This window comes from Lonchura striata, chromosome 4A (assembly GCF_050655825.1).
Source record: "Lonchura striata isolate lonStrDom1 chromosome 4A, ASM5065582v1, whole genome shotgun sequence".
Classification (NCBI taxonomy): Eukaryota; Metazoa; Chordata; class Aves; order Passeriformes; family Estrildidae; genus Lonchura; species Lonchura striata.
In genome coordinates this window covers 6895232-7035631 of record NC_140742.1, presented here as the reverse complement: position 1 = coordinate 7035631, position 140400 = coordinate 6895232, and the positions used below count along the sequence as shown (strand labels likewise).

The window sequence follows — 140400 nt, the reverse complement described above, 5'->3', positions numbered from 1 at the left end:
AGAATACACTTGATAACACACTGATGGTTTAGTAGTTGCTAAGTAGTGTTTATGCTAAGTCAAGGACTTTTCAGCTTCTCGTGGCTAAAGGACACAAGCAGTTGGGACGGCACAGAGCCAGGACAGCTGACCCAAAGGGATATTCCTACCATATGGTGTCATGAAGTGGGGGGAAAGCTGGCTGGGGCTGCTGCTCGGAAACTGGCCAAGCATCTGTCAGCAAGTGGTGAGAGTTGGATTGTGCATCACCTGATTAATTTTTTCTATTAAAAAAATTAAATTTTTAATCATTATTATCATCATCATAATAATTATTATTTTCATCTTTTTCTGCACCATTAAACTGTCCTTATCTTAACCCATGTGTTTTCTCCCTTTACCTCTTGCAGTTCTCTCCCCCATCCCACTGGGAAGAGCAGTGAGTGAGCGGCTGCAGGGGCTGAGTCACCAGTCCATGACAGTGCAAGGTGCAAGTTAAGCACACTGCATGCATGCAGCTGCATCCAGGATGCATTTTGGAACCATAGAAATGTAGCAAAAGAGATTAACAAAGCAAAGGATCACTTGGAAATCACTGGATTTGTCCAAGTATGTAACTGCCTTGAAGAAGAGACAGTGATACCTGTCAGCGATTTTAAAGTATCAACAAATGTGCTGGGAAAACTCCATAGGAGAAAGGGCACTATTGCCCTGTTGATGAAGATTTTATTATTATGTCATCACTTTAAACAAGGAGTTGATTTAATGAGCATAGGGTAATTACTGGAACCTGAGAACAATCATATCATGTCTGCACAGACTTAGGTGTCAGGAAAAAATTGCTGAGCATCATGTTCAATTAAGAGTTGCCAAATGATCAGGTCTTGTTGATGAAGTCATAGATTCATAGAATATCCTGGGTTGGACAGGACCTACAAGGATCATTGAGTCCAGCTCCTGGCCCTGCACAGGACAGCCCCAGAGTGTAATAATTGATGCTGTGATCCACAGCCATCTTTGCAAAGGTTTCTTGAAAAGGCTATTCCAAGATTTCTGTTACCTAAGCTGATGTTAGGAGTAGTTTCATCACATGGCTTTTGATGCCATGGAAATTATTACTGGATGCATATTTACTTTATTTGCTGGATTTTTTTTTTTTGTTGTTGTTGTAGTTTAATCCAGTCATCTGAGATCTTTGAGGCAAGTGCAGGATATTGTGGAATAGCCTTCTCTGTTTCATGGATGTGATTTCTCACTGGCATGGCTGAACACTTCTAGCTGGGGAGGGGGACCCATAGGCACAGGAGGAAAAGACTTTAATTGTCCTTGTGTTGTGTGATGTCAGAGCAGAGCAGTGAGTGCTTTGAGGGCTGTCAGGTCCTCACTTAGACAAGCTTTGCTTGCTCTGCCCTGTGTAAGGGATTGCAGCACAAGCACAACTGAAGGTGTCCATGTGCCTAAGTCAGACACCCCATATGGTAAATTACTTCCCAGCATTAGAGACAAAGGGGTTGCTGTAACCTCTGAAGGCTCAGCTTGTCTCTCCTTCCTTCTGCCTGCTCAGAACTCAGGGTCAATAGTTTAAACTGGAAAATTAATGGAAAAGGGAAACTTACCAGTATCTAAAAGAAAGACCAAATTTTGTTAATCTGCACCAAGTTGACAGGCTCCTTGAGCAGAGGAGAAGCAGTGTCACAGCTGTATTTTAAGTGACTAATAACTTTTCATAAGATAGCAGTGAAATGTGGTCTGACACCAATTAAAAAGTGAGGTGATAAAAACTGTTTGGAAAACCCTATCAGAGTAATTATTAAAAATTCACACTGCAGGGATGTATTGAGAGGGATTCTCTGCAGTTCTTCTCTGATTTAAGATTACTTGGTGGTTTTTTTAACAACTTGGATGGCATATGCTGATTAAATTGTAGCAAGCACCAGACTTGAGCTAACCACTGACTGAGCAGAAGACAAATACAACTGAAAGTGAACTTGACAAATTCAAAAGAGTTAGCATGTGATGCAGTAAGTCCAGCAATGGATTTGACAAATGCATGTTTGTAGACTTCAGTAGAAGCCACAATCAGCTGCCACGGTAGCAGTTGTGCAGAAGAGTTCTCCTGGGGTTATAGCCAATCACCAGCTGAACATGATTCAACAGCATCCTCTTCCTAAAAAAAAAAAAAAAAAATCCAGTGTTGCTATTGGATGTATGAACAAGAATGTAATCTGTAAGATACATGGCGTGGTCCCTCTTCCTCATGTGGTAGCAGAAAGCCTTTCTCAGAATGTGGTATCAAGCTGTGGGCACTGCACTTCCTGGAAAATGGGGATCAGCTGCAGATGACTGGGGAAAAGCAATGAGAGGGGTGACAGGATGGGTGACTGGGCTGGTTTCAAGATGATGGGAGAGATGTTTTCAGACAGTCAGAGGTAGGTGCAAAGAAGGAAATAAATGCTTTTTCCCACTGTTGCAGGTAGGACAAGGAAAAGAGATCCTGTTACAGCAGGAGATACTGAGCTGAGACATCCAAATGGGCGGTTGGCCTTGACAGCAGGAACAGCAAAGCTCTGGAATATCTTTCCTGGGTAGGCTGTGGAATCTCTGGAATTTGAGATTAAAGGAGGGGTTTGTGGGTGTGCTACAGGGCTGGCACAGAGGAGGGTTGAAGGTGCAGGGGATAAAGGGCAGTGCAGAGTTCCCAGTTCATGCACTGCCCCGTGACTCTCTTCACATCCAGGCCTGCAAGGGAGTCAGAGCTGCTCTGGAGCAAACACTGTCCTGGCAAAGCTCTGGAGCACAGCCCTGGGGCTCACAGCCATGTGTTTCCTTTTTCATCCCTTCTTTTAAAAAAACACTTGTGTTGATAACATCTGTGGGCACAGTGGCAGTGTGGCCCACGTCTGCAGAGTTAGTACAAAGTTCCCGACACTGCCCAGTGCAAGGTGCTCTCCATGCTTCCATTTCAAATTTTTGGGAGTACTTCAGCTTTCACAGTGAATGCATCCCACACCTTAAATGTCTATTTTGTTGTGCAAGAATAAGCAGTGACAGCAGTAGTTCATACAAATGTAGGATTAATGCACACAAACCACTTCTTAATTGTGTGGGTATGTGCACTGGGATGATACAGAGTTTGGAGTGGCTGCTCTCTTACCCAAATACTGTGTCAGGAATTTTAAACCTTTATCTGAATTTTTGCCAGAGATGGTATCTTACTTTGTTTAAACTGGGTTCTCTGCTTTTATTTTTCCTAAAACAACATTCCAGCTGAGAAGAAAGCAACCAGTGCTGGTGCTGCCCAGCTTTTCATACCCTGGGTAGACGTGCAGGTTGCTTGGCACACATGCAAGACCCAATTTTACTCTGCTGGCCAGAAGAAATTCCATATTCCTATGCAAAGACTCCCATCAGGCTTTGCCTGCCAGTGAAGAGCATTTCAGAGGCTTGGGACAGGGGGAGGAAGAAACTCCCTCCCAAGCCATACACTAAAAATAGGTTGATGGTGTGCAAACAGCTTTGTTGTGAACTTCCTTCTGGCAGGCAGCCATGCAGCTGCCTGAGAGTTTTAAGGCCAAATACCTCTCCAAAACAGAAAGTCACTGAAGTTAAGCACAGTTAGCAATGCTTTTAATCTTACTATTCCCTGCTGTGTTGTCTCAATTTCAGCTTCTTCCACTGTGCAGGTAGCTTATTCAGGATCTAAGGTTAGGAGTTTTTTTTAACCTGAACCATGGTTGAGACTGGCACTGTCAATCCCTGGAGTCTGCAAAGTTCAAAGCAGTGAGGAGTCCTCTGATCTAAAACTGAAATGCTCAGGTGATGTATCCAAAAAGTGCTTTCCTGCAGGGTGAGAAGTGCAGCATCTGGGCTGTAGAAGGTTTTAAAATTCTCCATATTGCTGTTAACTAAACATCGTTAAATCCCACTGTGGTGATATGAAATTGGAAAGTTGGTTCCTTAAATAAGACTACTTTAAAAAGAATAAACACAAGACTCTGGGCAATTGGATTGAGTAACAGCAGTGATTCATTCAGGCATTGAAGTCTATGAGCTATTCGAGCTTGCCATATTTTCCAGAGTTTTTACTTCTTATTAGTGTCAATATTTTGCCCTAAAATAAATCACACCGCGTTCTTCTGTACATTTTGACTATGAAGACTGATGTTTCAGTTTCAGTATCAGTCTTCCTTCTTTTCAATAGCTGTTGATTGTTTAGACATAAGAAGATTCAGATTTTCCTTTATCATGATTTTATAGGAAGAACATTTTCCAAGACTAATTAAATCTCTGGGTCATTTTCAGCTATGAAAATGATCAAGAATCACTGATAACACAGTAATTTTGCATAGCTGTTTTTTTCTCTCTCAACTTTGTATTATCAACTACTCAGTTTTTATTTCAATCCTCTGTATCCAATTATCTGGTTTGTGTGGCAATTAAACAGAAGATCAGTGTCATTGTGTTTTACATTCCCTTTAAACTCTCATCAAGAGCAGGACCACACCAGTCCGAGTTTGTAATTTAAGATGCATTTGGCTGGAGTTGAAAGAGACAGGAGCTCCAGTCTGTCTCGCTTCCCCTTGGAAAGCTTTTCTGATGCTGCCAAACAATATTTACACCAGCAGGGAACTGAGTTTTGGAAAACTTTTCCAGGCTCTGAAGTAACCAAGCAACCTGAGACTTTGATAAGCCTTGGTAAATTTAAAAACTCTTGATGCTGTCACTGTGTAAAACTTGTATTAGCCCATCAGATATCACAGATTTGCAATTTGAGGAATGGATTTCAGTTAAGAGATAAGAACAGAGGTTAGGCAAAAAAAAAAGTGTTATTTGGAGCAAAACTCTCCCCCTGTCATCTCTGTTGAGCACTTTATGATATCTTACATTTCCACAGCTACACGTGCTCTGTTCTGCAACGTGTTCACTAGGTCGGGTCAGTGTCTGCAGCTAGCCAGCTTTAAAAAGTATCAAGCCTATTTGTTTTTCTGGGACCTTCAGCTTTCTAGCTGTCTGGAGGGAGGGTTCAGGTGAGGTCCTGTTTTCTCTGTCTCAGAAAAAAGGTTGTTTTCTCTCTGTGCTATGGGGTCTGGCAGTCCTTTGAGGACAGTTCTCCCCCTTCCCACCCCTGTTTCATGGGACTTTTTGAGGATAGATTTCTGAGGGTGCTTTCTACTGGTTCAAGAAGAATTCTGGATGGGTAACAGCAAGAATTGTAGCTCCTGCTGCCTGGTTTAGCTTGGTGCTCTAAAAATTAATTTCTTTTCCCTTTTAAATATAAACTGAGTTCTAAAAGCATTCTTCAACTGAGGTATTTGACTCTGTCCTTGCCAGGCATCTCACGCAGTCTTGCACCCTTAAGACAAATCCAGATTCAGATCAGGTTTTGCTCCTAGAACAGCACTTCATATTTGAGGATCTGAATTACAATCTTGCCAGCTCGTACCACACAACTCAAGACTTGCAAAGGCGAGGGGAGTCCTGAAGTGCAGCTCCCTCCTGGCCTGGTGTTTGTGATCATCTTCCCTTGTAATCTGCCCAGAGAGGATTTCTGAGATATTTGAATGGCTGCCAGGATCTGCATGGGAGGCAGGGGCCTTGGCATGTGAGCCCTGACACCTGATGCTTAGTGTGCATTGAGGCAGAGCCAGCTGGATCTGCCAGCCCTGGCGTGTGCAGCCCTTCTGTCTCGTCAGCGAGTTACCTGATCAGGCTGCTGGCTGTGCTCTGTGCTGCTCTTCCTCTTCCTTCTCCCCTGGTACTCAAACAGCCTTGCCACTGCCTCCTGCCTGCTCTCAGATTTCTGTCCTCATGCCTGTTGGACCCTTTGTCACTGCTGGTGTCAACAGGCTCCGGGTCTGGGTTTTTTTTAAGCAATTCTTGCACCTGGCTCAGCTGTGTGTGGCTGTGCAGACACCTCTTCTCAGACACAGGACACAGCAAGTGTTTTACAGCTTTTTAGAAATGCTCCTGCAGTTTGCAGGCAGCTCCTGCACTCAGGTGCCTGGTGGAAGCAGATTAACCTGTTCACTCCTCTGGAACAACTGAGCAATGAGGAGAACCCCACAGCTCTCCCTCAATTGCCCTGCCCTAGTGGGAGGACCTGCCAGCACCAACCTCCTGCATTTGGAGTAGTCCAGCCTTCCCTCAGGCTTCAGTGGAAGGTGTGTGCAAATGAGCTTCCAGTGCAGATTTCCCCAGCTGAAGTCCTGCTGCAGGGTTCCCTTGGTCTCTTGCTTCATGCCACAAAAACTGAGGCTGTGTTAACTAAGTTGTTGGCTAAAATAAGCTGCTGTACTAAGAGCAAGAGCACTTCCCATGCACCAGCTATCTCCCAGAAGTAATTTTACTCCTGGAAGTTTGCTGCATGTGCATGTTGCAATATGGACATCTGTCCTCTCCTGTGTTCCCAGAGACCATTTAATTTTGAGAAAACCAGCAGGGTAACATGGCTGCCATCAGTCACATTAATTTTGGTAGAGTTTACACTGAAATGTCCCACACAGAATCTTTTGGGTCACCCAGGTATCTTGTTGATATATGTGCTGCTGAATGAGGGGAGCAGAAAAGGTTCCCTTGGAGAAAATGTACCTCTCACTATTCCTTGCTGTAGAGCAGAGAAAGGAATCTGATTGTTGTAACTTCCATGGCCCTGCTCTTTGTTCTGCTTTGCTGCTCAAAGGAATTGCTGGGGACCTCAGGTGACTCCTTGAGGGTGGGAAGGGCTGTGCTGCAGGCAGTGGAGGTGTGGGAGGAGTGGAAGGAGGTCAGCCTGGGCTTTACGTGTCCACGGGCCTGCAGCACCATGTGACAGTGGCTGATAAACACTGGTGTACCCTTGCCTGACAGCAGGGATGGTGCTCCTGCAGCGAAGGGTTGGGGCTGCAGCTCACAAAGTGGCCCTGCAGCTGGTGCTGAGCTGTGGTTGTATTTAAGAACTTTCTTATTTTCTTACTCAGTCAGCAGCTCCATCAGAACACACCATCCAGTGAGTCAAGCTGAGCTCAGAAAACACCCATTTCCAACAAGAAAAAAGAAATATACTTAGTATTTTCATTGCTCAGGCTTCAACCCTTGCATTAGGACGGGTTCAAACAAACACAATGTCCTGTGGGCAGCTCTCTGGATTTCAGGTGTGCCCTCCTCTCCATCCAAGCCACTTCTCACAGCTCTCCTGTGCCAGGGAACAAGGTCTCTGGAGAACAGGGAGAGGAGCAAGCCCAGACCCCCGAGCTGCTGGGGGAAGGTTCACCACACGTGTGCTCAGTCACAGCCGTGGGGCTTGGGCTACCAAAGTCTCGGGTGCCTCAATGGGCACAAGCCCCACAGCACAGGGCTGTGCTTCAGGTCTGGCAGCACTGAGCCCATGCCCTACTTCAGTGAGCGGATCTGCCTTTGCTTGTTTGGTGCCACTTTAGTAATCCTTGCTGCCGTTTCTGCGAGGGCAGGGCTGCGGTGCCAAGGCCCCTCTGCTCTGCTGCCTGTCTGTCTGTCTGTCTGGTCCTGCTGAGCCAGGGCTGTGGGGACAATTCTTAACGGGTGTTTGCAAATGAAAGCTGATAAATGCCAGAAATACCAGTCCAAAGAGCGCCGCGGTCTGCAGCAATCCGGGCTGCGTTTCTCGGGACGGTTCGGTTTTTGAACAGCTGCTGCTGAGTGTTTCGTACTACTTGTGTAATTTTTGTGCCACTGACCGGTCCTTCCACTCCTGAATAAAGACCAAATGTCTGTAATTCCCCCAACCTCCATCCTGGACTGTGGCAACCTTTTTAGTGAGAAAGGGAAGTTATCTACAGCTCCAGAGAAGTACGTTAGTTCAGATGTTTTGCTTATCTTAGTTTTGGTAAGTAAATTGACACTTATTATCTGGGCAGGGAGAGAAAATTTGATAAACTCTCACCATCCAGGATATACCAGTCTTGAAACCAATACGTAGATAGGCACCACTTTCCAAAATCCATGGAGACTGTCAGCACTGACAACCACTGTGATGACGAATTTTTTGCAGGAATCAACAAGACAAAGAACAAGAACATGATTTTAAAAGGTATTTTGCAATGAACAACATCTATTCTGTATTTCTTAGGAAGGGTGTGTCTCTTTTTAAATAATGTTTTGGTACATCTGGCTTCCTCTCCCATTCAAAACATTTGGCTAGAAAAAGAATGATATGCTATTTAAATTACTAGTCAGAGTGGAAAGATGGCTTTGAAGCCATGAAGAAGATGGGATGTTTGTGCACTAAATTCATATTCTAGTGAATGCTCTCTATCTCTATATAATTTAATCAGATATTTAATTTTGGTTTTCCTCTTGATTAAAAATGGTAGTGCTCCTCTCAGGACTGGGTTGATATCCCTGGAATTCTTCATTTTCCCCCATTTTGTCTGCACAGACAAATTTCTGGTCATAACAGAGTCCTGCTGGTCTAGTTAATCTGCTGAAAATTGATTGTAGTCTTTGTTTTTTTTAGGAGACTTGTTTTGTGAAACAAAACCAGCAGAAAAATTCTTCTGACTCCCTGTGAGTCACCCAGCAGCAATGTCAAAGCTGGGAGGGAAAAATGGGGAGAAGAGCAGGGGATTGGTGAATGGGCACTGACCTGAAGATCTGACCCAGTGCACACCATTTCAGGTGCTTCCAAAAGATGAATACTCAGTTGCTACCTCCAGGTACCCTACCACTGGGGACACATGGTCAATAAGAAAGGTTTTTTAAAGTCTATTAATAAAATTATTTTCAACTGGTGCTTACACTGGCCATGGTTCACTGGGCCTGAGCAATGAGATATGCCTGGCTGGCAGCAGAGGACAAAATAGTTATGAAATTAAGAGTCCACTCAGAGACAAAACACTCTGCACATTTATTACATTATTTTGCCTTGTAAAAGCTGTGCATACCAGAGAAATCAAAACTTTGGCTTTCTGACCTTATGCATCATCTAGACAGAAAATGTGCTGCTCCCAGGTACCTCTGAATCCCCTCCCTCACCCTGCCCTGCAAGCCTTAGTGGCCTCATAAACAGCAAGAGCAAAACTGGTCATCTTCTAAATCTGGTGTTGATCTCAGCTCACCAACTTCCTGTAGTATCAGCAAATATCTTTGCTTTTGTAAATCTGTTTTTCCATCCATAATGGGGTGCCAGTGGGATCAGAAATGCTTTGGATCCAGGAATGTGCTGTTTGGCAGGAGGAACAAAGAAATTGCTCATCCAGAAGGGCAAAACAGGACTAGGGGTTTTGTTTGGTGTGGAGAAACCACATGGAAGTCAAGCCAACAACTTCTGCATGCCATCTGAAAGGTGCTGTTGGATGCCACATTTAATGGCAGACATTGATATTGGTCGTTAATGAGAAATGTCTTCAGAAACTAAAGTACAATCAGATCCTGCAATTCTTCTGAGGTTGCAGAATCTCTCCATGGATACTGCCCACTGATGTCAGGCTCTCCCTGAACTTGACAGGGCAGCTGTTCTTCCTGGCCTTCTGCACAGTCCAGCTATGACATGTTCCTGATGTCCCTTAGCTGCAGGGCACGTTTCCTTCTGCTGCTCCAGGCAACTCCATAAAGGCTTCTTCCACCCACTCCAGTTAACCCACCCAGACTGCAACAATACAGCACTCACGAGGAATCATCCCCATTTGCTTAGTTAAAATTTGCTTAAATTGGTTGTTTCATACAAAGGAACACCTAATTTGATTTCATTGTGTTTTCTGAGCCAACAGTAATAATGCTAGATGCATATCAGAGGGTGATTGCTACAGTTCTTGATGAGTAAAGTTATTTTTAAGAATCATTATCCTTTTCTTGACACCAAGATTTCATGCACCATGAAATAAAACCTCATTTCCACCCCTTAGAAAAAGAGGGGGAAAGTCTTTAGCTGCTGCATAATATAAGAAATCACAAATTTCCATTTGCACTGTTGTATTGTCCTTAATTGTCCCTATTGTCCACTAAGGACAATTTTTCCTGCAGGAGAAGTTGGCACTTATTTTTCTTTCTCTCATTTGAGAGCAGTGGAACTATCCATGCTTTTTTATAATTTTACTTCGGTCTGTGGAGCCCCTCCATGGACATGAACACCTGATGGATGTGCATCCCTGTGCCTGGCTCTGGAATGACAGCAGTTACCCACCCTGTTCCCCCAGACATCAGGAGTCACAGAAGCACAGAATCAAAGGTTGGAAAAAACCTCCGAGATCTTCAAGTCCATCTGATGGCCCAAAACCACTTTGCCAACCAGACAAGGGCACCGAGTGCCACGCTCAGGCTTTGCTTAAACACCTCCAGGAACGGTGACTCCACCGCCTCCACGGGCAGCCCGTTCCAAAGCCTAATCACCCTTTCTGTGAATAAATTCTTTCTGATGTCCAACCTAGGCCTCCCCTGGCACAGTGAAGATCTCATCCCCTTGTCCTGTGGCTGGTTCCCCGGGGAAGAGCCCGACCCCCACCTGGCTCCAGCCTCCTGTCAGGAGCTGCACCGAGCACCAAGGTTCTCCCTGAGCATCCTTTCCTCCAGGCCAAACACCCCCAGCTCCCTCGAGAGCTCTCATCACACCCGTGCTCCAGGTGCTTCACCCATTTCTACTGCCCTTCTCTGGACCCAGCCAGTGTCCTCCCCGAACGCAGAACTGGACACAGCACTGTCATCCTGAGGGCACGGGCAACGCAAAGCGGGCTGCGGGAGGCTCAACTCAAGGCACGGAATGAGGACTTGGGACAGCACGGGGGGCACACCTACACCCTTGCCGGCACGGGGCCGGTCACCGGGGGATCACCCCCGGCCATCCATCCCCTCTCCCCGTCCCTCCGCCCGCAAGCGGCCATGTTGAGGGCGGGGAGCGCGGAGGCGGCGCCGGGGCCGCAGCGGGCGCGGCGCCTCCCGCTCCCGCCGCCGCCGCTCGCAGCGCCGCTCTCCATGGCGACCCCCAGCCCCTGCATCGTGGTGAGTACCGGGGCTGCCGCCCGCGGGAACGGGGATTTCTTTGGCCGACCCCGCCCGCCCCCGGGAATACGGTGGTCTGTGAGGGAAGGAGAGGGGTGGCGTGGCGCTCCGCGGAGTCACCTTGAGGGCAGCCCCGGCCTTGCCGGGCCCGGCTGCCCGGCCCTGCCCGCCCTGCCCCGGGCGGGCGCGGACGCGCCCGGCCGGGGCAGGGCGGGCAGGGTCGGGCAGCCGGGCCCGGCGGTGGCTGCCGGTGGAAGAACTTCCCTCAGCACGGCACAACTTCCTATTCCTGTTGCTGTTCCCGGCTGTGGTCGGGAGAGCCGCACGTGCGTGAGCTGGCTCTGCTTCTGGAGCAATTGCCGCATCTGCTAAAGGCTCTTAATGCTCATTTTCGTTTATCGTTTTAAAGCAAGTGCTGATGAAGTGCGTGCGCTGTCTGATGGCCGAGGGCTGTGACGGCCGCGAGGTTGCGACGGTAAATCCCTGCAGCCCATAAAAAACCTATAAGGAAGGGTCCATTCCCTGCCAATGCAGAACGGAAGGTTTAGTAGACGCTCTGGATATAACGAAAAACACCAGGAGTTTTGGGAAGGACCTGCCTTATTTCTTGCAATTTCTTAAAAATAAGTCCCTGTGGACTGCAGGGACCATGAGCTTGAGCTGTGTGTGCGTAGCTCACACAGGGTCAGTTTTGGATGGGAGGGTGAAATAATAATTAAATTCCTCAGATTAAATACTCATTAAAGATTAATCAACAAAGCTCCCGTGTAAACAGTTGTCGGACCACTGGCCAGGTAAGTGTTTCCGCAGGCATTAAAATAAGATTTGAATCCTGCAAGGGTTCTAGTAGCCAAAATGGATACTTAAAATGCCTGCCCTGGTGAACTGTCAGCACTAACCTTCTGTTTTCCCCTCTGATTGAACATGATAATGTTCGTTTACATAATCAGAGAGGGAAGTAATTGCAAACCACATCATTTTCAAGCTGCAGCAGGGTTAGGGTTCAAGGAAGGCTCTGTTTGATGTAACAGTGTGCCCTGAACCTCAGCAGTGCTCATTGTCATTATGTATGTTTGCTAATCCCTTGTCCTAATTAATATACACTTGCCAGTGTTGCAGGCTGTTTCATACAGGGAGTTTGCCCGTGTGGAACAGGTTGCCGAAAGCTTTAATTTCAGATTCTGAGTAATCTTGAACCTCTCCATTTTGGAAACGGTGGTTGGAGCAGAGTTGCTTCCCAGCAGCATAAATTGACTCCTGCAAACTGGCTCGTGTGTTTTGTTGTGATTGAGTGTTGTGGAGATTTGGAAGGTGTCCATGTCAGAACCTCTGCTTGCTGAATTGCAGATGCAGGTTTTGCATTACACTAGGAAAATCAAAGGGGTTAAAAAGCTGGATTATTTTTGTAATGGAATATAGAGTTTCACTGAGGTGTAGTAACTTCAGTTTCCTGCTCTCCACTGGAGGAGAATGTTGTAGGACTTTTCTTTCACACACTGCATTGCATAACAACTCATGATATTTCAAGTAACTCTTGTGAACTGTTAGATTACACTTTACTCTGTGTTCGGTGTGACTGATGGTTTTAGAGAGGGGGAAAGTAAGGTGGTTCTGATGAGCTTTGTGGGTTTGATAGTTTTTATCAATAAAGCAAAGGACGTGAAGTTTCTCAGCACAGACTCACTATAAAGATTAGTAGAAATCTCACCTTATTTTCTTTTCAGATTGGCGATGATGAACAAGGTTACGACCTGGATTTGTTCTGCATACCTAAACATTATGCAGATGATTTGGAAAAAGTCTATATTCCTCATGGGCTCATCATGGACAGGTTTGTTTGACTTCAGACAGTACACTGATTGCATGAAACTGGAATAAACATCTTCCAGTGATAATTTTGCTGCTTGGAGACTGTCTAAATAGATTACATTTAAATCAGAGACTTAAATGAACAATTAATCTCTTTTTATTTTGACTTCTGAGAGTTTGTACATTTGCAGTCATGCTATTCTTTGAAAATTGGTCACAATTCTCAAACAAAATTTTGTAGTATATAGCAACTTAGGACTTTCTTTCCAGTGTTTCTTCGATGTTTTACCTTCTTAAAATCTTACTAGGAATTGTTTTGTTGTGTCAGTTCAGTCTGAAAATATAGATTCTTGAACTTCCATAAGATATTAATAAAAGTAAATTATTAATCACATCATTTTAGACTCTCTCATGTTGATGTGCTAGATAAATAAAGTCCAACTTTCTCCTGCCTTCCAAGAAAGACTTTATTCTCTACAAATGTCAATCTGTCACTTGTGTGCTGTGCAAGTTTTATCTTGTATGATCAGACGTGTTCATAAGCCTACAAGACATTTTTGTTTTACTTTGTGGTTGAAAGTTGCTAATTTTCCTTGTGAGAATGAACAACAAATTCAGTGAATTTAAGCCTTTTATGAGTGGTGCTTGATGGGTCTTCCAGGGGATCTTGTGACTAGAATTGTATTTAGATTTTGCATTGTTCTGTTTGACTAGATACAATGAAAATCCCTATTAAAATTTGTTATTTTTAAATATTAAAACTTTACACTGGAAGTCCATATAGAGGAAAAAATTGGACAAAGTAGATGTCATTAAGGAATTGGCGTAACATTTATAATGGCTTTCTGTGAGAAACCTGCTGTCAGCTAGCACACAGTAAATGCAGACCATGCTTTCTGAAATAAATGGCAAAATAAATTTAGAAACAATTATTGCAGAAGAACAGTGCAGCGTTCTCTTGCTCTGCCTTGCTGGTATTGTATTCTGCTTTCAGGACAAATTTCTGTCATTATGATTTGGCAAATTTTCATAAACTCTTCACTTTAGAATTTGAGAGTTTTCTTGCTCGTCAGCTGGTGCCTTTGGGGTTGTGTTAGCTTACATTGCTCTTTGCATGGAAGCTGAACGTGTCTTTGGAAGGAGAAAAGACACCTTCGTGTCTCTTACCTGACAGAGAAACAGTTTCAGGGTATTAAGGTTTGCTTTGGCTGCCTGTGATGCAGGAAAACAAGAGCATTTGGCAGTGCTACTGTTGGATTAACCTTGAAAAGCAAAACTTTGTTGACCAAGAAGGTGTAAAAGTGCCCAAAGTGGTGGGCAAATATATCCAAACAAAATGTGTTTCCAAGTTTGCTCTGTGTGTTTGCTGCTGCTAGGAGTATCAAATGCTGCTGCTGTGATGGACAAGTGAAATGTTGTGACAGCTCACTCTTCCTTGGTTTTGTTTAGGACGGAGAGACTGGCACGAGAAATTATGAAGGGCATGGGAGGACACCACATTGTGGCACTCTGTGTACTCAAGGGTGGCTATAAATTTTTTGCTGATTTATTAGACTACATCAAAGCCCTGAACAGAAACAGTGACAAATCAATCCCCATGACAGTCGACTTCATTAGGTTGAAGAGTTATTGTGTAAGTATCTATGCAGTACTGTGCAATTTTTAGCTAAGTTGACTGCAAATTATTAACAGAGGTGGTTTAATATTGTTACTGCCCTAATATGCTACTATTAAACAAATAATTAAGGGAATTAAGAGTCACAGGCCAATTTACTTTTTCTCTACCTTATTATATAATGTGTTTCCTTTTAGACCTTGATATCTCCTCACTCCAGTAAAATCATTAGCTGAGGAGAGACCCTTTACACGTCCTTTACTTGTTCAACAATTTCCTCTCTGCCCTCTACCCCATCTCTAAAGCTGTGGCTCTAGACTGGTATAGAGAATTCTCCTGCAACTGTTATTAAAAAAAATTAATTCTGAGAGTATTTATATGGCCTAGACATCATTTTTGGACAGGATGACTTGAAAGCTGCAGAAATGGTTCCCTATCTCAGTTTTGTTTTGATGAACCAAACAATGAGCAAAATTAGTTGTATTTGGCCATGAGGAAACACTAGATACATAAACCTAGATTTGTGATTAAGAGCCTCTGAATATGGCATTACATTTTCAAGACAAGGCATAGGCTGCCTTGGGTTTAGATTTTTAGGGAAAGAATTTCTTTTGATTCTGAGCACAAGTATCCAACTTTGTAAGGAAACAGAACATGCTGTAACACAAGGTAACTTTTAGGTTTTACAGAAGGAAGCGTAGGGTTATGTTGTACAGGTCGGGGGAAGAAGCAGGTGTTTGTCAGCACAGTATGATTTCCAGCTTACTGACAGCCAAGTCTCATGTTTTTGTGATTTCAGAAATTCATTATTTTGTCCCTAAGAACGTCTATAAGATGTAAATAATGACTTTTTTTGTTTCGGTTTAGAGTGTTTGAATACGTTGTTTTACAATGTTATGCTGTTTGATCTTTATCAGCAGCTTTGCATTGAAGTCAGGGTTACTTGTCACAGCTGTAGACCATTCCGTATTCCAGCAGAAAAATACAGATAACCGAATTGAAAAACATCACTATCATCTTTTGTTTCATTCAACTGTGAAACCCGAGACGTAATTATTTACAGACTTAGTCTGGGCTGTTGCAGAACTTGATAAATCCATGATTTCTATCAAGCTCTCCATTAAAGTGTCATGACAAAGCCAAGAAGTGCAAGGGACTTTGGTCCAGTCCTTCTGCAGGACAAGCAGCCCTGGCTGCCCGAGGCACACACACAGAGCTGCCTGCCCAGGGGTTACCTGGAGACCACACTCAGGTTTGCAGAGCACAAGGCACTAATTCAGTTATGTGCTTTAATGAGAATGCAGAGCTGAGCAGAAGGGCTCCTGCCAGCCTTTGGTTGTATCTCACAAGGCACTTTGTGCTTGTGCACTGTGTTAAAATCAGGGAGAGCAATCTGAGCCTCTTTTCTGCTGTGCCTCCCAAAAGGGGAGGCTCCTCCTCAAGTCCACTTCACCCCAAAGATCCCACATGCCCATATATTCTGCCTATAAAAGCTGCATAAAACTGAATGTCTCTATTACAGAATAGTAGGTTAAATAATAGGAAATTATGACTTCCACCTGTTTTTTCTTGGAGTGGAAATTGTGTCATTTCTGCTTTCTCCACTTAGGAACATTTCCAATAATTTACTTACCTTGTTTAAAGAATCAGTACCCTTCATGCTCTCTACTCTCCAACTCAGAAAAAATACTGGAGAAATAGTTAGAAACATCTGGAAAAAGTCTCTGCTAAAAAGCAAGGCTGACTTTTACCTGGTGTCCTAGGTGTGTTTTGGTTCATTTCTTTACTACAGTTGTTTTTGTTTATTCCCACTCAGAACTACAGTGCCTTGATATTAATAAGGGAGTGAACAGCAAAGTAAGTTTTATGGAGATTACAATTATGTTTTTACTATAGAAACAATAGATGAGGAGAAAAGCAGAGAAATGTTGTCAGAAAGCTGTTGAAGCCAGACATTTTCCTTGAGGTGTTGGCTTGAGGGTTTTTGATTTTGTCAGGCAGTTCTATAAAATAATGTTTTCTTGTTCTGGATGAGTGAGGAAGGAGCTGCTTTTATGTGATGCCTCCACTACAATATTTATGAGCATTTCTGTTCTGTAGACTCTCTTAGGTGGTTATTAATATCCAAATTTAGGTCCTTTAGATTGCATAATTTGATAGACTGGATAAGATTATCCTGTCCTGGATGTGTATGTAACAGCTTGACTGGGTCTTCCATCAGAAATAGCGTCAGAGTGCTAAATCTGCTCTGTAGTTTTGATCTGTGCTTTGCTACATGAAGGGATCTGTGTTCAGTGGTGTGAAAATCATCACAAACTGTAATGGGCAATTGAAAGTGGAGCTTTCAGCTCTCTTGTTGCTGTCTCTGGATGTGATTACTGGATCATGCTGCCTGCCTTTACAGGCTGGATAAAAGATGTTAAAAATATCCTGGTCACATAAATGAAGCAGATGAACTTTTTAATGGTTCTGTAATTTATGTAATTGAAGTTCTATTCTTGTCAAACTGATAATTTAATATTTACAAGCTTTTTTTTTTTTTTTTTTTGTGTTGCAATGCAAAATTCATGCTGTACTGCACCCAAAATAATTTTCTAAGAATACTGACATGATCAAGCTATGACTAAACTTTTAATTCCAGTTTTCCAAGTCCTTACAGATGAATTTTAGGGGTCTGGCAAGCTGTTAAAAATGTTAAGATAGGGTTTGTGATCAGATCTGGTTCTCAGTATTCTTGACAGTGTATTCGGTTTGTGTTACAAGAAGAATGGCTTTTCATCAGTCTCCTGCATTTAAGCATGGAAATGAGCAAATGTTGATAGTCATGAAGGGCAGCCAAAAGATAGTGGATGTGTTGCACTGTCACTGGTGAAAATAGGGATTTTCAGTGGAGTATGTGGTAAACTCTGGTCACAGCAGTATTCTGAAGGGTCTCTGCTAACCAAAATTTACAGCAGATTCTGTAAGGAACTTAAAATGCCACTTTAGTCACTTGAGTCTGGAGTTACAGTCTTGTAAAACATTATTGTTTTCCAGCAGTGACAACAGGGAGGCAGTGAAAACAGATCTAAACAGTAAACTCTTATGTGTTAAACCATGAAGCATTGAAGTCTTACCAGTACTGAAGTCAGAGATGAGGCTCCTGAAGATCATTAAAACATTGCTTAATGATTAAACAAAGTTCTTGCCAGTGGAAATGTGGTTATAACCAATGTGAGAAATCTTTAACTGTTTTTTCACCCTTTCATTGCTCAGGAACTTAACACCTGCATATGACATCTAATATGAACTGTTAGACACTGTTGAGGTTTAAAGTCAGCTCAGTGAGTTTAATAAACTGCAAAGATTTGAGGCACTCCTAGCAGCTGTTTTTAACTTTCCTGTATAACATTTAATTTACATTTTTATCACAGTTTGGATTTACTGAAGCAAAATGCAGTGTAGTGTACCTGTGTTAGTGTTCAATTGTATAAGAACTAATTTGATTTGTTACCAATATTGGCCATAAACTAAGCATAAGCTTTTCTGGCTATTTTTGTAGCTTATTGTTCTACATAGCAATCAGTGCCTTGTTTGCTGGCTGTTCTTCTTATGATTGCCTATTCTTATTCAGAGTAAGACTTTCTAAAGCATAAAGTTTAAAATGTAAATTACCAGCTATATAGCATCCTGTAACTTGGAAACCAGAAATAGTTTTTTCCTGTTTCTATATCTGTAGACAATGCATAGTAAATCCTTGCTTTTAGATACATATGTGTATATAATGGTCACAGAATATGTGTTGATGCAAATCTCTTGCCAAACAGTCTTTTATCTGAAATACTATCTTTGATGTTGAGCTCTTAAGTTCTTTGTTCATAGAGATGCTGTTGTTGCCATGCTTCTGAAAGCTTTAACATTTACTAGTTGTGTACTTCACAGTTTTGATATTTACTGCAAGAAGAAAGTCAGTCTAATTCTTATCATGTAAATGTTCACTCTCCTCTTTCTTAGAATGATCAGTCAACTGGAGATATCAAAGTCATTGGGGGAGATGACCTCTCAACCTTGACTGGAAAGGTACAGCTGTGTGTGTGTCTGTTTGTTCCACTGAAGGAGTGCTGGGAATTCATACTGTCGAGATGTGTAAGGTGCAGCCCACGTCAGGAACACAGGTCCTCATGATAGGCAGAGACAAGAGGAGGAAATAGGAATGTAAATTGGGAATCTGCTTTTCTCCAGTGACTCTATGGAGATCATTGAGCCAGATGTCAGGGGTTAAAGCACCACTGCTCCTGCTCTGTCAGAACACATCACTTTCCCCTTCTCCTCACACATAGGTGATTTTCAAGACGTGTGTCAATGTAAAGATGTAGGTATGACAGAATTGTACATGCCTCTGCAGTAGGACACCCTTCTCTAAAAGAATGGGAATTGTGTAGGTTCTGTTTTGATCTTTCACATATGTCTAGAATTTTCAAAGTCTGAATAATTCAAAGACTGTACTTAACTTGAGCTGTTCAGAAGAATCTCAGCTAATTTTTATTAGAGCATCAGAAACATTAAACTACAAAGCAGTTGCTGTTACACATGTAAACATACATAAATGGTGATGCAAATACTTAAGTGCACTGAAAATGAGTTATGAAGATTAATAAGAAATTATATGTTGTCTAGATACTAATGGATTTGTTTTTCCTTTTCTTTCTTTCCAGAATGTTTTGATCGTAGAAGTAAGTATTGTGTTTTACTTGGAAGTTCTAATGTGTGACAGGCAAAAGAGTTCTAATAGAAGTTGTTCCTAAGCCAGAAAACCTACAGTTTCTGGTTTCAAGGTTTCCAGCTTCTGATTTCAGGCCTGAATTTTGCAAGTGGTCTCTGAATTTGAGCTAAGCTGTGTTTTGAATTCTCAGATTTTGTTCAATTGCTATACCTAACCAGGAAAACATCCATCTAAAATGGTTTGTATTTTCTTTCAGTTTTCTGAGATTTGTCAAATTTTTTCCTTTTTTTTGTTTTGTTTTGTTTTGTTTGAAAAAAAAAGCCTGAAAAAAAAAGTGATACTAAGCATGTTATTGCTCTGAGTTCATCCCAGCAAGTTAGGAAACTAAACTGCAGAGGTAGAGTGTGGTGTGAATATCCTAAAATATGTGAAAAACAGATCTAAGTCCAGTGTCCCTGTGTGAAGTTTGTTTAGAGAATAGTGACACAGAGAATGCTAATTCTTAATTGGCATTTTGCAATTGCTGAATTCCCATTTCTCTGTCTTGTCATGGTTCTCTGGGTGATACCAGGTTCAGTACAGCTCAGTTTGATTGCCTGGTAGGTGCTGTTGCTTAGTTCTTGCTTTCATACCTGTCTTGATGAACACCATTGCTAATGTGCAGCCAGTGTCACTTTCCTTGAGTACAATTGGCAATTTCAGGATGGGGAGGCAGCAGCAGTAGACAGGAAAAGTGGATGGGCAATCTAATAATGTGTTAAGGCTCCAAATATGGAAATGGCATGTTTGTAAGCAAAGAAACAACTATGGCAACTGATGCATCAGCCAAAGGAAAGGATGTTTCCTCCCATAAAATGTGTGTCTATGTATTATTTTCCTAATTTGGGAAGGTTATATTATTCCACAGGAAGCACATGCGGTTCCAAAACTCCTACCAAAATAGTATATGTACAGCAGTCATTGTGTGATAAGTGTTGTCCTTTGAAGTGTATTTTGCTTCAGATAGACAGATGTGTTTAATTATGTATCTGCTCCATTTCAGATGAATGTAATCCCCAGATTAGTTTAGTTTCTTATTTATTTAGTGAATCATCTGTCCATTGACTCGTCTTACACAGTCAGATATGAGCACTTGCTGATCACCATTTTAACTGTCAAATGATAAAATGCATCTATTGTAAATTTAATGTATTGAGTGCTAGGCTTTACTGCATCCCTTTAATGTCCAAAAAGTTCAGTACAAAATGGAAATTAATCTCAAATAAACAGCTCATCACACAGCAGAAAATCAGTAATAGGTTCTGCTTTTTTCTTAGAGCATGTTTATTTACCAGCTTTGATTTTTATCCATATACCTGTACATCTTCAACTTCTCTGGAGTTTAATGATTAAAGGCATTGAGTGTTAATGGTAATGCTGACAGGTGCTCTGTTGATTTCATTGTTTGATTTTTATTAAAAAAAACGAAGTCATGGGAAAATCAGCTGAAACCAAGATATTGCTGCTTATTTGCTGTCTGCCTCCTTCACTTGAAATAGATTTGATTTTAGGCCAGGGCAAGGACTGTCCCTCTTAAAGATGGTGTGATTGTTTAGTCCAAATGAGGAGGCCATTTCTGATGCTTCAGTTTCAAGCCATATATTCTCTTTTTATTTTCTGTTTATATGTGCAGTGAATGGGATTAAAATGCTGTGTCAAAATTTATTTTGGTGTGTTTTGGACTTCAGAACTGCACCCAGACTTCCCTGTGTAATTTCTTCAGGTATTTCTTGGCTCTGTAAAGTAGGTTGTACTCCTTTTCCTTTAAGTGCAGTAATGGGTTGTTCTGCCTGTTTTCCCTTTTTGCTTTTTTTCCTGTAGAATACTCTGTAACTGAGCTCAACAGCAAGACTAACACTACTCTTATCATACTCAAATTAAACGTTATCTCATTGCTGCAAGGAGCACAAGCCATAAAATATCCAGAAGGAGCCAAGCAGGTCATTGCAGTAACTGCTTGTTCAGCAGCTGCTTCCAAAGCCATGGTTATCCAGAACAATTAAGCACTCTTGTTAATGTGTGTGATCACTTTACCCAGTGTGGTTGTGCAAGCCCAGTGCTGGGTTTCATGCCACCTGGATTTGGTTGTGAGTATTTTTACAGGCTGTAATTTGCCATATTTTCATGCTGCTGTGGATGAACAATTTTGGTGGTTGAAACTTGAAAGTGCTACTCTGACATGGTTAATATTCTGTCTTACATGAGTATTTTTATTTTCAGGATATAATTGATACTGGTAAAACAATGAAAACATTGCTGTCTCTCCTTAAACAGTACAATCCAAAGATGGTGAAAGTAGCCAGGTAAATGTTTGATGATTATTTGTGCTGGTTTTCACCTTAAGAAGGTTTTAAAAAACCCCAAACCAAAAAGTAAAAAACAAATATAGAACACATTTCTGTGGAACAGACACAGGAGGGAACATTTCTGCAGGAGCCATATGTGATGTGATCTGTTGAAGTCACTGCTTGTTTAAACTCCTAAAGCACTTTTGCATGCTGTGAGCACATATATATGCTAAGGAAATTGGAAACACTGTTCTCTCCAGTCTTATTGCTGGAAGAGTTCCTGTACTTCAGAAGGGCATAACCTGTGCATGCCTGGAGCACCTCTTGCCTGTCATATTTATGGTAAGGTTTGTGGGCTTTTACCACTGAAGCTCAAGTTTAGAAGTATCTAGAAGAATTAAAATCTTAAAAGAAATACCCACTCAAGTTAATAGAGGTATTTTCAGCACAAATTTAGTTCTTAAATGTAGACTTGAACTAGAAGGGGGAATAAGAATAATTAGTGGTTGTCACTTACTTGAGTGCAGTGTCTCTCCAGAGATGTTTGTTTCTGCTGCCACTATCTGCAACTTCACTGTACTGCAGTGGTGTACCTGTGCAATGGAGACATTTTTTTATTTTTCCTTCTTTAATTGTGGAATTTAATTAGTTTGCACACTAGAATGAGTGTGTAAGGTGCATAGTACAGCTGAGCTTTAGAGGTCATTCTGTGAGAGTCACCCAGCCATATGCTCTTCCAGGCTTTTCCACGTAGTTACACTTTTAATCAATTTGTTTCAAAACATTTCATAATTAAATAACTTGCAACCAACAAGAAATATTGAGGATAATATTGTATTATTAACCAATACCAACATTCCTCCTACTTCTTTTCAAGTTGCATCTGTTGCGTTGCTATGCTGTGGTTGTGTATTTTTTAATAAAAGCATAATGATTGCTGGGGATTAGAGATAAAGCAGAGCTGGGTGTAATATCTAATCACTTGTGTTGCCATAACAATGTCAAAGCACTTGTTAGACTTACCAGAGCAGCTCTTCTTCCTGGTAGTCTGGAGGTGACCTGCTGAAGGTGAGGCCATTGTGGATTTCTCCCTGGCCAGTTTTTAAATATGAAGTGTTGTAACACTACAGCGTAAAAATAATATAAATATAATATAAATATAAATATAATATAATACAATACAATACAATACAATATAATATAAACACCTATTTCCTGTATTTTAAACCTGCTGCAGTAATTTGGGTCTGCCCAGGGAAAGACCTGACTAGGGAAACATGATCATTCTAGATGGTTTTACGTTTGTAGTTGCTTGACTTCTCTCTCTTATATATCTTTTCTTCTTTGTTAATGTTTTGGTTGTTGATTAGGTTGGGGGTTTTGAGTTGGTTTTTTTTTTGTTGTTGTTGTTGGTTTTGGGGTTTTTTAGGTTTCTATTTCTTTTCCTTCAGACAATGAAGTAGTTGTAGTAGGGAGATGTGAACTAATGCCAGCACAATTTTGGGTTTTCTTTGATCAAATTCTACACCAATTCTCAAAAATTAAGTCTCCCAATCAGAAATTTCAGAAACTAAAATCAAAAGTGGCAAATGAAGCCACGTCTTCAGGAGTGATGCAGGAGGGAAGGGGGTCGGTGCTTGGTGTACAGAGTTATGCTGGTCCTGTTTGCATTCAGCCATCAACCACCTTTTCTTTTCCTCAGACAGACAACTCAGGCCTATGGGATTGTCTCATAAGAGGTAGAAGTGCTTTGCTGAATAGAGAGCAAATCAAACTAAGTTAGCAGGGCACTTCTCTCTGCCACTGTACCCCCAGCTCTGTATCTCCTTGCTTTTTACCCTTCTGACTATTAATTCTGATTATCAGAATCAATTAAATTTTCTTTATGGGGATAATTAGTACTTCCAGTGAAAAGCAGTTAAGGACAAGTTGTGCAAATACAATTGAGGTCACATTCAAGCAGCTCAACTTTTCCTTCATAAAATTTAGGCTTTTGTTGGGCTTTTTTTCTTGGGCCACATCCCAGATTGTTGCCTCTTTACTTACAAGGTAAATTGCACCTGAAGTTCCTAATATACATAAAGTCCCACTAAGTGACTTTTCACAGTGAAAATCCATCCAGATCAGTGTCTCCCAGCCCTTCCCTTGCAGACCTGTTAGTCAGCCTTTAGGCTGTGAACCATTCATGATTCTAGGAAGTTTTGATTTTGTTATTATGATCTTTTGTACCTGACAGTAAAGTAATGGTTTTCCATGTTTCAGTTGTACATTAATTTTATTTGACAGTTTGTTGGTGAAAAGAACTCCTCGAAGTGTGGGATACCGGCCAGACTGTAAGTGACTTTTGACAACCATTTTTCATTATCAAAAGTATGTTTGCTTATTGTGTACCTTTTGCTCAAAGTCCAAGGATGTTCCAAACAGGTTTTCACTAATTCTTCTTGATAAAGCTTGCTCTTATTTTGATAATTTGAATATTTGGAACATCTTTTGGAAAGTTAATCAGGATTTGTAACATTTGCAACTTTTTATTATATTGAAAATCAAACTTTGATATTTTGGTCTAGCTTACACCTCTGTCATGTGCAAATTCTCTCAACTTGCATGTAGTCAAATGCTGCAGTCAGTGGAATCTGCTGGATTCACCTTTGACACTTCTGGGAGTGATTTGTGTGCCTTAGCCTAGCTACCTCCTGCCATTTGGCTGTCCCCAAGAATGTGGGAGGACCACATGGGGTAGCAGGTCTGATAAAAGTTTACAGTGTTAAAATATCTAAATTGGCACTGGTTATGACTGAGCATCTGAATGACTCCCTTCTTGTCCTCTCATGTCTGTCCCAAGACTGTTAGTGAAGGAACAGCATCCACAGCAGACAGTGGTGGGAGTGACAGCTCCTCCTGCCTTGGGCAGGGCTGTGTGTTTTAACCCTGTTCCATTCATTATGGAAGTGAGGAGAATTGAGCAGCAGAATCACATCCTCTTCCTCCTCCTTTCCAAGGCTGTACAGTGCTCTGTAAGTGAAGCTTTTCCATACCTCGAGGCTTCATTGAGGTGTTCCCCTCATTCAAGGGCACCCCTCGTTCCTGGGATCCCATTATAGGCTTAGCTGGGCTAACAGTGCCTTTGGAGCATCTTGCAGCAGATGACTTGTTTTGCCATCTGTCCCCAGAAATAACCTGTCAGAGCAGGATGTGAGCTCTGAAGGAGACAACAAGGCAGCAATGGCTGGGCCTCCATTTTATCCCTGTTTTGTGAGGTCCAGTAAATGCTAATCATCACCTTAATTGTTCTAAAAGTGTCCACAGCCTTTTATTTTAACTGCACAGTTTCTCTCCCTGTTTTCCTCATTGTAGCCAGGGAGAGAAAAGACACAGCTTCCCTGCTCAGGAGTCTTTCATTTTAGCATGATGGGGAAAAGCCCTTTGGAAATTTTAGATAATTTAATTTTTTTTTGTCATTTTATAGTGTGTGTAGACAAGGTGGATTAGTCCTGCCTGACAAAGTGTCCTGCTAGAGCTGTTCAGACAATCTGGAATGGCTGATGTTCTGTTTTTATGCAGACGTTTTGGGAGATACAAATCACAACCGAACACAAAAAACCCAAAGCCCAAAGCAAACCCAAAGCAGCCAGCCTGTTCCTGAAACCTGCAAATGACCCTTCCTGCAGCCCTGTCTGGAGTGCAGCTCCAGTGGTGTGGGTGGGACTTGTGTTGTGCTCGTGAGTCCACTGCTGCTGCACTGGCAAGTCAGGTTATCTAGGAAGTGCCAGGAAGGATTGGCACTTCTGTACATATTTGCAAAATCAAAGGACATTTTCAAGGAATTTTAAATTCTCATAAAAATATCCTGTCAGGAAATTTAAGAGCTTCCATTCATTTCTTGCAGACTAGCACCAGGCAGCTGTGTGGGAACCAATAAATACATCTATTTAATTTCTTTTAGTTGATAAATCAGCAACATAAGTTAAAATTGTAAAATAGCTGAAATATTAATCTGTGGGTACTAGAGTGGAAGAAGTAAAATGAGTTGCAGTCTGTATCTATAAAATTCCATACTGTCTCTGTAAAAAGATCCAGTGAACTTTAGGAAGTTCTTTTTCTACCACTCTGGTGACTTATGGTCTTTTTCAGTTGTTGGCTTTGAAGTGCCAGACAAATTTGTTGTGGGATATGCCCTAGATTACAATGAATACTTCAGAGATTTGAACGTAAGTAATTTCTCCTGTATGTTTTTCTCCATTTAGAACTGGGGAGGAGGAAGGAAGGGAAATCTCCTTACATCATTCTCCTTGCTCTGTAAATCATGCCTCATATTCCAGTGATGAGAACAAGTCTGAGAATAGCAGGGCAGCAGCGAGGTCTGATAAAACGAAAAAAATTATTTTGCTGTGTGGAGAGTGGAGGCTGCACAACTGTCAGCTTTGAAATAATGTGAAGTTTGTGTGAAGTTTCTTGTCTCACCAGGTGCCTGTAACAAATAAGTGCATTTGCTTAGTTATGTCAGAGTTAAAGAGAGACCTGGGAAGAAGTTAAGAAAAGCTCACATTTTATTATTTTTATCATTAACTCTTCATCTGGGTCTCACCATACCCAGCAGACACTGGGTGGGACAATTAGGAGAGGATTAAAAAAAGCAATGTGGAGATTTTTGGACCAAAAAAAGGCCTAAGCCTAAGTTTTTCTGCATAAACAGCGTCAGAAGATTCTTCCTTCTGAAGTGTGTACAGCATGCTTGTGTTACTTTCAGAAGCTTGTTATTGATGTCAAACCTTGGTCTCTTAGGTCACTTTCCTAACAGGAACTTTTATTTTATTTTGTTTCAGCATATCTGTGTGATCAGTGAGACGGGGAAGCAGAAATACAAAGCATGAAAGCAGAGTTCAAGTGACAACAGAGCTTTGAAATGTTTTGTTTACTGAGTCCTATCTTTCACAGGCTTCAGCTCTGGTACACCAGCTACACTTGTAGAATGCCCCAGCCCCATTGCCATGTGCTTACTGTAATTTATTGCATGTACAATATAAGAGCTCATCTTGTTCATTTGTATTTTAGAAATGTAAACACTTAGTGCAGTTCTGCACTCCTTATTTTGATTTGCACTACGACTCTACCGACTGTCGCTGCTGCCCCTGGTTGGGTTGTGCTGTTTGTGAGCTCGAGTCTTAACTCTTGCAGTGGTAAATTGCTTAAACCTCATCAACCCAGAACTGAAATAGTTCAAGTACTGTAAATGTAAAGCATTTTATGATAGGGAAGTCTATTAGTAATATTTTTTAAATCTGTAATTTAAGTTTTATATTTTAATGCACAGGTGTGATTGTGATTAATGGATAGTTGCACCTTTGGGTGGTAATAAAGCATGAGGAGCAGCCAGTTACAGTATCTGTAATCTCCAAGGGGCTTATCCAAATCTCCTGGAGTTGCCTTATTGCTGTAAAGGAAGTCTGGGTGAAAAGTGTGTTTTTTCTGTTTTCTTTTTTTAAAGATGGAATGACAAAACAGAATGTTTAAAATCTAGTTTTAGTTGAGCTGCCTATTTCTGTTAGATTTTTTTTTTCTTTAAAAATATCCATCAGTTTGTGGAATTGCCTTTTAAATTTAAACAGTTTTAATATATTTGTGGGAAAAAAATAAGTATTGTAATGTTTACTTTATAAGATCTACAAAGCAAAGTACTTTAAATAAAGGCTGTCTCTTTAAAATAAGCCCCACACATCTATCCCACTCATTCTGTATATTAAAGTGTTCTTGAAATTTTGTTCTCAATAATATTTTTCATAAGTGCTTGTGACAGTGAAGGCAGACTCTGCATTTGTTACCTGTGTTGAGCTTCTGCTTCATGTAATCCTCTCTAAGAGAGAGATTATAAAAGTGCTGTGGGAAGATATTGAAACAACTGCATATTCTCCAACCAAACCAGATTCCAGAGAGAACAGTTGAAGTTCTTTGTTCTGTCTTGGCAAAAATGAAGAGTAGAGGTTCTGTGTTCATTAAACATACCCATGTGGGGAAAAAAGCACGAAAAACCACAACATTTTGTAAGTAATCATTTTGGTTTGTTTCATTAGCATTTCTGTTCCTGTGGAGTCCAGTTCCGAACACGGCAGCCCAGCTCACACCTGTGTCTGTTCTGTGCTTTTTGGTTCTTGTACTTCTCCATGTGGATTCTCCCACATCCTTGGATTTAATGCTGCTCAGTGCCTAATACACAGTGGAGTTATTGAAACTCTGTTCTGAAAGATTTTTCTCTGTTTTTGAAGTTTATGTCTGTACTTTTCCAAGAACTGCACACTACTGCCCTTCCACAGCCTGCTCAGTTACAGCTGACTTAATGATTAATAGCAGACCTAAAATATGAATTCACACAACGTAATTCACATCAAATGGCCACATTTCTGGGAGATCTATTTGTAAATCAGAATCTCTTTAACAAATATTAGAACACTGATCAAAATTATACTGTAGTTTATTTTTTCAAAGAACTTTTGTTCTAATGCACTATGAAGTCTGATTATATTTCTGGATTTGTCCTAAATCACCTTTGTATATCTGCCTGTTCAAGATCCTGTGACTTGTTGCAAAAATATGCAGTGCATCTCCAAGGAGAGGAAATACTCAGTCTCCTAAAAGGTTTTCCAGTCGTGGTTAAGACAATTACTCACATGATGTGATTTGGGAAAGAGAGGAGGGGTTGAGTTAGTCATAACAAGGGGTTTATCTTTCAAACTGTAGCTGGAGCAGGGAATTCCTGGTCTGTTGGGAGCAGGGGTTGGAATTGCATGGGCTGTGTGGTCAAAGGAGAGATTTGGGAAGATGCTGTTGAGCCACACTGGCCCCAGGAGTGATGCTGCAGCAGCACAGGTCTGCTTCTGCCACACCACCTGTGGAAAAGGTCTGTACTTAAAACCTCACTGAATATTCCCACATTTCAGGTGCTGTGGAACAGACACTTGAGGTTTTTTCACTTCACATAGGTGCTTGTCAGATCAAGTTCATCACCACAGAGAGATTCCTTATTCAAAAGCTTTTGTTGGTCTGAAAATTGTTTCGATGAAAGGTTACTCCTCCCTTGCCCTTCCTGGAATAGTTCTAGCTACTGCAGCCTTTCACAGCAGCTGTGTGTGCACAAAAGGAAGATAAATCCTCACTTGAAAAATGTTGAAATTGCAATTGTTACTTTTTGTTTGGTAATTTTGCTTAAAAGACTGGGGGTTTAGTCACATCTTTGCAAGTTAAACAAGAGCTTTATATGACCCAGACATACATTGTTAAAGCATTATGAAAGCACAGAGGAATATCTTGTATTTGAACATTTATATGCCATTTGAAATTCATTATAGTACCACATTTTATGAATCACAAATGTATGCTGGAAAAATAATTTCGAATATTTATAGACTTTGCTACACTGTCTCTCCCTGTGACATCTGGCATTTCTGTACATTTTGGTAGCTGAGACAGAAACGTGATGAAAAGTCTCTGTGAACTGAGCTGGCGCTTCACTTGGGGCTTTTTTTTTTTTTTTGCAATCATGGTTTTGAAAATTGAATTAAATAAGGATCTTTGAGCTGCCTTGTAATTGGATATCCCGACTGATTAAATGGTGGTGTTTCATTGTCTATTATGCTGCAACAGTCCTGTCAAACACACACTAATCCAGCAGTGAGGAGCTGACAGTGCTTTACAGAGAGCTGGTTACGAGTCATTAAAGGACTGTCTGCCCTGCCCGACTGCCTTTTATACCTGTGCAGGTTGCACCTTGCAAGATCAAATCTCCACTCTTGGCAAGCACCTTCATAAGCTGAGACATCACTGTGGTCTGGTTTTTCCGTGTTTTTTTTTTTTTTTTTAATTGTTACAGTATTTAATTACCCAAGCAGATGTAGTTTGTTGAATGTTCTGATGGGGAAAATACTTCCCAGTTCTGTAAAGGTGCCAGTACCCAGTAAGCTCATGGTACTGCAGGCAGCAGGGTGAAGAGGGTAGGGCTAGAAAAGCACAAAGATTCAGCACAGTCTTAAGAACTGGCTGTGAGGATTTTCATCCCTAGATAAGCTGACAGAGGGATTGTGCTGGTCACTGCCAGCTGATGAAAGGCTGGTGCAGGGTGTGTGTTTGGGACACATTTTGAATGGCTGCAAATACCCTTCTGTGTGTGGGCTCTGCTCCAGTAAATACCAAGTGATGATTTGAAACTTCATCTTGGAAGGTGGAAATCCTTGTGGAACCAGGTAGGAGAAACAGGCCAGTGATGGTGAATAAATCAAGGTGCAGGAAGAGGCTGGTGTTTATCTAACAATCATTATTAGTGACATCTTTATTTTGTCCCTAGTGTAAGCAGAAAGGGAACCAACCCTCGTGTGTTTTCTGCGTATCTGCAGATGAACTGCAGCAAATCACAGTTCCTGTAAGATCCAGCTTTGGGCATTAGGGGTGTGTGAGGGGATTCCCAGACACTCTGTGCCTCTCACCGCTTGTGATTCCCCACGCCAGCCCGTCACAACCAGGAAAACACCCCAGTAAGATTCTGTCTGTATAAATAATGAATTGACTATTTCCAGCTCCAGCCCCAGCTCTCGTAGGGTGGCTTCTTGGTGCCCGATTTACAACCCTGAAATCTCAGCAGCACCAGCGGGAATGCTACAGGATGGCTTTTTTGAAGAGACTTAGGTAAAACGTAGTTCTCCCACGATTTTGCTACCCGTGGCAGTGAAATAACCCAGTTTAGTTCTCTTGTTCCGGCCCAGCCACGGAAAGCCCGGTGTCTCCCCATGGATTCTGCCCATGGAGGGGAGGGGTGAGGATGGCGGTGGGGCTGCCCTGGAGCCCCGCATCCGCAGGGAATTCCTCTGGGCCAGCGGGGCTGTCCCGCAGCAAATCCTTCTCCCGGGGAGGGAACATGGCCTGGAACATGTCCTTCCTGCGCATCCGGCAAGTGCCAGAGCAGCGATGCTGCTGCTTCGCTCGCCTGTTTCCCATCTGAGGAACTGGGACGTGACTAAGCCAACCCTAAGGCAGGGAGGAGCAGGGAAATGGGGTGGGGGTGTGCGTGAGAGAGAGAGCTTCTAAATGTTTATTGATGTGCCTTTAGGAGAGCTTTCCTCCCATTTCTTTTCATGACAAATATTTCTCCTCCATTCACAAAATGCAAAATACCCTGTAGCAATCAGAGAATGCAAAACACGGGGTAGAATTATCTTCTCTGGCGTAAACGCCTTAACTTGAAACTAGAAAACCACCCTGTGCTTTCTAGTATAGCATAAGCACAACTCCCTTCTTGCCAAGCTGCGTCTTCCATACCTCCAGTCCCCTCCTGGCCAGCACTTTACCTGGCAGTCCTGCACACTAAAATAATCTCTTTTCAGTATGAGGGGGAAGCTATTTTCTCACACACACTATATGGTATGAGAACTCATCCTAGACACTTTATAAATGAATGTATGCTCTGCTTGAATCACAGTTTGAGTAACCATCAGTAGGCTGAACAGCCACAAGGATGGGTTTACAAGAGAAATTGTGCAGAGCAATGTCTTACACTTTGCTTCAGAAAATAAAATACTTCGTGTTTTTCTTCCATTTGGTGAATTTGTTGCCTGGAACCATTGTGTCATCAGGATGTCAGAGCCATCGTTTGCACTGGTCATCATTGTGACTTTAGCAAACCCTCACGGGAGAGGTGAGCTGGCTTCTGTTTTGCCATGTGGCTGATACCTGCCACATCTAATTTCAGCCAGGATTTTTCCTTTGTGCTTGGGGCAGCTGCACAGCTGGGTACCCAGCCAGGGTCTCCTACCCTGCAAAGAGAGAGTGAGACACATGAAAGGTTTCTGTGGTGCAAAGAGCAAGACCTGAAGTCATTAAGAGCAGGCACTGGGAGTTGCTGTTGTGCAAGGCACTGCAGGAACACCTGCCAAAGCCAGTCCCGGCTCTGAACATGCTGGATGTGAGCTGAGGAAAAGCAAATGAGGTGGGTGGGCAAGAAGTGCAAGAAAAGCAAGACAGCTCTGGATACCACAATGAGCCGCCAACCTTTGCCAAAAATTCCTTCTGCATCAAAGGAGGTGAACAGGAAAACGCTGAAGGTAGATAAGGTGGCTTTTTGGGTTGCTTTCCCAGTGTTTACAGGAATCTGCAACACCTCGTTTGACTCCCACACCACCTCTAATGGAGGTACCTGGTACTGTGAGCAGAGCAACATATCCTCAGTCTTAATATGTGGGACAGTTTAGGTCTGGGGGAAATTAAAAAAAAGAAGATTGGTGTAGAAACATGTGAATTAAGAGACTTGTTTAATAACTGTCTTCTAAGCCCAGCCATGCAGCAGTGTGATGATATGCTGCACGTTTTTACCCACCACAGGGAACTGCTGCCTTCCAGCTTGTTTATAAAATCACAGCAGAAACTACTGAGGGAAGTCAAAGACTTCTCCTTTACACATGCATTCCTGATGAAGCAAATTCCACATATAAACAAAAAAACCCACATCTTGCCTTATCCTACACGAACAAAGACGTTTACCCAGCCTGCTCTGCCTGTGCTGCTGCCCCTCTGCAGATGCCTTGATGAGTGGCACTGTGGGTCTGTGGGGGACTGGACAGCTCAGGGATGCTTTGCTAAGTGGTTTTTTTTTTTCACGTAGTTTGTGCACAAATGCAGCAGGAAAGCCAACTTGCACTTGTGTCAAAGGCAAATTTCTACACCTCAGGGGAAAAAAATGACAGGAGCTTCCCTAGCTTCTCAGAAAGAAAAGCACAGCTGGATGTCTGTCCCCCATCTGCCCCCTGGACTTTCTGTGTTAATAACTGGCAATATCCTGAACTATCTGGAGCTGTGAGGGGACACACAAAGTCCTGGGAGCCAGGCAGGCATGGAACCTGGTCCCACAGCCCCAGCCCTCACTGCCACAGCCCGTGCTGCTGACACCTGCACAGCCACCTCCCTGTCCACAGGGATCCTACTACCTTGATTTAGCCTCTATATTTTGTTTGTGCCCACTGCTCTGCAAACTCTGTGGTGCTTTTATCCTCCCATTACTCCCATTTTGATACTACAGGCGACTGATGCCTGAACACAGTTCTAGCAGGAGACTTCAGTTTGTGAACATGGTGAAAATGTCTTTTTCTAGCTGAGAAAAATCAAACTGGCCACAACAGAAATGGCAAAAAAACCCCTGAAATCTTACACTCTACCTATAAATATCAGTAGAAACCTTTCTTTTAAAAAGTGATTCAAAATTAACATAAATGTACAGACAATTACCAACTTTATTGACCAATTATTGACCAATTTCCCTGTTAACCAAGTCATTCATTATTTTTCTGAAGGAAAACAGCATGGTACGTGGCTTGACTTGAGTGGGAATGAACCATTTTACAACTGGAAGAATACCAGTGTCTGGTTTAGAATGCATTGTTGTGCGCCCAAATATTTTGAGTTTGTCCCCTTTGAGGGCAGAGGATTTTAAAAGCTGCTCCTCCCCATTCACACCCCCCTTGCAGCTCCTCATGCCAGAGAATTTGTGTTCCTCCTGTGAATGCTCTGACAACACTGATGCTCCCTGCACAGAGCAGGAGCAGGAATTGAAGCTGTAAATCAGCGAGAGGATTTTCCCCTGCCCTACAACTATTGGCTGTGATTTAGTAATTCCTGAAAGTAGCTGAAAAAACAAATGTTCTGGAATTCACAGCCACCAGGAGCTGCTGGATTTAGGCTGTTAATGATGCACCATCACTGGCAGGACCAAGAAGTTCATTCACCCCACAGCAGATTAATCTTGAGCAGGCAGGCACCACCCCAGCCCTTCTCAGGAGCATCCCTGACTCCCTGCTGGCCCTTGTGTCTATCCCAGCAGGGTTTGGAAGCTTCAAGTGGTGCAATGTTAAGGAAAAACCTTTCACCATGGGGCTGGGACAGCTCTGGAGAAATCACTGCTGCAGTGGTGGGTCTGCAGGCAAATCCTCAGGTGGTCCAAACTCTCTCCACCACAGCCCAAGTGGTGGCAGATGCTGCTAGCCACTTGTAGCCCCCTATGGCAGCTCTACCTGAGCTGGGGTATCCTGAGAGAGGCCGGGCCAGCAGCAGAAAACTGGGGAGAGATCTTGCCTCCTGCAGCAGGATTTCCCCAGGAGCACCCCAGGCACAATGAGTGTCCCTCCCTCTCACCCAGTTGAAGCTCTGGTCCCCACCAGCCCTTGCACCCCCCATGTCCCCCCCAGCCCTCCCCAGGTTCTGAGATAGGGTGCACCCAGGGGCCAGCACTGCCCCTGTGCAGCCCCAGGTCCTCCCTGTCCCCAGGGCCCAGGGAAGGGCCCATCTCCACCTCCTGGGAGCAGGCAGTGCTCCTCTCAGGCTGGGGCACGGGGTACCCACCAGCAGTGTTGGGGGGCAGCCCCTGCCCCTTCCCCATTCACGACACCAAGCCCTCGTTGGTTGCTGCCTCCGCAGTGGTTTATTGGGGTGGGAGCCAGGAGCCCCCTGCAGTGTGGGAAGCACCGTGGGGGTGCCATGGAGGGACCCCAAGAGCCAGAGCCCTGCAGCAGAGACCAATTTCCAGCCTCACTAAAGCAGCAATGCAATACTGGAGAGCAACAGGCAATCCCAAACTCCAGTATTTACGTGCTGCTAGAGCACTGCTGACAGCTCTCCACGGCCTCCAGACCCCCCTGTCTGCCCCAAACACAGGGCAAGGGTTCCTTGGCTGATCCTTTGCCAGGGAAAGGCCCAAAGAGCAATAGCTGAGGGGTAGATATAGTATAGGATGTGGTCATGCCCACGTTGGAGAACAAAAAGGAGCTATAAGCCCTTCATGCCTGCAGGGCCAGTCACACGAGCTCCCAGGGGATGTAAGGGATGTGCACAGTCCAAGCACCAAGAGAACGTGTCTACACATACCTGAACTAATGAGATACATGGGAATGTGTTAGCTTCCACATCTATGATAACCAGAAGCTCACTTTCTTGTCTTATCCTTGAGGTAATGAGGCAGCCCAGAATGGTCTGTATCTCCTTGTCCCTACAAACCATGATGTGCTGCTACATCTCCTCAAAGCCCACTGAATGTTGACATTCCAAATGGTATTTTGAATATATATGTATATATATAATTTTTTAAAAACTATGATATAAAGAACTGAAGAACACTCTACAATGAAGACATTTAGCATGCATGCATTACCACCACAGGACAGGTCTTTTTTTTCCACAGGTGATACCAGACAGTCTGTAACTATAAGAGAACAAGCAGTTATATAGTGCAAACAAACCAATTTCAGAAACAAGGTCAGAAATTAACTGTTCCCCCAAACCACACTTAGTATCGGGTCCCAGCAAATAATACACTTTCAGATCCAGAAGATCTGTTGCTTTTGCTACTGTGAAGAGCCTGCAGAACTTCCCAGCCCTTCCAACTGGTCTGTGGGGAAATATTACCTTGTACTTTCCTCTTAGGTGATGCTGAACATCAAGGATTTCCCAGAAGTCACAATGTTAACATTTCAGATAAATAAATTCATATTCCAATAGTTGAAACCTGTTAAATTTTCCTTAAAATACTTTAATTCACCTAAATTTCACTTTAGAGATATGTAAAAAAATCCTTATTTTTAAAAAGAGCAAATTATGCTTATTTATTATGTGAATGGACAAGCCTTATATGACCAGAAATTAATAATCTCTGGAACTTTATCACATTCCCTGCCTGTACCCAAGCAGAAAGCAGCAGGGCAGGGAGGGGCTGCAGCCCTGCAGAAGGCAGCTGCCAGTGGCACTTACACACCAGCCTGCACAGGAGCCATGCAGACAGACTGATATTTTTTGTATTTCCTTTAAACCTTCCCCCCCCCGCCCCACCAGTTATGGGACAACTTCCTTCAATTCATTTTCTTAAAAAGCAGCATCACAAAAAAAACCTCAACAATGTCAGAAATGACGCCTCGGGTTTGAATTCTTGTGCCATCCCCTCGTGCCCAATGGCCAGCGAGTCCCTGCCTCTTTAGCAAACTTAAAAATAGGAATTTCAAAAGCTCTTGTGACCCATGCCAAGAGATTTTAAATTTGAAATCAAATATTTGCCAACAAAAAAGTAGTATATTTTCACCACTTCAGTGTCCTCAACACTGACAGCACCAGGACCAACTCCCTAATGAGCAGCTGCTACTTGCTGCAAAGCAAACACATACCCAGTGTTAAGCCTGCACGAGCTAAATCAAAACAACCCCCCGCATAATATTACCATTAATTACTTCTGCAACAATGTTTTACTTGACTCTACCTGTGCAATCTTATTTATTTCATCTCTTCAAATGAATCCAAAAGAAAAAAGCAATAGCAAACACGTTCAGCTTTAGAATCCATTTTGATAGTGCTTGAGGTTCACGTTTTAATTAATGTTTTTATATTTATATAAACCAAACTTTTGCCTAGTTGAACAACAAGGGCAAGAGCTCTCTTTAGTAAGGAGGAATTTTCAAAGGAAGGGTTCAATACACCTCCACCAACCTATAGCATAGAGGGAAAATCAACAGTCACACCAAGTATTGGGCAACTGGAAATTTGGGCTAGGCAGTGAAATACGTATCGGAGAAAACATGCACATTTATGACATGAAAGCATCAATATTTCATGCAATAAAAAGTTCCATGTCTGAATTACCCCATCTCTCACTTTAGCTTCTTTCAAAAACTTAATTTGTGCTCTGGAAACTCAACTTTACATCAGAAATGGGCACCAGAACAGGGAAATCTGAGTTCACCTGAACGCCTCCTAGGTAGTACCTGCAGTACCCAAGAAGGGATATGTGTGTCAGAGGGACCTGCATTTTCCCAGAGGGATGCAGATGCTGCAGGTATTTTGGAGCAGGTGGGACATGAGCTTACCTTCCCAACTCACCTCTGAACACAGGCACATCAGCTCCTGCACACTCTCTGGACAACCAGATCGCTGCTTCAGTGGGAGCTACAAAGCAACAACAGAAAGGGTTTGAGAGGCAATGGCAGAGAGGGGCAACTCCAGGAGGGGGGACACCAGGGCTTTTGGGCAGGCCCTCTTCCAAAACACACAGACAGGTGCAAGTATTTTTAAAATTAGAGAAGGAAAAAAACCAAGTAAATCAAGTTTTCAGCTCCAGATAGGGCAGACTATGCAGCAGAGTAACTACATCCCTCCCCTCTCCATCCTCCCCATGCCAGCAGCTGGAGCTACTGGCACCACTGGCACAGGCTGACTCCAGGCAGTGGCACCCAAGGCACACCAAATCATAACCCAGGTGCTGTAGAGCAAGGAGAGATAGCCAGAAAAACCAGGGGCAGCTCTGGGCAGGTGGGAAAGCCACTGAGCACAACCATGGCCAGCACCTTCCTCCCTAAAGCAGAAGCAAGAACAACTCTACTGATCCTGGCAGACCAGAAGCAAAGGAAACATTAATTATGCTGGTTTAGGTGACAAGCCAGGCCTAGGGCAGGAGGTAAAACAGAGAGGCTGTTTGGGGGTTGACACCACAAGTGCTCCCTCTCACTGTCACATAGAGGCAGCATCCCAGGAGCACCTTCAACTTCCAAGCAGCACCTCACTACAGCCAGGAACTGGGGTGTCCTGCTTACTGGGAACCCCAAATATGAGAAGAACTGCCCCAAAAGCTCCGACTCAATGCAAAAGCACTGCAACAGCCCTTCTGCTGCCTAGAGCTCCAGCCTGCAGTGTGAGCACCAGCTCCTTCTAGAAATAGAAACTTCTACCCATCATCTATGTAAGCCAGCCACCTACAGAGGTTTAATTAAATCCCCCAAATAACTGGGGAATTTGAACATGCAGAAAATCATTAATGCAATTCACAAAACAATGCAACTTCAGCTTGCCAAAGTATATTGGGCAATTAAGTAAAAAACACACCCCCTGCTCCAATCCCAAGCACACAAAAACCAAAACAAATTCCCTCTGAAATACTGGATTCCCTTAAAATACAGCCTCATCCCTCCTCACTGACACTAACCAGAAAAAAAAGAGAAGGGAAAAAATGTGAGAAGGAGCGCTATGGGAAAGGAAAGGAAATAAATACAGGAGCCCATGACAGGACAGATTTGCATACAGAGCCTTTACTGACCCACACACTTCAGGGCTAGGTGAGCTCAAAGACAAGTAAATATTAAGCATTTCCTATATATAGAAAAAAAAAAAAGGAACAAAACCTCCTGCTCTGCTAACCAACAGTTTTCTAGGAGACATGCACAAACAAATCCTGAAGTAATTGTTCTCATTTGAAACAATTGGGGGAAAAAAAGGAGCACTTATTACTTTACAAAAAGACTTAAGTAAATCATCTCATTACAGCTGAAGGTCCCAGCCACTCATCAATGAGGCAAAATTATGGTGACAAAACGAAAATAAGGGTGTGAGTAACACCACCAGAACACTTCCTATCTGCCTGGCTCTGAAAAATCCCACCGCTTTCGTTGGTGCCTCCTTTTGAACAAGGAGGTTTAAACAAAAGTCACGTCCGAATATTTACAGATGTGGCCGATAGCTGGGATCGGAGCCGCTGCTTGATCGACAGCCACCACATGGCCCCAGCTCAGGCGCTCCCGGCAGGAACTGCCTCGCACAGCTCCGAGGGCTGCGGGAGAAGCGGCTCTGAAGGAGCCCGAGCAGTGGAACCGCACACGGCGAAATTATTTCATTTGCGCGGCACCCACAGCGCATCTCCCATCACCCAAAATCGCCGCCGTGCCCAGCCACGACTCGCTCGGGGGGGGGCACAAAACCAACGCAGAAAATATATTTCCTGCCTGTTCTTGTCGAAGCCATGTGAGAGCGGGTTGTTCCTCACGCGCTTCATCAAAAATAATTTTTTTCCCCTCACTAATTTACCCATAAAAGGGCCAGGGAGGCAGCACGTATAAACCCCAGCACGGCACACCTTCCCCACGCTAAACCACACGGCATCGACACGCTCTTAGGTGGGGCCAAACACCCGAAACCAAACTGCAGCTACAAAAGGCAGATTGAAATAACGCAAAAAATGAATTCGTTAACTTCACTCGGCGTGAAACTCGAGCCCAACATTGTTACCAGCAGGATCAGCTGTGTTTACCCAGGCGAGGGTGTAAGTGGGACAGAGAGCTACTGGTGCTTAGAAAGGCCTGCGGGACAAGACTTCAACTTACAGCACTCCAGAAAACCAGTAAAATCCACAGTAAAATTCCAGGATCCATAGTTTTTTCTCAACACTGCTGAGGAAAAGAAAAGTATGATGCTTTTTGTTACTTCCAAGTTTTAGCATTGTCATCTCATCCAGTTCTTAACAACAAGGGTCAGATCTGGAAGCCCAATTTCTATTAAGTTTATTTGTTAAGAACAGGAAAAAAAACAAACAAAAAAACCTATTTCTTTTTTGGTCAGATGAAGAATAATTCAAAACAGAACAAGCACACTGATCTTTTTTTTTTCTTTTTAGATTTGGGTTAAGTTTGCATGAAGCATTACTTAAAGCTTCCCTCTAATATTTCATAAGCATTTACTGTATTAGCAGCTGAGTCTAAGTGTATTTCCCACCAAAGTCGATTAACTAAATACAGACTTTCGCAGTTGCCGGTGAGTTCTTTGGATTTCTTCAGAACAGAAGATGATGAAACTTGGCAGATAGCCCCTCACCTACACTTAACACGCATAAGACACACAAGCAGAATTTCTGTTTTTTGGGGGGGAGCAATTAATGATCTAACCTTGGAAAACTCACTCTCCAAACACAAAAAAATTGTCTTTATAGACCCGATGTGTATAGGCGGAAAATATTGTATGTAGAATCAATTAGAGAGGGAAAAGTCTCAGTGCTGTGCATGTTGCTCCATCACTGCAGCTCCCAGAGAGCTGCGAGGCTGCCCTGGGAAGCTGGCCCTTGCCAGGATATTCAAATTTCCTGTACAAAGCGAGCAACCAGCGAGGGGAAAAGAAAAAATAAAAAGCAAAAGCTGGCTGCCAATTAGATTTTCTTTAATGTCTTAAATTATTTCGGCGAATTATTCTTTGGTTACACCAGCATTTTCTTTTGCGTGTATGAAACTATTTTCTACGTGCGGAGGCGCGCACATTCCGCGGCCGGAACGGGTCCCCGCGTCCGCTTTAAAAAAAGAGAAACGGGGGAGAAAAAAAGGAAAAAAAAGAAAAAAAAAAAAAGAAAGAAAAAAAAAAAAGAAAAAAAAAAGAAAAAAATCAACCCCGAGCCCCACCTGCGGGGGGCGGGCGCGGCTCAAAAGAAAAAAAGATTTAAAAATTATTAATAGTCGAGGGTGGGGGGGAAAGCACGCAGCAAAACCCGGGAGGAAAAGGCAGCGGGGGTGGCCGGGGCGCCCCGCGCCCACGTGGGAACCGGCGCCGCTCCCGCGGCCGGGCCCGCCGCGGGTGCCCCGCGCTGTCACCGCCCGGCCCGAGCCCGGGGCCGCCTTTGTGCCGCGCGGCGAGGCGCCCCGGGCCGGCTGCCGGTGCCGCCGCGCTCCCCAAAAAGCTTTGCAACAGTTCTGGGGGAGCTTTTGGGGCTTGTTTTAGTTCTTTGCGCCCCGACCCCCGGCAGAGGTTCAGCCGGGCCCGTGTCCGGCCGTGCCCCGCGGGGAGCGGCGCGACCCCGCCCCGGGGCAGCGGCGGAGGGGGTCCCGCCGAGCCCCCCGGCCCGTCCCGCGTGTCCCCCCGCGGGGCCGGGCCGCGCCGGGCCGTGCCGCCCGCGGCCGGGACCGGGCACGGGGCCGCCGGCCGCCCCCGCCGCGCCCCGGCCCCGCCGCCCTGCCCGCCCTCCCTCCTCACCTCCGAGTCCACTCGAAAATGGCGCCGAAACCGAAAAAACTTCGCAAATTTCATTGTAGGCGGCTGCAAAGGCTGCTGGGAGCGGGGGCGGCCGCAGCGCCGCCCGCCGGGGCGGGCCGGGCCGGGCCGGGCCGGGCGGGGCGGGGCGGGAGCGCCGAGCTGCGGACCGAGGGGCGGCCGGGGCGGGCACGGCGCGGAACGGCACTGCCCGGGTCGGCACGGCACGGCCTGTCCCGGTACAGCCCGGCACGGCACGGCCGGGTACAGCACGGCACGGCACTGCCCTGCCCTGCCCGGCACAGCACGGCACGGCACGGCCCGGCACAGCACGGCACGGCACTGCCCTGCCCTGCCCGGCACAGCACGGCACGGCACGGCCCGGCACAGCACAGCACGGCACGGCCTGTCCCGGTACATCCCGGCACGACACGGCCGGGTACAGCACGGCCCTGCCCTGCCCTGCCCTGCCCTGCCCTGCCCGGCCCGGCACGGCACGGCACGGCACGGCACGGCACGGCCCGGTCCGGCCCGGCCATGTGTGCGGAGCGCGGGGCCCGCCGGGCAGCGGCTGCGAGGAGCGCCGGGGCGAGGATTCACCTGCCCCCGGTCCGGGGCTGTGAACCGGGACCGCCGCGCCCCCGCTGAAAGCCGCTGAAAGCCGCGTGCAGAGAGAAAAAACCAAAAAACTCAATTAGGGAAAAAGTAAACAGATGTATGCAAAACACGAGAGCTGCACGGGAGCGGTGGGGACGCCCAGCTTCGCCCTTCGTGCGAACCAGTTCGTTCCGCTGCCTCTTCCGTCGGGGGTTTATGGCCTCTTATAACCCAGACGGGAAAGGGATGATGCTTTTCCACCTCTGCTTGGGTAAAAGTTGATGTTTGATTACCCAGTGTGTGGCTCTGTCCGTGCACTCACATGACATCAAAGCGAGACTTAAAATCGTTCTCTTTTCCCCATTACCGTGTTGCTAAGCTCTGCACAAACACTGATTCTCAGTCTACGTTTCTCTGACCTGCAGACTTTCCCACGTCCAGCCAGCAAAATCTTATCACCTGCCCGGAGTCACACAGCAGCAAAGGGAGCAGGATTTTGGTGCTCACAGTGAATATCCTGGGCGTGCGATGGCACCACGGCACGCTCGCAGGGAGGATGGGATGTTTGCAGACATGATTTTCCAGAGACTTTTAAATGTGAGGAGTCAAAACTTGGGAGAATGGTGGTTTGTGCTGGTGGGGAGCCTGGCAAGCTGAGGCCTGGGAAAAATGATGCTGAAGCAAAATATTCCCTTCCAAAAGGAGAACCCGGATCTGGTGGTCAGAAACTTGCAGATTTGTCACATTCATCATTGGAAGTGGTTAAAGCTGCCAAGTCTCTTGTTGGCCTGGTGGGTTTGAATTCTTCCTGCAGTTTTTATTTCTACCCCCTCCCCAAACAGCAAAAAACCCCTCAAACCCTGTTGCTAAATAATTGCTCTGTTCTCACAGGTGAGCAGCGAAGCTCAATTAATTTTGCTTTGTGAAGTGCTTCTGATCCTCTGATGGAAACATGTAGGGGCAAAACACTTTTATTTTGCAACTTGCAAAGGCTGATAAGAGCGATGAAAACGGAAAAGCCTCACCACTGAGGGGGATTACAGCCCCACACTTTTTCCACTCAAGATCTTAGAGATGAGCTGATGGCTGCTGCTTTTAATTTAGAAGGGTTTTTCCCCCTCTTTTGAAAGAAACGCAATCACTACCAAGTATTCTAGAGGGACTTCATCTTTAAACAAATAATGTTTTTCTTGTTGGGTGTGCACTATTATTTTCTTAATTATTCCTGGATTTATGCCTGTTCCACCAAGAGTTTTCTCAGATGGCAGAAACAATTGGTCCTTTTTTATTACAGTAATAGCAAAAAGTATCCCTAATAAAAAGACTCTGTACATCCCATAAACTCAAATGGGACACATTTTGCCAACAATCACACCTCTTCATTGAGGCATCTTATATGCTGTTTTTTTTTTTTAAACTTTTTTTCCACATTACTATTGTTTACTACTCGGCCTTACTGGCTGGCTAAGTCTTGGTGCCAAAATGAAACGAATCAAGTAATTTATTTAGAACCAGAGCCCTCCCACTCACCCTTAGCATGAATGTTGAGATCTCAGCAGATGTGGTAGGGAATGAATGGGCAAAGAGATTCACCTACACAGAATCACATCTACTTGTGGGTGGCCTCTAATTAATTTGGCTTCAAGGCTCCACTGCAAGGTAGATGGGTTAGGAAGTCTGGCCAGGAGTCATCTGGTTGAATCATACCTATTCTATGGAGAACTTCATTGTGTAGCTGTGTCTGACTCCCACCCCTGTGAAAACTAATTAAAAAAAAAAAAAAAAGTGCCCCACACTTATTGGAAGTCAAATATAAATGTCAGCGTTTCGGATGAAATGGTATCTTGGGAGGCTCCTGCACATTTAATCAGCTGGTTGCACCATGTATATCATGGCCTCAAAAGCTGCAGTGAGAACCACGAAAGGCACTGGCTTAACATCAGCAAAAGTGTTTGCCAAGCTTGGATTATGTCACCGCTTTATGATCTTGCTTTGTAAAGGGAGAATACTCTTGGGGAGAAAGGACTCGGCATGCCGGATCTACAGTGAGAGCAAGGAATGAATGCTGCTCACAGAGCCTGGGGGAGGGCGAGGGGCTCTGTTTGCTGTGGTGTTTTTGCAGATGGATGCTGGACGGTTTCTGCCACCAAGCAGAGATGCACCCCACGGATCACTGGGGCTGAAAGCAAAAAGCCCAAAATACCCCAGAAAAGCTGTTTGCTGCTTGCCCTCCCACGGGCACACCTGTGGGGGCCCTGCCCGGGTCCTGTTTGTCACTGTCCTGGCTCTCGGGGCATCTCTGTCCCACTCCAGGGAATGTGGAGATGTTCTGAGTCCCTCTGGTTTCCCCTTGCCTCAGGGTACAGACACCCAGCCACGCTGGGTCTTGTCAGATACTCCGAATGTGATGCCCTTGCAGAGGTGGCAGCTATGGAACTGGTTAAAACAAATAAACATCCCACACCACACATCTGAAATGTGGCCTGCCGAGATGCTTCTGTTCCCTGTCACAGGGGTGAGCTGTGGCCACTCCTTCTGTGCTGCAGGCTGGTGGTAAAGGCAAGAAACTCTTTGAGGAGACCAATTCTGTTTGCCCAGCACCAGCCCAAATGCTGGGCTTGCATCTGCTTCTGCGAGTGCAAGAAGAATAAAGAAAAAACTTGGAGGTTATGTGCCCTTTGAGGAGGCCTGTTGGTGGGACCAGTAACATTGGAGGGGACAAAGAGCTGAGGAGAAATAGCTCTTGTAAAGCAGCCCCTGGGGTCTGAGAGCTGTGCTGCCCATGCTGCCCTTGCTTTCCTGTTGCAGCAAGAGCCTTGTGCAGCCCCCAGTCCCCCCCTGCCTCACTGCCGGAGCATCCTGCCCAGCCTGGAAACTTTCCACTGCTACTGGGCTAATAAATTGTGCTGCTTCTGGAGCAGTGTCTAGCCAGCCCCTGACTGCATCCTAACGCTGGGTTTAGCATGGGAAAGGAGGTCCCTGTGTCTGCAGGGGCTGTGTAGGGCACAGGGAGTGCAGGGGGGCAGCCTGGGGTTCCTGGGACAGTGGAAAGGACCAGGTGTGGGTACAGCCACAGCACCTTGTGTTTCCTAATGAATAGAACGTGGGTTCCTGGTGTGCAGAATGGGGACCAGGGTCTTTTATTTATTGCATTACCCCTCCAGCACGGTAAACTTCCCATCCTGAGCTCTGACTTCTGCCCTAACCCCTTCCTCCCGCCTTTCAGTCCCTTGTGACCGGACTGAACAGTGGCTTGGTTTCAGTGCTCGGTTTCTTTCCACGTCTCCTTCATCTGCCCTTGTGCCCCAGCCCTGGCGTTCCGCAATCCCCCAGCTCTGTGTGTGGTGTGACATTCCCAGCCCCGGCTCCCCGGACACCCTCGGCGCTCGCCTCAGCCGCTCTGCAGTGTGGAAAAAGGGTGTGGTGGCCACGCCGAGGGGTTTTGGCTGCATCTCCTGCCTTCCCTTGGCTCAGAGGGTGCCCGGAGCACAGCAGTGTCTGCACAGGGATTTCAGTGCCCGCTGTCACTGCAGTTTGTCCCAGGGATCTGCTGTGTGCCAGGAGCTCGCCGGGCCCCGCTCACGGAACCTCCTCGGCTGGCGTCAGGGGCGGCCGGGCCCGCTCTGCTCTGCTCTCAAGGTGTCAACCAGCAGCAGGACATTCCCTCCCATCAGCCTCCTTCCTTTCACTAGAGGGAGGGTATTTTTGTAGAAAATATCTGTTTTTTAGTGAAACACTAATTTTAAAGGGTCTTCTTGCTGTTGGGAGATGGAAACCTTCAGCAGAGGCACCAGCTCCCCAGTCCTCCCTTCCTGCCTTTGCAGTTATTTGCTGTATTTATTTACTGCAAAATGTGCTGTATTGCCTGACATTTTTTGGTTATCAAAATATTTTGATTATGTGCAGGGGAGGGGGTGGGTTGATAGTACGGCTGACATCTCGATACAAAACTGCCTGTAAAACTTTCTAGCTAAATTCAGGGCGAGGAAGAGTGAGATATTCCAGCCTGTCCCAGGCAAGCCCTTGGCACTGCTGCTGTGACCTGGCTGTTCAGAGCCTGGGCTCAGCTCAGACCCATTTCCCTGTGTATTTCTGTCCCTTTTGTGAGCTCTTCTCATGGATGTATCAACTACAGCAAGCATGGAAAGGAGGGCAGGGGAGAAGATGCTGCTGCAGGATCACATCCCAAAATCACTGCACAGGTTTTTCCATGGAGTTTGAGAGGGGTCAGAGGCAGGATACAAAAATCAGAGCTCAAAGGGGTGGGAGGGAAGTTGCACATGAAGGTCACTCCAGAAAGGGCTGAAGCACTTCCCACTTTTTCCTCTCTGGCAGAAGTGCTGTCTTTGTGAGATGACTACCAGCCCATTGGCTGTGGAGATGTCTGCTGACCCTGTCCTTGAGCAAATGCCATCAGCAGAAGATGTCCCAATTCATGAGTGAAGAGCTGCTCACATCTTGAAAGCAATTTTTGCATTTTGATTTGAAACAGCATTGCGCAATTATCTGTTACAGCAGCTCTCCAGCTTCTGCATGCAAAAGTGTTTACAATTTTGAAGATCAATATTTATCAGCACACAATAATTTTGTCTGTTCCTGTGATTGTTCTGTATGTAAACAAGCTCCTCTGACTTCCCCAATGCCAGCACGCTTAAAACTTTTTCTGACTTGTGTTACCAAACCTGCAATTTGTCACTGATACAGTATTCTGTCAGAAATACAGAGCTGTGGGCATGTACATATAAATATTGTACTCTCTTGGCAAAGCCAAATGTCATGATAGGATAATGTGTTATTTAATACAGAGCTGTAGATTAGAGAAGGACATTTGCAATACAAACCAGTTCCAACATCAGATGGTTGCAAAAGTTTTTGTTATGATGATACTGTAGGACAACTGATATTTCTAGCTGGACATTTTATATACTGTGCTCTGTGACCATCCCATGGACCTCTGCCATATGACACATAGTCTTAAATTATACTGTCCAAGAGCCATTTTGTACAATTCAAGGCACTAGCCCCAGGAGGAACTCCTTAGACATGCAAGGAGTCTGACATGGAGGGCCCTTGGCCCTCCTCCTAGGAAAGATGGTCTGGCTCCTAGCTTTTTACCTGGAAAATGTATTAATTCCTAAAGGCTAGCTCCTAGAATAGTCCAAAGAAAACCCAAGCAGTGAAGCTGTGCATTTCAGAGAGATGGACTGGGCTTGTGCAGGACAGGAACAAGAGTCCAAATGCCAGAGGCAGCCCAGCACACCAGTCCCAAGCTCCCTGACTGCTGTTGTTTCCCTGGTTCCCCACCCTGGGATGGAATGGAATGGAAATGCTTCGGGATGTGTCACTCACCACTGTGGCTCTCCAGCCCAAGACCACTTGTTTTGGTGGCTCTTGGACCCTGCCTAGGGAAAGTTTATCTCAGAGGGCTTTTGAGGGACCCAGCTCCCACAGAGATTTTGGTTGCTTTTGAAAATCCTGAGTTTTGTTGATGGAAACTGACATTTTTCTGAAGTGCTGCTTTCTAATAAGGCATTTTTGAGCTGGGATAACAATTTTATGCTGATCCCAGCTGCTTGTGCTGTGTTCCAGGGGGGAAGGAAATCATGGCACTGGGTGTGCAGGTTGGCTGTGCTCCAGTCATCCTATTAGCAGAGTTTTAACAGGAAGACAAGCATTGCTCCTGGGGATATACATTAATTAAGTTTCTGTATGGCCAGGGCACAATATACCTTTACACAAGCTTTTTACCCTAAATTGCTCAGGTTTTTTTAATTACTCAATTACCTTGAGTTGCACCTGCTGTACAACAGAGTGTTTTTCACTCAGAGGAGCAGGATGAAGAATTGTTGCTCATACCCTCCCATCAGTGCTGGCAGAGCTCATGGGGAGGCACTTTGTTCACATCTTCCTTTCTTTTAAGTGCTTTTTATCTCACGGTGCTTCCAACTAGAATGGAGACTTCAAGGATGAATCTGGAACTTAAAGCCATGTAAGATCTGACTCTCTGCATAATACTGCAGGTTTGCACCAGGAATTAATTCATCGACTCAAAGTGCGGAAGCAACACCAAAACAGGCTTCAAATTGTATTTCTCATATTGTCCTGGGTGCAAAGAGATGTGTGAGCAGGAGGCCAAAGCCTGCATGGAGAGTGATTGCACCACACACTGCTTTACAAATTCACAGACAGTTGTGTCTTTTGGGACAGAATATGGGGCACTTAGCTGCCACATCTGGCCCAATTCCAGTGACTTCTGTTAAGAGCTTTATCCTTGCCATTGAAAATGCAAACTGTAGCAGTATTTGTAGAGAAAGAAGTAGTGGTTTTGTATATATATGTGTGTGTGTCTGTGTTTGTGTGTTTCACATCATCACTGGGCATTGTCACTTGAAAGCTGCAGTCATCCCTGGGGCTTCTCATGCCTTGGTGTGTCTGTACCTGTGACCTGCCCTGGCTTCTGTGACTGTGCAGGTGTCCTGTGTGTTGGGGAAGGATGCAACAGCCTGGGGAGATGGAGGAAAGTCCTGTCCTGCACCCAATCAACCCAGCAGTGCCTTGTGACCCCCAGACACCATGGCCCAACACCACAGAAATCCTCTGCAGAGATGGCTGTAGGCTGGGAAAGGTGAGAGAGGAGAAAAAGTGTGAGAAATGGAAGCAGCAGCAAAACCAGTCTAGCCCAAAAGGCAGAACGCCAAAATGAGACCACCCAGGGTATGTCTAATTAGTGCTTTTCCTAAATTAGTGCTTCTCTCTGCTCGTCTTTCATTAATTTTTCTCCTTTATGAAATGTCAAGTTTGGTGGGTGTGATAAAGCTCTCATGGGGAAGAGGAGAGGATGTGCAGGCAGTGAGCAGGCAGTGCCTCCAGGCTGCCCTCAGGATGGGTGCAGGATCGGCCCCATGCCAGCCCCAAAGCCTGTCCTGCTGGGATGATGCTGGTGGGGGAAACTCGACCAGAGGTGAAGGGACAGAGCAGAGCTCCCTGCAGGAATGCATGTGTACATCCAAGCACTGTGCACGGCAAAATCCCCATCCACCCTGAGAGCTGCACAGCTTGAAAAGTGTCTGCAATTATGTTTGCCCAACATTATTTATTTCAGGGGGTGCTGAAAACTGTGAAAAATAATTAGTATTTTTTAATGGAGAGGCATGGAGAATGTCTTGTGGGGCAGCTCCTGTTGCTGTGCCCTGACTGCAGCCCAGGAGAGCAGAGGGAGGCCCACAGCTGCATGGCAGTCATCAGCTTCCAGGATCAGCTCAGCCCTTCCCAGGAAGCCCAGCCTGGCAAACATGTGCTTTGTGTGGTCCTGAGTGTCCCAGCTTCATGGGAGCACACCGAGGGGCAGGAGACACAGAAACCCAGCAGAGAAAGGCTGTGTAACCCACAGGGAAAAGCCAAGGAGGAAAGCAAGGTGACCTCCCTTTTGTTTTGCAGACTGATTTGTGATCTGGGAGAGCGAGTGATGAGAAAGGCTATTGAAGCTACTGCCTTTTAGTTTGGTATTTTGCACTGACTACATTTAACAAAGTATTCAAATAAAAAAAATCATTAATTCTAAATTTTTCTTATGAAAAAAAAAACAAACCCACATTTCTGTACTCATTGCAGGAAAGAAATCAAATTTTGTTTGCAAGAAGGAGAAATTTCATCCTCTTGGTGAAAATACCTAACTAAAGAGACAGAAGAAAAAGCCCATATTAGTTTCATGATGTCAGGAAATGATACCACGAATTGGGAAATCCATGAGTTTCACTGAAACCAGTCACGGTTTCCATCTCCCTCTGCCTCCCATCTGCTTCAAAACACTTAGTTCAGTCTTGAGCCTGGAGGAGTGCAGAGGTAGCTAAATATTTCCACATCTGGTTTGTGGAAGATTTGGAAAAATAATTTTGCTGCAGAATTAACAAGAGTAATGGAGCTTGTGTGTTTCTCTCAGTATATGGCAATATACTGAGAGCTGCTCCTCGAGCAGATTTATGCCAGACTGCCTCACTTGGTGCTGCCTACTTACCTATTCCTCGGAGAGGAAAGTTTGCTGCCTCCCTTAGAGATAACAGGGCTATTCTTAACCATAGGAAAACTTTTACTCTTTCATTTTAGCAACCTCCACTTGGGAAGGTTTCACCATCTGAGCCTCATTCTTCTATGCTCTCACTTACTTTGCCTTTGTGGTTTCATGCACTGAAAGGATATCAGCTGTCCGTGATACCAAGGAGAATTAACATGGGAGACAGCTACATGTGTTTAACTGTTTGTTTGCACCCAGAAAAATTCTCCCAGGAAGCAGAGGAATCAGTTTTGAAAGATGATGGATTTTTCTATGGAAAATATTTTGCCTAAAAGTCTGTACAAAGTGAAAGGTCAGTGAAGATGCTTCACCTGGAGAATGCTCCGTGCTGTAGAACACCAGTCCTGCCTGCCTGGTTCTTTATGGCTCTGCAGCAGATGGTCAGATGTGGAGTTTCACCTCCTCTCAGGCAGGGATCAACCTGCCAAATGCAGAAGCAGCTGGTTCCTTTTAACAGCACTGCTCGGGGTCACGGTGGGTGCCTGCACCGGTGGTTGTTCCCTGCCAGTGGTGCCAATGCAGAACAGGACACCCTAAAGGTACTTGGGGTGTGAGGTGGTGGTTAGATGGGAGTAGCCCTATGATGTGCAGAAACCTCCGGTGAGCTCAGCACGAGGAGAAATGTCTGCGGGGCATCACCCAGCACTTGCAGCTGGTGTTGGCAGAAGCACCAGCAGCTCCCCCTGAAAGGGTTTCAGCAGAGTACCCCATGGGCAGACAGGTGCCTTGGGGCTGGGAAAAGCAGCAGCTCATGGTGCTGGTGACCCCTGGGAACCAGCTGCGTCGGGGAAAAGCACTGAGACCTACTGAAAGTTCTGTTCAGGTTTTGTTTTCTCCAGCAGCCACAGTTTACAAACTGGAGCCAGCACTCACCTCCTCTCAGCCGCCTCTGCTGTCCCCATGGGAGGGTGGTGGGCAGCGAGCCACCACACTCAGGAAGAGCCTTTGTTGCAGGGCTCAGCCATTGAATTCAGTGACTTTCAGAGAACCCCACACTTATTTTAAAAGTTTATTGTTTGCTCTGGAAAGCAGCTCTCAAATGCCGAGCCTGCACCCCCTGAACAGCAACATGCACTGTTGGGAGCTGCTGGGCTGCCTCTTGCCTGCAGAGAAGGCTGGACTTGGACACATCGAGTTGCTTGGGTTTTGGGGTGGTGGTGGCAGATGACAGTCAGTGACAGACAATGGGTCTCTGTGGCTTCCAGAGTGCAGTGGTGGTGCTGGACAGGAGAGGAGGGCTGTGTGAGAAGGATAACAGCGTTGTTTTTGTTGTTCAAATTACATCCTCTTCCTTCCCCCTTGCTTTGGAGCTCCTTTTCATGCTGGGCTGCTTCTGGGGCACAGTGAGTTTTAGCTTGCTCGGGGCAGGTATTTCCTCCTTTGCTAAGCAGTAACTCCTGTCTGAGTCTGAAGAATGTCAGGAACATGACCACACCATGGCAGTGAGTGAGACAGCTGGATGTCACTGCATGGACGGGGATGGGGACACAGAGCTCTGACCTGGGAGGGCTGGCTGTGCAGCAGCCTCCTGTGCTGGGTCACTCTCTGAGATGTCTGGCTGAGACAAGGCAGCCTGAGCCATAACCAAGTTATTATGGGGCCTTGGAGAAGGTGTCTTGGCAGCTGCCACTTGCGCCGTGCAGAGAGTAGCTCCCCCACCTCAGTCCCTCGTTGGCAATAACCGCTAGAAAGCAGCCTTAAAACAACAACCAGCTTTCTAATAAAGCTGGCAAGTAATGCTGACAGAAAGCGCAGGAGGACCCCATGCAGTCCTGGAGTGCAGCCTGCAAACCAGACTTTGCAGCATCATGTCCTGGCCTGATTTGGTGTGCTCTTGTCCCCTTCAGCAGGCTGGTGTCTGGTGGCCACTGCCGAGCTGCAGCCTTTGCTCCAAACTGATGTCCTCCATCTCTGCTGGTGGCAGGTTGGTGGCCAGCTGTAATTGTGCAATGTCAGAGCGGAGCACATCACCTCTGACAGTGTGACACCAACAGTGCAAGCTATGGAGGTGCTGGTGCAAAAAGTTACCCAGTGTGTTTTTGCAAAACTGGGCTGATAAATCTCTGCATAACTCTAATACCGTGATCGCTGCAGCCCCAGTCCAGTCTTTGCCATCTTCTTCACAGCCATTTCCTGCGATATCTCTCCCGAGAGCATATTTTAAAGTTTTTATTTTGGCCATGCTGATCCCGTCTGGATGCTGGCGTGCCCTGCTTGGAGCAGTCCCAGCAGCACCGTCTGTCCTGCTGGCACTGGGACCTCTCCTTCGCTGCAGGCTACAGTGGAGACACGCTTAGGGTGCTGCTGGTCCTGGGGAGCGCAGGGGGAAACACAAGGGCTCGGAGTGCCGCGCACAGCGGAGTCTGTGCGGGAGCGGGGCGGGAGAGGTGCGGGAGAGGTGCGGGAGCGGTGCGGGAGAGGTGCGGGAGAGGTGCGGGAGCGGTGCGGGAGCTGTGCGGGAGAGGTGCGGGAGAGGTGCGGGAGAGGTGCGGAGCGGTGCGGGAGAGGTGCGGGAGAGGTGCGGGAGAGGTGCGGGAGAGGTGTGGAGCGGTGCGGGAGCGGTGCGGGAGAGGTGCGGGAGAGGTGCGGGAGCGGTGCGGGAGCGGCGCCGGGCTGAGGACCAGCAGAGGGAGCACAAGAGTGCAGAAATCCCACCGGGAAGCCGGGGATCGAGGGCTCCGGCCGCGCTGGTGTGCGCTGCTGCAGCGGGGGCCCCACGGCTGCTCCGCCTTGCTGCCCCATCCCAGAGCCGCAGGGATGCCCGCAGGACCGGTGGGGAAAGGTCCGAGCGTCGCAGGCAGCCGTCATTGCCCTGGCTCTCCACCAGCAGCCCCCGAGCCGCTTTATCCGGTGAGAGATGCCGAGATAACAGGTCCTGCAGTCAGGACAGCCTACGAGGACAGTCCAGATTCCTCTGCATGGACAGAGTTCTGCAGTGACTTTGCAGGCTCATCAGGTCACATTTCAATTAATATTTCTCCATCCCCTGAAACTGAGTCCTTCTCCTCACGCTGCCGCAGTAAGCAAACCCCTGGCTGGGGCCGGAGGGTGGGACAGCGGGTGTGAGCAGTGCCCCAAAGTGCCAGGCTGCCTGCCAGGCCCTGCAAAGGAGCTTTCAGCACCTCAAAGCCCGACTTGCTTTTGGAGTTCACTATGAAAAAGACACCGTGACAAACCCCAGAGGGTTATTTTTGGCAGAAAACTATATTTGAAAGAAAACAGAGCAGCCATCCTGTTGCAGCCAAAGGAGCCTGGGATATCCCTGCTGCGGTTCAGTGCTGTCTTTTCTCCCAGAGGCAAAAATGCCATGAGACTCTGGTTATAACCAGATTATTCACATGGGAGTATCTGCTCACACACTTAATGTCCACAGCCTGCTTGTCCTCATTGAATGAATCTCCAGCTGTCTGAGCAATGCAATGACCCATCCGGGACCTCCTTCAGCACCCTGTGAAGAGCAGTGGCAACAGGGCAAGTCCCTGCACCAAATAGCCTCTACCTGGGCCAGGGGATCACAAACTGAAAAGACAAATAATTCACAGCACATCACTGCTGGTGGTGAGGTACCAAGGGCTGATTTTGCCAAGAAGAGGTGAATTTCATCCACGAGGAATTCACTCCTTGCCTGTGCTAATATTAAAATGTGCTGGATGATTTAATTTTAGGCTCAGTTATCTTTCTTGCCACAGACTATAACACAATTGTGTGGCAGGATGTCTGCAGCAGTCAGATGGGAATAATAGAGGTGTTAGTCACTCCAGAAAAGGAATTAAATTGCGCTGGGTAGTTTGCACAGTTACTTCTGGTGCTGCTGCAGGGAGAAACCCTACGTCTTGTCTAGCAAAGCTTCAGCATTTTTTTAGGAAAGCACAGCCAGAACTTTTTACATCTTTGTCTGTCTTTCATAGCAGAGCAGGGTGTCCATGTCGCAGCTGCCGTGGGGACTGTCCTGCTGGCGTCCAGGCGCCGAGGGAGGGTCATTGTCCCATTGTGTGGATGGGAAATGTGAGTACAAGGATGCAGAGCTCTGCTTGGAGGCTCTGAGCTCAAGTCTCTGGGGGCCTTGGCCTGAGCTTTAACTACAAAACCATCTTGCACAGTCCTGCATGTGCCAAGCAAAGCATTTCAGAGCATCCCCCTCTCTACCCATGACCCTTTGTCAGCAGCTTCCCTGTACTTGCTGCAGGCTGTCCTTCTGGAAACTCAGCCACTCTCTCCAGCTTAGGCAGCAGCATGGATAAGCCTCCATCACAAAAGCTTGAGCCTCAGCCAGATTTCCCAGAGACCAGCCAAGCTCCAGCAGAGCAGAGACAGTTCCAGCACTGATGCCCAGCTCCAAACCCCAGGGGCTGGTCCGTGTGACATGGGCACAGGTGCCACCCTGAAGTCACGGTGACCTCATGGCCCAAGGGCTCAAGCTGTGGAGCAAAGAGCACATCCACCTGGAGCCACCGTGGAGGAGAGGGATGGAGCAAACCCCAGCAGAAGGGAATGGCAGTTTTGGAAATGTGTGAGTCACGCTTGGGTCTGACATTCCTGAAAAAGAGGCTGTGCTGGCTTCCTTGGTGGGTGACAGGGCTCTGGTGGGCACATCCTCGGGGTGCCCCACCACCCTGGGGCATCCAGACACACAAGAGCAATTGTGGGCAATGAACACTCAGTGGTGGGCCTGAATACTTTTGGGGATTTCAATAGAAAATGCTTTCAGATTGAAATGACCTTGATTACAGCTGGCTGAATAATTTGTTGTGAATAAGGTTCTGTGCAAAGTTTGTCATTTTTGCGTTCATTATGTAATATTTGGTGATTACATTTTTTCCAGTTTTTATCCTGTGCTGATCTTGGTATTAGCCTAAAATGCCAGCAGTGCCATGGCAAGAGACAGCATCCATGCCAACATCCATGCAAACATCCATGGAAGCTCAGGCATTACTTGCTTTTTATATGTCAGGGACATAAAGCAACCCAGAACTGCTCTTCTCTCAGAAACATACAACCCACTGATCCTCATTTGGCTATTTTAAATTTGATTAAGGGCTCTGCAAGTCCCCTTGTGGGGATGGATGCAAATAGGAAGATGGATTTGTCACTGTGAACAACAACTTTCTGTAAACATGTATTCCCATGTAAACCAATTTATTCTGCAGTTTATTCAGTTTTCTTTTGCATCATTATGGGATTATGGTTTTAGTAATAAAAACTAGGATGAATAGTGCCTGGTAACTACATTGACAATTTACAGAAGCAGAATTTCTTGCCTTCTATGCAAATTCCAGCAGAAATGTGTCAACACAATTACTTAACAAAATAATAATAAGTATCAGTCATTATTCATAGAAATATTATGTAGATTCAGTGCATACTTTTACATGTGATATGGATATAAGGACACACATGGAATTGCACTGATTAAACTACACATGCAACACTTAAGGTGGGAAAAACCTATGTGACCACCACTGTGTCTTAGACTTAAGTCAGAATATGTCTAATTTTAATTGTTTGGAAGTGGGTTTTAAGTAAGACACAAAAAAAATTCTTTTAAACTACCAGTTCTGTCTGTACAGGAAGTTGCATCAGTGTCTTTTAGCTGGTGCAAATCTGCGTGCAGACAAACCCTGCGTGACACCTCCTCGTGGAGACACATTCCAAACTCACAGCACACTGTACCTTTAGTGCTGACAGGTCAGCACCAAGACCTAGGGCAGGAACTTTAAAAAAATCATTAAAGATTATTAGTTTTTTCTGTGGTGATCAATGAATCCAGGACAAAAAAATTAGGCACTAAGTCATCAGCTGCAGTGAATGAATCACCCAGTATTTGCTGTTCTGCTTCCTCCACTGGGGTTCACTAAATAGTTGCATCCACAGGAACTTCATAGCATTTGTAAAAACTTTGTGTTTTAGGTGAAATGTGACTTATATGAACTGCAGTCAATAACACCAATAACTTCAAATCCTCAATCTGTCTGCCATCATGATGGATTGACTAACAGGAAGATGAGCCTGTTGGTCTCTCTGCATGCTCAGGCTGTTGTAAAACACCAACAGGGGCTCTGGGACCTGCTGCTGCTCTGAACCCAGAAATGCAAAGGGGTGGCTCCAAGGATCCACAGGAATCAGGTGAGAAAGATGTTGCCATAGGTTTTTTAGAAGGGCATCTCCAAGGGACTGCACTGCCAGGTGAGCTTGTGCCTCCCAGCAAAAAGAAATACAAACACAGAGCTGGAAGGTGGATCTGCAGCAGCAGAGCCCTAAAAGCAGGGCTTGTCCCATGCAGGAGTGGGAGCTGAGACCCCTCTGGCTTCTCCAGCCAGGACCCAGGGCAGTCCAGCCAGCTCAGCCGTAAATGTTATTGTGTATTTATAAACAAGAGCAGGCTGGAGGGATGACATGGCTCTGTTTACCCCAGTGGCATGCAAAAGTAAACACCCCAGATGAGCTGATCATTAACTTGCCTCCCCTGCTTTCGTGCCTATGTGAATAGGAACATTCCCCCTCTCTCCTTCACTCTGTCTGGTTTTGTTTGCTCTATCTCCACAGGGCTGATTTAATAGCCCTCCTTGAACTCAGAGAAAGCTATCATTTGCCTGCAGATCAAAACAATGCTGACTGCCTTACATTTGAAAAACCCCCAATTTCTGCTTTATGATCAAGATAAAAATCCTCCTCTCAGTTTCAGAAGACAGGCAGTGAAACTTTGTGTGGCTCAGGACAATCCCACAAAAACCAAGACTTTACTGAGAGGTTGGGAGCAAGCCAATTTGATGCATTAATCTCAAGAAATAAATCACATAAATAAGAGATAAGCACATGTTTCCCCCCAAGAAAATAGAGGCCACTTGGCTGTGAAAGGCACGTCCTTCTCAAATAATGAGTGGGAGACTCTAATTCCAGGCTTGCAGTCAGTATTTCTGTAGGGGCTTGCAGGCTGTGAGCAGAGGAGTAGCTGAGCATTATCAGGCATCTATTGAGAGGGTGCATGTCTGACACAGCTCACAGAGCCAGCAGAAAAGTCAGCACAGATTATTTTCCCACCCACACACTTTCACAAGGAGTCAACGGCGCCACTACTGCACAGGTCTCGTAAAGGGTCAAGGATTTATTTTTCTTGAGTGAGCAACAAACTTCTTTTACCATCAGCAATAATATTTTGTGACAGTGAGGCACCATCCCCACTGAAACTGCAAAAACACTGTTGGGTAAGTGCCCAGCATTTGGTGGCTTGCAGAAAGCCCCACTTTACACTGGGTGAGATGTCCAAGACAAATGCTGGAAAGGTGAAAAACACCTGAATTGTCACTGAAATCCTAATCCACCTCCTTCATGTTTCATTGCATAGGCCTCAGTAATGAGGGTTTTGTAGGAATGCTGGTTGGGGTGTCAGGAGGGACAGACGGATGGGGCTGGTGCAAGGCCAGGCACCAGAGGGGCAGGAGGGGTTTCAATATGGGCAAGTGGGTACAGAGGCAGAGGCTGTCTGGGCTGTGGTACCCAGCATCCACCCTAATCTGTCTTTTCCCTTTGGACAGTGAAAAGCCAGGGAGTTCTGTATGGAGAAGCCACATGGAAGAGGTCTGGTGCAGACTACATTTGCAATCCTGCGTGCTGTAATGTGACTGTGGCAGCAAATCTGGGCTAATCTGGAGTTTGGCTTTTGTGGCTCTAGGAGGCATTTCATGAAAACCCAACCTCATGAAAACCCAAACCAGCCAAGTCAAATGAACAAATACCCACATCCTTGGTAGCCTAACTCCGCTGAAATTAAATGCCCTGAGATGCGCTTCTCTCATCAGCTTTTTCCTAAACTTGCCTTTACTTTCTTCCCTCTGCAGCATCCAGAAAGCGGGGCCACACTGCAGCTCCTCAGGGCCACCCATCCCCAGCTCCCTCCCAGGCAGTCCCATGTCTGCAGTGTTCCTGAGGTGGCCTGGGCTGGGTTCCTAGGCTCTGATATTTTGCTTCTCCATCCCCACAGCCCTGTTTCAGCTTTTCTCATTCATTCTGGGCCATACTGGCAGCTGGCTTGATTCTTGCAAAGCTACCAAACCACATCTCATGGAGACTGAGCACAGAAGCTATTGTTGTCCTGTGAAAAGCCATTTATTTGCTAGTTAGTCCCCAGGGTGTCTCTGGAGGGACAGGGGAAGGTGGACAATAACAGGAGTGAAGGGTGCCTGGTCAGCTCAGGCTTCCTCAGGGATGTGAAACCCCAGCCAGCCACAGTGTGCTTCCACTCAGACATGGGGCTATTTTTAGTGCAGCATTTCAACTGGGTTCCTGTTCCCTCTGCTCAGAGCCCAAATGTTCTCTCAGGCACTGACTACTCTGAGTGCCCTGAGGCAGGAGGGTGGCACAGCTCTTTCCTGCATGCTGGGCAGCTGTTAGAGCTCAAGATCAGGGCAGGTGGCAGATGCAACAGCCCTACCTGCAAAGGGCTCTTCAGGACCTCCTTTGCTGAGGTCTGGGCTGATAATTCACATCTCACATCTCACATCTCACATCACACAGACATCTGCTGCCCTTCTTCCTCTGCTCAGCTCTGCTAAACTCCCGAGCTGCAGGTCCTTTGCACTGGACCTGTGGAACCAGCCGGGTGTGCAGAGCAGGATGTGTTCAGAGATGCTGGAAGGCTGCAAATGTCACAGAGGTTTGGCTGCTCTCACATGCATCTCTCCGTGCTGTCAGCTCATGTCACACCTGTCTTGTGGCAGCTGAGGCATTGCAAAGGGTATATAGGAAAAAACAAGATCTAAAACCAATGCACCATCAATCTGAATCAACTCTTTTCAGGCTCTTTTCCCACCTGCAGGCAGGGGAGTTCTGGGAAATACTTTGACCTCCTTCTCAGAAGAGTACCCCAGCTCCAAACCAGCTCTGATTTTGCCTCCTAGCCAGCCCAGTATACCTTGCCCTCCCCAGGAGCTTTCCCAATCTGCTGGAGACATCTCCTTGGGACAATGTCTCTCCTGCTCGTGGGGTCACAGTGTGCAGGGACAGGAATTATTGCACTGCTGACTCTGGGACATGATTGTATCCTCCAGGATAAAAGAAGATAGGAAATAAATACTCTGTTTTAATGATTGGTTATGGAGACAGAGGTCATCACCATAGCAAACATCTTTCCTTTGGGGAAAGATGAGGGTTGCTGAGCTGAGCTGGGCTGTTTCCACATGCTGTGTGCTCACTGAGATGTTTGGGAAGTGCTTTGTACCAGTGAGCTCTGCTGCATGTGCGTGTGTCTGGGCACAGGGCAGCTCTTCCTGTGCCTGGGCTGGAAACATTTTAAACAGGACGCTGAAGAGTAGCAAATAATAAAAACCACACTCCAATCTGAGATTACTGGATGAATAATCACTGGTGTTGAAATACACAAAACTCTGTGAGTCTGGGCTCTCAGTGCTTTCACCAGTACCCAGTGGATGTCCAAACACAAACAATGAGCAACCACAGCAAACACAGTGGGGGCAGGGGAGTGACAGTCTGTTCTGTCACTGGGCAAGGAGACTGGGACTTGCCAGGTCTCTCGGGGGTGCTGTGGCCTCTGTGTCTGGGATGCACAAAGGAGTTTTTGTGCCCAGACCCCCTCCTTGGTTCCTGGTTCCCTCTCCCTGTGCCTGCCTCTTCTGCTGCTGCTGGGCTGCAAACCTGGGTCTGCTGGCTCCGAGGGGCTCCCAGCCACACACAGCTGCCCCATCTGTGCCCAAGTGCTGTGTCTAGAACTCACCCAGAGCTTTTTCCATGAAGAAATTGGCCTGGGAGCCCAAGGCCATGGCAAGATGGTTCACACTCCCTGCAATAACCTTTGGAAAAGGTCCATAGCCAGCTGAGTGTCGAGCTGCCAGCTCCAGCCAGAGAAGCAGGTTACAAAACAGAGACAGATGGCCAGGGTTTAACTTGGGCACTTTTTCATTACTTCTATCACGACACAGCCATCAGGAGTGTCTCTGCTGCCTTTGCTGTAACTGAAGGGCTGGGCTCCCTCTCACCCCCAGCTCGGTGGCACCCTGTGTCCTTGCTGGACCTGGGGGCAGACCTGATTCTCCCTGCCAGGACTGGAACCAGTCTCTGCATACACAGCCATACTGGGAGTGGTGATGCAGGGGCTGCTGGGTTCAAAGAGGAGGGGAGGGCAGGGGCTCCAATCTGCAGGGTAAGAGCAGTGTCCTACAGGGATGAGGAAGGAGGTAGGTCAGGCAGGGAGGGATGCAGGGAGGTGGTGGAGCAGGAGGCAATGAGGACACATCAGTCCAGGGCCTAGCATCTGTGACCAGACCACGGTAGCAAATTTGCCATTCCTCAGACCCCTGGCATCAGCACTGACTACACAGGTGTATTGAAGGACTTGGCTGCCAGATTGAACAAAAAGCTCACTCCAGGCTGGTGTCTGGGTTTAGGGTGGGCAGCAAAGGGTTCTGGGCCTTGTGCAGCACCCTCAGTGTCTGGTCCCACATGCTGCAGGGGATAACTGCACTGGCCATCCCAGTGCCCTGCAAACTGGGGAGTGGCAGTTCCTGGAGCTGCCTACCCCTTGGCCATGCATGGCTGGATCCACCCACACCCTCATCCTGTGCACGACACGTCTGCAGGGGAGAGCTGTGCCACTTGTTCTTCAAACCTCACTGGTCCAGGCCCCCTCAGCCACACCTGGAGTCAGTTGGACCCTGATTCCAAATCCAAATCATTGTTAAATAAAACCAAGAGGGATGTATCTGTAACAACATGAGAGAGATTAATTCTTTGCACGGGTGGAGAGAAAATACATGCCAGGCAATGTCTGTTTTCTATCAGCAATTTAAATGTCTGCTCTGGATGTAAGATGAGTATGTCCCCTTACTGAGGAGCACTGCTCTGCCCTTGCAGGGCTTTTCCCTCTCTCAAGCCCAGCTGCTGCAGAAATACAGGCAGGCAAAATTGTCTGGGATCAGGAGGCACCAGCACTTAGTTTTTAAATAGTTTGGGTATTTTAACAGCTGACAGTGCTTTTTGGTTTGTTTGACCACAAACTTTGCCCAGCCTCCCACTCCAACTCCACCTGAAGCAGACCAGCTGGCCGCTGGCACAGACGCTGCTGTGGTGGCACCATGGTGTGACACATCTGCCCAGGGACACAGCACCACAGTAAATCCTTGTCCAGAGCCCCCAGAGTGCTGGCTGCTCTCGTGTCCCTATTGTAGGTGGCTCTGAGTGACACCTGGCCATGGGTGTCCCTGGCTGGCACTGGAGCTGCTGGTTTGTGCTGGTCACAGTGCCTGTGCTGGAGTTTTGCCAGCAAACTTCTTGTTCAAACATCAGCTGTACTAAATTTGTACAAGGCATTTCTCATGCTGTCCAGATGCCATTTCTTCTAAAAATAGCCCAGTCTAGTCTGTTTTCCCAGATTCTTGCCTTTTATCAGCAATAGTTTTAATAGTCTTTGCAATATTTTGGGAGTCATTTATCCCTGTTAGGCCAGCAACTCCTGGGAATAGGAGTCAATCCCAGTTGTCCCATACTCCCATTCATGCCCTACACACACAAAAAAAAAAAAAAAAAAAAAAAAAAAAAAAAAAGAGACCATGAGAAAACTTTTTGCATTGCAAAGCAGGTTTTGATGCACACTCAACAGGAGCTGGGTGGCAGAGGGTCAAATCCAAATTTTCCCTGCAGAACTTCCCAGCACACAAAAGCTGCTGTGGGTCCTTCCCTTGGCACTGGTGCAGCACCTAGAGTGGGAGCAGGACATCCCTGAGGATCCCATGGTGAGTTGTGCAGTCTTACCAGGACAAGAAGGGGATAGGATGGGTTGGGGTAGGGTGGGAGGAGACAGGAGAACATGACATGAGATTGAGTGGGCTGGGGGTGAGCTGGGATGGGGATGAAGTTGGGGTAGGGGGGACACAATTGGGTGCCCAGGCCAGCATCCAGGGGCAGTTTTGTCCTGCTGCCAGTTTGGTGGCATACACTCCTGCCTCAGTTTCCCCATCTCTCAATGGGTATCAGTGTGCTCTTTGAGAGCCTGGCAGCTCTGTCAGACTGGAAGTCACCACATCAGCTGTTTTGAGTGCCAGACACAGATGCTATCTCTGACACTGCTGTCTTGCTATTACTTTATTTCATGTAAAATTTATGCCATTTCTGAAGCATTTCTGCTAGCATAGCTCTTAGGGACCTTTCATTCATTTAAATATCCAGTGATATGTCCAGTTCTTGAACATTGTGGCTTTTTCATGTGTTTATTTTTCCTCCTCCTGGACCTTTTGCTCAGCAGACAGGCTTGGTTTTTGGGTTTGGTTTTTTTTTTGGTTTTTTTTTGGCTCTGCCTGCCTGGAGTGAGCATCCTAGAAGATGCAGCATTGACAGAGGTGGCCACAGGGGACCAGAAGGAGGGTGAAGGGTACCTTAAAGAGCAAGTTCAAGGGAAGAGCAGGGGCAGAGCTTTCCTGAAACACAACCAACATCAGCCTGGCTGGTCCTGAGGTTGTGTTTACATTTTAAGGGATGATGGGCCTGAAAGAGACAATTTGTGAGAGAAACATCCCTCCTCTGAATGCTGCACTGGGATCGTACCTGAGAGCCTCCAGCAGCAAAGCTCTGGCCGCTCTCCATGCGGAAAAGCCTCAGGGAGCAGAGGACACCTCCACCACGCAGGGCTGCTCCTGCAGGCTGAAGGATCAGCCAGGACACACGGTCCCGATGGCCGGGTCCCCTCTGCCCTTTATTCTGCTTTTCCCGGCGCGGAACAAACAGCAGTGGGAAGGAACAATGCTACAATGCTTTCCAGGAACCCCGCACTTCCTCCGGGAGCGCCGGGTCAGGGCTGCGAGCGCCGCAGAAACGCTCAGGAACGCCTGCCCAGCCAGGCTGCCAGCGGGTTTGGTAACAAAAACAATAGGAAAAAAAAAAATAATAATCAAATTGCCGCTTATCCTCCATCCCCCAAAAGAGCGCTTGAATTGCCGGTGCGAGGACAGGAACACATCGGTGTTTCAGGGAAGGCTCAGAAAGTGCTGATGAGGCATTTGGACTTCGGGACTTACAGACTGGAGGGGAACTCGCGTGGTGAGAGGCTCGTTCCCGCAGCTCCCCTAAAAAATGCATCTTGTGCATTTGTGGAATGGGCTGCATATAAATTATCCATAAATAAGCTTAACATCAGTGAGCAGGTGGAACAGGGCAGGGTTCAGGAAATTATACAAAGAGAGTAGACAAAGGGCCAGGCTGCGATTGCTCTTTGTGTTGGGGAGCTGGGCTCACTTTGTGCAGTCACAACGAGTTAGTGCGAGGCACAAAGGCGGCAATTTTGGGTTTGATTAAACTCTCTGACAGCATTCATATGTTAAATGATTATGTGCTAGTATCTGCTGCTACAGCATGCATATCACAGGAGAATCACAAATGAATCCGTTGAGGCCAGACTGCAGTGTCACAGGAGATGTAATTAATAAGCCAAACAAGAGCAGGGTAAAAAAGCAAGTCTGTTGTGGCTCTTACTCAATGACCAGGCACATCAAATCAGGAAGAAATTACTAACATGGAGCAACACAGATGTATGTTCTGGCATTTGAAATTCCAATCCAGATGCAAATATTGTAGTCAGGATCCTGTCTCCCACCTCCAAAACTTCAGACAAACACGAACTGCGTGGCAGCCCCGGTGCCAGCCAGTGCCTGTGGAGGCAGGCCAGGGCTGCTCAAAGGCATTCCCAGCATAAGGATTATTCTGCCTTTATGCTTGCTGTCCGTTCAGTCTTTTGTGAGGTGCCACGGGGAATCGTTTGAAACAGGAACAAGGATTAGACATATCCCCCCCCTATGTGGGTCACCCAATGCCTGGCAGAGGAGCCACCGAAGGTGCTGCACACCTGAATCACCTCCAAACAGGAGGGGAGAGCCCCCACGTGTGCTCCCTTCAGCCCCTGCCTCCACCCACAACTGAAAAGATGTCTCTGAAACCCTCGATGATGGGCAGCAGGAGGTGAATTGGCAGCTGATGGGCTGCAGAGCCCCAGGTGTCCCTGTCCCTGCCATGGCCATCCTGACTGGTGTTCACCCAGATGTGGGAGCCATCTCATTTACATTTCGATGGCCATAGCAGTGTCTCAGGGTGGGTTCACAAAGCACCCCCAGCTTCTCTGGAGAAATAAGATTGCATGAAACAGCCATCTCCACGCAGGCTGGGGATGCCCAAATCTCTAGTGGGCAGCCAAAACTGGGTTATGGGGGCTGTGGAGGAATTGCCCCAGCTCCCAGGGCCCTGGAGCACAGCTGGGTGGCTGCCCAGGGACACTAAAAATTCATGCACCAGTCTTGTTATGCTGGTTGGCAGCTACCAGGTTCAGATTGTTTGTGGAGGGATTCACCCAGGCTTAGAAACATCTGTGTCCTGATCCCCAGCAAAGTGCACAGGGTCCTGCAATGTCACCCCTTCACCACTCCTGACCCCAGAATAGAATCACAGAGTGGTTTAGGATGGAAAAGTCCTCTAACATAATCCAGTCCAGCCATTAACCCAGCACCACTGTGTTCACTGCTAAACCACATCCCCAGGTGCCACATCCACATACCTTTTGAATGTTCAGGACAGCACTCCCCCAAAATCTTTTTATTCCCATTCCACTATTGCCAACTTTCTTCTCACAAAGCATTTCCACCTCCCCTCGAAAGGGCAAAATGGAAATCAAGAGTGCATAAAGATTTCTATCTGGAGTCAGAGGGCTCAGGGAGCACGTCTGCCTGCCTGGTGGCAGGGAGGGCAGGCTCCATGGGGAGGACAGGATCCCTGGGGAGGGCAGGCTCTGTGGGGAGGGCAGGCTCTGTGGGGAGGGCAGGCTCTGTGGGGAGGACAGGATCCATGGGGAGGGCAGGCTCCATGGGGAGGGCAGGATCCCTGGGGAGGGCAGGCTCCATGGGGAGGGCAGGCTCTGTGGGGAGGACAGGATCCATGGGGAGGGCAGGCTCTGTGGGGAGGACAGGATCCATGGGGAGGGCAGGATCCATGGGGAGGGCAGGATCCATGGGGAGGGCAGGCTCCATGGGGAGGGCAGGATCCATGGGGAGGGCAGGATCCATGGGGAGGGCAGGCTCTGTGGGGAGGACAGGATCCGTGGGGAGGGCAGGCTCTGGGGGGAGGGCAGGCTCTGGGGGGAGGGCAGGCTCTGTGGGACCCCCAGATCTGCAGGGAGCCCTGTCCTACTGCAGACCTCGGCACAGGGCTGACCAGTGCTCACCATGCACCAGACTGCAGTGAAAGCTTTTATTGCCCAGTCAGCTCACCCATATCAGTCAGCTATTTGGCTGAAGGGGAGGCATCCATTCAAAGCCAGTTTACAGCAGAGGCTTTACATTTATTTTAAAAGCATCTGGAAATTAAAAATCCCCTTTGGCACTCATCCACTTTGGAGAGAGCCAGGCCCGTTGTCTGGCCAAGCAGCCCTGCTCTAGCTGAGCTGGGTGGATCCAGTGCTGGGACATTTTTCTAACTCGAGCAGGAGTGGGATGTTTGCTTTCTTCCAGCAGCTCTATGAACTCCCCACACTGAGTGTTGGTTTGGTCCTCACTCCGTGTGTGTCCCACAGTGGGATGTCACTCGGAGGCATTCAGGGTGTGCTGTGCTCTTCCCCAGCCCAGGGACTCCTTTGAGGTGGTGCCTTGGCCAGGACAAAGAGTGATGGGATGGGTGGTGAGTGTAGGGTTCGCCTCAGGTGAAGGGCAACCATGCAAAACATGGGTTGTTTATTTCCATTGTGGGATGGCTGCAGGTCTGACAGGTGACTCTGCCCAGAACTGGCTGAACCTGGTGGCAAAGGCATGCTGAATTTATAGCAGAGCCCTGATAAGTTCTCCACGAGCAGTGTATGCCCCCCAAATTCACAACATTTTATTGAATTTTTCCTTGGCAGGGTGGCAAACCCAAGGTGGGGTCATCCCTTGGGTCAGGGGGTGTTTTGGAGAATGGAAAAAAAAAAAAGAAAAGGTAAGTAAATCCAATGCCTGTATGCAGTTATAGTTGCACAGACCTGGTTTGCATCCTGCAGGCAAACAGTAGGCACTGGAAATCCCCAGCCTGCTCTGGCAGCTGGCACCTCTGGCTGCCCAGCCCCTGCATCCCTTCACTGTGGCTCCTCAGCAGGAAGGCAGGTTAGTCTGGAACAAGGCAGAGAACAGAGTGAAGACAAGGATTTATCCATTCTGTGTCACAGAAAATTGAGAAGCCCCTGTCCAGCAGCTTGGGATTGCCACCGTGGAGGCTGAACCTGCTGAGTGCATCAGCTGCGAGACAGAATTGCTTCTTTATCCAAAAAGTGGGTGAGGTGAATAACCATGTGTTCAGCAAAGAGCTGAAGATCTCCAGACTCAGCTTTCACCTCCATCCCAGGAGGGTCTGGGCTGCCCTGCTGCCCTTGAGGTGGGAGCTCCACAACCTGGGGCAGCTGCAGCCAGAGGTGTGTTCCCTGCCTGATCCACGCCTGGAGGGAATGAGGATTATTGCTTGTGAGTGTCTTTTCAGGCAGGAGAGGAAGGGAATACCCATCAGGCTGGGAGAGGGGATCAAACAGGACAAGAACCATAACCTCTCAACCTTTCCTTCCCAACCTGCCCTGTCCCACTGGCTCCTTCTCCCAGGCACAGCTCCCATCCCTGCTCCAACACGTCAGCACTGCAGTGGATGGGCTTGTCCCTCCCCAATTCCTGCTGCAAGGAGAGGAGAAAGACCAATTCCACCAATGGCACAGGCCAGAGAGGGCCAGGCATGAGGAGACATGAGCAGAGACTCTTCTCTAATCTTAGCTAAGCCCTTGCAAAGCCCTACTGCACAGACACAAACTAGACTTCTTCAGAGTCTCATAAAACTGAAAAAAACTGTGGCCAGATCCTCATGGCAATGGCAACACGCCCTCTTTAGCACAAAGCCTATCTTCCCACATTGGATTTCAAGTCCCCCTTTCAAAGTATGGAAGCATTAGATATTTCCAAAGAAAGGATTTCCTGAATTATTCTAACACTGAAAAAAATAGTGTATTCTTCCCTGGCTCTCACAGGCTGTTGAAGTACTTGGCTGAATTTTTTTCCTTAAAAAAATCCCAAAAGCCAGAGTCATGACATAAGAACAGGATCTTGTACTTTGAAGGGACATGAACCTCCAGAGCAGGCTGTGCTACCAACTCTGCCTCTAATAATAGCTGCCAACTTTGTGAGCATTGTACATTGTTTAAAGAATCTAATCAAGTTATATATTCCTTTTGAAGTCAGACAACTTTGATTTAACAATGGCTTCAGAGCTTTGAAAAACCCAATGTTTTCTAGTTTGTCTTTCACAATAGTTCCTTACCTGTCTCCCATTGCTGAATAAATCATTATAAACATAAACCAGATGCCTAATGCTAACAATAACTTTAGAGAGCCCTGCTTCCCCCAGGATGTATGGGCAATGACTAACACACTTTTAGCCTCCAGACTTAATTTAAAGCATTCTGGAATTGTGCACTGGTGAGATGAAGGCTGCCCAAGACAATAACTTTTACATTAAATATAATCTCTCTCTTTAGCAGCAACAAAGTCAAGGTTGTTCTCCTTTCAGCCCTGGAGTCTCAGTTGGCCATGGACACTCTGTAAGCGTGGAGGTACTGGAAAAGGAAGACCAACTTAAAGAAAATGAAGTGTCTGTGTTTGAATTGCATGGGAGCAGCAGGTTATGTGACTTGCAGTGAGCATGCAGCAGCCAGGCACTGCTCCTCACAGGGAAGTCAGTGTTGTTGTCAGCAGAGGTGTGACGAGGGACAGTGCTGAGTCCCCAGGTGTGACAAGGGACAGTGCTGAGTCTCCAGGTGTGACAAGGGACAGTGCTGAGTCTCCAGACACGTTGTCTCCCTCTGGCAGAGCAGCAAACACTCGAGCTGCCCTCAGCCTCTGTCAGCAGCTGAGCTACAGCACTTCAAAGCCTGGAACTCACCTTTCCTGAAGACAGAGCCTGGGTGTGTGGAGCAGTGCAGGGGCTTTGCTGCTGGAAGATGAGTGTTCCTGACCCAGAGACCTCAGCCTGCAGAGTGCCTGTAGCTAACAGCTGCTCCAGAGCTGCTCCACAGGGGATATATTGCTTAACAGAGGAACACATTTAAATGCATTACTAGCACAGCTAAATTAGTGTCTGGAGATTGAGCACTGGCAAAGAAACAAAGTTTTGAAAGCTTCCTTCAGTATTCTTTCACTTTCCTATGTCTGCGCACACTAAGCCTGCAATTGGGTTACTCTGGCCATTTTATTTTCATAATTTTGTCACCCCTGTTCTACAAGGTTTACTATATTCCTTGGTTTGGTTATTTGAAGCCATAATCAAAAAGTGGAGAGAAGAAGAAAGGATGGGAGGAAATCTTTGGATCTGCCGAAGTTAAGGAAATGAATATTAGATAAACTCTTCCACGCAGAGGGGCTTTGCCCTTGTGACGTTGGCGGCACAGCGTGGCACAGTGGGAAGCTCAGTACAGAATTTCCTGACACAGACTGAACTAAGAGGAGCCATTGCTAAAAATATAACAAAAAGGAGGCTCATGGGGAGCTTGATGGGGAATTTCTCCTCCCTGAACTTCACAGCAATATCCCTGGTTTTTTGAGGCACCTTTTGTGGCAGTCTCCCAAGCAACCCGGTCACACCGAAGTTCAAGGATGTGTTTGAAACCCTTGTAAAGATACCCCATGAAAAAGAAATTCACCCCAAAACAACCAGAGGGACATTTTCCAGAAGTTCACCCCTTGCATGAAATTTGTATCACCTCTGCATCACAGCTTAACCTTTCCTAATACCCAACTGCTTGGTAAAGCTACAGCCCTGGACTGTTGTTTTGTTTTTTTTTTTTCATTCTAATTTTCAAGTGAAACCTCACTGAATTATTTGTTATGGGGGGCAAAAGCACAGAGTGGCTTGAGGGGAGGAAAGACTCCTGACCCAGCATCTCCAGGAAACTTTTGCCACCTGTTTCATTTTTGTGCTCAACAACAGGAGAGCTCCTTGCCAAACCAGACCCCACCAGCTCTCCAGCCACAGTTGCAGCACCACCAAATTCATCTCCAGAGGAGGCACTAGGGCATTAGAATATAAAAGACTGTAATTTATGTACTTTAAGCCATATTTTTGATTATGGTGGATAGCAAGCAAACCCTGAAAATCATCTTTTACAGAAAACATTAATTCTAGATGATGTTTTTCCCTTATAAAAATTATTTACCTGTCTCTGTGGGGTTGTACTTTTTGTATAATAGAGTACATGTCTGTTCTAGTTCCTTACATATGAGATACAGATCCCAGGCAAGCAGCTGTCCTGGGGTATTGTGGGGTTTCCATGACAAATGGGAATGCTTTACAGGCAGCTTTCATTTTTTCATCTGCAAGCCTCAATACATTGGCAGTTGTCAGAGTCCTGTGAACTTTCCATATCTATTATGCCTTCACCACTACAAATGCTTTCAAATTAACAACCAGCCACATTTCCTCTCCATGACCAAACAGGAAAATAAAGAGAAAAGACAGGAATTACTACATTACAGAATACCTTCTCCTCAGTCCCACTTAGCAATCACTTTGTAAAGTGATCTGAAAGGTTATTTACATTGGGATACATCTAAGGGGATGAATAAGAGCAAATGCTCCAAAAAGGGATCACAGCTGTTTCCTTTCCTATCCCTGCCTGTCTCTGCTTCCAGGCAATCACCCTCATGTAGAATCCTCACAAAATAGTAAGAAATATGCATTTTAAGTAATCTCATAAATACATTTTTATTTCAATGTTTAACTTTTTGCTTTTTCCAATTCCTGTTTGCCTTTGAAAAGGGGTATCTTAAATCTGTGCATGCACAAGGGCAGGTGATGCCTTGTGAAGGCTGGAACAGAGACCAGACAAAGCTAAAGAATAAAGTAGGGATTTATTAAAAGGATCTCCTCAATGGATGCACCTTGGGCAGCACAAGAGCCCAGCCAGGGCTACACCCAAGATGAACCAAAATGGTCACAAAATGCATGATGGCTCACGGGGTCTCTCATTTTTATAAGTTCTGCTCCATTTCCATATTGGGGTTAATTGTCCCATCCTTCTTGTGTTTCTCTCTTCAGTCCATGTTGTTTATGCTCTTGGGCCTGAAATTTGGGTCCGTTGTCCTTGGTCCCAAGCTAGAGAAGGAATTTTTTTGTCTACCTACTCTGTGAAGAGAGCTCACCATCCCCTAATATGAAGCTCAGAAGCAGTACAGAATGCAGTACAGAATCTGAAAAATATAGAAGCTAAAACCTGAGGCATCACAGACACATGGAGAACAATCCCTTCTGTCGGAGCAGATCCACTGCTGCATTGGCAGTTGCAGGAGAAATAGAAAATCAGGGGGAATAGAATAAAAAGTAACACATCATTGCAAGAGGAAAGTTTTTTAGCAGTGTATTCCAGAGCTGTCCCACCATTGCTGACAGAGGCTTCCAGACATGCACACATGGTGGGATGCACAGCAAAAGGCTGGAATGCTGGAATCACAGCCCAGCACCTTTTCTGAGTATGACATCGGGGTCCCAGGTGTCCATTTGGTGCATCTGGCACAACAATCTTACATCCGAAAATAATGAGAGAGATATTAAAAAATTAAGGACATTAACTATTTCTCAGTCTTTTCTCACAACTTTGAATTCTTCCTGTTAATTTCTCCATCTTTTGACAGTGCCTTTTCAAACCATGACCAACAGCCCCATCTGCTTGGCAATGAGAAGTGGAGACTCACTCTTTGATGAGGACTTGCAGGGCTCCAAGACCTTCGATGGCCACTGGTGGGAGATCACATTCAGGCAACCCCAGGGATCCTTCTGGTCTGGCAGCCTATGGATAAAATCTGTGTGAGTGACTTAATAGCCTCAAAAATTGCCATGGTGAGTAATCCCCTGAGATTTGGTGTTGCCCTCATAAACACAGGCTGTCCTTTTTTATATTTAAACTTCAAAGGATGCCATTTGCTTTTAAAGTGATGTTTGGTGTTAATATTCTGCTCCTACAGGCCAGTTGGATCATGAGGAGGACAGAGTCATCTCAAAATAAAGGTCTACTCTGCTGACTGATAGGCTTGAAAAATTGTGCAACAAATGCCAATGCATAGCTCATTTATATGAACACAACTGGTGGCAGATAATATTCTGTCCTGGAAATGTGCACAAATGTTTTACTTCTGCCTTCACTGAGAAGAAAACAGAATGTTGTTCCTACACATCCTAAACAGTTGTGTTCCTATACTTTTTCTAACTCTTCCCTCAAGTGCTTCAGGGCTAAAATTTTGCTATGGTGGCAAAATTTTAGCCCTGAAGAACTGCAGTGGGGGAGCTTTTATCAAGGGGACTCCTTTATGCCACAGGTTCAACCAAAAGGAACTTCCAGGCTGTAGGTTCAGGCCAAATTTTTCTGTCTAAATGGTGATGCAAAAATCAGAAAAGTAGCGAATTTTATTATGCTTGTACTTCTGGGGCAGACCGTGGATCTTCAACAACTTTTGATGTCTTGAGTACAAAGCTGTTTCTTCTCATCCCTGTGTCTTGCACAGCTTTAAGTGTTGTATGAGAGGAGATCACAGCAGAGAGAAAGGAAGATACAAACCCCTCTTTTCTTAGCCTCTTGGCTATACTCCAAGTATTTTAAGCATTTCTGGTAGGGGTTGGTTCCCCCAGTGAGCCCCAGAGCTCTCATCTCTGATGGCTGTAAATCAAAGCCTGTTCACAGGTGATCAGCACATGCCAATACTGCTTTAGGCTTTATGGCATGTGCACTTCATACATGGATAGCAATGGCCCATCCCTCCCTGAAGCCCTTTAGCGATCTTGTGATTGTGTTTTGATATAGTGGGCAAGGCAGAAAAGCACAATGAAAGTCATACAAGTGATTACATGCAAAGATTTGTTCATCTTGTTAGACGCCTTGTAAATAATTTAACAAAGATCTTTAACAAGTCACACTCTAAATAAAAAATTGGTCCACTTTAAACCCTGTTTTTCCAATTTGGATGCTTAAATCAATACTGTAGTCTTTTAAAACAGTCAGAATCTGTAGAAATTGCCATAGAGAGACAGACACAGAGTTCTGGTTGCCAAGTGTAAAGGAGAAAAATGTGAGAAATTCTGTAACAGGCAAACACGGGGTAATCTCCCTTCCCCCAGAAGAGCTCATCCAAGCCTTGGAGACTAGTTAAAATACTAAAGCTAGAGGTTTTGCCCTTCCCAAATCACTGTTCACTTGAACTCCGCAGTGATGGTTTTCTCCACAGGAAGATTCAGCAAAGCATTTGATAATTTTATGGGAACACCTCATTGCATATTTTAAGTATTTCCTTTATCATCTCTCTTCCAGAAGGACACGAACCTCTCCAGTAAAGCACAGCTGGAGACACCACATCTCAAGGCTGTTGGGCTCCTGCCCATGTGGAGCAGCCTGCTCTGGCACGGCTGCTGCAGGGCACGGGCAAGGCTCGTGCCAGGAGCGTGGATCCTCCCCAGGACACGATTCCCAGGGAAGGGAGAGCAGGGCAATTAGTCACTGTAAAACACTCAAGAAACAGGAATTGCCCACGCTCCGACAAAACCAAGTGCTTTATGTGACTTGAGATGCAGTTGGAGGAATCTGGCTAATCTTCTGCTCTCCTAGTAAATCATTCATTGAGGCCATCTGTGAAATATGAGAAGAGCAGCTTCAACCCAAGATTGCCGCTTAGCAAAGCTCTCACTGGCTTGGCCGGAAAGAAGCTTTCCTGATAAAGCTGATAGCTAGTCCAAGCCCTCATGATTTCCAGAGGCAGTAATCCTGCTGGGGAGATTAGAGAAGCAGCCCTTGGAAGTCCTGAAGTATGGCCATGCACTCCAGCAAAACTAAAGGGATCAAAAAAAGATAAAATCTGCAGCATTCACCAGAGCCTGGCCCTGATGTGCCCCTCGATGCCCTCAGGTCCTCTGCAGACAGGTCTGACCAGCAGCCCCCAGACCAGTCACAACCTCTCTGGGACACAGGGCATTTATGGAGCTCTGGAACAGCACCAAGGAAAATAATCCCTGCCTTGATGGCCAAGATTGAACTGGGGTTTTCTTCAAGAAGTGTGGATGCCCATCTGGAAAGCGATATTCAGCTCTCACAGCTGATTGCAGAAGCCAAAATTCCCTGCTTCAGGAAAGTTCATGCCTGAATCAAATGAGTACAGTGTGAGGTTGTGTAATAATTCATCCAAAACACCCCTGCCAACTCCCCACACCAGGCTGCTTGTCTGTATCCTTTACCCAGACTTGAGGGATTTTTAAGAAGCAGTCAGACTTTCTCCACAGGCATTACTACTAACCTAGGGATAGAAGGAAGTTTTCGGGCAAATATTTCATATGGCAAAATAAATAAAATTTTAGTTTACAAGAGAAATGGGCTGAGCACCTTAGCAGAGCATTCAAGGACATGAGTTACAATCCATCTCCTCTGGGAATTAAGACAATACTGTTTTTAAAGGCTTTATATTTTTACATCTTGTAGCTTCCAAACTCTTAGGATCTGCAATTCCCAGGTGACTCAGTAGCTAGTAGGAACAGAGAGTTTCAAAGTGAAAGATGAGATGTACCAATTCCTAGAGCCAAGTGTTTGAAGGGAAGTGAAGCAAAGGCCCAAACAGGAGACAAAATAAGAGCCCAGCAGGGCTGGAGGCAAAAACCTCCAGTCTTACCTGGTGCTGGACTCTCAGAGAAGGTGAGGTTTGCATACAGGGAGCACATCCCACCTTTGAACTGTGTCAAATCCCTTTTGTATGAAGCCAGGCTTTTACATTGTGTTTGGATGCCCTGCAGAGCTACAGCCGTGGAAGGGAAAATCCACCCACTCCTGCCCCGTGCTTCAGCTGAGCAAAAACCTGCTCAGTTTAGTGCTGAAATCTTGCTTCAAATTACAGTCCTCTTGATGACCGGTGAGGTTGGGCAAGTGATTATATCTTGGAGCAGCATGGTGGACAAACAGTAGGAGCTGCAGTTCCCAGAAGACAAAGATCCTCTTTGCCATGTGAACTTTAACCAAAGTTTGGTATGATAATCCCTGCATGTTGTGGTTTGTAAGATTTTAACTATTCTTTCTGTGCTTTCTGACTTCCTGGTGTTTGTTCCACTGACTGACCTTGGGGCTAGTGACTGTCTTGAATACATCAAATTTTCTGCCTTCTCCCTAAAATCTCCCCAGATCTAAGTGAAACAGCATCTCATTGACCATTATCCCAGCAAGCTTATTAGTGATGTATTTTCTTCTGTGGAGAGAAACAGGTCAAGACAAGTAAGACTGGAAGTTGGTTTTCTTTTGTTTTAAAAGTGAGGGGTTCTTCCTTGTCACTTCCTAAGTATCTAACTGCTGAAAGAAGTATTTCACCCAGTGCATCATCTGAGGCATTAAGGAAGTACTTCCTCTAGTCCTAATTAAGTGTAATAAGCACTGTAAATGCCCCTTCCTGTACTGCTGTTTCTATTCTTAGCACGTTCTGTACCATCCCTGGAAGTCAGGGCTGTGGGGGCACAAAGTGCAGCTTGGATCACTGAAAATAGAGAAAGTGTGGAAGGAGCAGCAGCAGGGAGAGCAGTTGGCATCCCCAGGTCAGAAAAGGAGGAGGTGAAGAAGTAAAGAAGGTGAAAACCAAAGGGTAACAGAGAAGTGCTCAACCTCAGCAAGACCAAGGACACACCATGGCTGTGGCACTGGAAACTGCCTGAGCAAAGCTGCTGAGGAGATGTGTCCCAGCACACCAGAGCTCTTGCAAGAAGGGAATCTCAGTGTCAGCTGGGCTCTGGGATTTTCTGTTTGTCTGCCAGGACTGGTGTTGTTCAGCAGAAAGCTGCCCTGGCCTCCCAAGCATAGCAAAACTGGTGCATCCTCTACTTTCAAATCACACAATGCAGGCTGCAGGAGCATCTGTTATAAATCTTCTTCTCTGAGCAAGGGCAGGAAGCACAACTTTCACAAGACTCTCTTAAACTGGAGAAAGTCATCCAGGCCTTTTCTTTGGAAGTGCTGCACCCCTCCTGGAGCCCTTTGTGATCTAAGTTGTTTAGAAAGTAAATGAAAGTGAGTGAGCCAGAGACAGTAATGGTTATTTCTCCAAGAAGGAAAAGCTTAATTTTACCATGGGGATCTTGCCTCTGCCATGACCCCTCCAACAGCTCACAGGAACACAGGAGGAATTAACCAGCAGTGAGGACTGGTTCATCTTGCAAATTTGTAAAGAGTTTCATCTTAGTTCTTAACAGCAATATCCTTGATCCTGAAAAAAAAAAAAACTCAACAAACAAACAACCCGCCCACCACCACAAACTCAAATAAACAACACCAAGTCCTCAGCTAGTAGCACTCAGCTTCTCCATAGCTTGTAGCACCCTCCTTTTTCTGTCTAACCAAGACAGAATTAGGGCTTGCAACATCTTTGGAGACTTCCCTGGGTGGCAGCTGAGATGGTCAGTGCACAAAGAGCAGTGAACATTTCACAGGCAGCAACACTGGAGGGGCTGGTCCCAGAGAAGATGAGAGGACAGGGAGCAGGATGAGGATTACCAGGCTCAGAACCATTTGTGTTTGCTCTGGATTGGTGTCTGTGCAGCTCGCTGATAAATGAGATCAACAGGATTTTTCCATCTAATCTAAGCAAGCAGTTGGGTTTTATTCAAGTAATTTTTCTAAGGGATAATAATGTCTTATTATGACTATAGGGCTTACTACTAGAATGCTGTACTAAATTCAATAATCTGAACTCACCAAATATCGTCCCTCTTGTGGGAGCTTCAGCTGTTTGAGAGGGAGCCCCAGAATTGTGTGATCATCCCTAAAACCTTCTCCCCTAAGTTCCAGCTTTGGAGAACAAGTTGTTCATCATAAGCTGAATTCAGCCTTGGAGTAACTCCAGTGAAAACAAAAGGAGTAACAACAGGAATGGATTAGGCCCAATTGCTTTCACATTTCTCCAAATTGAATTTTCAATTCCAATACTAAAGGAGGAGTAAAAAAAACCTGACCCAGCTTATGGCACAGAGACAAATACACTCCAAAAGGTAAGTCTGTTTTGTGATGTGACCTTGTGCCCTTTGAAAGGTGCACCAAGGAGAGCTTCCCAAAGCCTACCTAGGGGAAAAAACTCTGCTATCATCTGTCAGGAGCAATATATATTCCTGTTTCTGCCACTGTATTGTACCAATTTTTGCACAGAATGGTCAAACCCTGCAGTTTTAGGCTGCTACATCTTGACTACTGACCTTACACATATCTGAAAAAAACCCAGTATCTGCCAAGCTGAGATATAGAGTCATGAGGATTTAATTTAATTTCACAAAAACATACTGAGGAAGATTAAACAGTGTGTTTTCTGCACCAGCCTCATTTTCCAGAGGGAGCTTGCTCAGATCAGGAGAGGGCACAGTCTCACCTACAAATTCTCATCTGACAGATCATCACCTTGGCATCTCTTTGGTTAAATGGACATGAACAAGAAGAGAGGAAGTGGAATATGGATAGATACAGAGAACTCCAAGCTCCCCTGCTGACTGTGGAACCTTGCTTTCTTGCACTGCTTGCTGCACCACTCACTCATTAGCTTTTGAGTTCCTTCTAACTTTGACCTGCTGTTTCCTGCCAGGGCTGATGAGCCACGAGTGCAAAGTCTCTTCCTCTGGGCCAGTTCCTCAGAGCACACTTCCAGGGGCTGCCACATGAAGTTAGCTGCAATTAAAAATGTCACTCTTGTTTTCACTGGAGTTATTCCCAGTGAAATTCCCAGGCTATTCCAGTGTGTTATAAAGGGGGTAACAAAATTAACCAGTGATCAAAGAACTAAACTGGATTCAATTTCTAACTCATATTCAACCAACACTAAAGATACGAGCTTTTTGTGTCTCCACACACTCAAGGGTTTTCAATAATAATGATGACACTCAAAGCTACACCTAAACAAATAAGAAGTTTATGAAACATCACAGATGCACAAAATATCAAGGCCACGTTTGACCCATGAGCTTCACTAGGTGAGTGCAGAGCTCTGTCCAGCTGACAGGCTGCAAGTGGAGGAGTTGGGCTCAGCTGCTATCTAGCTCAGAAATCATGCACATTGTTTGCAAACTTATCAGGAGTGACTTGAATTGTGAATTAGCTTCAGCAAGGCAGCTGGCAGGCTGCTGAGGCATACAATGCCTGCTGAATCTGCACTTCCTGCTGGAGACGTGCAAAGGAGAAGGCAAACTATGAAAGAGCAGAGAAACCGCTCCCAGCTCCAGTCAAAACTACGTGCAGCACAGGCACAACGAGGCCAGTGGCTGGTCCAGGGGCCAAAGCAGTGTTCCCAGCAGCAGCAGTGCTGACAGTACTCAGCCTCAGCACAGCTCTTGCTGTGCAGGGAGCCCAAAGCCCTTTGGGAAGATCATGAGGCTCCCCCACCTTCCCCCAGCTCCTTTCCAGACTGGGTAAGGCCACAGAGCTGGAGGGCAGCAGCTGGACCATGCCAGCCCTGCAGGCAGCTCTCACACCCAGCCCAGAGCTGGTGCTGCCCTGTTTTACACCTTGGTTTTCAGTAAATAGCCAAATCTCTGTCCAAAGCAGCAGCAGACACAGGGACCCGTCCATGCCAGCCTTACCTGAGCACTCACCTGGCCAGGGCACCAGAGCAGGGCTCCATGGCTGGATGCTCTCCATGCAGGCAGACATTCCCTGTGTGCTGCAGGTCACAGAGCTGAAGCTGCTGTGCGTTCTCCAGGATCCGGGTCTGTGTGTGCCCACTTGGAGAAACAACAGGAAGATGCTTCCTGCATGCTGTCTGATGGGAACACTGCAGCATCAGCACTTGGGAAAAACCCCAGCTTGTACTGTGCACTCCCCTAAACCCAACCAAAATGTGCCACAGCAGGCTCCTGAAAGGCTCCACGGGGCTGGGAAAAGAGCCAATGTGCAATGTACTGCTAGGAAAGCTCTCTTACTGTGAGCAGGGCCTATTCACTCATTTCAGGTTGTCAAGAAAATTTGATCCAAGTGCGCTCTAGCACAGGATTGTGTTATCTTTACAGCCACAGAGAACCTTTTTTAAAATCAGCTTTAAGGTTATTGGCCTGAATAAGTCCATACCCTCAATCTGGGAAGCTGGCGTTGACTCTGAAAGGAACAGGTTAGCTTGTAAGTGAAAAGGAAGAAACCATCAGAAGCTTGTGGCACCAGAAGCTGCAGGGCCGGTGCAGATCGGAGCCGTCCAGGCGCGGCTCCCCCAGCGCCGTCCTGCCTTAGCAAGCCGCCAGACGCCATCCCGCGGCCAGCCGGCTCCCACAGCTTCCCAGCTCCAGGCTCCCGGCGCAGGCAGGGATGCGCTGCTCGCTGCCGCTGAGGCTCCCTGGAAGCCCTTCACGCTCCGTGTTCTGCGTTGCTGATGTAAAGCAAGGCTGAAAAAGTCCCGCTACTTCCCCAAAAATCGCGCAGAGAGGCGCAGGCTTGAGGATGCGGCCGGGGCATTCAGCTGCCTGCATTCAGCTGTCCCACATTTCTCCCTCAGCGTGAGCCTTCTTGTGGCAGGAAGGACAGCCCCGACACTCTGCAGGAAAGCCATGGCATCCTGCACGCCGGGTGTGTGCGGCAGCCTGCTGCCAGGCCGTGGCCTTCCTGCGGGGTGGCATTCCTCCCGCTGCCCAGGTACGCTGCTTTACCTGCAGCCCCTTGTGCCTCCAGCTCCCTCCTGCTCGCCCACAGTGCCCAGAGCTTCTGGGGCACCTTTGTCCCGCTCCACCCTTAATCCCCCTCTCATTCCCGCTCTGCCCCCAGGAAGAGTTTTGCCCCCCGTGCAGGACACGTTTGACAGAGGCTGACGATCCTATGTGCTCAATTTTCGGCTAAAGTCACAAAGCTGAGCTTCCAGCCTTGCTTTGGTTGTCCAAAAAACACAACCACAGCCTTTCAGGCTGATGCAAACTCCATGTGAAGGGGGTGGGAGGGAAGCTGTGCAATCCCATAGAAATTCAGCTGGCTCTCCCATATCTCTCCTTGTTGCCCATCCAAACTCACCCTACCCATGCTCCTTTCATTGCTCAGCTGCTGTGGTTTAATACAGGAGGGGGAAAACAAAGAGGAAAAAAATAAGTGACCAGAAGCAAAAAGAGTCCTCAACGGCAAATGTTTTCTATTACAGCACTAGTTCTTTCAGGGCCTTTGATGTTGCTTCTCCCACACAGAGCTGTTTCTTTCACAGTCTGTTCTTCCACATGAACAAGATGTTACACGTACTCTACATAGCACATCCTCAACTCTTATTCAAAGCATATTTGTCCCAACTCACTGTACTTTGTAATATTTTTCAAACCAGCACTCATGCATCATAGGCACAGAGGCATTTTTATTCTAGCTCCCCCTTTTCACATTTAATTTTCTTCCAAATTCTTGGAGGTTCTGGTAATAAATAGGGAAGTGTTGACATTAACTAGGGTTGAGAGAGATGCTAAGTTCATGGCATGAATTTTTCCAAAATTTTAGGGGCTTGTAGAGCTTTATCAAAGGCTAGATCCAACATTTATATTTAGATGCTGGATTAGTTAACTTCCATTACATTCTTTATTTTACTTGGGCCCACAGTTTTTAATACCACCTGCTTCCTACCTGCCTATCAGAAGCCCTAACTTTTGCATACTGAACAAAATTGTTGACCACATATTGCATTGATAAACTATTACAGTTCTCATGATAAATTTAAATTCCAAATTATTTGGGGGAAGGAAAATATTTTTGTTCTAGCACAATAGGGCTTTTGTAATCTGTGCTATAAACTATCCAAACACAAGTAATAGCTGGGAGCTTCTGCCAGCTTACTCAGCTTTGGTGGAAGTTCAAAACTGGTGGCAGAATGCAGGAGGTTTCATTAGGTAATGCAGGGGTTAAGCTACTCATCTTCTGAAAAAAAAATAATCTCATGTCACTGTCTCCAAGATTTATTTAACTCATGTTGTCAAATGGGACTTACTTCTGCATAAACTATATCCAAACACCTTGCAGAATCATAACAAAATGGATAATTCATCCAGAAAACATGACATTATCTGAAAAATAATCAAAAATACCAAACTCTGTTATACCCCAAGATGACAGGCAAGAGTCCACCAGGAATTTTACCACAGCTATTCAGTAAGATAGACAACCTGTAGTAATTAAGAGTAAATCATAATTATGTTTGTATAAAAGGTAATAAAATGTTAAGGCCCTCAGAAATAAGCTAAGGAAGAACAAGAGTGTTTGAAGTCTTGTACAATGTAAGAAGATGCTTTTTGGACACACAGGAACTGCTTGACAGTCTGGTGTCACTAACTGGCATGTTGAATCACAGGGACTGTTACTGCAAAGACCAAGAGAGACCTGGCCTGGTCAGCTGGAGATGAACAAAACTTGTGGTCTTTCAGTAATTAATTCTTACTTTACAGTAAGAGGACTTTGGAGGTGGAGGCACATTGGGTTTTGTTGCTGCTACTAAAAATATGCTCAAAAGACTATTGCCTGTGTTTAGAAAAAGAGCCTGGTATCAAACCAGCCAAATTGGTTCACTAAAAATAGGCATTTCTTTGTTCTGTGTTTTCAGGTCTCATTTCTTTTAAACCCCCACAATCTTTTGTGATCATCCAAGCTTTGTTAATAGCAAGAACCCACCTCCTCCCCATCTCCAAACTTCATCATGCAAGAACAACAAACCAAATTGCTCCAGGTTTATAAAGAAAATGCTGGCCCTGGCATGATAATCAGAGGCAAGACTCAAACCAAAAGGCTTTAAGATCTAAGAGCAAGTAATAAAAAGCAGCTTGAATGCAAAAAGGGTTTGGATTGAAACAAGAGACTTCCACCAAGTGCCCAGTCCACTCTAAAGGGATAAAGGGATAGCCTGGAGGTGCAAGGACCCTTTAGAGTGGTTTCTGTGCCTTTGCATTTGTAGGAACAGCAGCCCTGTCCCTGCAGCAGGAAGCAAACCCCAGCTGTCACCCTTAAACCGGCTCTGCAGCAAAATTACTCCCTCAGAAAACAGACATGCCCTAAAAAAATTGACTTCTGGTTTTAGTCTGACGACCAAGGTCCTTGTTGGGACCCTTGGGAATTTGATATCCAGTCCTTAAGGAAACCCAAACACCAAATCCCTGCCCTCCCCAAAACCAGCTGGAACTGAGAAAATGCTACTCCAGTTCTGATGTACAAGCACAGCTCTCTCTTTTTGGAGTGGATTAAGCAAAACAGCCCTAGACTTGCCAAAAGGAGCCTTTTCCTCTAAGTCTGAACAGGGGAGACCCCCATGAAAAGTCTCAGTTGTCTTCATTTCAAAGGAAAAATGCCTTTTTCACTTGAAAATTATCTGGGTAGGACTAACTCAATGCTGACTCTTAATTTATAGTTAGGGGAGCAAGTCACTACTTCCTTTTCACTGGGTGTTCTGGTACCTTCAGCGACCCATCTTACACTGAGAATTTACCTCAAGAGAGACTAAAATACTCAAAGTTAGGCAAAGATACTTTCCATCTACTGTGGACAGCTGCCATTCATGTAATAGACTTGGAATACAAGGGGCAGTTTGTATATCTCCAAAAATATTCCTTGTCCATTACTCCAAAAAAGCAAATGCAAAAGACCTATGAGTCCATTAAATTTTTGAACTCATGTTAATGCAAAGCTTTTTTATTATGAAGTTACCAGGAAAATTACATGCCAATGAAATTCATTCCAGGAAAAAGAGTTCTCATCTTCATTGCCACATAATGTATTAGCAGGGTCTACAGGTAAGAATGTGAATATTTGCAAAAAATCATTTCATTGGACCAGTCTATTGTGTTTGTGCACCACAACTTCAGTTCCAAATGTGCATGAGCCTGCTCAAGTTCCACCTCTGCAAATAACCCCAACATGGACCTGCCTGGAGGAATATGCCAAGCTAAAGCCTTGCATTTGAAAATGTTTTTAGCATTTTGAATCATTAAAATTAGTTATCTATTTCTATAATGACTTACAAAATAATTGTTAAAAAATCCCACTTCAGTGTTTTTATGCAGTATAGAGTTCCTTGAGCCTTTCAAGAATGAGTTTTCCAATAAAGTCTGCAGGACTCAGATTTACATCCTCACCCACTGACAGTTTAATTACTTCCATTGTAGGAGAACGTATTTAATCATATACAGTCAGAAAAACAGCCCCTTAAATACTAGCTTTTGGGCCCATGATCCCCCAATTTGAAATTCAATGAAGGAGAATGAAACATGCACACTGTGATCCATTTCCTGATGCAGAACACTTGATATTATCAAAACACACAGAGTTCCACAGCTGACACACACATTTTTCTTAACCATTGGTAAAATCCTTCCAGCATTTTAAGCCCTTGAAATGAGGATTCAGCATGCTCTGGATATGATCTAAAGGCAGTGCTGGTCAATGAGCTGTACAAAGACCATTGCTGTAATGCTGTGCTAATTAACATATTAAAAATAGTCCATCGAAAATGCTGCTTGAATTACACAGGTATTTTAACTTAGTTCTCAACTATTACATTAAAGGTAACTCATCACTGTGATTCTCAGCAAAAGATATGCACTAACGATCCCTTATAAAAAGAAGGAAGTGGGGGAAAGACAGGGATTCTCAGACACTCATCATGGCAATTCAGCAGCAGTAAGTCTGATGAAGTCATAAAAACCAGTTGTTAAATGCCAATAGTTATACATTAAAGCTGACTACCAGCACCAGATGGACTTCTTTCCAAACTGGCGTCGAATTCCCTTGGACAAGGCAGGTAACAAACCAGAAATGCAACTTTTAAGTCAGTTTTAGAGTATGCTACAGTACCAATGAACCCTCTAAGCAGTGGCGAACTGCAATTATCAGTAATCAGCAGATTAGAAAACTTTGTTTCAAAACGAGCAAGTTGTGTTAGGAATGTGAAAGAGAACCTGGGCCTGCCTCGGGCCTGTCACACAGCAACATCCATTCGTTCTCAAACAACAGACACAGCGAGTGTATGCATTATGGATATATTTTATAAAAGAGCAATGTCTTTTACAAGACCTTCCCAGAGTGGGGAATAGCCAGAACACTACAAAAAAACTGCCGTAACAAGAGTGACTATTTGTGCGCTCGCTTTATGCAGCTTACATCCGAATGTTTACAGAGGCCAGCACTCAGATAGGACACTCCACTAACAAACAAATCTGGAATACATCAACTGTACAGGTAAATCAGCCAAAATTAAGCAATAGCTATGCTCTTCTCAGGTTTAAGAAAGCATGCAATAGGTTTCCCCCTCCTGCCACCCCTCGTTCAGATTTCCAAATCACAGTACCAGTAAAAGCACAGTAGAAGGGAAGCAGGGCACAGGTAATGGGGCTGGATTTAATCACAGACTTTACCAATATTCTGCAAATGGAAAAGCAGCCTTCTTTAAGCATCAAGAAGGCAGAGAAGATACAGGCATGAATAAAAAAAAAATAATTAAACTACTTAAGACATCAAAAATTCAAGAAATAGCACTGTGCATATACAAACAAAATTAACATTCAATACTGTAGAGCTCATTTAAAAATGGCACCAATGGACAATATTTTACAATATGCACATTTATTTGAAGTAGGGAACTAATGTTCCACAGATGGAAATGATCATACAAATAATAGTGCCACTGTTGGCCCATTCTGGTACTTCTTACAATTTAATGGAAACACTTTTAAAAATAATCTGGTATGTACATGTCTTCTGGATACCCAACGGCTTCTTCAGAACAGAAAAAACTACGGTTCTCCCCCTCCCTTCTAGCCAGACAGTATTGCCAGAGATTGTGCTCACATCTAAAGCACATAATTTAAATTCAGTGCTATTTTCTTTCAGAAAGATCACAAGTTGTACTTTTAGGTAACAAAAGCATTTATGTTACAAACATTCAAAAATGGAAGCTTATGATTCTGGCAGACAACGTTGCGTATATTAAATACAAACCAGCCAGCAATTACTGAACATAAAAAACTTATTCAATCATAAAAAAATACTATAATTCATCACCACAGACTTTTTACAGAGTTATAAATAATAAATAGCATAACACAGTAGATTACAAACAGATTTATTTTGCCCCGTTATAGTCTTTAAAAAGTAAAATATCTGTTCCTACCTCAGACTGACCAAGGTACTGTATCAAGACTACTCATAGCTCCAAGAGAACTCCTTCACCAAGCAATTTGCAGAGCTTGTATCCAATCCAAAGCCTTTCCTTTGGAATCCAATGTTTGCTGAGCTGTTTGCTCTGCTCATGACCAAGAACGGGACAAGCTCTGCCCCGAGCAGCTGCAAAGGGTCTCACCTTGGCTGCCCCTCAGAGCTGGGGCTGCCCCCAGCACCTCCACACCTCGGAAAGGAACACAAAGGGAAGCAGCACCCCCGACAGACTTGGGTAAGCACTCTATAAACAAGCTGTACACAAAGGACTTCCCCCACCCACCCCTCTGGTTTACATTCCATAATTTTGTAACAATGTCCCCTAAGGCACAAAAATACTTATGACCTCAATGCCACAGGAGACATCGATGGTGCCATACATGGTTCTCCTACACAGTAGTTTAATTAACTTAGTTATCTGCACTGTATGTCTTCCATCGAGGTGTGGTTTAATTTTTCCTGGCCAAATCTTGCTGAATAATAACCTTATTTCATACAATCTGTAGGACAAATGTTCTGGGAAGAGAACTATGCAGCTAATTTAATTGCTTGCAGAGTATTATTATTTCTTCATTGATGGCAAAAGTGACAGTCATTAGTTATTTTGCTGTGGGGTTTTTAGTTTAATATAATAGAGTGAGATTTCCACACTCAATGTGGTCTTCTGTAAATGAATTCATAAAAATGACTAGCAGCACTAAGGAAATATTTTTTTCTCCCTTCCATAAAGGAATTTCAGGCTAGTGACTGAAAAAAAAAAAAAAAGCAAGAGTAATTTTACTCAATAGTAGAAGTGCCAGAGAATAAATTAGTATTTTCAAATCCTTCCAAACCAAGTTATTTCCCTAGACATAGCAACCATAATGATAGAAGTACATTCCTAAAAATTGCAACACTAATAGGTAAATACCTATTCCTGGAATCAAAAAGTGTATGCAAGTTCCTGAAAGCAAAAGTTAGTATAATATCAGCAGACATCTTGTTTAGAAAATAAATTCGCAAAACCAGACATTAATATGGTCTACAATGTCCATTAAATGGATAAATTAAAAAAAAAAAAAATCACTGGAAAGTAGCCAAGGATTACAGTAACAACAATTTTTTCCTTTTAATAAACCTCATATGAATGGTTCAAGGATCAGAGTTCATTTCTCTGTACGAGTGTACAGGAAGGGGACAGCACAGCCAGACACGGACTCAGGACTTGGTAAAGTCACTTGGGTGAGAAGTCATCCATCAGAATGAAGGAGGAGCAGGAGTTGGAGCACGTCACTGGAGACTCCGTGGTGATGCTGCCTTTAGTCAGGGAATCAGAGGAAGAGCCAACACTGCTGCTACTCCCGTCGAGAATATCCGAGGACAGGCTGGGGAAAGGGAAAAAGGTCCTTTAGTGCAGGGGCACGAGGCTCTGAACAAAGCTGACATGCTTCACCCCTGGACAGGACTTGTAGGAGACCTATACTACCACTCAGTCTTCACTGCAAGACTGGCAGCCCTGAAAACTCCTTGTTTTCTGTAGCATGTTAGATATATTCATGCTCCTCATGGGAATGAAGAGCAGAATTATTGGGTTTTTTTAACATGCAGAATGAATTATGAAAGTGATTTCAATCAGACATAGAAAGGAGGCGACAACAAGTAAGTATAAAACCTTAAAAGCTTATAGCAAAGGAAAAATAATAAATTAAACAGCAATGCAGCAAAGATGCCATTAATTAGCTGGTATGCTCTTTAACACTACTCAAAGTAAGATTGAGACTTATTTTTCTCACAGAATTCCTGTGTTTAGATTTTGAAGTCTAGATACAAGACCCCAGAGGGCACATAAATGGATGCTTTTACAATTTAGGGGGAAGCAACATGGCAAAAACCATCTAGGCAGTTTCAAGTCTGTAGGTAAACTGAAATTAAAGTAATAACAGCTGATATTTTTGAATACTTAGTATCAGACTCAATTCAAAAAAACCCTTGGTATTTTATGATTGTAATAAAGGTAACAATAAAAATCATGAACTTAGGGACAAGAACAATTAAGTAGCCACACACAATTCCCAAGTATTCAGTGAAGAGCCACAGACTCTATACGACCATTGCCCACAACATACTGTAACAATGAATCAAAGTAACTTTGCTTACAAATCAACAGGGATTTGTAACAATTATATGCAGTGTAAAAGCTTTGATACCCAAAATCAAGGCTAGAGTCTGTTCAGGAAGAATTGATCAAAGGAGAAAGAGCATTGTCACAGGACCCTACCACAGGATAGCTTCCATGAATACACATCCACAAGATACACATGAAGTTTTTTTCCTAGGGAAAAAAAAAACTAGAAAGCTTGTGATAAATACACATTCCTTGTTTTGGCATTTCAGGGCACATGAAATATTTTACCATGAGCTGAGATCTGTCAGATGTGTAACATCTGGAGAAAGCATGTTGGTTGTTCCTTGGAAAAGTCTCTTTGGCTGACTTTCAGTTTCCATTTCACCTAAGGAAAACAGTGCAAATAATCAAACTCACTTGAGTCTCTGCAATATCCACTTAATAATTGTCTGCTGTAAAAGACAGGTTTGACCTACAACACTCCAAGGTTGAATTTGTAACACCAGTTCTCTAATTCAGCCAACCAAACACCTGGCTAAGACATCAATTTGATGACAGCTCTTGTTAGACCATCCAGTCCATCCTAAGGTAAAACTTCAGCAGTATCTGAGGGGCTACAATGATCTCAAAGACATAAAACTTGTTACTTGTACTTCAATCAGACAAAATAATCTAAAGCAAACTAATTACCATGACTTAGTTTTAAGTAAACAGCTGAGATCAGGCAACTGATATAAGTCAAAATATTAAGTTTAAATTGTTAGTGATTATGAAAATAAGAATTACAGCTGGGTTCAGTTTCACCCTCCCCTGTACAATAAATTCTGATGCATGGGTACACTTTTATAGGAAAGGTGAATGGAATAAATTCCACATAAAAATGTGGAAGCATTTCCACTTACTCATCATGGATCAGACTGTCTTTGTACCTGTAATCATCTACAGACATTAAGAGATTAAATATGATGGGGAGAATTAATGTAATCTGTTTAGTATAATCTGCAGTGAGAATGAGCTGTCTCACTAATAGCTGCTCTACAACACACATTTGAAAATATCATGAACTTGGAAATTTAAAAAAAAACCTCTCAACTACAGTATATTTTCATTCTTTGAGAAAAAAAAAACAAAACATGAAATGGTAACAATTTTCTGGCTTTTACCTACACTTTGCAGTAGTTGCAGAATCAGTTCAAAAACCTGAGAGAGGCTGAGCATTAATCCAAACCACTCTATACATTCTGCAACAGAATCACACTGCTACATTTTATAAAAGACTGGTAACTTCCAAACTTTTTATTTCCTTCAGCCCACAGGGATACATTCCAATCTTAAGGCAAGGAATAATTGCTTCTAGTAAGCAGAATGGGCAAAAAAAAAATTATAAAATATTTGGTCTTGCAAAAAATTAACAAAACACCAACTTAGGTAACACTTTTGCCCCTTAAATTTCACAGAGACAAATCTGCACTGCTACAATACATTGCAGAGTCCACCAGTATGGCAGTGAAAAGTTCTTCAGTTCATGTCTTTCCTTCTCCTACTCTAAATCTACAGCTAAAATTCAGAAAAAACAGGACCATGTATTTAGGAAAAGAAAATAAGTTCATTAAAATGGATTAGATGTTTCAAAATTAAGCAGCATTTTGAAAGTTCCTTGACATTTCAAGTAAGAAAAGGAAAACTCATATCTCCACTTTGTAAAAGATGCTCCATGGAAGCACATGGATTTGGTGAGGAAAGGCTTCTCTCTCCTGCACTGCTTTTACAATTTGTGTAAAGTCTAAGTGTGGATATTTATTCCTTACTGATCATTTAGCTTAATAAACTTTTGTTCATTTTTAGTACTTCTAAAATTCACAGAAAATAAAAGCCAAGGTAGAACTGACATCTATGAGAAAACTTGTCTCTCTCCTCTGTCAAATCAGTATCAGTTAGACAATGTTCTTTATCTGACAGGACAAGCAGTACTACAAAAAATTTAAAAAGCCATAACAAAACCAGTAACTTTCCTCAAAGCCTAAATGTAAGCCTTGTACAATAAAAGGACATTTTTGGTCCAGTTAAGAATGCCTAAGTTAAAAAAAAAAAAAAGCAGAAAGGATAAACATAGCTAAAGGCACACTTTAAGAATATCTAATTTTTACAGTATTACTGTGGAGATTTGTTTGAGGATGTTACTTGAAAATCTCCAGTATGGAACAGTTCCAGGAAAGAATGCATTTTCCCCCTTCAGGAAGAGAGGACACTGATCTATTCCATTTCTGTAAACACTCACCTTCTCAACTTTTAGAGTGAAAACAAACATTCAGTACTAAGTTTAGAAGATACTGCATGATAAGCAACATTCCTAAGATGATCTGAAGGGTGTGCACTGTTCGGTAGTGCTTGTAAGAATGTTATGAACATTTGTAAGCTCTGACATTTAATTTCATGTATAACAACGTTTGCCACTGTCAAGCAGTAGCTGTTTATTACGTTTTTTATTCCTGTGTTTTAGATTAGTTACTTTATGTTGTATTTTTGAGTTATGCCTGGCAAATTCCAGTTCACTATGGATACTAGTGCATTGTATTTACCGAATAACAAGAAATGTATCCAGCTAGGAAACTACATCCATATTAAAACATCTGGTAAGGTAAATACGCATACCTTTTCTTTTAATGGGGCCAAGAACACTGGGCCTGATACAGTTGATTGGACTTTGACTCCTCCTGCTGAAGAGAGAATACTGAGAGTCAGGCCTGTAAAGGTTCCAATTTGCATCAAATCAACACAACCACACCATATGAAGCATTCTTCAAAATTATTCCTGCACAACTGGAATTCTTATGGAATCTAAATACATAGGTAAGAAATAAGAGCTGCCTATCAGAGCAGATTATCTGCCACACAAAGTTGTAGAAGATTTTCTAAGGCTCTCTCCTTCCCTTAGTGAATCACATCCTCACTTCAATTCTTTTCTAAATTTTGCAGCATATTTATATAAAACTAATCTGCTGACAAAGTTAATCTGAAATACCTGAGGACTTCCCCCCAGGTTACCAAGTCTAGTTTAAAGCTGACACATGCTCCATAAGAGCACACACATAAAGCTGCCATTGGTAAAGGATGAACTTTCAGAGCATTTTTATGTGGCAATACTTCAGCAGTTGTAAAACTGAAGTCTATTTTAATGCCTTAACATCAACTTGAATTAATCTTTGTCATAAATTCCAATGGTAGCACAACAGGCACTCATTACTTACTTGCAGAATCGCCTTGTTGGACTGGGAATAGGGCTCGGAGGTAATCCATTACTGCTCACAAACATTTGTAATGATGGTGAAAAACATTGCTGCAGGAAGAAAGTTCAAATGAAGATAGCTTAGAATTTCCTTTAAAATATTCAGATGTTACACTCCACCCTCCAAAACAAACACTCCCCCCTTCTATTCCCTTTTTATTCTTAAAGAAAAGCGAGCAACAGATTACACAGACTATCAAATATAATATTACAAGTATTAGAACTTAACTTACAGAAACATACTGGCCCATGCAATTCTGCTCAGATTAAACTAAAATTGAAACCCACAAAAGAAATAAAATTGAAATAGACACTGTTCTCTAAATAAGATAATTGTTTCTGTGTTACATTTAGAAACAGCAGTACAGTACTCAGGACTTACTTCTTTCAAGGGGCTTTTTAAACAAACAAGCTGAGTTTACTCAAAATACATCTGACATGAACACAATATTCCAGAGTAAAACAGAATATGTAGCTCTGTGATTCTGCAGCTAATTTGAGTTTAGCCCATGAATGCTTCTAGCTAAACACAAAAATCTTTCTGTCAAGTTATCTGCTAGTGCTTTATAGTCAGAATTCCAAAGGTACAGAACCAGCTGCCAGCATCAGTGTTTTCCCAGGCACACGTTTACCCAGCACTCATACATGGCTGTTACACGCACCAATGTTACAGCCATGTTACATTGCTCCGGTGGGAGCACACAGATTGCTCCTTTTTTGTACAAAAGCAGAATCACACAAGAGGGTGCCCACAAGGTCAAGCAGCCCGTCTTCAAACCCAGGTGCCAGTTTCTCTGTGCTACATTTCATTTCTCCAATCCTGACTAGAAAAGTAGTTTATCTAACATCCAGTTCTCTCTCTGGCATCTGCCACCAGTATTCAGTACAAGTTCAATACACCCAAGTTCTCCTTCAGAGTGCATTTGTGCTTTCCTTTCCATAAATGATGGACACATTTTCATCTCTCACTATACAGATTTGCAGTCTAATTTTGGTGCTTCTTCCCCAAAATTCCCCCACTTCTGCACCTGGAGATCCTGTCCATGACTATTTTCATGAACTCTTCCAGCTTCCCTAGAAGCAGAACCCCAACCCACTCAAACACTGCACAAACAGCAGTAACTGAAAACATCCAGTGTTTCACTGCTTAAACTCTGCAAGCTCCCAGATAGCAACCATTTGATTCTAAGAAGCCAACAAAATATGGATTTGGCTTTTTTGGTGTTTGTTCAGGTTTTTTTTAAACTATGGAACAATCTGTGAAGTTACAGATCTTGACAGTTCAGTTTGGTCTAGATTTCTGAAATATTGTCTCAGCCTGGTATTTAATTTATCCTACCTTTCCTATTCCTCTCGTAGGCGAAGGTGCAGGCGAAACTGGAATGAAGTCTATTCTCTTTGGGGAAAAAGATTTCTCAGACTTGTCCAAGTCATTGTCGCTCTGTGAATACAAGGTTTCAGACTTAACACTGGCACAGGACCTTGAAATCCAAGGCACAACCTTCTAATGGAAAGTCATAGGGTCAAATGCACCAAGTAGCTAAAGCAGATGGGCTTAAATTCTTCTTAAATCATTTTCACAGTTAATTCCTCTCTTTCCCTTAAATTTGTCATTTGAGTGTAAAAGTGGAATTAAATAGGAAACATCTATAAAAAGATTACCAGGCTCAAGCTTTCCTCCCATGACTGGCTTATCTGCATTGCTGTCTGCACTTCCCTAGAATACAAAAAACCCCATCAGTAGCTACAAAGAGGATAACTCTGGCTATTTTATCATCTTTTTTCAGTAACACTCACCTTTCATGTGCTGCTTCTCTGTTCATTAAATCCACTCCTTCCTCCTGCAAGAGATAAACATCCTAAGTTTTCCCATAACATCTGATTCATCACAGGTACTTGAAATAACACTTGTGATTCCATTTGCCATCAAGATTGAAATATGAACAGCAGAACCACTACACAGACAGACAGGACAGCCACCAGCCCAGCTCTCTGCTTCTCTTAAATTAAATACTTCTAAAATGCAAGGTAGCTTAAACACAACAATAAGCCTTGCATGGGCACTTCCTTGTTGAAATTAAATCTTAAGAAATAGTACTTTTAGTACTTTACTTTAGTAGTTGAAATACTCAGTAGGAAAGAAACCCCCACTGTGTAAGTACTTCAATATCATATAGTACTGTTCATTCTGTTACTGAATATACAGATAAAAACTCCACTCACCCGTCTGATTTGATGAAGTCGGCTGCTAGGAATACGAATAGGAGATGATGACAAAAACTAGAAAAAAAAAGTGACAGCCAAAATGACTAAATCACACACAATTTGCAGGCACACTGTTACCATCAACTACATTCTTAGGGAGTTCAAAATGAGCTGCACAGCTACATGTGGATGACTCAAATAATGTTGCACAAAAGCAAACACTGACCTTCAAGAGAAAAGACTTGTTTTACCACTTACAAATTCCTTGTATCATTCAGCAAGTGGCACGGATCTGACTTGCAGGCAGATTCTGCTCAACATCTCAAGTACACAAATAGTTACAGATGCCATTTAGACAAGGGAGATATTAGAAATGAAACTGTGATTGTTACATCATTCCCCACTGCCCAGGATATGACAAACTTCTGCAGGACACCTTACTCAACCTGCTGGCTATTGTAAAGGAGAAATCTCAGTGTTTCAACTCAGTCTTGAACACTCCCTAAAGCTTAACTTCTCTAAGTTTTCAATTGTGTACAATTTTATGCACCTAATTCCTCTGGATCTCCAACACCACATATAAATGGGCCAACAGTTCCCACTCAGGATGGCCATGTGTCCAATGTCACACCTCCTGACATGCTCCAAAATTCTGGATTCCTAAGAAGTCTCACAACAGAAGACTTTGAATTAAAAATCCCTGACACCTTTCCTGAACAGAAGACATAGAAGAAACTTACGTCAGGATTTTAAGGTTTTGAGAAAAGCAATATTTAATCTTCCCTATCCTCAGACAGGACAAAAAAATTTCAGGGGAAGGAGTGCATAAATCCCTAACCTGATGAGGAGAGGGTAGAAAACAAGAAATGTAACATCTTTGAAAAGTTAAACAACTGCAGTAATAACAGAGAACAACAAATAAATTCCCCTTCTTCCAGTGATTTTCTGAGGTCTAGTGTTCTGCCTTTGCAAAAAAAGAGCATTATGTCAAACAGGTCAACAAAGAGCTGTGACCCTATCCATTTTCAGAACAAAGTAAAACACCCTTTCAAGACACTTAATTTTGACAGCATTCTACTCTTCTAATACAGGCTTAAATTAACTTCAAAACTGGACTTAATATGGGGAGTCATATAAAACGTAGACTGCTCGTCTTTTTGGGGACAGTCAACACATCAGTATTATTTCATTATAGGTTGCAGTTAGAGGTGAAAAAATGCTTATTCTGCAGCTTGGAAGCTTGCTAGGATATTTAGTGCAAATACAAATCAAGTTTAACTTCATTTCTCTACTCCAATTACTCCTTGCTGTGTGGAAACATGACATGCTTAGGATTCCTCACCATTCCATGACGGCTCATAACTGTTGTGCTGTTCCTGCGAGTCCGCAACACGTAAGGCTGAAACACCTGGGAGTTGTCACTACAGGGGGAGAAAACAAAGTCTTGTGAACAGCGTTTTTGGGTGCGCTTTACTTAAAGCTCCACAGCGCTGTGACACGCGCTGCAGCCTCCAGAGCGCTGAAAACATCATTTTATTCGAGCAGGAGCACTGCTGTCGCCGGGAGCGTGGCGAGCACCTTCCCTGAAGCGAGTGGGGACAACGGGGCACAGGCGGCCCGGCGGGACAAGGGACACGATCCACAGGCCGCTGAGGGAGCAGCGGGCTGGCCCAGACCCCGGCGAGGCCGGCGGGCAGCGGCGGCCCCAGGCCGGGAGCCCCCCGGGCCCCTCACCTGAGCCCGTGGATGAGCGGGGCGCTGTTCGACCGCCTCAGGCCGCCGCCGTCGCCCGGGGCCGCGGCGCTCCCCGGCGGCAGCTCCAGGTCCAGCTCCATCTTCTCCTGAGCCATCGCGGCGGCTCCGGCTCCTCCGCCCCGCCGCGGCGCCCATTCACCGCCGGCGGCCGCCGCGGCTCCCGGGGCCGCCGCCGCCCCGGCCCTACAGGCCCCGCGGGCGGCGCCGCGGGCTCAGCCCGGGGGCGCGCCGGGCCCGGCGGGGGGGGCGGCCGCAGCAGCGCCGCATCCCGGGGGCGGCCCGGGGGCGGCCAATTCTTCCAGCGGCTGCAGGCGGTGCCGCTGCCCGCGGTGGCGGAGGGAGCGCTCCCGCTGCTCCCGCGGATCCCGCTGATCCCGGCGCTTCCCTCGGTGCCGACCGCGCTCCGCGCCCGCCGCCGCGCACTGCGCATGCGCGGGAATCGGGGCGCAGGCAGCACCGCCCGCCTCACGCGGCGCATGCGCGGTGGCTCCGCACCCCGGCACCGCTTCGGCGGCGGGAACGCTCCCGACAGCCCCCGGGGCCGGGACGCGCGCTGATTGGTCGCGGGAGGAGCGCGTGTGTGTTTGAAACGCCGCAACGGTCGCTAGGACGCGCGCGCTGCGGGGGCGCGGCCGGGCCGTGACCTGCAGGAGGATTCGGGTTCGAGTCCGCCCCGGCCACAAACCGGGCGCCTTTTCCCCGTTTTAGTGGGAAAAAGATTTTACAGCTTTCTTCAAGGTTAGGCGCACTCCGATCTAAGTCCCGCAGGCTTTCCCAGTGTTCTCTCCAGCTTTCCCTAGCTGCTGTAGCACGTACCGGGGCTTTGATTGCAATGAGGGTATGCTCAGCTTTCAGAAATCTGGTGTAAAACTCGTTATGAGACGTGATCCTAGTTCTTGACAGTATTCAGGTTTGGGACTGACTTGGGCAAACCCACTCTAAGTGATCAAAGCATCAAAGTTTGTGCTTACTTTACAGTATTTTTCTGCAACAACAGTTGCAGAAAGCATACTTGTCTCTTATGTGCAGAGAGGCTTCAGGGTCTTTCCCAGCACCAAATTGTAAAAGGTCCTCATTTTCTCCTGGGATAAAACAGTTCTTTTGCCAGAGAGCCAGGTGTTGAAACCGTTAAGATAAAAAATGTAGTGTTTTTCAATATTTCAACTACCTCAGTTGGCAACATGGCTAGATTAATTATTCTCTTACTTTAAAATGATTGAGGGTAGATGCTTCTATATAACTGATTAGAACTCTTGTTTCTGTACCTTAATATTTATTATGGTACCTCCTTGCATTTTTTGTTAATCAAGACCGACTTGAGCATATTCAATTTTAATATGTTTGGGGACTCTGTGTCTCATTAACTGTTTTTGATGCTTACATTTCTTTCACTGAAATTATACTATTAATGAAGAGCTTTGTGCTGACATGCACAATGATGAATGGAGTTGAGTTAAAAGACCCATAAGATTACATTTAAAATATTTGTGAGATTTTTTGATATGTCTATATATTGAAAAACCCAGAGAAAAAAAATCCTTATCTTGTATTATTGCAGAGGAGAAATACCCTTCACAGTCCTGTGCCCCTTACACTACGGCCTATCACCGCTGGTAATGACACCCTCCTGTGAGGTAATACAGAATTGCCATCTCCTGCAAAGATGGAGAATGAAATATCTAAATAATTTTGATTAATTTCTAATAATTATGACCAGTATGATTCACTGGAAAAATTAGGATCTGCAGCTGTGAAAGGAAAATACTGTTAACCACCTTTTGCTGCCGCCATTCTCTAAAACCAGTGCGACACTTTTACAGAACCTGCACCAAAATCCTTGTCTGGTGCTTCAGCACAAGCATTTCACAGCTTGGAACAGCTTCCATACCTTCATTTCCCATGGCTAGAATTGCCTAAAAGGCAATTCAGGTGAAAGTTCCTAGCAAAACTTCTAGCTCTGAATGGAAATCTACTCACAACTATGCTGGTTCTTTTAATACAAAAGCCACCTGCAGGATCTGACTACAGCACTAAACTATGTGGATTTTGCTATTTATTTTTATTGTGGAGTTATTATATTATGTCCTTGCCACTAAGGGCAGCAAACAGCTTCGAATGCCATGTACAAAGATACTGTTAAGGAAAAAGTCAACAATATCCAAAATGTAGCTGAGAGCTCAAAAACATCTGCTCCATGTTCTCAAATTTTCCAGTGCCAGGCACATCATCCTGCTGTCTGACCAGGATTTACTGTAGCCAAACTGGTAGCCAAACTGAACTTTATTGAACTTTAATAGGAATATACGTCCAAAGGAAAGTGGAGACTGTCAGGGTGACCCTCAAAGGGCTGAGGAGGGCAACGAGGCAATGGCGAAGTTGTGCTGTGGAACAGAACTATGGAAATGAGGAAATCACGAGTTGTTGAGTTAGATAATAAACAGCACCATGGCAAGAGGGGTTAAGAAAGGAGAGAACATGTTAAACAGAGCCTTGGGAGGGGCAAGGATGGATAATCACAGTGGGGCAACAGAGACTGAAAGTATGAGATATGCGAGTACAGTGATACAGAGTGACTGGTGGGCATGAAGTGAGTGATGATGTGGGGGGTATTTAATAGTGTCAGGAAAATACCTCTGTGGGTGAAATAAACACAGTCACAGTCACAAAATGCCATCAGCCTTAGATAAATTAGTAAGTATGGAGCCCGTGAAAAAATGTTTTAGCCTTCTATAATCTACCCTCTTTCTCTGGCTATTTCTGTTCCTAAAGACTGCCTGAGACTCTCACTATAAAGAGATGAAGAGATGGAGCACCTCTCTTATGAGGAAAGGCTGAGACGATTGGGATTGTTCAAACTGGAGAAGCTTCGGAGTGACCTAATTGTGGCCTTCTGGTACCTGAAGGAAATTTACAAGAAAGATGGAGAGAGATTATTTACAAGGGCCTGGATTGACAGGACATGCTTCAAATGAGAGGTGAGAGGGTTTAGATTGGATATTAGGAGGAAGTTCTCCCCTGTGAGGGTGGTGAGGAGCAGGCACAGGGTGCCCAGAGAAGCTGTGGCTGGCCCATCCCTGGGAGTGTCCAAGGATGGGTTGGAATGGGCTGGAGCAACCTGGAATAGTGGAAGACGCCCCTTCCCATGTCAGGGGGATGGATCGAAACTGATTTTAAGGTCCCTTCCAATCCAAACCATTCCGTGATTGCATGGTTAATGCCCTGTTAAGGCAAATCAGATTCCCCAGTTCTTCCCAAGAGTTAGGAACCTCAGCACAGTCCACCAGCCAGTGTGGCACTGGCCTTCCAACCTACTTCACCACAACCTCCTCCATCTATAAACTAGGGCCACATATTACAGCATACTGAAAACGTTTGGTTTTATTCTTTATTCCTGGAGCTGCCTGGACCTGCACAGAACCACCCGCTGGTACTTCTGCGGGGACAAGCGCTCGGCACGAACTCGGAGGCGGTATTTTCCCGTGTGGCGGCCAGCTCCAGGCCGGGCAGCTCCGCACGGGGAGCGCGGCCCCGGCGCCCCCGCGGCCCCGGCGCCCCCGCGGCCCCGGCGCCCCCGCGGCCCCGGCGCCCCCGCGGCCCCGGCGCCCCCGCGGCCCCGGCGCCCCCGCGGCCCCGGCGCCCCCGCGGCCCCGGCGCCCCCGCGGCCCCGGCGCCCCCGCGGCCCCGGCGCCGCGCCTGCGCCCTGCGGCCGGGCCCGCCTGCGCTGGGGCCGGGCGGGGAGAGCGGCCCGGGCCCGCGGGGCTGCGGGAGCAGCGGGAGCAGCGGGAGCAGCGGGCACCGGCCGCCCCCGGGATGCGGCTCGGCTGCTGCGGCAGCCCCCCCGCCCGCGGGCTCGGCAGGGCCGGGGCGGCAGCGGCGGCCTGAGGCCGCGGATGGGCGGGGCGGAGGAGCCGGAGCCGCCGCGATGGCTCAGGAGAAGATGGAGCTGGACCTGGAGCTGCCGCCGGGGAGCGCCGCGGCCCCGGGCGACAGCGGCGGCCTGAGGCGGTCGAACAGCGCCCCGCTCATCCACGGGCTCAGGTGAGGGGCCCGGGGGGCTCCCGGCCCGGTCCGGGGATGCTCCGGGGGGATGCACTCTTCCTCTCCGGGGAAAAGTGGGCTCCTGAGCGCTGTCCCAGGCTGGGAGGGATTTAGGGAACATACCAACGTATGGAGGGGTGTGAGGGAGCCCGGGAAGACGGGCTCTGGTTTTACTGGAGCGCTTTGTTTTCACCACGGTCTGCTGTGTGTTGCAGAGAAGCACCGTCCGCATCGTCAGAGTTGTGGCTGTTCTTGTACATCGATTAACAGTCGCGATGATTTCTGTAATGGATCAAGTCAGAACAAAATAAATCACTGCTCTGTCTGTGGTTACAACAGTAAATGCTTTCGGAGCAATCAGGCAAATTTGGTCAGGAAGGTCATTTAACAGGACCGTGACGTAAGTTTTACATTTAGTGTAAAACAAAACAGCGTGTCAGGTGGGCAGGAATTTTGCTGGTGTTACTAATTTCTGTAGTATGCATTACTGGGAGAAATACAGTGTGCTGTGTGGACAGTTGTGCTTGGATGTTGCCACCAGCCTGTGGCAGGTCTGCTTTCAGGAGGGTTGGGTGTTTGCCAGGTCTGGCTCTCTTCAGCCAACAGGACAGAAAGTGGCAGGCAAGGGCAGGTAAAAGCTTTCAGACAGGCAGGGTTTATTGTACAGTTTTGTTTGGGTAAGTTTATAACCCAAAGGGCTGTTTCTTGTCTCCTCTGGGCTGTTGGGAAGTTGGGAGATGCCTCATCTGCTACATGGTGTGGCTTCCATCCAACTGTAAGGTGGTCCATGTGCTGCTGCTGTTAGTGGTGTGTCTGCATTGACAGAGCATATTGACAATAAGTTTCATAAACTGTAGTATATTAAATGATAAGTACTTCCTGGTGGATTGATTTTTTTTAATTTCTATTTCTGTAAGGAACTGGATATCAAGAGATTAACAAATCTCACATACCTCTTTTACCAAAATGGTTAACAGTGCCTGACAGTTCAGACAAAATACTACTTCTTGCCTTAATGTTTGCCTTAATGTTAAGTGAATAAAATTTTGATTCTTTTACATAATCACAATGAAACCACCCCCATTTCACATTTTGATGCAGTATGGAAGAGCTGTGTATGGCAGCTCTCCCCTGGGAGGTTTCTGAGCAGGTAAACTAATTGTGTAACTGAGACAAGATGTTTTTATAATCTCAACCCTTTGTAAATTGGAAACTGTAAGACCCTTGACTCTTTAAAAAAAACCCTGAACAAATTATTTAGTTGTGGTGGTTTTGCAAAACCACCACATTAGTTTAGGGTTTGGGCAGTTAGAAGAGTAAGCTTGAGCTCTTGCCTTGATTGACACTGTGCATACACTACACTATGGGTTAGGTGTTCATACAAATAAAACTGAAATGCCACTGAACTAATCTGAGGTGGTTGCAGTGGTTTGCCTGTTAGTTTGGAATTTTCCACCAGAATACTGTTTTTGTAAGATTGCAACTCTTGGCAAGAAACTTCAGTTTTTCCCAGAATGGCTTTGTTGGGTAAACTGAAACAAAAGCTCTTGCTCTTACACAGCTTGCTTTTTCTCCTCTGCCTCCTGTTTTGACTTCTTAATTTTTTAGTTAGGAACTTGGAAAATGAGTTGCCATAGATCCAGAGAAAAATTATAATTGGAATACTTTAGATGACAAAAGTTACATTTCACAGAACTTTTTACTCTTGTTTTTGTGCCAAATAAAATTGATTTTTCATGGCAACTGTAGTTTTCTGTGAAAAGTGAATCTGAGATTTGACCAGTTCTGGTGTTTTTGCAAGGGAGATTAAAGATTGGATTATTTGTAGGTCTTTTTTCTCTTCCTCTCTGCTAGTTAGCACTGACTATTTGACTTAGGCTGTGGTGATGTGGGACAGGATTGTTCCAACCTGTTTTCTTGACTCAGACCCTGGATTTCAGAATGTGCTGTTTGTCTTGTGTTTGCATGCCAACCAGTACATTTACACTGAAAAGAATTGTGACTGGTGGCCTCAGCCAAAACTCATCTCTAAACATCATGTCATGGATCCCTTCAATTTTTCCTCTTCCACCTCAGTCAAATAGAAGCTGTTTGATCTTTCGTGGGTGTGAGCTGAGTGAAACTTCTTGGAAAATTGTAAATGATGTCTGGCTCTATGTACTTGACATTTCGGAGAAGGAGAGTCTATGCATTTTTCTTGGCAGAAAGTACAGTGCTTATGCCAATTACTCTTGGCTTTTATTTCACAGTATAAGTTTTATTTGTTTTTTATTTACAGCTACATAAAAGCTGTCTAAAACTTATGTGTCTAATTGGTGTGTTTTAAACTAGAGAATTCTGACAATGGTGTGTCATGAAAGTGCAGTAGGGTTATCATTCCTTACAGCAAGGTAGTGCTGTTGGTCAGGTTAGTTTTAAATAAATTGTATTTGCCAGGGGCTTTTGTTCATCCCAAGGTAGCAGCTGAAACAAGACGATATAATGTGAATTCTTGTAATTGGAATGTTATTACAGTCTTACATTTGGATTTGTTCACCTTTACAATTCCACTTTGATTTTTTGGGCATGGGGATTGTAGGGTTGTGGGTCAACATTTTTTTTCTAGTGACCATAAAATTTAGTTTATTTCTGCAGTTGCATTCATTAAGTGCTGATCATTGGCTGTTGATGACATTGATGATGACATGACCAGTAAAACTTGCTTTAAGAATCAATAGAACTAAAATTACCTTGAGAAAGAAGTTCATTTTATGTCAGATAAATAATCCTATATCAGTTCAATGGATACAGTACTGGGCGGCCTTAAAAACTGGGCTTACTGTAAGTTTCATTTAACTTTTGCTGGAAAAATGTTCAGAAGATATTAAATGTTTGTAGTGATAAGATTTATCAAGATTCTGTATTTTTAAATTATGTTTTAGCTGTGGGATCGAAGCTTGTTTTAGTTACTGCTTACAAGCCATTTATACATTTGTTCTGTTGAATGACATTTGAAGCAATATACAAGCAGCAGCCATTCCAAACATAATAAATCCCCACAGTCTAAGCAATTCTTCAATTATTCTGAAGACACAAAATGATTAATTGAAATCATTAATTGAAGTAGCTGGGAATTGGAGGATGAACGAGTTGATTTGCACTCTCTGCCAACAAGCTAAAAGATTTCTTGCCTACCTGTCTCTGGAGTGCTTTGTCTCGACAGGAGAGCTGTCACAGCATTTGGAGCTGAGCTGATGTGGAGAGGTGCTTTTTGCTGGGAAGGAAATGGCTTTTGCATTTGACGAGTGTTTCTTTCCGCAGCGATAACTCCCAGGTGTTCCAGGCCAGCGTCCTGCGCACCCGCAGGAACAGCACCACGGTCATGAATCGGCACAGCCTGGTAAGGAAACTCCTACACCAACCCCACAGGTGCCAGGCAGAAGTGTGCAAACAGGAATAAACAAAATTAGATTGCAGTCTGTGAAACTATCACCACATTGCTTTCAGAAAGAAGGCTCTAAACTGTGACATTAATATGCTGTAGCTATAATGAAATGTTACTTATAGATCATCTGGCTTGGAGAATGCCTGTATTTCTTTATGATCATAACTTTGCTTGTAAAATAGATGTTCCAAGGTAGAGTAAGGAAGGTAGTTTGCTAAGAAAACTAATTATACAACTGTACTGTTAACAGTAATCAATATCTTAAGTGATTTCTGATGCTTAAGGAAAAAAGGTCAGACAAATACTTCAGCAAGGTTGCACCTGTAACAAAACCAGAATAGTTATATAAAGAAAAGATAGGTGGAAAAGCCTTTCTCCTGCTGGGATGAAAAAACGGAAAGAAAGTGTCATGTTCAAGATTTCTTAATCAAGTCTCTTTCTTCATATTTTTAGGGCAGCAGCTTAGTGTAAATCTGTTTGAGCTTGTGGTCAGGCAAGAGGAGAAAAAAAAACAAAGGTGAAAGCTCAGTTTATTATGTTTACTCCTGAAGATCCTGAGTTGTTGGGCTAAAAAGATGCTAATTCAGGATGCCTTGCCCAGAACTTGCTGGGAAGCCAGAGCTAATTCACTGATGGGCTGCTCTTCTGCTTGCCCCCACAAATGTTGCAGTCTCCTGGACTTAACCACTGCTTCCATCTTCATGGGATGATGTTCCTAACCCTTCCCCTCATATAATGTTGTTAAAAAGTGTCGTTCTTCTTCACTCCCAGGTGACCACATGCTGACAAAATACATGAAATTTTACTTACACTGAAAATCAAGTTCCCCACTGACTGCTAGATCAGTGCCTTGTCTGCTTTGAAATGCTCCTTTGAGTTATGATCTGGGTTATGGTTCTGTTGAGTGTGGCAGGGAGGATAGAACTGGAAAGGATCTTAGAGATTCTCATCCTTCTGTGGTCTTCAGACAGGATCATCCACGGATAAATGATTTTGTGATAGAATTAAACATTCAACATCAAGTACCCGAAGCAACCTTCCCTGGTGTTCTTCCTAGAGCAAAGAATTACATTTAGTTTTATGATGTTAGAGACATTCTAAGGAGTTAGATCACATCTACTTTTGTAAATTAAATTTTACATAAGAAGGTGATAAAGTGTATTTCAGAACCTACTTCTTTGTATTCAAGAAAACTAATCCAAGTTTTACTGTAGTGTAAACTGTAAGAGGGTTAAAAGATTCAATAAGCACCTAAACTTTCTTTATTACAAGTATTGCAAGTACAGCTTAAATTTTATGTTTTGTTAAACTGTGGAAAAAAAAGTTGATTAGTGTTTGTCTAATCTGTGTGGTGCTCCCATCAGGGGAACAACAGGAGTTGCTAAAATCTCTGGTAACTGGAGGTCATCCCCATCAACTCCATCTTCAGTGTGTCCCAGTTGCTCAGCTGAATTCCACAATCTGTTTTTGCAGTAGCTTCTCCAATCTCAGACTTCAGCTGGTTTATAATGATGACTGCAAGGGCAGTGGTGCCATTTGGGCTGGGGCTTGACCTGCATTTTTCTGACACTATATTTAATTGCCAAGGAAGGGTTAACCAGGCTCTGCAGTATCTGCAGTTTATTTTCTTCCAGGAGATACCAATGAGTAAATGTTTTGGTGTTTTTTTGATTTGTTTTGCACTTTTGTTTTGTTGTTTAAGGAGAGCAGTTGAGTCTGTGGTTAGATGTTTAGGTGCTATTTCAGCAGAAACAGTTAAAGAAGTTAAATTTTTTCTAGTTTTTTTTTAGCCTGGTAGTTTCCCTGCTGGGTTCAAGTGGCTGTGCTGCAGGAGGCAGAGGGCACTGCAGGGCAGGGCAGAGGCGCTGGGGCAGTGCCTGCTCACCTGGGCAGTGTCTCCTGCCAGCCTGGCACTGCTAAAACCTCACCTGCACTGGAGCACAGTATCTGACACATTGGGGTAAGGGGGAAGGTCAGAGTATAATGGTTTGTAATGTTTTTATTAAGCTTTTTGCACTCTTAAAATAATGGGGATTTGAGTAGCATAATTTTAATTTCAGTTTAGCAAGTATCCTTTGAAAGTGACAGAGGTTTCTCTTCACAAGAATTAAATCAAAGGATGCAAACAGAGCAAAAGTGAGTTTTTCACATTGACAAAGCAAGGATGATGACTTGTTGGAAACAAGATGTAGGATCCTCAGAGCTGTGTTAGTGCATCAGACCCTGCAGAGGAACACTTAATTGTCTTCTTATATTTTTTGTTTTATACTGCAAGCCACTCTTTTTTTTTTTACATATTCTATTAATGTCAGACCTTAAAGTATGTGGATCACAGTCATAAAATTAGAATATAATGAGTGGAACAAATGCATTTCTACTGTGGAATGACAGAATGAATAGGCAGGAATGCACTATTGTCCAAATCCTTTTCTATGTGTGAGAATCAAGGTCAACTCAAGGTCTGCATTGGCTGGTGCAGCTTGGAGGAATTTTTATTAGATGCACAGGATTTTTGGGAACCCAGTATAATAGTGAAGCTGACCTAAACTGGACCTTGAAGGTAGCAAATCAAGATATTATAGCTGTTAGACTTTAGTATTGTATATTACGATGACTAAATTCTGGCAGAAATATTAGTCATCCTCTGTGTGAGCCTGGTAGGCTGAATTCTTTCGTGAGAAGCAGGGTGTGATGTCTTCATGTTTGTTTTTTTAGAAGGAGGGTTCTGGATGTATGAAGCATTAATAGTCTGTGTTAACTCACCCTGTCAGGCAGAAAAATCCTTGTATTCTCCGTGGCACTGATTAGAATATGGTGTAGTAAGAGTTAACTGAATGTTTGTTAGTTCTCCAGCTTCAGCATGATGAAGACCTCTAGTAATATTTTGTGAAGCAGATGAAGCCTTATACTGAATGAGGTATAAAAACACCTATAATAACACAAATCTTACTTGCTGAAGACATCCATTTTGAAAAGACACCTTCTCATTTGGAAGGATTATCATCTTACAGAGAAGTTAAACCTCTGTTCAAGGCTTTGGTTTAGAATTTTTGTTCCCTGAATGGCTATGATACAAATAAACTGAGGGTTCACAATGTGAGGGATGGAAAATTTATGAAAGAAAATTATATTTTGAGAAATAATCACTTTAAATTACTCTGTTTTGTGTGTGCAGTTTTAGATCATAGCATTCCAGTGAGATCTTGATGCAAAACTGTCAACATTAACAGAAGACCATTTTTAGTGACATCTTCTCTGATTTCACCCAAATTGGTGAAGCTCTTGAGAAACCATAATGAAAGTGTTTAACTCTTTGTTAGCCTTCTAATAGCTGATTTTTTTCACCTGTCAAAATACTCACTTATAAACAGACAACAATCCAGGAACCTTTTTGTACAATTCGTTGTTTTGGCTTTGTATTTTAATGGATCTATTGTGGCAGTTTCTGGACCACTTAAATGAAAATAAATATTCTGAGTCACATAAAGGAAAATATATCTGCCAACATATATACTAGGGGTGACAGTGTGCTAGTGAAAAGCAGCTCCATTCTGTGGGGAAAGCTGTCAGTTCTAGTTGCCTGGAAATGGAATGGAAGCCAGGCTGATACCAATTAGCATTTGTGAGCTTGCAAAGCAGTATAATGTGGAAATACATATTAACATGCAAGAATGCAACATTCTTGCAGGTAAGTAATGTAGGTTATATATATACAGTGAGAGTGTTATAAGTGATATGGGTTTTTTTCTAAATTAGGTTCTTTTTAGTTTGGGGCAGTACTAGTTTACTAACATTTCTGTGGCACCTTTCCCTCCCTTCTGCTGTACTTTCAATTGTATGTGTCTTTGTTTTGCAGTTTGTGCCATCATCTCCTATCCGTATTCCTAGCAGCCGTCTTCATCAAATAAAACAAGTAAGCACAGATTCTTCTAAAGGAGTTTTTTATAGGTGGCTGGGTTGTTTTGCAGTTGATGTTTAATGTCCTTCAACTGGCTGTAATTTTATTTTCAAACTGCCTGTCCGGTTCCACGTTTCATGAAGCAAAATGCAAATTACTGCAAGGAGAAGATTTGAGCAGAGAGAGGATTCTTAAAATGGACATTTTAGAAAGGAAACCTTTAATGTAAACCCTTAGGGTAAAGTTTCACCAAGTTTTTGGCAGCAGTGCCAGCATAAATATTCGGGGCCAATAACAAAGTGTTCCTTAACTTGTGTTGGCACAAGACTCTTGTGCAGCCAGAAAATGAGCAGGATAAGGAAGCACTCTGGCTGAAAAATAGTCTGTACTCTTCTGGCTGGGCTATTTTTCATCTGTATAATTTTCTTATCCAGATCCCTGTACTTGTGCTGTCACAGCAGGAATGGAGGGGGAAGGGCAGCAGAGCAAACACTCGGGAAGGGGGTGGTGTGGGGAATATCTGAGCAGGCTCAAATAGCTCTGCTCCCAGCCAGCACACCGCAGGCTGAAGACTCCAGCCTTAAAATCAACAAGCTCCAACTCTTGTGTCTCCTTCATTTTATATCTCCACTTTTTGACAGTAGAATGGTTATAAAATTGGCTTGAAGATGCTTACATTTTTTTGAATTTTTCTTTTTTAGCTGGCTAGTTTTCAGTGGATAGACTTGATTTTTACAGGGTCAAAAGTTAAGAAAACAATTTAATGCTTCAGGCAGCATTTTAAAGGCATGGTGCCTGAGTGGTGGAAGGCACTTCTGCTTCCTACCTCGGTTATTTAAGGTAGTTGCACAGTAATCCTGAAGAAAATAACTGGTTGCTTTCATTATGTAAATAATTTACTGGCTTGAGTCTACTCTGAAGCACTCAGGTCTGTTGTACAGCTCTTTTTCCAATATAAAAACACTTAGGATTAATATGTAAATATCATAGAATTATAAATTAGTTTGGGTTGTAAGAGACCTTTAAAGGTCATCTGGTCCAACCCTCCTGCAGTGAGCAGGGAGATATAATGAGAAATATGCTGAGAGCAAAAGAATGAACTGTTGTGGCTCTGCTCTATTACCTGAAGTAAAATTTGATAATTAAATCTTCTGGAAAATGCTTCTGCATTCATGTTTGTGTCATCTATTTATTAAAGCAAGCAGTGTAATTTCCTAATTTGTGTTTGAGCATTAGATTCACTAGTTGGAATTAATTCCATGTCCTGTATACTCACTGAGAACCTGTGTGATTCACTTCTGATCTCTTTCAAATCTGGGCAAATTATCACACAGGTGAAAAAGTTAGACACTTCCTACTTATGATAAGGATTGTGAGGATGTTTACTTGAACTTTTACTCTTGAATTAGGGAACCTACTCATTCACTGAACAAACTGGGTAGCATTGAGATAATTTTAAGGAATGGTGTCTGCCTAAGAGGAGATTGAGTCATGTTTGTACTTAGTATTAATGTTTAGTTTAATTTTATATATTTGATCCACTTTAATAATATTTTATGGAGTTTTTAAAGAAAAAAACCTCATTAACTCCTGAATTCATTGTGTGCAATGCAGTGTATTGCAAATGAGATGTTGACAAGTGTCTAGTTAGTCACTAATCCATAGAGTAAGGTAAGAATTGATCCATGTTTTTGAGGTTTATCTGTACTAGCATCCCCTTTGTAAAATGAAACTACTCAAGACTGCATAAAGATGCTCTGGCATGTGCAGAATTTCTGGTTTATACTATCATAACTCAGTTTTGTAGCTACTTCTTGGTTAGTAATGAAAATAAAGCTGCCTGGGAAACAACCAGCTCACATGATGGTCTCTCTTGCTACATCTCTGTCTCATCCTCTCCTTCTCACTCTTGTCCATGAATGAGAACTTGAGGTTGTTGTTGCTTAATCAAGTTGAATTAAATTTTCCACATGCCAAAGTGAAGTGAAACCACAGCTTTTCTGATTTGCTGGTACAAAGTGGGTTTTTTTTGACCTTATTTCTTCATGTGCTAATGTTTTAGGAAGAAGGAATGAATTTGCTGAACAGGGAAACCGTTCGTGAAAGGTAAGCACTAAGGCAAAGCAGAACAGTCACTGCAGCTGTCTGTGGGCCTGGGACAATACATTTCTTTTCTTCTTTATAGAGAAGTGCAAGTAGCAATGCAGATGAGCCACTCATGGGAGGAGAGCTTGAGCCTGGTAATGCATTCATGCTTTAATTTGTGTTTCTATCATCAGTATCAGGACACTAGAGACTCTCTCATGTCAACATTTCCTTTGATAATTTGACCTACAGTTAAATTGTTAGTATAGTACTGCTTTTGATCAGCAATTTATCACACTAACAAGGCATAGAATTATCAACTGTTCAAGGTACATGTGGGTTCCTTGGGCTGCTGTGTCAAAAGGAAATAGCATGGATGTCTGCCTATTCAAATTTTCTTCCATGTTCTGATACTCTCCATGTAATGTTTAAGGCTTTTTTATTTTTGTTAAGCATAAACTCATAAATGGCTGACTAATAATTGTTGATATGATGGAGGATAACTTTGGGATTTCACACCAATCAGTCCTTTTCTTGTTAAGGTACCTGCTTGTAAGATAATTATGTGTACTGTTTACAGAGTGACAATGATTTTGAAAAATCACTATCACCAAAGCAAGTAGACTTTGTTCCAGTTTCTCCAGCTCCTTCACCTACACGAGGAATAGGGAAGGTGAGCAAAATGTGGTAATAATGGTTTTATCTTAAGTAGAACTAAATAAATTCAACCAAATTAGTAGCAAAAGATGAAGCCACCTGCTCCTTTCTACCTCAGCTGCATGCAAGAAACTGGAGAGTAAACAAAACCCCCTAAACCCCAAACCAGAAAATACCAGCTGCTCATGTTGTGGATGTGAATTTCTGTGGAGTGTTCAGCTGTTACACTGTGGTTAATAAAAACCAAGTCTGTTTAACCAGAGTACAGTGAAATAAATCTGCATGAAAATGGAATCTGTCCAATTTTAATTTTTTTTTCTTAGTAGCAAGAAGTGATGTCTCAGTATAGCCAATGACTGGTTGCTGAATTTCATAGTGGGTTGTTTATTTCTCTGCAGTTAAGCATCAATTGTTACCACGTGGGAGTGATACAGTGTTTATAATAACACTAACTCTTTTCCTCTCAGCAATGCTTCTCACCATCTCTGCAAAGTCTGGTGAGCAGCAGTGGGCTGCCTCCAAGTCCCAGCCCAAGTCCCACAAGGAGATTTTCAAGGTAAGTCACTAGATCATATCAATGATAGAAAATTAATGTGACTTGTTCATAGTAGGCATTTGAAATATCAGAATTTGTTGCATCCATAATTTATTTCTGAGCACAAACATAATTTCATATACTCATGTAGACTTTAGATTTTATAGTGCTGTAAAACATTTGTCAAAATCCTCATGTCATAGCATTGGGAAATGCGCTGTGTTGTGGCACCTGTCTTCCCAGTGTAGTCTCTATATTGCTCTCATTCACATCTTTAGTAATTTAATTTTGAGGGAAAGAAAACACAAACAGATTTAGGGTTTGTTACTCCTTTGAGTGATGTGGGCATACAATTAAATTTTACTAGGCCTTCACAGTTCAGCCTGTCAACTGAGATGTAGTCGGTTCCTGGATGAGAGCTTTTAGACTGCTCCACTTGTGAAATAACGTAATTAAACATTTCCTGCTCAGTTCTGTCCTTCCTGGCCTATCTTCAGAGGGAAAAAAAAGGACTTGTTTTGGATAAGCTGTTTTAATGCCTATTTTCTTAGTGTTTCCCTCCAGTAGTTTGTTTTCTGAATATATTTTGATTCTTTTTTCAAACTTTCTCTTTTAATGGTGATCTCAGGGCAGCATTTGTCTTCTTTTAGCAGGAGAAGCCAGAGCCCAATTAACTGCATCCGACCAAGTGTTCTTGGATCAATCAAAAGAAAAGGTACAGTATTTGGGTTTGGCAAATACAATAGGCCAACTTTTTAGTTATATAATAATTCATATAGCTTTCTTCATAATTCTGTCCAGTTGGCTGATATTTCAAAAAGTAACTAGAAATTGAAGTTATTACACATAATGAAACAGATAAATCATTAAATTAGATTTTACTATTCCATAAATCTTTTAATTCCATAAAGCTAATAATTGTTTTGTTCTAATTCCTCACCATTGCTGTGGTCATACAGATGTGATAAAACTCTGATGTAACCTGCCTAACAAAACAATAAATACAACTATTGGTATATTCAGCTTAAACAGAAAACTTTAAAAGTCCTGGTTAACTGAAGAACATAGGTACTGTACACTTAAAATAACTCTTCAAAACCCAAAGCTGATGTACAGGCCTGGTAGCCACCTTACAGCTTTATTAGGAAATGTTTCTCTGTCTTTCTGCATTTTTATTCAAGTTTAACATCTGGAAATTTTATTGCACCTATTTTTATATCTTCAAGCTTCACCTTTGTTACAGAACATCTCTGGCTCTGAGACAACTTTTAAAACACTTTCATCTGAGTTCTTTCTTAGCCTTTCCTCTCCTCTTCCATAGTGCTTGGAAATCAAAGTCAGTAGAAAAGTTTGTGATAATTCTGGAGCTTGTTCCTTTTCCTTATTTTCAGCTTCTCTGTTCTGGTGGAGCTGGTCAGTGAACTGATAGCTGGATAAAATGAAACAAAAGGATTATTCTTCACTACTGAAGAATAAATATCTGATATCTAAGACTTAGTTAATTAATCACTAAACTGCACTGAAGCTTGTAGCTCCAGAAAATAGACTTTAAAATTTCAGCATCTAAATTCTGTGTTCTACATATGAAATATTGTAAGTTTGAACCTCTATACTGTTTGCTCTGTAGAAGTAAATGGAAAGTAGACTTTAGTTTAAATGAGTTGTAAATTTTACCACTTGAAATCTCTTCCCAAAGGTGTGACAGAGATGGAAGATCACCCAAAAAGATTATTCCAAGGATCCACCACCATGCTAACCCCTGAGGCTGCACATCAGGCGGACCTTGGGGCATGGTAAATCTGTGCTGTTTATTGTCCCTTCAGCAGATGCATTACAAATCCCTTTTTTTTTTTCTAGCAGTGATAATGCTTGAAGTTTTTTGTGATTGTTTTTGTCTTGTTTTAATAGAGATACCTCATAATGTTACAGCACTGAAATTATCACAGTAAACAGGCAGCAATGTTCCCTACAATTCTGCAGTTTCTAGGCCTGGCTGATAACATGGGATGTTGAACATGTTTAGGAAAAGACACCTCATGGATGGCTTTTGGAGTCTGATTCAAATTGCAATCAAATGTGAATGCTGATGCTTTTTGGGTGAATTGAGTTTTTCTTCTTTTCCCTTGTTTTTAGTCACAGAGGAACATGAGTCTGTCTTACCCTCCCTGGAGGGTCAGAGGAGCTGGGAAGAGATAAAAAGTACTTTGTTAAAAATTGTAGTGACTGCTAATAGCAAGGGATTTTGATCTAGTGTTTTAGTTAAAAGGTTAATCATACGTAGGGTGTGCCCACACAACTGTCAAGGGTTGTTCACAGTATTTCTGTCTTTTTGCCTCTCAGCTGATGTAGAAGTCATGCAGAAGCCTTGAGTAGCAATAGCAAAATATATGTTTTAAAGATACTTTAAAAACGTATCTTTTTGGCACACCCTGTTTACAGTGGGGATAGCAGTGTGGGTTCAATTGCTGCCTCTTGGTGTAGGAGATGGGAATTTTTTTAAAAATCACTTTGCTGCTATCACTGATGACAGATCATCTGTAGTTATGTATTTGTGTCCCGTGAAATACGTAGTACAATGGAAGATGGACAATTTATCATTGGCTCTCTTGGCAAAAAGGCCTCTGGCTGTTGTGTTGGCCCAGGGCTTTGAGGATGGAATAAAGCTGGAGTGATTGTTCAGTCTGGAACTTCTGATCTGTGCCCCATTTTTGGGTGAGCAAAGGAGAAAATGGGCAGAGTGTCCTGTGTTGGTCTGGAAGTGACTGTGTGTGTGGCTGCAGGGGTAGTTCAGATCACAGGGCTTGCTGCTCCTTCAGAGCTGCACATGTGTGTTTAGAATGGTGTTGGGATGCTTTGGGCTGCTTTGGGCACTTACCTGAGCCAGTGCCTCGTTTCTCAGCCCTGGTGTCGCTCTGTTTTCAGTCTGTCCTCACACGCCCTGGATGACAACAGGAGCAGTGCAGGCTCCTCCTGTGACTCCCCAGCTGAAGCTGGCACCAGCACAGACTCTCCAGTGTCTCTCTCTGACTCCAGATCCCCATTCTTGCCAGTGGATCTCATGGCCAAGTTACCAATGAACTGAGGAGCATGAATCTGCTGCTGGACACTGGGAAACAGGCGGATATCGCCCCGACTTTCTGTTGTGTGTATCCCATTCTGTTCCTCATAGGAACTTCCAGCAATGCCATTGCTTCTAGAAAACTTCCAGAATAGTTCCTTGAGGAGGAATTCGCCTTTCTAGTGATTTGTATGACATTTACTACAATACAGAAGCATTTGGGCTGCAGACACGTTGGGTGCTCACGTCAGTCAGGCTGCTGGTTTGCAGTGGATATGATCTCCTTGACATGAATTACAGACACTGTACATGTGTCCTGCTTGTGGAAGACTTGCCTTGCCAGCAGCCTGTGTCCTCCCTGCCTGTGGAGGAGCAGATAACTCACATTTGTCCTCAGCCTAAAACCAATGAAGCAGCTGACTAATTGTTTCTATTCCCAGAGTGCTAGATATTTATATTTTTTTTCTTCTTCTATGAAAGGGAGAATATTGCAGGGGGCAAATTTATTACTATTAATATTATTGTGTTCTATTATGATTGGCTCTTAATCAAGTCTGTGTTCCAGTGGATGTCAGAAAATAACAAATTGCTGAATTGTCAAATTTATATGTTGAATTTTATTCATGATCATGACTGCTGTTGTGACTAAATCTAAATTAGGTGTGGAACATTCTTCTGGGGTTTTGTATCTGGCATTTGTTTCTTTTTCTTCCCCATTTAGATGATGTATAGGAGTGGTAGATGCTCTGTTAAAGGTCTTTTTAATAGGGAAAAATAGTGACAATATTTGGAACAATGCATTAAATCCTGAGATTTTAGTATTTAGTACTTCAGAAATGCATTATTTTAAGTCAGTATTTGTCTTCATATATGACAGATACGATGAGGAATCTTGAATGCCTTTTTACAGCTTGAGGCTATCAAACATATTTAATCTGTATTTAATTTCCTGATGTTGCTTCCTCAAACAATGACATAAAGTCATTTCTGCTGTTGAAAATTTCAGATGCTGATTGGAAGCCTGGAATCTGGTAATCTAAGATGCTTGAAAAGTCAGTGTGTTGAGATATCCTGATCTCAACTCTGAAATTCCCCAACCAGGAGGAAGAATTTGCAGACCCCCCTATGGACAGCTGTCTGGGATTTTGCAGTGACACCCTCATCTGGTGTTGTGCAGCTGAACTCCCCCAGCTGAGTCCCTCTTTGTACATGTTTGTGCATCTGTGCTATGTGGTTTCAAACCTTCTCTCCAGAGAGGTTAAGAAGGAAGCAAAATGTTTTATTTTTAAACGCTAAATCTTTGTAGTGTGTCATAAAGTGAGAAAAGTATGGAAACTTCCTTAAGTAGGAGAAAAGCCTACCCTGAACTCTGCTGTGAAAGATTCAAATGGATGAAGCTTTGATTGACAGCAGCCATCAGAATGAGAAAGGGATGACTTGGAGTGCAAAGACCTGGCGACCTGAGGGCCAGTGACCCATTTCTGTGTGTCCTTATTGTAGAGAGAAAATAGAATGTATTTAATAGTCTGACTCTGTTCTAGTTAACATGCCACATGGTTTACTTCTGGTATCATTCCTCTTAAATTATTGTAATAATCACCCTGCTGGTTGCAGTCCCTCTCCGAGTCCAGCTGCCCTTTGTCCCCGAGCAGAGGCACACGGGAGTGCTGGGCTCTGTTTGCTCTCTCTGCTGAGGCAAAGTTTGGCTTTGCAGTTTCAGGTTTGTGCCAAAGAGTTGCTGTGCCACCACTTTTCTGTAGTGACAGCAAGACTCTTTTTTTTTTTTTTTTTTTTAAATCTTGCTTATTTCTTAAGAAGGAACCTCCTGGTGTCTCTTCCACTCTTTGTTATAAGACACATCAGTATAGGGGGGTTTAATAGCTGAGTGTGGGTCAACTTGTCTCTTTTCTGTTTAATATTTATGCTATTTTTCAAATAAGTGCCAATAAATGGAAAAATAAATGTGTTTTGCTGTTTCTGCACTTTTTTTAGATAACCATATTCTTGTTTCCTTCTGGGATTAAATGCTTTCTTTTAAAATCAGAATATCTATTGTAATTTACTTCCACCCAGTCTAGTTAACATGCAAGCAGGTATTAAAATCTGCAGCAGATTTACCTTGTTTTCCTTGTGCAATGCTGTCTTGCAGGTCTGTGACAACTCTAGGAATAAAGAAGAATAAACCCAAACATTTTTGAATACAAGTTACATGTGTCCTTAGTTTATACCTAGAGGAAGTTGTAGTGAAATAAAGAAGACAGAAGCTTCTGCTGGCTGCTGGGAAGTACTGAAGGTCTTAACTCTTGGGAAGTAGTGGGGAGTCTTTGTGGTTTGCATTAATAGGGCAGTTAATCACAGAATTATGGAACGGGTTGGGTTGGGAGGGACCTTAAAAAACATTTTGTTCCACCCCCTGCCATGGCAGGGACACCTTCCACCAGCCCATGTGGCTCCAAGCCCCATCCAACCTGGTCTTGAACAGTTCCAGAGATGGGCAGTCCACAACCTTTCTGGATCAATTAATGCTGTTGGAGGGAGTGAAATAGTTATTTATCTGTATCTGTTCCTTCCCTTGCTTTTGCAAAACAGAAGCTCCATTGAAATTGTGGGAAAGCAGCTCAGCTTTTTATCTCCACGTCACCAAGAAGCTGCAGTTTCACTCCCTAGAGTCCAGTGACACATATAGGGGTTTTTTCCACTGAAATGAAAAATTCTGGAATCAATTATACTCCAGAATATGTATCTGGATACAGGGAATCAGGATGTTATACAATGCACATAATCAACCCTGTACATGTCTAGGAACTCATACTTCTAATATTGCCTCTGCTTCTCTCTGGGATTCTGCCATGAATGGCACCTTCCAAAAATCACACTTGGGTTTGGCACTTGCTAGGTTTGGTCAAAAAGTATCCTGCAGGATTTCCTGGCAGTTAAATCAGATCTTGGGCCACTGTGTCCTCCTTGACAAATGATGTTTTGTGTTTTCCTTCCTTCCACCTTCTCCAGGGTGACACAGTTGCTGAGGGAACGTCGGTAACCGTGCCAGTGCTCAGGGGGCTGTATTTTTGGAATGAACCCTTCAGTGGTTGCTGCATTTAGCAGAGAGATAGATACTTCCCTCTGGAAGAGAGGTACAAATGCCAGGAAAAATGAGCCTCTGCCTCAGCTAGATTGACTTGCAGGATCTTCTGTGTGTTGCCAGAGAGACAGGTGACCTGAAGGCTCAACTGAGCAACTGCCCAAGGTCCTCCTGAGATCAGTGTAAGAACTTAATGCTACATTCTTACTTCTCATCCTTTTTTAAGAAAACTTAAATGTAAATTATCACCAATCCATAGAAACAAAACAAGTCTCCAAAGCCTGGTGAGACTGAGATATTTCCATTTATAAATGTGTGCTGTGGTTCCAGTATCAGTGCTGTTTGTGAGTCCAGCCCTGCTATTGTGCAATGATTTGCTGGTGAAGTGACTGGAGGGACCTCCAGCACTCCCTGAGCTTGAGAACAGCTTGTGCCTCCCCTAGCAGTCATCATTTCAGAAATGTTCACTTTATGCTGTTGTATTCTTGCATATGCTGGAGTCGTAACTCATTTACTTAAAATAGAGCATTAAACTGTATGAGCTCTTCCTATCCTGTTTTAAGCAACCTTTCTCATCACTAACAAGGCAGATGGAGTTTAAGTTGATCCCTCTTCTCCTGGAAGCAACAAGTTAAAATATTTGTACATGCAACTGAATGTTTACAGCTACAGCACTGTAATTAAAACCTTACTGTCACAGAGAGGAGTGATTGGCAAGAATCCTTTTCAATATCTGGGTGTAAAAATTGTCACCTCGGGTTAATTTTCTAGGACTGATTGTTTTTCCAGTATCAGTGGAGCCTTCCCATTTCTGCATATCTGATGGGAGCATCCTTGTTTGATAAGCTTGAGAGCAGTTTCCATCCAGCCCAGGCCTTGCTCAGGAGATTCTTTTCCTCTGGCATGGAGCACTTGAGGCAGACACCCTGCATCCCAAAGACCCAGACTGCTTCCACCACTGGGGTTTTGTGGTAGAAGCACAAGAGAGGAGGTGAAAAAAATGAGCTGAAGGAGAATAACCTTGTCTGACTTTCAGTAGCTGGCTCAGGAGCAGAAATTTCAGAAGTGGGGACGAGTTGGGTGCATTCAAACCAAAACCAAACACAGCCTCCACACCCCTTCGTGCTGGCTCCCCTGTGTCTCTCAAGGAACTGGTGAGACATCCCCAGTGCCACAAAGATTCCTCAGACAAATCTGGCATTTATCAAATTTAGAATTCTTCTGTTAGTTTGGTTTCTTGTTCTTTTATTTGCTTCTTAAGAGCCTTAGAAAATGCTTGATAGTTTAAGACTTCCTTCCATGACAAATAATTATATGTAAAATGTTAGTATTTTGCTGGATGTCAACCCAGGTAGGAAGAGCTTCTCAAGAAGAAGCAGGTTTTGCTGCAGGGACTCATGTTTGGAAATGTGATTCTCCTGGTTACTTTCTGTCCTTGTGTGGAGAAAAATCAAACCCATGATGTGCACAGCACACGTCGGGTAGAAAGAAATCAGGTCCTGTGGTACAGAAATCAGGTGCTGTGTTGGCACAGAAATCAGGTGCTGTGTTGTCTCTCAAGGCAGTTTAAATACAGCTCGCACTGAAATTGCTGCAAGAAGCTTCCTGCTAAAAATACATCAACATCCTTTCATTTAAAGTGCATTCACTTCAGCAGTCGGTTTGGATTGTGGAGATTCCTGGCACATTCCTGAGGGAAAGGCGCTAATGGGGTGGTGATGTTGATGGAGCACGGGTTTTCTGCCTACTGTAGTTTTGTCTCTTGATGGTGATTTTTTGTTTGTTAAAGCAAATGTTCCTCTAATGCCTTCACGTTCATACCTCAAGCCACTTAGTGTGCTTCTTTCTAGAGAAGAACACTAATTTTGTTACTGTGAATCATATTTTGCTATTGAAAATTCTATGGGTATTTTTTTTCTTTTTTTAAACTGGAAACATGGATTTAAGTTCCATTACAGGGTGCCTGTTACTCAGCTATACCTTACCATCCTTTTTCCTCACACTGAGGAGACACCCACAGCTGTAATCGTGGTTGTGGCTCTTGCTTAAATTATTTCTTTGCAGTCTCTGCTGTTTTGAAGACCAGTGTGGTCGCTTTGCCTGCATGTAATTCCACAATATATCGTCAGCGTCAGCGTAGTCATACAGTTTTGCAGATTTCCTAGAGCTGATGTGCATTAGCTACAGTTCATTATCCAAAGTAAACAGCTCGTTAGCATTCAGTGGAGAGCTTCTAAAGAAGACAAAGATACACCCAAAAGTGAGTGAGTAAACCCCTTACTCGGCTTTACTGAGATGCTGCCTGCCTGTGTTCATTCCTCCTGCTCTCCTTTTGGGAGGATGCACTTGTTCTCCAGGCTCCTTTCACTGAGGTCGCTCTCTGGAAATGGCTCCTGCTGACCGCGTGGCGATGGTTTCCCGATCCTCACCAGCTCCTGTGGGGCAGTAACAAGTGAGTGATGCGCTGCTGGCAGCAGTGAACTTCACTTTCCTTCAATGGTTTCAGTCTTAATTTAATTTCCTCAGGCAGCACATTATGCCTGCAGGAAAGAGACTCAGCACTGTTAACTTTGGCTGTTTCTCCTCCAGCTCTAGGGAGAGATGGTGCCTTCCCTACGCTGCAGCAGGCAGGTGAGTGCCCCATGTCCCAGGGACACAGCAGGGAACACGATTTCCACGGCCACTTGGCCTCTCTATCGGCACACAGCTGGCAGGAGGGTCAGTAGCAGCACTGCTCAGCCCTGCATGCTTTGTAGGCCAGTGTGTTCCCTTCTCTCTGCCCAGGGGGGCTCATGCAAGGCTGGAGGGCAAAGCACCTGAGCTGCTCCAGCCCAGCAACTCAAAACCCACCCGCCAGAGATGATTCAAAGTTTGGGGGCTTTTTAAGGCCTCCTGTACAAGAGCTTTTTTAGCACCTGATCCTTAAATTTGATGTTGCCCTGAGTGTAAGTTTGAAGTGTAAGATTCACACTCCTGACAAAGGAAAGGGGCAATGGAACTTGGCATTTATGAGGACAGCCAGGTATCTTAAGTGTACATTGACAAATAAGGACTAAAATACAATGATTTATTGCCAAACCTATTTGGCAGCCTCCTTCCAGTTTAGGCTTATTGGTCATCAGATACTTGTACATATTAGCATAAGATGAAATAACACATGATTGGCTTTGACAGCTCTTAATTAGCTGATTGCAGGATTTCTCTGCTTTTTCTTGTGGAAGGCACAGTTCTGTGCACAGGCTCCGCTTGGAGCTGCTGCAAACATCCCTGTGGAGCTATTTCAAGAGGAGCAGTGACTGTTCCCATCTGACAGCAACATCCCATTGTCTTCCTGGGGCATGTCTTGAGACATGTCAGCAGCAGCAGCAGCAGCTCAGCTTTTCCCTTTGCAGGTTTGTTTCCAGGTGATGGCCCTGCTCCCTGGGGCTCCATTATCAGCTGCTGCAATTACTTGATTCCCTGGCAGCCCCTCCTGTCCCTGGAGCTCTGCAACAGTGCACCGGGTTTACTGAAGTTTCAAGCACTCTGTGATTCACTCCTCCAGAGAAACACGATCACCTCAGGATTTTCTGATCCAGACAAGTGCAGACACCTGGAGAAGATCATGTACCAAGCCTCTGGGAGTGACGCTCCCCAAAGCGTTCCCACTTCCCTCTGCCAGCACGGCTCCTCCGAGGTTCCCTGCCCTGGCAAGTTTGGGTAAACACCAGGATTGTTTCTGCTGCATGATCTCAAAGCCCTCCCAAATGTCTGCTGAAAACAGTTGCCCATTGCAAGGAAATGACTGTTTGTGTTAGGAGTCAGGAATGGGAAATGACGTGGTGAACACTTAACTGTTTTTCCTGGTGTTTCTAAGAGGTGTGTTCAGTGTCTCGGGTCTTCTTTCCAAAGGTGTTCAGTGTTATCTGAAACTCTAGTATGTAAGTACTTAGAGGTATGTGCATGGACATAAATATACATAAAATCAGGAAATATCTTCAAAATCTTGTGTATCCACCTGGTAACATTTTACTGGTGCCCTGCTATGACTATGCTGTAACGTAACTTGATACGTTCTCCCTCAGTGCTGAACTGAAACAGTCCCCAGGTCTTGTTTTCATAACTGGGATAAATCTGTGATTCTGCAGTGTGCTGCAACCTCTCTGAAGAAGAAAGAAGTCAGAATTCACACTTGTCATCCTTATTTCACCCAAGCACCAGTTTTGTCTACATCTAATGAGTTACTCTGCACATTTAATATTTTTTTTTCCTGTGTATTGCTCCTCCATTACCTTGACAAAGAAGTGGTCCAATGTTTTAGTCTTTTTGGTTGACAATAACTTTTTGTTCCCGATTTCTTTGGTTAAGGTTAAACCAACAATTTCTCTTTAGATTCCTTGAAAACTGCTGGCATCTGTGTGCTGTGACCTCCCCTCCCTGTGCACACTGTCCTGCAGGACTGAGGCAGCTGCAGGTGTCAGACCTGGGTACAGTCACTCAGTGACTCTGGGTTCCTACAGGTGAGATTGTCACTTCTGCATTTCTGCACCTGCCTGGCAAAACACGATCCCTGTCCATGACCAGAATGCCAGGAAAAAAGGGTTTGTGTTTGGCTTTTTTTATCAGCCTGGGCACAACAAAATGTTTAGCCTGGCTGTTGGGTGCTAAGATAAGGTATCACATGGCACTTTTATCTCCCCAAATTCTTCTCCATTCCCTCACCTTTCCCCAGGCAGCAGCAGGTTAAACCACCTGGTGAAAATCAGAATTCACAGTGTAGGCACTGAGGAACAGTGAAGCTACAAGAACAGAGTCCTGCAGTAGCAGGAAAACACTGACCCAGCCACTAACTCAGTGTTGGAGAGAAGTGCTATGCCTGCAGCAGGCTCTGGCACACAGCCTTCTAAACCAGCTGGGAACCTTTTTTGGTTTTTTTTCTTAGTGAATGTTAATGTTTGACTTTATCATCTGATGCTGATCGATAGATGACACAATCCCAGTTCTTCCGAGAATAAAACTGGAGGAGCATTGTAAAAGAAAAAATGTAGTGGTTAACAACCTTTTTCAACTTCTCTTTCTCCTTTTTTTTTTTAAGAAACACTTTTTTGCATGGTTTCTTTGCATTTCCATGCATAAGCAGAAAAGTGACCCAAAACATGCAGGGAAAAAGAAGGTTTGATTTCCAAACTTTATTATTCATATCAGAGCATACTCTATAGACTTCTTACAAACAAAGATTTGTCTGTATGAATCCAATGCAGTAATAGCTGCCCTTTTAGAATTAACATCTCAACAATGAAATGTCAAATAAAGGGAAATACTTGTTGTATGAAACAAGATTAATGTTCACCTCAAATATGTAACTGGCATTTAAGGAGGCATTTCGGATAGATAAAAGTCCCCGTGGTAGCTGTAGGGGGAAGGATGGAGAGAAATGCCTTTGCTATTTCACTTAGTTTGGTCTCTAAAATAGAGAAAATTATTAATTTTGTATTAGTATGAGTTCAGCTTCCATTAATGCCACTTCCATGCATCCCTAAGAAATGAAGGATCTGATTACAGAACTTGTTTTTATTGTCTAATAAGTGTGGTACAAAATGACTGTTGCAAGAAATTATTTCCCCAGGTAAGAAAATGAGCACTCAACGATGTATTGGTAATGATGAAGTAAGAAATTTGAGAATTCCTTCTTCACCTAAAATGCATGGTTTATTTCATAGTTCCACTGATGGAATTTTTAATTTTCTTCAATGATCAGTCACGACTCTCACCCCTCTGGTAGGTATATACAGAAGTGTTATGTGCCAGCCTCAGCAGGTACAACCACAAACCAAATGAGCGTTTTTTACAGAAGACATTTTGCTTTTATAGTGATCACGCACTGATGTGAACATAGACTAAAAATAACAAATGTTGTTTTAATAAGGATTTTTTACAATAGGCATAGATATAAAAGTTTTTTCAAATTATTTTCACAGGTATCACTGAACATTTCGTAGCTGTCTGTTACAGAAGCACTGCAAAGTGCTTTGAGTCTTTCATTTATTATACACAGTTAAAATATATTACACTTCTGAAGGTATCTTAAATCACTGAACAGTTTTGCTAGCATCTTAATGAGCCAAATGGGAGTAAAAGGCAGTCCACATTCATGATGTGAATATACAGTAAGGTGTTTGACATCCTATGAACTCATGGCTCATGTTCTTAAAATAACCATGGTGATGAGACCTGAAAGACAAAAATTAAGAACTAAACACTTTTATTTAACTTGAAATAAAACATTTAAAATGAAGAGTTTACCCTGTCACAGGCCAGAAAATATGGTAGAAGTAGATAAACACATGCAGAACACATTTATATACACACTTAGATATTACAAGTATCACTCCACATTTTGACAAACTCAAAAATCAACGCTGATGTGTGGTGCATCTAATAACTGAATGTCAAATAGATTGAAATACTCCCAACAATTACTGATCTCTCTACTGGAAAATCTTAACATGGAACTTTTGACTTGGGTAAGTGCAACACTAGCACCCAAACCTCATTCCTCATGGGGGCCAGTTATGGGCAGTGCCATTCAAATGTTGAATCATCAGTAAGACAGATCAGTTGAAGGCTCCAAGGCTTTTTTCTGCTCTGTGAATAATAACTGATCAAAGACCAGTTTTAGACAAAGATGTTAAGCTTCCTTGTCAGTTTGCAGAGGGAGCTTTCAACAGATTCTTTGTTGTGACCTTTAAAGACGGAGGGAAAACAGGAATGTTCTGATAGAGGTTAAAAACAATGACAACCAGATGAAAACAGGAAATAGGGGCTAATAAACCTACTCGTGACACACTGAAAAGTTTCTTTTAATTATATGCTGATACAGGAAAAAGTGCAAATCTGCAGCTCTTAGCCATGGGTTATATGGCACGAGGTGAGGTAGATGAAGAACATAGGGGCTCCCTGAATTCCAGCCTTATGTAACATCAAAATAACAATCAGTTCTTGAACAATCTCACTTTCTGGCAGGCTCAGATGATGTCACTGTAACAGCCTTTCACTGCAGAAAGCTCAGCTAAAGCCTACAGATCTCACCATGGATAAAGATGTTTCTGAGACTATTTTATCTCCTGCCACTCCAACTGATGGAACTTGGCTACTTTATGAAGATGGTAAAGGCAGAAGCACAACAGAACAGAGCTGCAACACTGCCTTCCATTAGATCAGTAATTTATCCCTTAGAAAGAAGCTACAGCTCAGCTACTTATTAAGGTCTGTATTGGTTCAGACATTCAGTGCTTCCACAGCTGCTGGATCCTTAGCTTGGATCAATTCCACCATGGCAGAGGAACAGCAGAGGCTTCTGGAGAACATCCCTACAGCACCACTTGTGTAGGGAACTGCAGACAATAAAGGGTTCAACTCATTTCTGTAAATCAAATACTTCTCAAATATCATATAGTCCTTTTGGTGTGGTATAACCACCCTTTCCAATTAAATGCTCCACAGTCCAGTTGTACTTCCTTGTGGAACAAAGTGGTTTCAACTTCTCAAGAGCAATTGACTTTCTACATGAGCAAGAGCCACACACAAAAAAATCTGTCCATGAACACTAAAAGCACTGCCAGCAAAGAAGTCAAAACCTCTCAAAACTTTATAGGGAATCTAGAAACAGGTCCAGTTCTTGCAAATGTATAAAGTCAAAAGGCTTAAAACTGTAACTGACACCAGCAGAACTTGGAGTAATTTTCAAAAGCAGAGATAAAAATGAAGTGAGGATTACTGCAAGGTCCTGATCTGAGAATCCATCAGCATCAGCTTGGGCAAAGAGCCACAAGTGAGATTTCAAACCACTTCAGCAGATGGACCTGTGTGAGTCAGCATAGTGTGCATGAACCATCACAAACTTGCACCTTTCCCCATCACTACCTCACCTCTAGCTATCAGTTTCGAGCTGCCTAGCTCTTTTCCTTTAAATCCTCATTTCTGCCAGGTAGTGGGTGAGGAAAATTTAGTGTGACTGTTCTTCAAATCTGAAATAGTTATAGAGAAATAGTCATAACAAATGAAATATGCAACTCATCTATGCTAGCTAATGCAGGAGCAAGTTACAAATCAGGAGGAACTGTGGATGGTAGTGGTCTCAGACAGGGGTACAACAACTTAGTGCTACACATATCAGCTGCTTATTAAACAGCTACTGAGAATCAAGCGTTAAAAAACAGCTCACAGGGGGCTGGAAAGAGAAATACAGTAACACATTCTACATTCTGCAATAGAGTAACTATTGCAATGCAAGGGTAAGAAACGGCACATTCCCTTCAGGTGTGTTGGCAGATGACTGTGGCTGGCCCATCATCAAATAAAGCTGAAATTAGCATGCAGGGGCCTGTGTGCAATAGGTGTCAACTCAAATCAGGTCTAAAACACTTACAATAATTTATCCTGCTATCACCATAGTTAAAAAATTAAGATGTAAGCTGAGTTGCAAAACAAAACCTAACATGGTGCTTTGTTTCCATCCAGTTTCCCGAGGCCACTGGCAAAGACAGGTGAAGTTTTCCAAACTCATAGATTTTGCAGGAAAATGTTTATAAAATCCAAAGTACTTACCTAAAACATAAGCAGCTACTAACTTTTGATTCACACTTAAGTGGAGGTAGAGAGGCACCAGGGATTCCATGTCCCCCAATGTAGGTAGCATTAGTGCTGCGACACACACCACTCCAAGGAAGACTGTGAGTAAACTAGGTCCCGACGAGGCAGTTCTGTTTTCTGAAAAAGCAAGACAGCACCAACTGTAAGGAAGATCTAAATAATATAAACATTAAATATTCTGCAAAAATGTCTGCAATACATGGGAGCTGAAATTTCCTCAATTTTGCTTTTTGCTCTGGAGTTTGCAGGGGGTGGAAGACAACTCTCAAACCCACTCTTCTAAACCTTCTGCATTCTGCAGTGGAGGAGGCTGCTCCCTGTTCTGATGCTGGAACTTGTTTTCACATGACTTCCCAAACCACTCCCTTCTGGAGGAACAGAGCCTGCCAGGCCCAGTTGCTATATATACACACTCAGGACAGCTGGATGCCTCAGCAATGCTTGAGGTTTCCCTCTACATCCTGACTCCATTCCTTGATATGTTCCTTCAATGATCAGTAATCAATCAGTTGGAGCCCCCAAAAAAGACCTGCACAGGCAGGTAACTGCTCACACCTCCTGAACAAAACCTGCCTGCAGCAGGAGCACAGGTTCTTGGGCTAGATGAGCTCCCCTTCACTCTTTACAGGATTCAAGGGCTACACCTGAAACAGTCAATTTAAATGCCACAAATCAGTAAAATTTGAATCTTACTTTAAAAACTGTGAGAGTGAACCACTCTGACAGTCCTGTATTATCAGAATAAGGAAATGCAAACCACAGACAGTAAAGAGTCCTTCATAGTCTTTATTGTCCTGCACTTTAACAGCTGGAACCTACTCAAAGGCCCACTGTGTCATCTTTGAAAAGAGCTGTTAATATGTTAGCTGAATACCTCTAACCAAATCCTTAAGACCCATTGGAAAAGAGCCAATGTTTTTATCAACTTTTTCTATCCTCAGCGACTAGCAGTATGTGCTCTATTTTAATTCTATAAATCCCTTATTTCCAGGTTGCAGGTTATATGCAAAACTGCAGTTTCTTTGTTTGCTTTTTTTTTTTTTTTTTTTTTTTTACTGCAGTAAACTGTAGTCAATGAGGTTTTTAAGCAGAGAAACAGCATTTGGAATAAGACCAGTATCAGATTGTTCAGGATGGCTCAGGCCCTCTGTCCTGGATCAACTATCACAGAAACATTTTGTTCTGTGAGCCCAGAGACCTTTGTAGGTTTCCTTTAACTCTGTATCCTTCTAATACCTATTATGAGGGGTTTTGTTAATAAAAAGTGTTTCACCAGCGAACTCAATATAAATAGTGTAACATTCATTTTAACAACATGAATACCCTCAAGGAGGTTCATCTATTTTCTAGAATTGGTTTTTGTTGTCCTGAAAAACATAATAGTGACAAGAACTTTTCAGTATAAATCAATAAAAGTAAGAAGAATGTAGACCATCAAGAGTCAGTTTAGATTCATTTCAGGTACAACTTGACGCTTTATATCCTATCCCTTCAATTTAACTGTCTGGCCCAGGTTTTCAAGACTGTTGAATCTCTTCCTCACTGTGTGTATGAAACACACACAGTTTTCAGCCACCAACTGTGCTCTTCTGTTCTTGTGGGACAGACAAAGGACAGGGCACAGAACAAGGAACACTTTAGAAGATGTTCTGGCAATATTTCCTGCTCATCAGGAAATGGGGGATTAAGGGTTTGGAACAAACTCAGAGGGGCATATGTTTTGAAAGAGCCCAAGGGAAAAAGTAACTAGCATCCTTTCACAGATAAATTCCCATTGTCTGTATGAGAACTCCTGCTCCAGTGGAACAGTGGATGCACTCTCCAAGGTATGACATAAACACATAGGGCAGAAAAGGGTCTTGATCAAGACAGCATAAACAGAATAGTCACAGTTTGGGTTCTTGTGTACTGTCATCCTCAAATGATAAAGACCAGTCTTACAGGTAAGTAAAACGGCTTATTTTAATATGTATTTCTGTTTATATTTTAAAAATGTTTTTGAGTCTAGTACCTTGAGCTATTCAAAACTGATTCAGAACATAGGAGGGGAAAAAGATTTCAGCTACCTGGTTGACACAAAGTCTGCTCAAAAAAGACACTTTCAGCCAGGTGTTCTTTTATTCGTTTTTCCTCTTCTTCCTTTTGTTGTTGTTGTTCCTTTGCAGATGGAAGCAGAGTAGCAATAATCTCCTTTTTCCCTAATGCTTTCCTCTGGCTCTGCTCAGACACTTGGAGACGGAATTTATCTATGACACCATAGTAAGAAGCCCGAACGTCTCTGTGACGAATCACACTGTAGAAAAACAACATTTTCAAACAGATGATCTATTGTGGAATTACATCCTATACCACAAAGTCTGCCCTCTGTCCCCCCTCCTCCAGATAAACTGGAATAATCCAGACCTCCATTACCTCCTCCACCACTCAATGTTCTTGAAGACTTGATCTCACCTCCTCTCTCCCCTCCTTATGTTTGCTTTAATTCCCAAATATAAATGCTCCTGGCCAGACAGGACAGTTAAGTCTTTATCCCAAGCCCATATTTGCCTCAGTCTGAGGCCCAGCTGCCAATTGATGAAACATCAATTATCTGAAAGATGCCTCCTCCTCATGTATCAAAGTTGTTTGATGCTTTCCAGTGATTTTAAAAGGTATTGAGGGGACTGGAGTGGCCAGGGAAGGAAAGGAGTTGGACAGGTGTCTGGCAATCAACAGTCCAGCTTCTTGAGGAAATCAGGCTCAAAGCTTTACAATTCTGCTTTCTCAGAAGCAAAACTCATTCCCTGTATAGACAGGAGTCAGCTAGGGATTTTCAAAATCAGAAAACCCACCACTGAGAGCATGTTTGGAACCTATAAAAAGCACAGCTTTAAAATAGCACTGATCAACAGCAAAACAGACCTCTGAGCAGTGCTGTGCTCAACTGCCTCCTCTCTGCATTTGTGATTCATCATGAGAATACATATCTACTGTTGAAAAGCTACAACATTTAGGTTTTGAAATGGTATCAGCTCTCAGGGTAAATAAGGATTTAAACTATTTTTCCAGATGTTTTTTTTGTGAAAGATTATTCTAAGTTCCCAAGATAATAGCAGCTGATCTGAAGAAAACACATACAAAGAAAAAGGTTGCCATCTCATGAGGGGGAAAAAAATGATTGTACCCTTAGTAACACAGAAGAGTAGTTTTAAAATTGCTTCAAGGTACCAATCTTTGTGATACTATACACATTAAAATGCTGCAAGAAATGGATCTTTGTTTTTCAGTCCTTATTTAAAGGAACTATATCACATCAAGATCTCTACAAGCATTAGCACGTAGCCAGTGCTTGCAAGTGGTATCTGGTTTGAATAGACTATTCAACACAGAAACAGAGACCAAGTCATCCCCTCAGCAAGAGGCTGCAGTGATGTTTTACGTCACTTCAGAGGCAAAGGAGAGTGCCTATGACAGGCTTTCAGCAAGTGGAGTGTTGGCTGGGCAACTGCCTCCACCAAAACAAAAGGCTTTTTCCCCCCACAACCCTAATTCACACAGCTCTTAGCATATCAACACGGCAGATCAACTCTGATTTCTTCCTTTAACACTTTCTTTTAATTGGTGTTCCTACTCCTAGTGTCATGGTACCAACTACCAACCTAAACAGAATCTTTACATAACACTGTGCTAGGAGAACATGTATCTGCTGCCAAGCAAGGAGATATTTTCTGCAGACCCTTATAAACAGATATATTCTCCTGTTTCTTTTTAGAGATCATTGCATAATTGGAAGCTCTGTAGAATATCTGTTTATCTGGCAAATGGCCACACTTGCATAGTACTGCTCATATCCTAGCAGTAAACACTGTCCTTAGACAGCAACCACTGGAATGGGAGGGGGGAGTTTTGCTGCACAAAAAAAAAATCCCCTTGGAACATGTGTCTGTCTTATTTTCCTTTATTTAATAAAAAACATTTGTTTAACCAAATGTAATCAAACTTCTGTAAATGTCTTCTGAAGAATGAAAGAGCTCACTGGTGCACTGGTCTATTCTGACCTGTTTAGTTCCATTTTCAGCACTGTTGCCCCTGCTTACTGAAACCTTCTTCCTCCATGTTCTAAACTTCCTTTCTGTTTGGTGAGTCCTTGGAATTGTTCAAACTGCACCTAAGGAAAACAGCCTATAGGAATAAAGAGCCATTCCTCAAGAACAGTTATTATTTATCTGACAAAGGGGTTTTGTATATGGCCATTTGTTAGCCAGAGATTCCAGGTAGTGTTTCATAGTTTGGAAAAAGTCTATTCATAAACTTCAGTCTGCTCTTTTAGGTACTTCAGATTTTCTTCAGCTGTATCCATACATCAGCACAGAAATAATGTGGCAAATAGAAGATAAAAAGAGTTGGTCTATTTTAGCTTACACACCTACTCTGTTTCAGCTTTCAGCAGCCTACAGACCCTGTACATTACTGTGGTCACTTAAGCAGCCTCCTTCTGTTCTGAGTTACTGGGCTTACACCTGACAGGAGAGATGAAGGGCAGCCACAAAGATCTGAGAATGAGATAGGTGGTCAGGGTGAAAGGTAGGCAAAACTACCTTTATTAACATGGCCCAGGAAAATGTGCTCAGTAGAACTGCATACATTTCCATTTTGCCAATCTGCAAACAAGAATTTGTCACAAACAGATCTCGGCCCTGGAGGTTTTGCTTTTCTTGTTACTTCTAAAAAAAAAAAGGTGCTCAGAGAAGCTCATATTACTCTCGCTCCTGGTTTACAAGCTACATTACAAGATGCATTTACTGGCATTTTATTTATGCCCAAAGGCAAAATTAAAGAAGGACATATCTCCAATATTGTAATACCTCTGCTCTAGAGGGAAAGAACAGCAAAAATCAGAACCACAAGCATATAGGAGATTAGAAAACGTATCTTCATCCAATTTATGTACTATAACATGCATACTGTCATTTACAACCTCTTAAGTAATAAAAGAAATTAAGGTAATAAAATTTTGTATATTAGGAAAAAACCCAACCAACTTCTACTTACATATCAACACAGCACTGAGGCTTCACTGCACCAGTAGCATCCACCACCACATATTTATTTGGAGTTGTACAAAGAACTGCAAGGAAAAGGACAGGAGTGGTAACAAATTATGAACTGATACATCACCAGCTTCATCAACAGATACATGTAGAGAGACGAGTTTGGTTTTGTCATAGACACGATTTGTTACATGAATTATAATTGGACTGTTCAAGATCATCAACTAGCCCTTAAATAGAACTTAACCTAAGAAACCCACCTTTGAATTTTAAGGCAAACTCATAGGGGTTATATAGAGTCAACACCTGCTTGTGTGTTGACTGGTCATCTGCATAAAATATAAGTTCTGTAGGAAAAACAAAAACAGGAAGATTTCCTTCCACTAACTCTGGCTGTCTTTTTTGTTGCTGCATTGGCACTGAATCCTCCTTGCTGCTTCTTGTGTTCTTATGCTTTTGTATCCTCAGAGACTTCAGCTTTTGAATCGTTTAAGAATTCCAAAGCATTTTGGCAATTCTAAAGGAAAAAAATGGGAAAAAAAAAGAGAAAAGGCAAGAAGATTATTTCCATAAGTCTATACTAAACTGAGTCAGTTAACAAAGGTGCAAAAATATAAAACATGACGCTTGATTATGAATCTACCTCTACTTATGTTCCTTCAAAAATACTGAAATAGAAAAAATATTTGCACTGTGCTTCCATCTATTTAATAAACTGCTACAAAATAAATGGATAAGCACCTCTCCAGTGTATCAGGGCAGCATTTGGTGGCCCAGTCCACAACTAGGGCTGCTTATGCTGGGTCTTTGCAACACAAACCAAACAATGACAGCAGAAAGAAATCCCATCCTTGCCTCAGGACAGCAACACATCAGAAACACGAGGGCAGAAATGAGGAAATGCAAGGACAGTGAGGCAGCAGGAGTCACTGTTTGGGCAGGAACCTTTCCATGGGGATGACCTCCCTGGATGAGGTATAACAAGTTAGGAATCTTCTCACCTAGGCACCCAGGAATGTCAAATCCCAGGGATTCAGAACAAAGGAATGGGGAACACCTTCATGTCTTGTTTAAACCAAACTCCCTGTTCCAACTGTGTATGTTACAGGTAATTAATGGGAAAATGCCTGGGATGAGTAGCAACAAACAGACTTGGGATTCACTATTTTATTAAGAGATGACAGGTTTTCTAACACCACTACCTCTAACCAAAGTAAAATCATCACAATTCTCCCTCTGCCACCCCCCACAGTTCTGTTTTATTTTGAGTGACATTCCAGAACTAAAACCAGAACCAATGACCCAACCAAGAAACAATCCCAAATGTAATTCATAAAATAAAATTAAGGCTAGACTCTTCAGCACACATACCATTGACTTAACACATGACAGACAGAACAAAATCTTTCTCCTCCCCCAAAGAAGGTCATATTTTACTGCAGCTTCTATAGATTAATTATGAAACTGAAGGTATCCTTTGAGGTCTAACTGTACAGCAAAAATTATTGAAACAACAAAAAGTTCCTACTGACTCACTAGATACCATTTCCACTTCCCATAAAGGCTTTTAAAATAAGGTACATTTTACCTGTTCGCAAGCTCAATACACTGGATAGTTGCACTTTAAACAATTTAGCTTCTGAAATTTCTAGCAGCAAATAGCCCAAACATTCTGAACAATCAAAAACAAATGCTTGTTTCTGCATTCTAAACACACGATGATCACATCTCCAAGCACCAGATACATATTCCATACTTGAAACATGACACACATTCATGTGTTTACAAAAGTATATCTGTCATGCCATCAGATTTACAGGTTCTGATTCTTATTCACAAACTAAGCTTTTAATTTTATTTATTTAGTTATTAAAATAGCAAATTATCCCTGTAGAATTCAAATTCATGGATCTCACTGGAATGTCTTTCCCCACGATCGAGTTCCTTTTCAGAGCACAGGTTTGTTTCCACTTCACTGAAATGCTACTAATAATATTCTGAAAACAAATCCCCAATGACAGTGTTCCAAGCTGATGTTCTGTTACCTTATTAAGAAGAGTCTAGAAAAAGAAATGGCTCCCTAAGTGGCAATTTGGGCCCTGAGTGCTTCTTGGAATTATGGTGAATCCCTTTTGTTTCAGAAGAATCAACAAACTCTGGAATGATTTTGTACAGCAAGTGTAAGTATTATTTCTTGAACAACTTAATGCACAGTTGCAAAGTGAGTTTCCTTGTACCAGTCAAACATATTAAGACTATATGAAAAGCTACTGTGGAAAAACTGGCAACACACAGGAATACAAAATACCTTTTGATGCTTGTCATAGGCAGAAGATTAAGAATTATTTATTTAAATTTCTTTTACCAAGTTAGCTCAATGCAGTATGCAGTAGGAATATGGTGGAATCTTTGCTTCTCTTATCTATCTACACTCTGACATCATGTGTAACAGAAATACAGGCAAATTTTGACATTAACAAAAGGGGGTTTTTGTATAAATGTTTTGAGCTACTATTAAATCAACAGCAAGCTACTGCTACACAACTTGACTATGTGTAATAAAATTTTCAAGTATTATTTATAATAATCAGTATTATTTTGATGCTTTATTTTTTTATTTAAACACTGCACATGTTTCATTCCAATTCCTGGTTCCATCCCACATCTTCAGTTTCTTCAGCCCAGTCTGTGACAAGTGTTCAGTGTCCCTAACCCCACGATTCTCAGTATCAGTGGAGGTATGGATCACTACACCTATCAACAGGCTCATTTTTGTTACACATCTGTGGACAATGGTGTGCAAAGCTCCCAGGATTCCACAACCTGCATGCAGGAAGCCACCAATCTTAAAAAAGAGTATCCCATTATTGCTTCCTTTTCCTATTGAACTTGGTTGGATGAGGAGCTACTGCCCCAGCTTGCAAAAGCAACGTCTGGCAGGCCTATAGCAGACACATTTGCTGACACAGCAGTGTCATCCAGGGTATAAATTTCTGTATTCCTAAGCAAGCAACCAGCATCCTTTCCAAGACAACAGTTTTAGCTTAGAAGTCACCTTGCTGGGACACCTCACCAAGTGACAGCAGTAAAAGCACTTTTCCCAAAGACTGATGGATAAACCATACATATGAGAGGGAGATGTGATGGTTTAGTATTGATACTCTTGATAGCAGCACACCTTTCCCATCAACGAGAAACTGCCAACACTTTTACAGAGGAAGTTTGCATCACCACAACTTCTTAGCCCATTTTAACCCCACAGCAGCTCAGAAGGAGGTCACATACCCCAGACAGTTCATGAACAGAAACTCAGCTGCTGCTCTTCTGCACCACAACCACTAAATTTTGTGGTCAACAGCCACACGATTACTTGCAGCACATAAAGGCAAGCACGAGCAAATCTGTCCCAACTCAGGATCTGTGGTCCCAGGCCTGTGATCTGCACTGCACAGATGGGCTTCTCCCAGGATGGAATTCCCACAGGAGCAGGGATCTGTCACAGGTAACACTCACCAGGACCAGCCTGCAACACCTGAACAATGCCAGCTCACTTCCCAGCACCCTCTGAAGTCATGACAAACAATTGTCACTGGTATTTTTTTCAGCACAATAGGGATCTTTCCTCCGTGAAGTTACTAAATATATACTGCTGGTGTCACAATAGCACAGATCTGCCAGTGTTTCCTTTGAAATCCCTTTCTTCATAAATTTAACTTGACAAAGAAAAACATGAAGCGAAACGTAACTTCTCTCCAGGGTCAGAAATAACATCCATTGTGATTTGTTTTTACTTAACAAGTATCTGTTGAATAAATAAATCAACTGAGGAACTTTTTTGTTCCTATTTTAACTTCCAACAGCCTCATCACCATGGCTTCCCAGTGCATTTGTTGTTGTTTTTCTTCATAACTGCAAATAACACTACAGAATGTCATCTGGTAAACACTTCATTCAGAAGAAAACGTCTTTACAGTAATGTTTTCACAGTTCTGCTTTAAAAGTTGCCTAATTACAGTGTAATCTACTTTAGTTACATCTCATGATCTACCTCCTAAATCTACACAAGTCTGTCTACACTTTATACTCAGTAAAACTGATGTTTTTTGAGCACATATTTACCAAATAAACCACAAAGTCTTCATCAAAATTCCCTCCTCTGCCAAGCTGAGCAACCACTTTAAGCTACATATAAATTCAGCATGGGATCTGAAGCACACCATAAACGTTTTGTTTCTCCAAAATGTTTTGAAGGCCTCAGTGTGCACTTACGCAAACCAATGTTTAAACTACCTGCAATTATTGGGGAGCGTCACCCAGTGATGAGAGCACAGAGCCAGCAGCCAGGATGGCTGGATTCCATTATTGCCAACCCTGTCACTGACACTCCATGACCTTGAGCGAGTTGGTTAACCTCACCTCAACTTGCTGATCTATGAAGGCGCGCACATTCTACAAAGTATTTCAGTAGGTGGAAGGTCCCCTTTGAACCTGCAGAACTGCTCTGATACTTTGCAAAACTGCTACTGTTTACCCCTTCACGGGATGATGACAAATGTCACCAGTAACTGTGTCCAGGATGCTGCGAAATGAAATAGTCCCGGAGCATTAACTACTAGCACGGATGACCACACGCATAAATCATGCTGACACCGACAGCAAAATTTATTAGGACCACATGATTGTTTTAAATGCTGAAAAGGTGACTAACAAAAGGAAATATTCAAACACAACTAAGAGGCATGAAAAGCAGTGAAAAATTAAGTAACAGCTGTGCATTGCTTCAGGTCCATTCTGCTACCGGCTCGCAAGGATCGTAGAGAAGACATTCAAGGGCACATGTGCTTTAGCGTCTATTTCCCCACTTCAAGCTTGTGTTTAATGCACTAAACCGGCTGATTTTTAAACGTATGTTGCGCTCATTAGCGCTGCGTGGCCTCAACCCGCCTCGGATTAACCGAGGGGAGCCCTCTTCCCCGGGAGAGCGACGGGAGCCAGGGCGTTCCGAGCCGCGCTGCCGGCGGGGCACGGCGCTAATTGCACGCTCTTAATTGATCCTCTTTGTTCTCCAGCGAGGAGCGGCAGCGATCCGGGCTGAGGCAGCGGCGCCTCCCGCACCGCCCGGCCCCGCACCGCCGCCCCTCACAGCGAGCCCCGGCCCCGCGGGGAAGCGGCGCCGCGCCGGGGCCTCGCAGCGCGGCCGCCGCCCCGCCGCCCGGCCCGGCCCGCCCCGGTGCCGCTCCCCCGCGCCCGCCGCCGCCCCCCGCCCCGACTCACCCGCCCGGGGCCGCTGGAGCGGGGCTGGCGCGGCGCCCCTTTGTCCGCCCGTCACTGCGGGCAGCGCTGGGGCTGCTGGGACCGGCCGCCGCCGCCGCGTCAGCGCCCCGCCCGCCGCCCGCCCCCGCCGCCATGTCGGGGCTGCCCCGGCGCGCCGGGCCCCGCCGGGCTCGGCACCGCCGCCGGGCTCGGCACCGGCCGTTCGGCACCGCCACCGGGCTCGGCACCGCCGCCGGGCTCGGCACCGGCCGTTCGGCACCGCCACCGGGCTCGGCACCGCCGCCGGGCTCGGCACCGGCCGTTCGGCACCGCCACCGGGCTCGGCACCGCCACCGGGCTCGGCACCGGCCGTTCGGCACCGCCACCGGGCGTTCGGCGCTGCTTCCCCGCCGCTTCCCCGCCCGGCAGCCCCGCGGCACCACCGCCCCCCGGGCAGCGGGGCTTGTGCGGCCGGCCCGGCACCCCTCACCGGCGGGGAGGTGTTTTTAATAACACTGCCCCTCGTCCCACGGTTCCCGAGGTCTGGCCCCGTCCCGGAGCGGTTCCTGCCCCTCTCCCGCCCCTCGCGGGCAGGTTCCCCGCTGGAAGGGGAGCGTCACCCCGGCTGGACCGGGGCAGGAGTGTCAGAGCCGAATATCCCGGCGTGACCGCCCGCCCACCCAGCAGCGCGGCTCAGATGGGACACTGTCCCTCTAAACACTTCTATGCTGTTACCTTTGTTCTTTATTCCTCTTATTTACTCAATGTGCTGCCATTCAGTCAGGCCGTTTGTGGACTTCACCTCGTACCATGCGTTATCCACTACATCATCTTCCCTTGGTTTTTTCCCCCAACTCCCCCTCTGTATAATACAAACAAATCCATGTGTAATCATCGCTCAGTATCATCCCAAACTTCAAGATCTTTAGTACAGCAAAATGTTTTTGTTGCAAGTCAGGTGGATAATTAAGGTTTATATTGAGCGACCCAGTACGGGATTGCAAAATCTTTTACCCATTACCAAGCTTTACCCCTCAGTGAAATGAACACACATCCGTGGTGAAATAAACACAGCAGCCATGAGTGTTTCACAATAACATCATGGAACAATCCAGAACAGGAAGTAATATATTTTAAATCATGGAAGACATTAAATAAATAAATTCTAAAAAGTATATTTTCCAACTTGGGCAAGGTGTGTGTATCAGCACTCAGCTTTTTCTGCAGATCTAATGGTTCATTTAGAAGTTCAGTCTTACAGCAACAAATTACATAATATTGTTAAATTATTGCATAGAGAAATTATAATCTTGTCAGAATTTCTGAAAATGTATGCAATGAAAACTGGCAAAATATTTTGTTTCTTGATGAGTGTAAATCAGTTCAGATCTTCACGTGTTTAAAAATAAACTGGAATTGTTTTTAAAAAGATTATCAGACTTCAGCCTTTGAGGATTTCAGAAAATTATTATGATTTTATTATTAATCCAATGGAGGGTGTTCCTCATTTTGGAAACCTGTCTGGTGTGGCAGAAACTGGGAGCATCTCAGATCTGTGCCAAGTTCTCTCCTTTATCGTTAGGTCATTGGTTCTCTTGCCTTCTCCTTTTTTGGGCTGCTTTTTTTTCTGCCCAAATAATCAATTATTTCTGCTATTAGAGGGACACTGAGGTTGCGTTCCTTGTTATGATGCTGGTAGAGCAGGGAAATGATGAGAGGAGAAAATATGGACAAAGAAGACAACAGAAATAAAAATGCAAAGGAGCAGAGACATCAGATGCAGCAAAGAATCTGCAAAAAGTTTGTCAGGTCACCTTAACTGTGAACCAAGGTGTAAAAAAATGCTGTTCCTGCAGCTTATAATTGGTCCTCTGATTTCTTACCTTCCCTAGAAACTGCTGTGAGTTACATAAAAGCATTGGCTAGTCTTCTGTTACATAAAATACTGCCTCCTTATAGCATGAAACCTGACAGTGGAGTGTGCAGAGATGAAGTGCTTCTGAATGACTCTGTGGTGGTTTTGGTTGCTGTGGTGATTATCCATCTGTTTAAATACTTCGTATGGGAGATTCGTAACTCATTTATCATGGAAAAGACTTACTTAAGTTGTGAGAAACACAGCATTATGCCTGATTCCTGTAATTTTTGCACACACAGTTAGCAAAAGATTCCACTTTATGTGTCATGGCATAAGGACGTGGTGTAGCATTTATAAGAGAGGGTCCCGTGTTTGGGTTCTGTATTCACCACTAGCCCAGTGGGCCTGGAACACTGGCACCGTGCAGTTACAGAGGCTGACTGCAAACACTTCATGAGGGGCCTCCTTTAATGAATCCTCAGTCTGAACACATGGATTAAATTGTATGTTTACAAGATCTGATGTGAAAACAAAAGTGAGCAGATAGGAGAGAGCTAAACACTTTACATATCTGAATCTTACCTATAGGTTGTAATGCATTTAATTCTTACTAATCAATATCCTTAATGTGATGTTTTGGGTTTTTTGACAGTTCCTTTCTCCATGGCACAATGTGGCAGATCCTCTTTGGCTTTGAATTAACTCAGGAAAATGAGTGATATATCTGCCTTTCCATTTGCAGTTGGGTTTTCTTTCTGTAGAAAACGATTGGAGTTTTCTTTCTAATTACTACCAATTTATTAAAAAGTATCTATAACAAGTATTATTTTCACTTTTAAAGACTACCAGAAGAAACAATACTGCATTTAAACTCCCACCTTAAAGCAGCATACATGTTCTGACTTACAATAGAAACAAGAATTGTTTAACCTAAATTGCCCAAGCTGTTTCTTGTAACTTTAATTCACCAGCAAAAGTGTTTCGGGTTTTTTTTGACTTGCTTATGTGGCAGGTTTTCAAATTTCCCCCCTCCAGTGGCAGCGAGCTGTATTCCCATCCCCTGTCGCTGGGGACTTAGACGAATTCATGAGTATTTTTTGTTTCAGAGGTTAGACTGTTTGTTTTTATGACTAATGATGTGGACCTTGGGAGCCACATATCACAGCACCATTGAGGAAATATCTAGACTTCTGTTAAAGTGTAATCCTTTCCAGGGCATGCCTATACAGGAGAGTTGAAGACAGCTCAAAGCTCTGTCTGCCCATGCTCCCCACTGGCTGGAGCCAAGCCAGTTCCATCTTAGGAATCTTTAAACTCAGTTCTCTGCCTGTGCTGCTGGGTCCCTGAGATGTGCCTATGGACATGGTGAGCACAGTATGCCAGAGAGCAACATTTGCTACAGAACAGATAAAATTATTTGAGGAAAACACATCCTAAAGGGTTGCTGTCTTTAAAATACTCAATGTAAACAAGGGCAGGTTTCATGCATGCTCAGTGAATAAGGCTAAGTGTAAGATCTAATGGATCAAGTACCTTTCAGATCTCATACTGAGTGAATTTTGCCCAAAATGTGTTTGCATTATGCTTCAGACAGGCATCAGGGTTCGCTTCCTTGTACTTGGTGTCTTAAAGTTCTTCATGTGGGAGCTCCTGACGTGCTGTGCTCCTAAGCTGTATGAAAGAAGACATAATTGAGTCTTAGACACCGTGGTATTTATAATCATTTTGGAACCTCAGAGAGAACAAACATTCAGAGGTTTATAGACAGTCATCATCTTTATGAAGTGTAGGATCTATTTCTGCATTGTCTGCAGGACCCTGCTGAGAATCTCCTTGTCCTGCTCATCGGAAAGCTGCAAACCCAGCATGGGCTCTACTTTTTTTCAAGGATGTGCGCATAGATCTCTTATAAATAAGCAGTTATGGTTGTTTCATTAGACCTCTAATAACATCTCTATTTTATTTTCCTTTCAAAGATGTTTATTCAGTGTTGACACATATTTATAATATCATCTCAACAGTAAGAGTCTATCCTGTCAGATTTACAGCTATTATAAAATATGATGCTATCTGCATACAAATGGATGGTGGGAGCCCTACAGACATTTCTCCTATTATTACTGCCTAAGGAAGCAATAAAAATTTAACATTTACCATCGGGAAACACCTGCAGGGATTAAATTAAAACTAGATTATATGCTTATCAGTTATATGTTACAAAAGCAAACTCTTTAGAGATTAACATAAAAATCATTTTTATCAAAATCTTATTAAAAGCTTCAGTTAATACGCTCTGTTTTGCACCTCCACTGCTCAAGCATTCTCTGTGTGTGACTTACTCAGTCTTTGTGCAGCTGTAGGGAGGGGAGGCAGGGCAGCCTCACCACCAGCTTTGCAATCGCCTCAGCAAATGCCTGCCCTGATATTTGGATTTCTTGCTCAAAGCTGTCTGCAGGTACCATTTGTCCTTCCCTCTCTGAGCCTGGCTGCTCTCTGAAGGGCTCTCCACACTGCACACTCTGTTTCTTGAGCATGGCGCCAAGGCAGGCTCCAGGCTTCCTCGTGGAGTTCTGCTGGGAATTACTCTGGAGAGCACTTGTCCTTCCTGCTGAACTCGTTCTTTAGTGTGGTCAGCAGGACCAAGACAAGGGATTTTCTAAGGCTGGAAGTCGAGGACAAGGAGCTGCTGTTGCTGCTGAGCAGATGGTCTTGTGTTTAGTTTGTGTAGCTTTTGACACGTTCCAAACATGCTGCAGAAAAGAGAGAGCAGGAAGCAACTGGGCTGGAGTTGATCTCTGACCTGGAAATTCAAAATGCTTCTGGATTTGGGCTTTGCTGTCACCAACAACTGAGAAGCTTAGAGTGCAGATAATCTACCTGCTCTGGCTCAAAGAGGACATGCAGATCCTACCTGTGCCTGATTTGCACACACACTGGTTAGGGTTTATTTCTCCATCTGGTATTACAGTGACCCCTTTGCCTCCAGGCATTAGAAGCAACTTGCCTTGGGCTTATTCCAAACGTGTATGGGAGGGTATCACTCATGAAAAGCCTGAATTGCTTAACTAAAAGCCCAGGCCAAAATCCCCTTTGTGGAGATTCTGCCAGGTTTGGTGGATCTGGAGGAGGTCACACTTAGAAGAGGTTAAGATCATTGTTTCTGTGATTGTAAAATAACCAGAGTCATGTAGTTTACCAAAGACCAAACTCAGGTGAGGATTAGGGAGTGTTAGACCATGGTTTCCTCAAGACATTTATTCTGAAGACACATATGATGTAGGGAACCTTCTGGTGATTTTTTTAAAACCCTCACCATCCCCTCTGATATGTTGGTACAGACTGTAACATTTAATTAAGTGAATGAGGAATGTTGGGAGAATCAAACTTAAAAAAACCCCAACAACAACAACGGTTTATAGAAATAGACAAAACAGTGCATAGACCCGTGGGGTGGGGAATGCAGAGCCAAAGCAGATCCAAAGAAAGGGAGTAGAAATGGATGGAGTCTGTGCAATCCTGGCCTAGCATTTTAAGTAATGAGGGTTTACTGGCCCAGGTGATTTTTTTCTGAAATAGGTTAAGGAGTGTTCAAACAAGTATATCCAGATCAGAGGGGTGGTAACCTATTGCTGGGCAATGCTCACCAGCCTCTGGGCAGACTGGGGGAGGACTGTGCTGTCAACAGAGCTGGGTTTGGGAGGAGACACGAGTCCACAGCCTGGCTCTCAGCACTGTCACAGCCTCACCCAGGCTGCTGTGTGTGTGCCTCCCTCTCAGAAGCTGGAGTGTGCACTTTGCCTTCCCTCGTGCCTGCAGGGACAGACTGCACATCAGCATTTTTATAACAAGCTCTCCTTTGAGGGAGGTAATGGCCAGACCCCGTCACTTCAGCTCTGGCCACGGGTGCATCCCAATTCTGTGTGGAAGCCTTGGTTCTGTCATTTTACTTGGGCAAATCACCATATTTAACTTGGAAAGGCCTGCTTATCCTCTCTTGCTCCACTTTCAGGCTCTGAGCAATGTGAATTATCAACAGGGGCATTTAAGGTTTCATTTTTCAAAAATGACACACATTTTTGTATGTACACACCTATAGCCAGGATGTAGAAACTCCTTAACTGTAGTCTGAATTTTCCATCGTCATTATGCTAAATAATTCACTTCTGCTGCCACTAGAGGTATAACATTCACTTGAACAAATACCAAAAGAAACATTTAGTTGGAAATCTTACCCATATTAATATTTCATTTTTCAAATAATGTTTTTGATCTTGGTTCTTTTAGAGGCCTCAGCCTACTTTGCCTATTCCTGTTGGGCAGCCTTTTTTTTATTGAACTACATCTGGCTACTCCTGAGATGAAATGCCACTTTGTGATTAAAGGGTACAGAATTGAGTGCTCATTTAAACTGCATAAAAAGCTAAATTATAGTATCAGTCATTGTATCAATCATCTGTGACTACCTCATGTGCAGCCTTGTACCAACACATTTGTAAGTCTCATTCCACATCAATTCTGGTGCAAATTTACATTTATTCTGAAATGCAAACATAACGAAATTTATTCTAAATGACTTAGCTTTTTTCCCCCCAATATAATAACCAGCTCTCAGATGTAATCTCCCTCTTGAAAGTCATGAAAATGTCAGTGGGGACAAGGGTAGCAATGAAGTTCCCAGATTTCCTTTGGCACTGGCAGGAGAATCACTGCATAACCTGGGTTTTCATGGCAGGCCTGCAGCACCTGCATGGTCTGAGTGCAGCCCAGGGGATGGCTCAGCTCAGGGGTGATGGCTTCTTATAAGGGGTCTAAACTACACCTGGCCACAACCTGGTAGGAACCTAATCTTTGTCTGTTTGAAGCGTGTGAAAGAAAGCATTTGTTTCAAAATGCTCTGCCATGCTCAGAGCCGGGCTCTGCTCGGCGGGCGCTGGGAGCCTCAGGGGGGTTTTTTGGGCATTGCCTGCTGTGCCACCACCAGCACAGCTCTCCTGCTGCCTTCCACGTGGCCCCTTTGCCTTCCCACTGCAGTTCCACGTGCTGCTTCCCACCTCCCCCTCAGCTGTGCCCGAGCAGCCCGGCCAGACACCAGCACCAGCTCGGGAAGGAGCGTGGGGACAGCGAGTGACACCAGCCAGAGCTGCAAACCTGTGCAGAGAGCAAGCCCCAGAACAGCCTGCCTGCCATGTTCTCCCCGCAGGCTGCACCCACCTCACCCCAGGGACAAGTGGAAGAAAGCAGGAACAGCACCAGGAATGCTGGAGGAAGAGATCTCTTGCACATGTTTTGTGAAGTTTAATTTGTTCCTTTGGGTAAAACGGCAGCGTTCAGAAGATGTCGGTGTGATGGTTAGACTGAAACGTGGACTTTAATTTAGAATCCCCTGCACTGCAGCATGGTGTACCCCCTGTTTATAGGCACTGTGCTACTTGTCACAGGAAAATTATTTTGGAAAGAAAATATAGAAACAAGACACTGGATGATCTCAGAAGTTTTCCTCTAAAATGAAATTTTGAGAAAACGATTGCTTGAAGCATTTCATTCCAGTAAAAGTGGGCATTTGCTAGGAAAGATGTTCCCAGCATAAGTGAAACACAGATCCTCATAAACTCCTGGCCTAGTGCAGTCTTTAGCCAATATAACACTAATAGCACAGTTCAGTATAGAGCACATACATATTGCAGTTGGTATCTTATTTTCAGTTTCTTTGTATTTTGTACTAATACTGATAAATTCACCGAAGTCTTACTGCACTCATAAGAAATATTTACTAAAAGAAATAATGAACAGTTGGTATACTTTGGATTATATTAGGATAAAAGTCAATAAAGTAATACCACTGAAATTATAGCAATGGGAGATAAAAATTAGATCCACAGAATTTAGTGAAAACAACAGCACTACTGTCTGACCTTATTTCTGCCCTCTACACAGTCATTAGCAAGACTATGCCATTTATTTTCAGCTTCCTCTCATTGCAGACCCAATTTTAGGCAGTAAATTCAATTGCAGAAGTATTTTCACTGAAGCAGTTGCATTTAGAATAAAGTTACCAACATACTTTCTCCCAAAATTCAAGAAAATGTGTGGCAACCTCGTATACTTTGTCTGCAATTTTGATAACTCTTCCCAGTGATACAGTTTAGAGTCAAGTTGACCTTTATGGGTTTCACAGCTAAGGCAACAGTTACATAAAAAGGATGAACGAGCAACAACGAAACAGGAAGGCTGGAATCTGTAATCTGAACACCAGAACTGCCTGCACTTACACTTTACTATTTCAGTGAGGGAGGCAGCACTGGAGAGTGGTAAAGCTCATAACTTTTGGTAAGGAAATTGAATGCTTTAATTTCTGCTTTTTATTCCCTCTGTATTGCCCTATGTCATTTAAGACCAGACTGCAAAGGTTACCTGATTTAGATTAAAGAGGCAGAAAGTGTACAATTAAAAAGAACAAAAAACAAACCAAATCTGTTACCAATAGTCAAAATTTT

General features: G+C 44.1%; 4 protein-coding genes, 2 long non-coding RNA genes and 1 other non-coding gene across 11 annotated transcripts; 3 read left to right on the top strand and 4 right to left on the bottom strand.

Annotated features, from left to right (window-relative positions):
* The first annotated feature begins 10817 nt into the window (after positions 1–10817).
* On the top strand, positions 10818–27090 carry HPRT1 (hypoxanthine phosphoribosyltransferase 1). The gene is made up of 9 exons (XM_021548376.4): positions 10818–10926; positions 12651–12757; positions 14185–14368; positions 18344–18409; positions 19045–19062; positions 21312–21394; positions 23666–23712; positions 25511–25587; positions 26203–27090. The coding sequence occupies exons 1-9, from the start codon at positions 10900–10902 to the stop codon at positions 26248–26250; spliced, it is 657 nt and encodes a 218-aa protein (XP_021404051.1). The 5' UTR covers positions 10818–10899; the 3' UTR covers positions 26251–27090.
* Positions 27091–36190: 9100 nt separating this feature from the next.
* On the bottom strand, positions 36191–40298 carry LOC110480441 (uncharacterized). Its single transcript, XR_014952479.1, has 3 exons — positions 40166–40298; positions 38536–38598; positions 36191–36331 (listed from the first exon to the last, which is right to left on the bottom strand). It is a non-coding gene; the product is annotated as an uncharacterized LOC110480441 (long non-coding RNA).
* Positions 40299–48707: 8409 nt separating this feature from the next.
* LOC146763272 (uncharacterized) lies at positions 48708–84069 on the top strand. 3 transcript variants are annotated; one of them, XR_014952529.1, is made up of 3 exons: positions 48708–60571; positions 69506–69710; positions 71173–84069. It is a non-coding gene; the product is annotated as an uncharacterized LOC146763272 (long non-coding RNA). The 3 variants fall into 3 exon arrangements; XR_014952528.1 differs by having other exon boundaries at positions 69836–84069; XR_014952527.1 differs by having other exon boundaries at positions 69506–84069.
* PABIR2 (PABIR family member 2) lies at positions 81822–92512 on the bottom strand. The gene is made up of 10 exons (XM_021548406.4): positions 92337–92512; positions 91945–92023; positions 90621–90677; positions 90195–90238; positions 90060–90114; positions 89737–89838; positions 88360–88448; positions 87764–87828; positions 85400–85496; positions 81822–84371 (listed from the first exon to the last, which is right to left on the bottom strand). The coding sequence occupies exons 1-10, from the start codon at positions 92450–92452 to the stop codon at positions 84221–84223; spliced, it is 855 nt and encodes a 284-aa protein (XP_021404081.2). The 5' UTR covers positions 92453–92512; the 3' UTR covers positions 81822–84220.
* LOC116183662 (small nucleolar RNA U109) lies at positions 84451–84594 on the bottom strand. Its single transcript, XR_004148329.2, has one exon. It is a non-coding gene; the product is annotated as a small nucleolar RNA U109 (small nucleolar RNA).
* A 3640-nt stretch (positions 92513–96152) lies between the features above and the next one.
* On the top strand, positions 96153–112019 carry LOC110480474 (P2R1A-PPP2R2A-interacting phosphatase regulator 1). 2 transcript variants are annotated; one of them, XM_021548416.3, is made up of 10 exons: positions 96153–96395; positions 99696–99774; positions 103676–103732; positions 105780–105823; positions 105903–105957; positions 106383–106475; positions 106927–107015; positions 107648–107709; positions 108691–108787; positions 109917–112019. In XM_021548416.3, the coding sequence occupies exons 1-10, from the start codon at positions 96280–96282 to the stop codon at positions 110074–110076; spliced, it is 852 nt and encodes a 283-aa protein (XP_021404091.2). In that variant the 5' UTR covers positions 96153–96279; the 3' UTR covers positions 110077–112019. The 2 variants fall into 2 exon arrangements, with proteins under 2 accessions (XP_021404091.2, XP_021404093.2); XM_021548418.4 differs by having other exon boundaries at positions 96157–96395; positions 107645–107709.
* Positions 112020–118282: 6263 nt separating this feature from the next.
* Positions 118283–132125, bottom strand: MOSPD1 (motile sperm domain containing 1). 2 transcript variants are annotated; one of them, XM_085570430.1, is made up of 6 exons: positions 132070–132125; positions 127056–127312; positions 126797–126872; positions 123832–124058; positions 121721–121882; positions 118283–119365 (listed from the first exon to the last, which is right to left on the bottom strand). In XM_085570430.1, exons 2-6 carry the CDS (start codon positions 127207–127209, stop codon positions 119313–119315), a joined length of 672 nt encoding a protein of 223 aa, XP_085426556.1. In that variant the 5' UTR covers positions 127210–127312; positions 132070–132125; the 3' UTR covers positions 118283–119312. The 2 variants fall into 2 exon arrangements, with proteins under 2 accessions (XP_085426556.1, XP_021404054.1); XM_021548379.4 differs by having other exon boundaries at positions 118283–119344.
* Positions 132126–140400: the final 8275 nt, after the last annotated feature.

Coding starts and splice junctions, on each gene's coding strand:
- PABIR2 (XM_021548406.4), bottom strand. CDS start 92,452: ATGGCTCAGGAGAAGATGGAGCTGGACCTGGAGCTGCCGCCGGGGAGC. Junction 90,239..90,620: donor GACTTCATCAAATCAGACGG/GTGAGTGGAGTT, acceptor TATCTCTTGCAG/GAGGAAGGAGTGGATTTAAT. Junction 87,829..88,359: donor CCAACAAGGCGATTCTGCAA/GTAAGTAATGAG, acceptor TTCTCTCTTCAG/CAGGAGGAGTCAAAGTCCAA.
- MOSPD1 (XM_085570430.1), bottom strand. CDS start 127,209: ATGCAGCAACAAAAAAGACAGCCAGAGTTAGTGGAAGGAAATCTTCCT. Junction 126,873..127,055: donor GTTTGCCTTAAAATTCAAAG/GTGGGTTTCTTA, acceptor TTTTCCTTGCAG/TTCTTTGTACAACTCCAAAT. Junction 121,883..123,831: donor GCAGACTTTGTGTCAACCAG/GTAGCTGAAATC, acceptor TTGCTTTTTCAG/AAAACAGAACTGCCTCGTCG.
- LOC110480474 (XM_021548418.4), top strand. CDS start 96,280: ATGGCTCAGGAGAAGATGGAGCTGGACCTGGAGCTGCCGCCGGGGAGC. Junction 96,396..99,695: donor CCGCTCATCCACGGGCTCAG/GTGAGGGGCCCG, acceptor TTCTTTCCGCAG/CGATAACTCCCAGGTGTTCC. Junction 107,710..108,690: donor TGGATCAATCAAAAGAAAAG/GTACAGTATTTG, acceptor CTCTTCCCAAAG/GTGTGACAGAGATGGAAGAT.
- HPRT1 (XM_021548376.4), top strand. CDS start 10,900: ATGGCGACCCCCAGCCCCTGCATCGTG. Junction 23,713..25,510: donor TGTGGGATACCGGCCAGACT/GTAAGTGACTTT, acceptor GGTCTTTTTCAG/TTGTTGGCTTTGAAGTGCCA. Junction 25,588..26,202: donor AATACTTCAGAGATTTGAAC/GTAAGTAATTTC, acceptor ATTTTGTTTCAG/CATATCTGTGTGATCAGTGA.